The sequence below is a fragment of the Quercus robur genome, chromosome 7 (genome assembly GCF_932294415.1).
Source record: "Quercus robur chromosome 7, dhQueRobu3.1, whole genome shotgun sequence".
Lineage (NCBI taxonomy): Eukaryota > Viridiplantae > Streptophyta > Magnoliopsida > Fagales > Fagaceae > Quercus > Quercus robur.
Genome location: NC_065540.1, coordinates 25683665 through 25827843, shown reverse-complemented (window position 1 = coordinate 25827843; position 144179 = coordinate 25683665). Strand labels below are relative to the sequence as shown.

The window sequence follows — 144179 nt, the reverse complement described above, 5'->3', positions numbered from 1 at the left end:
GGCTGTTATAGTAACTACAGAAAAACCAAATTTTGCTTGCTCATCACTCCCACCAATCTCTACATTTAATGCATCAGCATTCCCCAAAGTCTAAAATAGGATCTAGGTTCATGATTCTTTTTTATTCTTTGTCAACCCTCATTAAATGACATTTCATTCATATTTTCTCCACCACTATTATATAAACCTCCATTCTCCTCCATTCCAAGACACAAAAACCCCCATCTTTTCTCCTCTCTTGAGTCCTAGTGAAGTAGAGTAGTCATGTCATATCTTGGACTCAAGCCCTATCCTCCTCCATCAAAAGTCTCCTTCTCCAATGTGTGGATTTTGCATGCAAGTATAATCCTTTCCCTCACTTATTTTTTATATTATTATGATGAGATTAGGATTAGAGCATGCTATTATTTATTTAAATTCCTTGAATATGTTTGAATGTTCTTAAATGTTCATATGTGTTCTTCACATGTTCTTGATTGTTCATCACATGTTCATGCATAACACTAACTTTGATCTTAAATCCACAAAAAAAAAAAATGAAAAACATGTTTATTTTATAATTCCCTCAAACCCTTAAATCTAGGATATCACCATCCATACACATTCACTAAAATTTATTTTTCAATCCAAATACAATGCTTAATAAATTGAATTAGGGATTATCACATGCACACACGTTAAATTCAACATGCAAATTGATTGATAACATATTAGATGATATGATTTGAATGTTGGCCATTATAGTTTAGAAGACTGATTTCACATAGTAAGGTGGGTGCCTAGCACCTTCTCACCTTGTAACATAGCCTCCGAGCTTAGATCAAGGATTGATAGATCAATGCTTATCCTTGTTGTTTTCAATTTCTAAATTGTAACTAAGGAAACAAAGTCATGTACTTTATCTTAGATTGTATCTAGGACCAAAGCCATGTGATTTCTTATGATCAATGTAAATTCAATTTCAAATTAATAAAATGATGAATTTTTCAATTATGAATTTTTTATTTTTCCCAATAATTGAATAGGTGGCAACTCCAATGTAAAACCCTTAATCTAAAGGGAAAAATATAATTAGTCAAATCTCCATTTTGAGAGGCAATAACAGGACTCTACCCTTCACATAGGTTTGGCCGAACACCAAAAAAGGGCCTTGGGTGTGGTCTCTTACATCGCTGAACCTTGTTGTCGCTGTCTGTAACTTTAATTTTAGCTGAGAGAGTTATGTATTAGGGACAAAGATGAATGTGAGAGTTATGTATTAGCTGTGGATTGTGGTCTTCCTGAGACTCACATACCTAGCGATGAACCTACCACCCACCACTACAAGGATCATCGTGATTATGCCATGGTGGTTCATAGGGACAAATTGTACCATTCGGACCAACGCGGCGCTCCTAGCTTCACAAGTTGGGAGGTTCAACGTCCTAACTTGTGGGGACCTTTAACCTACCTTTTACCCATGATGTAATGACCCATATAACCTACCTCTAGGTCGGTCCATGTAAATTGTATTTCATTATGCATATGTTTGGCCGTTGTTCGAACCATGATGACTCATGCCCAACACTTGAGCCCATCATGATTGTTTGAACCTTGTATGTTGTGAATGAACTCAAGCCCAAAAGCCTATGATTGATCTCTACTTGCCATGAAGGCCCAATTTGTTTTTCTAGAGAAAATATAACGGGTGTGCTTGCAGTTTTCCAAGTGCAAGCCCAATCAAGTGAAGGTTCAGGCCTTTAAAGTTCAAGCTCAAGTCAACCAAGCTCATTGCCAAATTCATTTGTCAACCCAAGCTCATTCCTTGTAGCCATGGTTGAAGAGAATACATCGAATGAGCTTATGACCAACTTTGGTGGCGAGCCAAGCCAAACTTCATGAAGAGTTCAACACTTTGAGTCAAAAGCTTAAAGGAAAAGATACCGCCACTTTCCAAAGTGATGAGAATGAAGTTCAAGGCCCACAATTGATTGAAAGTGAGAAAAATTTGAAAGAGTGCTTGGATCAAATGGAACAACTATTTCAAAAGTTTTGGTGGAAGGAAGATGCCATGAACTTCCATTCTCTTTCTCTCTTCCCATAAGTAAGAGCTCCACCAAAATTCAAGATGCCAAGCTTGGACAAGTTTGATGGGACAGGTTGCCTTAACTCCCATTTAAAGAGGTACACAAGGGCCCTCCAACTCTTGGGAGCTACTGAAGAACTTTTGGCCTAAATGTTCCAAAACACACTTACTGGTGCTGCACTCCCTTGGTTTTTGAATCTTGAAGACTCTTTAATGTGTACTTGGGAGGACATTGGCAATGAGTTCTATAAGCAATACAAATACAATTCCGAAGTGGACATTACTAGGCGTGATTTGGAGACAACCAAGCAAAAGACCAAGGAAACTTTCTCAGTCTTTATCACAAGATGGAGGGCAAAAGCAGCCCAAATGACAAATAGGCCCAACGAAGAGGAGCAAATCCAAATGGTGGTGAAAAATTTGTTACCCATATATCACAAACATCTCTTTGCCCAATACTTTCCCAACTTCAAAGCCTTGATCATAGCTGGTACTAAAGTGGAAGATGTTGTCAATGAAGGAAGCAACACTTCTAAGAAAGCGGCCGCCCATACCACCAATGAGGAAGTAGTCATTGTTGTAGATTCCCAAGCATCATCGATTGCCAATCCTAGGCCTCGAGGGAAATTCAGTGAATTCCACATACCCACGAGCCAATTGTTTGAAAGGCTCAAAATTGAGGGATATCTAAACCCACTTGACCCTCACTCTCATCCAAGCTCGCTACCAAAAGGGTACAAGCCACATGAGTTCTGCAAATATCATCAAGAACTTGACCATCAAACAAACAAGTGCTTCAACCTGCGACATGCCATTCAAAATCTAATTGATGTAAAAGTTATCACTCCACCTTCATCCGCTGATTGATTAGACTTTGCCTAAGTTCAATTCCACAAGTTGTTGAGCATAAACTTTTTTTTTTTTTTGGGTGCTTATTTAGAGTTTGTTGTTGGTCAATAAATTTCATGATTGGTGCGTTTTCATTCATGTTTTTGTTTCATTTTTTTCATTACCAAAATAAAATAAACAGAAAAAAAAAAAATCAAGATTTCCAAATCTTTCCCAAAAAAAAGAGAGAAAATTTAATTAAAAAAAAAAAAAGATTCTTTGGAATAGGGGCATTGGGATCTTGAGTCATTAAAAAAAAAAAAAAAACTTTGAACTAGGGATATTGAACTTCCTAGTGACTTTTTCAAAAATGCCCAATTTTTTTCTTTTAAGGATTTCAAGATTTAAAAAAAAAAAAAAAAGTCTCATTTTCAAAATGTTACGTGAGGATTCCTTGGACAAAACATTTTTTAAATCATGATGTTTAAAGGCTTGAGCAATCAACTTGTACCAAGGAATGATTAATTTCATTTGATTCATGTAAAGACTTTTGCTATTTGACTTAGAATATAAGAAGAAATGGTCTTAAAAGGCAATAAAAAAAAATCCATCCATCAAAAAATCCCCAGAATCCATACACTCGATCTAGTTTTCAAAAGTCTTTTGTTTCACAACATTAGAGCATTCATACTTTTTCTTTTAAAATGAATTTATTAAAAGAGCTCGAGTCACTGTGCCTACAAGCAAGCATTACTAGGGATAGGAGGTCATCTTTGGTTAAACCAAATTATTTCTTATTTCCTAGAATGTTCATTATCTATTGCTAGCCCATTTGAGCCTTTAAACATTTAGCCTTTTTTTTGCATGAACCCATTAAAATATGAACTTGGAGTGGGAAAAATCAAGTTATGCATACTTAAATCTCATGTTGAGGAGGACTCAAACTTGTAGCTTTGAAGCTAATTGATAAAGCTCTCCTAGAAGACATGAAAGACAAGTAGATAATTCATTAAGTTAAAGATAAGAGATCATCAAAGAAAAATGAGGTTTCACTCAATTAAGGAAAGAGAAATGAAATTCCATCAATGTGAAAAAAAAAAAAAAAAAATTGTGCATCAAGTTTGAAAAGCCTAAATTTCATCATGCCAAGAGGAATACAAGATTCATCTAAAAGAGAGTATATCAAAAAAGGTAAAGATTTATCAAGAACAGAAAGGTGCAAGTGCATCGAGGCAAGAAAGAAGTCTAGAGATTGCATCCAAATGACTTAAGCTAAGAAAAACAAGGCAAAAGATCCCCAAAAGTTCATTCAATCAAAAGATGAAAGACATAGAAAAAAGAAGGAAAAAAAACCCCTGCTAGGCTGAAAACACAAATGGGCGATCTAGGCAAAATCTAGGGCCAAGAGAGAGAGAGAAAGAGAAAAGAAAAAGACGCCCATTAGGCTGAAAACCCAAAAGGACGGTCTAGGCAAAAGTTAGGGCCAAAGAAAAGAAAAAAAATGGGAAAATCCTAGCAAATTGAAAACTTGAAGATGTAACCTAAAAAGAAAAGGATTTTACAAGATTAAAGTCTAGAGGTATGATTCAAGAGGAATAAGCATAAAAACAAATGTTGATACAAGTAACCAATGAAGACTAGTGAGAAGATGACAAAGAAGAAATGGAAAAACTCCTCCAATACTTGATTTTTGGGTGATGTATACTTGGTGAACATCATAGGGAATTTTGAGCATTTTTATATCATTCATTTCATAACCTAAACCCAGCCTATATTACAAACCCATGAGTAAAGAACTCCTTGAAGTCTTGCTAGTTGTAGGCACATCTTAAACTCTAATATTATTTTTTCTTGAATTAAAAAGATAAAATGCTTAAGATTGTCAAATCTCACTGGATGATATGTCTAAGGAAAAAATTTCTCAAATTCTCAAATGACTCAAAAGAATTTCCAATCTTGGAGCGCTCTCCTTATTTTCACCCAACAATCTGATTCCTAAATATTATCACGTTCCATTTCTTGATTGCCTTTGGAGACTTTATTTTACAATGTTCAAAAGAAATAAGCAAATTTGATTATATGAGTTTAATGATCTTGATCATTCCTAATCAAGGAGATTTGTATAATTCTTAAACACTTTGATTTGCCATAATTGTTGTTCAAAGGATCACCTCTTGTTCATTTTTTTTAAATGTGTATAATTTTTTCAAAAAAAGAAAAAAGAAAAGAGAAATATCATTTCAAAAAAAAAAAAAAACGTTCTCCAGTTCTCCTGAACTACCTCTTGACCTGATTCTCTATGAGAAAGCTATGTAGGCAGCCTTTCAAAGGCCCGGTCCTAATCATCCAAATAACCTTGGGAAACAAAGTCAAAACAATGTGACAAAATTGTTTGGGGTGCACGTTAGGCTAAACCCATTTGTTTTGTATCAAGCATACTTAAAACTTAGGGTATTGGCCTATTTATATTGAGTGTGGATATGTCCTTATTACACAAAAGCATGTTTTTATTTGAGGCATCAACCCTTTTTTTTTGCACGAATGTCCACACTAAGGGTAATGACCGAAAATGTTTTCATGATAACTAGTTTCTAATAGGCTAAAAACGAATTAACCCATTGCGATAAATTAATTGATTAATTAGCCAAGTTTATTAATTAATCAAATTAAAATGCAAACGTGTGATAGCATAAACAAATCACCAATAAACTAAATATGCAGCGGAAAATAAATTGACACGGAGATTTGTTTACGAATGGGAAAAACCAACACGGCAAAAATCTCACCTGGTGATTTTAAGGTCACCACTCCCGAGAATCTACTATTATCACAACAAGCAAAAGAATCCTAGTACCTTATACCAACCTACAGTTGAACCCTTACCCCAATACCCAATTGGACTTGTTTTGTAGTGACAATCTCTCCTTGTAATGCATGGCTTCCAGTATGTGACTAACCAATTGCGTGGATCCCAGTACGCGACTTCAATCATCAACTAGAGAAGATTGTTGGCTACAAAATTCTTCAGTTCATCACATGATAAAGATCGAGAAGCTCCTTGGTTACAAAACCCTACGGTGCACAAACATAGCAGTTTCTTCACAAGAAAGATGAACTAGGGCAAATTCTGTCTCCTATCACAATTTGCTTGAACAAACTTTGCTCAACACTTATGCAACTTGCTCCACCTTTGACGGCTCTTAAAATAATCCTTTTATATGTCTAGGGTTGTGAGAAAAGAAAACTCAAACATACAATCACGGATTGGAGTCAAAACAGATATGAAACTCTGTTTTTCATAAACCTCAATAGATGCTTATTTGTCGAGCTGCTGTTGAGCCACGGGCTAGAATAGCTCTTCAAGGCTCGATAGATGGTTAGCTGTCGAGCTTTAATGAACAACACTTTTTGCACTTGAATCTTGGACAAACTTACATGGCTTTAACACTTGAACTTGAAACAAGATTTCTTGAAGCATTAAACACATCTTAGATCTACCTAAATACAAGTAAAGTGTGTTTTGCCAAAGGATTAGCCAATTACATAAAATAGTGACATATGTTCCTAACAAATGAATCACATATGTCCTAATAGTTTCTAACAAGCTAGAGAAAGAAAGCCATTTTGTAGGAACCAACGATGGCGAACTGTGATCTTCTTTCATGTTCCCCAATGGTCGCAACATCAAATGAACTCAGCTTCCATCGAAGCATGGAATATACCCCAAACTAGGGGCATTGACTAGGTACTTCCAATTCATTTCAACAAATAACTCCATTACTAACCGAAATTATCTTTTTGCAGGAATCAAGCAAAGACTTATCCAACAATCCACATCAACTTCCAGCCAAAGTTATTCTCATTCAAAGTCTAGGTTATCAAAAAAAAAAAAAAAATCACCATCATTCTTGCCTCATGAATAAATCTTCATCATTTCTAGTCCATCTTCATCTTCTTCACTTTTTGATTATGAACAAATCTCCATTTTCAAAGGAAAAATCTCCAAAACTATTTTTCAAGGAAAAATCTCCAATGAACAAATCTTCACTAAAAATTTCCAAAACTTCAATGGAAAAATCTCTAGAATAAATCTTCAAGGAAAATCTCCATGAACAAATCTTCATTAAAAATTTTCAAATTTTCAAGGAAAAATCTCCAAAAAAAAATCTTCAAGGAAAAATCTCCATGAACAAATCTTCAAAAGGAAAAATCCCCAAGAAAAATCTCAATTTTTCAAAGAAAAAATCTCCAATGAATAAATCTTCATTAAAAATATTCAAATCATCAAAGGAAAAATCTCCATAACTATTTTTCAAGGAAAAATCTCCTATGAACAAATCTTCATTAAAGTTTTTCAAAAATTCAATGGAAAAATCTCCAGAATAAATCTTTAAGGAAAAATCTCCATTTTTGAAAGGAAAATCTCCAATAAAAAAATATTCAAATTGTCAAAGGAAAAATCTCCAAAACTATTTTTCAAGGAAAAATCTCCTATGAACAAATCTTCATTAAAGCTTTTCAAAAATTCAATGGAAAAACAAATCTTCTTTGAAAATTTTCAAATCTTCAAAGGATAAATCTCCAGGATAACTCTTCAAGAAAAAATCTCAAATTTTCATGGAAAAACCTCCAATAAAAAAATATTCATTAAAAATTTTCAAAACTTCAATTGAAAAATCTCTAGAATAAAAAATTTTCAAATCTTCAGAACATATCTTCAAATGAAAAATCTCCAGAACAAATGGCGGACTGCGATCTCTTTCCATATTCACTAGTGGTTGCAACGTCAAGTTAGCTATCCATACTCAACATTCATCAAAGCATGCAAGATGTCCCAAACTAGGGGCATTGGTCAGGTTTGTCCAATTATTTTCAATGAATAATTCTGTTACTAATTGAAAATATTTATTTTGTAGGAACTAGGGTACAAGACCCATACACATTAGCATGCAAAATTCAAATCCATCAGACCTTTAGGAAGCATGTTCAAACTTCAAATCCATCAGAACTCTGGAAGCTCCAAACTTCAAATTCATCAGACCTCTAGGAAGCACGTCCAAAATTCAAATCCTCGGACCTCTGGGAAGCATGTCCAAAATCCAAGATCTTTGCTCCTTTGGAAGCATGACCGAAATCCCCATTTTGTCTTAACCCTTGGTAAGCATGTCTTGTACTCATTTTTTTCAATTAAAAAAAAAAAAAGTTTGCATGCATGAACTATGTTTGGATTTGATCCTCTCACCAAGAGGTATGTAGGCAATCTCTCTCGAGATTCGATCCACATTTTGCTCTACCACATTTTGATCCATTACATGTCAATCTGCATTTTGATTTGCATGCATCATACATTCAACACGGATAAATACTGATTGCAAGGTTAGGTGTCTTTTTTCATACATTGACATTCGCTCTTCAAGCTCTGTCAATAAGAGGTGTTCTGTTAACACTCCATTTTGCAACCCACATTTAACCTCACGTGGAGGGTAAAATGGTAATTTCACATTGGAAATTGGCATCTTAATTGTGGACACTATATCCTTCATTTCATTTCATCAAAATGATCTTGATGTTGTAACGATCAAATTAACTGGTTATAAGCTTTAATTGGACTATTAGATTGAAAGTTATCATCAAATCAAATTTTAATAGCTGAAATGCACTATCACAAATTGAGTCCGACTATATGTGATTATGAACAATTGATTCAAATTTGTTATAATTATAATCAATTTGAGATTAATGATGTGTCATAATTTGATTAGTTAGGACTATATTTTATGGTAAAGTTGCACACAATTAATTAATTAGATAGTCAAATATTTATTATTCAATGAGTAATTTGTGCAATTATCTTTTTAATTAGAGTAAATTTGGAACTAATTAAGTCTGAAATGGAAGTGATTGGATTCTATTAATGTTAATTGGAAACTAATTTGAGACCTATTAATGTTAATTGTACTGAAATTATTTTCTAACAAATGACCTCTACTCATCATTTCATTAATATCTCTCATAATATTTTGAATCTACGAATGAGGTTAATTTTTCCAGAAACTAGACATCTAGGGCTTCAATTTGAGCACAAGAATGAGATAATTTCGATCAGAATTGAGTAAGATATGATTTTTTTTTTTTTTTTTTTTGGTAATTTGACTCTGCAGGCTGTTACAGTAGTTACGAGAAAACCGAATTTTGTTTGCTCATCACTCCCAATCTCTATATTTAATGCACTAGCTTTCCCCAAAGTCTAAAATAGGGTCTAGGTTCATGATACTTTTTGATCCTTGTCAACCCTCATTAAATGACATTCCATTCATATTTTGTCCACTACTACTATATAAACCCCCATCTCTCTTCCATTCCAAGACACAAAAACTCCTCTCTCTTCTCCTCTCTTGAGTTCTAGTGAAGTAAATTAGTCTTGTCATATCTTAGTCTTCTTGAGACTCAAGGTATTTAGTGAGACTCACCTTCTCTCTTCTAGTTCTTCTTTTATACTCCAATCTTAGAACCTCCATCAAGAGTCTCCTCTTCCAATATGTGGATCTTGCATGTAGGTATAATCTTTTTCCTTAACTTGTTTTTTATATTATTATGATGAGATTAGGATTAGATCTTGTTATTATTTATTTAAATTCCTTGAATACGTTTGAATGTTCTTAAATGTTTATATGTGTTCTTGACATGTACTTGATTGTTCATCACATAACACAAGCTTTGATCTTAAATTCACATAAAAAAAATATGAAAAACATGTTTGTTTTATAATTCTCTCAAACCTTTAAATCTAAGATATCACCATCCATACACATTCACTAGAATTTATTTTTCAATTCAAATGCAGTGTTTAATAAATTGAATTAGAGTTTATCACATGCACACACGTTAAATTCAACATGCAAATTGATTGATAACATATTGGATGATATGATTTGAATGTTGACCACCATAGTCTAGAAGACTGGTTTCACTGAGCAAGATGGGTGCCTAACACCTTCCCATCTTATAACATAGCCTCCGAGTTTAGATCAAGGGTTAATAAATCAATGCTTATCCTTGTAATTTTCAATTTCTAGATTGTAACTAGGAAACAAAATCATGTACTTTATTTTAGATTGTATCTAGAACCAAAGTCATGTAATTTCTTATGATCAATGTAAATTCAATTTCAAATTAATAAAATGATGAATTTTTTAATTATGGTTTTCTTATTTTTTCCAATAATTAAATAAGTGGTGACTCCATTGTAAAACCCTTAATCTAAAGGGGAAAATATAATTAGTCGAACCTTCATCTTGAGAGGTAATAACACGACTTCACCCATTCACGTGGGTTTGGCTCAACATCAAAAAAGGGCCGTGGGTGCAGTCTTTCACATTGCTGAACCTTGTTATCGCTGTCTGTAACTTCAATTTTAGCTGAGAGAGTTATGTATTAGGGACAGAGATGAATGAGAGATAATTTTTTTCCCAAGCCCAATCTGAGAACAACTATTTATTTATTTATTTTAATTTTAATATGATGTGGTTGTACGATTGGCAATTGATGTGGCAAGTAGATTAATTTTTTATTATTCCATTTAACACGTCAAACTTTTTCATCCAAAGGATAATGACAGGGACCAAAATGACACGGTATTGAAAGATTAGAGACCAAATTAACATAATTAAAAAGTTGGAAACCAAATTGATATATAGTATAAAGGATAGGGACTATTTATATAGTTTACCCATAATTTTTTTAAGAACTAATCATAATTTTTTTTTCTAAGAAGTAATCATAATTAACTAGTCACAATCACATGCATTTGGCTCTAGACTTCAATAATGCATTTTATCCACTAAAACTTGATATGACTTGATTTTTTGATCCAGTGGTATAATATTTGTATTGAACTTCTTGTTTTTATCATCATGAGCTCTAGTATATTTTGTAAATTTTTTTGAGAAGAGGTATATTTTGTAAAGTTCTTGCTTATCTAATGGTTCACTTAATGTTTCTACATTTAATAATTAAAATGAGTGTTTTGCTCTTAATTTGTGCATTAACTCTTAATTACAAAATAAGTTGTGTATAATAGACAATAAATTCTGAAAGCCATAAAAGCTACTCATTAGTCATAAGCGTCAAAAGTCAGGAATATCGAAGATTGAACTTTGACACAAAATTTAACATGTATTTAATCAGGTTTGTTCTTAAATGGTTTGGCATGCATAAACATGATTAGAAGCTACTAATATTTATCTTTTTCTCAAAAAAAAAAAAAAATGAAACTAATATCTATCTAATTTATGTTCTTTCTTAAATGCCTTCATAAATATGAACATGATTACAATTATTTTTTTCTTGGATAATTGGGTAGTTACACCGATGGACCCATCCCATGAACCAATAACGGAAAGCCACGAAGTCTTTCCACCATGAACCTCCACGCATCTAATCCTCACCCCTCATTCCTCTCCTTTCTTTCTCTCTGAGAGCACTTTCATTTCTCAAAGATCTGCAAAAACCAATCTCTCTCTCGCTCTCTCTCTCTCTCTCTCTCTCTCTAGCAGAGCCATGAGCGACCCCATTGAACCCACAACATCATCTTCATCCTCAACAAGAGACCCAAACCCGAACCCGAATCCGAATCCGAATCCAGTCTCTCTTATCCACCCGAGACGAGAGCCATTCGAGCATGGCCTCCTCCCAATCCCCAAGCTCATTATCACCGACCCGACCCAAACCCTAATCCCACTCAAACAAACCCTCCTCTCCAACTCACCGAATCTCCGAGTCAACTCGGTCGCTCTATCCGAGTCGCTCCAGATCTCCCACGACCACGCCCGACTCGTCCTCGACACACTCGCTTCCGTCCTCCACTCCGACTCCGACCCGCTCGTCCGCTCCAAACTCGCCGAGATTGACTCCGCCGGCGCCGATATCCACGATCTGGTTCTGTTCCTCTACATCCAGTCCTACAAGAAGCTTCTCCCGAGGACGCACAAGGACTCCGCTTCCGTCGCCGATGTTTGGCCCTCCACCTCCGCCTTCGATGGCTACTTGTCAGCCCTCTCTCCTCTCCAGGTCTGAAAACTCTCTATCCTCTCTTTACAAAAAAAATGTCGGTGCCTATGTCAATTTCAATTTTTTTTTTTACGAATTGTGCATTCGAATTTGTGAAGCATGAAATGGAGTTGCTTGCGATTTCGAATCGGTTTGCTTTAATTTGAGTTTGTTTTCTGCATTTGAAAATGTTGTGAAGCGTGAAATGGCGTGGTTTGGAATTTCAAATTGGTTTTTGGTTTAAGTTGAGTTTGTTTTGAATTGTCTATTTCTGTTGCTTTTTTCTCAAATGTGGTATGAATTTTTGAAATAATTATGTATATTTGATTCAAAATGAATTCACATCAATTTTTACAAAAATGTCGGTTCCTATTTCTGTTTAAATTTTATAACAAGTTGTGCATTCGAATGTTGCCAAGTGTGAAACGGCCTGGCTTGCAATTTCAAACCAGATTGCTTTAATTTGAGTTTGTTTTGAATTAATTATGTGCATTTGATTCGAAATTGTTACACTTTGACATTGGTCTGTCTATTTATTTCGGTAATTTGATTAAAATATTATCAAGTTTTGAAATTTAATTTTACAAAATTTTCTGTGTATGAATTCTGTAGCATGTACATTACAATTTGTTGTTTTTATACCTTTTATGTGTTCTTCACCACAGTTAAATCTTATTCTATGATGTGTTTTCATTGTGTTTTTGTGCTTTGTGATGGTTCTGATTTCGTACTTATTTGCCGGAATCTTTGTAGTGATTTCGCTAAGTTTAGCAAAAGATATTAAGCTTGGTACTGTGTTCCATCATGTGGCAGCTTGTACGTAGCAACAGTCGTCGGTTTATGCCATCGCAGACTGATGAAGAGGCTCATCAGTTGTCATATCTACAAAAGCACTTGGCTAACATTCTCTCTCTCTTAGCGGAGCCTGTGGAAGGGGAAGGGGAAGGCGAAGAATCTTTGGTTTGTCAAACTGCTGCTTCTTTCCATACATAGTTTGATGGAGCTTTTATTTCTTTCCCTTATATATATAGAGTACAGGCCAAGTTATATGTTGTAAAAGTAGATTTTAGTGATAGCATCCTTCATTTTTACTTTGGTGATTGTTTTGTTTCCTTCCAATTTGAGACAAAATTTTGACATGTCCCCAAGATTTTAATGCCATCGTTCAATCTGACTACTGGTTGGTGCCACCTCAATCAATATCAATGATGCACAAGGTTTCAGTGAAACAGGAGTTTTAATCCCTGACTTTCCACACTATCACACTAATGGCCTGTTTGGATTGAGGGTGGAGGGAGAGGGAGTGGAGGGGAATAGAGTAGAGTTGGCTGAAAATAGGCTAATTTTGGGCCAATTTTACTCTACTCTACTCCCCCTCCCTCTCCCTCAACCCAAACAAACATAACGGGTCAAAATAGGATACTAGCATTTCAAATTGGTTCATACCATGTATGGGGTTTGTGTACAGCCATTATCATGTTTGGAAGTAAACAATGTATCTTGGTCGTTATTTATCTACAAATAATTATGTATTTACTTTAAATATTTAAAATGTAGGGGAATAATTACCATTTGTTTAGAACATAATCCCATTATGCTTATTCTGGACTTTGTGGAGGGAGAGGAATCAATGCACACGTGAGGGTGTGGAATTTGCTGTCATTTGGCTGAAATAAACTTTTTTGAGAACATTGTTTGAATGTTGTTATTTGGGCCCTAGTGTGCATTTTATTGTAGATTTTGTTAATCCTCTAGCTTTTAGATGGTAAATTTCATTCTTTGTAATTTTTTAGGAGTATGTGTACATGACTTAGCTCTTCTTTAGTAAAATTTTATTACAATAACAATAACAACAACAACAAAGCCTTAGTCCTAAAACTTTGGGATCTAACAAACTTGTCGGGCTCATTCATATGCATTAGTTTCCACCATTCTATCCTATGAAAAACCATACCTTTTGTTACTTCCTTAATTAACATGCCAATTTTACCAATGCTACTAGTGCTATTTTAGGTCTTCTTAATAACTTAAATGAAGAGAAGAGAGTGGGTCTTCTTGATGTAAGCCTCTTGAACTCCTGAAGAAAATTGCAAGGCTGCCGTTAATGGGGATTGAAAATTTGACTGAAGAAATACACATATTGATCCAATTCCTCTATTTCAGAAAAACCCATATCACTCTTGAAATAACGGAGACTACCCCAATTGACATATCATAAGCCTTCTCTATATTCAACTTGCAAATGACCCTTGAGATCTTGCAACGAACTCTGCTATCCCAGACTTATATGGAGGGCTTGACCATCCATCTTATGGATGGGACCATTACTTTTCCTGTTAGTAAAAAACTGCACCCATGGAGTTATCATCTGTTTTTGACTCCCATATATTTTACATTATCCAATTTTGCATTAACTAATTATTTTTACTAGTTGTCTTTTTGCATTTGTAGCTTGTCTATTTTTGTTGGTACTTCTCTGGCCACCTTGTTATTTGCTAATTTAGCCCTATTGTTTTAGGTTTTGACCATGGAAAGATTCGAGCACCTTGGATTTTTGATTCAATTTGGTGACAAGGGATCTGAAGGAATTCCATTGAGCCAGTATGCTCCATTTTTTGCAAATTCAGATCCGGACATGCCTGCTGTACCTGTTCCTGCGACACAAGTTCATGATTGGATTCTGCAGAATATAGCTTCTGCTTTGGAACATATTTCTGAAAGAGCTGCTCCGAAAGAAAATGGCCCACCAAGTGCCTCTGATCAGGACGTAGCTATGGCCGATGCCTGTCCAACTTCAGTCAAGGCCTCACCAAGTGCTAGAGGTCCTAGTTTTATTGAAGGGATTTCTAAATCATCACTTGTAAAGCAAGCATCCGATCTTAAAGGTCCTTCTGTAAAGGTTTGTGTATGACACTTATATATCTTTCCATGGTTAATTTAGGCATTAATGTTAAATATCAATGCCCATTTACATATCTTGAACTTGAATTAAATTCTGAGATCAGATTGTTAATGACTACACTTGCATTGAGGTATTTTCAATCTGATTAGTTTCTTGATTATTTATGCGCTGGTAATTAGTAGGATATAATGATACTTATCAAAAAAAAAAAAAGGATATAATGATAACATGTAAATTGAAATTTATTATATCATAAAATATTACATGTGAATTATTAAATTAGAAAACATGTATTCTTGAGTCTTGCTTTAGGATTTTGATTGCATCCATATTTCAAATCTGAAAGTTAATTTGGATACTGGGTAGTATCTAAAGTCTGTTGAATTTACCTATAGACTCATCGGGGTATCATATCTTACCATTCATGGATTTGATTTTAGTATCCCCACTGAATTTCACCTACTGGCTGACCTGCGATTAATTTCTTTCAGTTATTCCATCCATGTAAATTGTTTACTTGTTTGCTTTTATTTTTCTGTTTGATGCATTTTTGTCATTCTCTTTTATGCAGTAGGTTCAACTGGCCTTCTCTATCTATCTCTATTCACTTTGTGAAGCAACTTTTCCCTCCAAAAAAAAAAAAAAACTGTAGTCTTCTTTAGATACTAGGGATTTTAATTCTTCACATAATTGTATGGCGAGGGATAGGTTGAAGTATTGATCCCTACAAATTAAAAATGTATCTTTATCAAATATGGGGTTAAAATGTTGTGTTTCAAACCTTTTAATTAAATAAACACTCACTTGATGTGATTTGGATGTTTATATATCTTGTAGGGTTAAGAAAATTCAAAATTTAGGTTTTGGAATGTTGAAGGTTTATGATCTTCAATTGATTAGGGCCAATGAAGGTTCAGATTTTCTAGATAAAAGAAAAATATAAAATCAGATACTGTGGCTCAATGAACTACCATTGACACTTTTTCTTGGACCAAAAGGTCTTTCTTCAAACTTACTAGATTTTATTGATCATTTTAATTTTAGAGCTCAGTTGTGATGTACATATAGATATAGTGCATGTCCTCTGTACTTGGTTCATTCCATTGTTTCTTAATAAAAGTGTAAAAACTTATTATTTATTAAAAAAAAAAAGATCTTTCTTGATTTTTTAGAACCTATAGCAATTCTTAAAAACTTACTCTCTAGTTTTGTGCCTTTCATTGGCCTAGTACTGCCAGCAATTGAGAATCTTTGAGATGGTTGGTTTATGAAGGGGCTAAATCTCATTTATTTATCTATTTTCAAAACTTAGAGCATAATACGTATTTATGTTTCCTAGAGTATAATATGTGATGTGGTTTCCCCCAAACATAGACTAGTATGTATGCGTAAACATGCTATATGAGTAAAATTATTATAGTTATTTGAAAATAAATCAAATCTGGAATGGGGTGAATGTAAGGAGAGGACCAATGTATCTATTTGGGTCTTCCTTTGGGTGTTAAACCTAAGGAGAGGACTATTTGGAATCTGATTCTGGAGAAGATGGAGCGGAGACTAGCAGGTTGGAAGAGGCTGTATTTATGTAGGGGGTAAGCTAACTCTTATTAAAAGTACTCTTTCCAACCTGCCTACTTATTCTATTTCTCTTCTCCCAATTCCGGTGAAGGTGGCAAACCGTATTTAGAAGCTACAGGGAGATTTTCTATGGAGTGGTATTGATAACGAACCTAAAGTCCACCTAGTGAAGTGGTCTCAGATTTGTGAACCAGTGCAGGGTGGAGGCTTAGATATCAGATGTATATGAAGATTTAACCAAGCCTTGTTAGGCAAATGTTTGTGGAGAGATGACACTGAAGGAGATGCTCTTTGGAGGACGGTCATAGGGAAGAAGTATGGTAGTGATTGGGGGTGGGGGGCGGATGATGTAAAAAAGCTGTCTCTGGTCCATATGGCATTAGCCTTTGGAAATCCATTAGGTGACAATGGCCGACTTTCTCTAAGCTTCTTTGGTTTGATGTGGGTGATGGTACTAGAGAGAAGTTTTGGCATGATGTGTGATGTGGAGATTATCCTCTTAAAGAGGTTTTACCCGAAAGTTACTGTATTATTCAATCTAGGGGGGCTTCTGTGGCGGATGTTTTATGTTTAGCAAATGGGAGGCTTCACTGGGATTACATTTCTCTCGTTCAGTGCATGATTGGGAATTAGAATCTTTGGCCTTGTTTGTGGAAATGATCTATACTAAGTCTGTGAGGAGTGATGGTTGTGATAAAGTCCGTTGGAAGCCAGCTGTGAGTAGAGATTTTAAGGTTTGTATCACACTCTATCCCCATTGAGTCATGTCATTCCCTTGGAAAATGGTGTGGCAAGCCAAGGTCCCTCCTAGCGTGGCTTTCTTTTCTTGGTCTGCTGCGATGGGTAAGATATTATTAATTGATAATCTTCGGTAGAGGAGAATTATGGTTATAGACTAGTGTTGTATGTGCAAACGGTGTGGGGAATCAGTGGATCGTCTTCTTCTTCATTGCCCTATAGCGTATGAGTTGTGGTCTTTGGTGTTTAGCTTGTTTGGAATCCATTGGGTCATGCTGCAGAGGGTCATTGAGGTGTTTTCTTCTTGGCAGGGCAGTTTCAGCTGACATCAAAATATAGCTTTGTGGAGGTTCGCACCACATTGCATAATGTGGTGCATTTGGAGGGAATGGAATGCTAGGAGTTTTGAGGGTTGTGATTGTTCTATTGTTGAGATTAAGTCTTTTCTTCTTTCATACTTTACTCGAGTGGAGCTTAGCTCTATTTTTCATGTTTTTCTTTTTGTGATTTGTTGGATCATTGTCATCTGGGTTCTTGATTGTTCTCTTCCTTAGTACATTTTCAGTGTGCTTAGGCCAGCTTTGTTTTCAATAAAATTTTCATTACTTATCAAAAAAGGAGATTTATAGGGGATCATGCGAAGTGGTTATTACTAATAATAAGGTTATTACAACATATCTCATTTTAAAAGAACACCTTAATCATTCCTGTTATGGTTACAGCTTGCATGCTTTGTACATACAAGTGTGATAATTCAATTGTTTCCTCGTTCCAGGATTGCCTGCTTTGTATATTGGTCTGCTTCTAATTTGGTATTCTACAATTGCAGGTCCTAAATTGTCATGATTCTGTAATTTACCTTTTAGCACCTCTGAGATATGCCACCATTTATGGATGCTCTGATGCTACTATAGTTGTTGGAGCAGTTGGCAAGGTGAGAACCAAGATTTGTGTACTTCAGTGTTTTAAATACTGCATGTTAATGGATACTCTGATGTTTAATTTTCTAATTTACTTATCAAAAAAAAAAAAACTTACAAAGTTTTAAATAGAAAGGCTTAAGTTCAGAGATGGTCCTCTCGCACTCTCAAAGCTTCTACCATTCTGTTCCCGTCAATGCACCACATCACACAATGAGGAACTGCGTTCCAAATAGCTATATTTCAATGTTGCCCAAACCGACCTTGTTAAATAGCTAATAACTCCACTACACTCTTCGTCACACACAATAGACCACAACTCATAAGCTATTGGACAGTGAAGAACCAAATGGTCAACTGTCTTCCCATCACAAATATACATACAACACCAAATGGTCTACTGGAAGATGTCGCTTATGCAAATTGTCTATGGTAAAGGTTCTCCCCAAAGCTGCAGTCCAAGAAAAGAAAGCAACTCTAGATGTTACGTTTGACTTCCAAATGCTTTTACAAGGAAAAGACAACTTATGAGTAGTAATCAACTCACAATAGTACCCTCCAACCTCAAAACCTCATCACTTAGCTGGTTTCCAACAAAGCTGGTCCACCCCACTCCTTCTCATTGGAACACAGTAAATTAACCCCATTAAAATCCACAAAGACTCCAACTCCCAATCATAGATCTTAAAAAATTTCAAGTCTCACTGAATGACACCATTACAAAACTTCATCAAATCCACCACAGAAGCATCTCTATCTCGACTGATCCATACAATTCCTAAAAAGCCTCCTTTAAGGATCTATCCACACACCACGCCACACCAAAACTCCTCTCTAGTCCCATCACCCAATTCATATTGGATAAACACTGCATGAATGAGGCCCACTTGCATCTTATAGATTCCAAAGGTTCACCCCATAAGGACCCTAAGGCAACAGGCCAACGTAAAAGCGAAAACCTAATTTCAATGATTCTTTAATGATTTCTACGTATTGTAATCATTTCATTGAATTATCAAAAGCCTTGTATCTCATTGACACTACCTAGTCTCTTTACAAGGAGAGCCAAGGTTCTAATATCCTCCCCACTTGGTGTGTTGGTGAACAATTGCGTTATCACTTATCCAAAAAATATATATATATATATATATATAAAATCATATTATTGACTCCTATAACCATGAACTTGTAAGATGTTATGAATTACCACTTCCCACTCTTTAACAAGAACCTTTTATAGCTCAGTTATTTCAAACGAAAACGTCTAGGGTTCAAATCCCTCCTTCCTATTATTGTAACTATTGAATTGTCAAAAAAATTACCACTTCCACTTTTGACGTTAAAAAATATGAATTTTATTTGAAAAGGAGAACGGTAAAGCCTAAGAACATGAAAGATATGAACAGAAAATCTTGAAAGAGAACTAGTTCTTGAAATTTAAAGCATCTACCACATTCAAGAAGCAAGAAAAAGAGAGCCAAAATCAGGCATCCTAATAAGAAAGCAATTGCAAAAAGGAAAGGCCAATGCAAAGGATGCACACAGAGTGACAGCTCTTTGATGGCAAATAAGTAAAGAATTTGTTAGATATTAAATGGCATTGCTTAGATGAGTCACTTTAAGGCTAAGCATCCATTGGTAACTGCTAAAGTTGGTTCTTAAGAAGGTTTTCTCATCATAATATGACCATACTTGAATGACAATTCTAAATAAGACCTTATTCTAACATATTTCCTTAGCTAGAAGTTCAAATGCCTGAAAATTCACATTTACTAAAAAGCCAGATGGATGGTATTTATCAATGTCAAAATATTAAGTGTATCATATCCCAGCTAATTAGAGGCATCACCACATATTCTTCTAACTACTAAAGCTATGTTTCTACCAGATCTCGATTCCCATAATGATTTTATGTACACAAGATTTGTAGATCTGAAAAATCAGAGATATTTTACAAAGGTGATTAATATATTAGAAAGTGCCAAAGAAAACAAACTCATGTAAACAGCAGTACGTAGAAGGGATGAATCTTTTTCCTTGTGCTCTCTTTTAGATATGCTTGATCTTTGCACTTTGAGATGATGTTATTGGTCCTGTGTACATGCCCTGTGTACTTGGGATATTTTTTTTCATCAATAAAGATTGTTATTTATAAAAAATGATTATCACGAGTAAAAGGGTCGGTCGTGGTCATTGTAATTCTAGGATGTGATTGATTATTCTGTATTCACTAGTGATTGTTGGAACATCTCATAAAAGTGGTCTCACAAATTTAGACAGTTTGCTTTGGTTTAATCTTCATTTATACTTAGTTCTTTGAGACAAAGGCTTTGTTTGCAAAAGTGTTTATTTATTATTTAATCATTGTTTTATAATGTTCCAAACAAAGTGAAATTTTCTTTTCCCTGCAATAAATAGATTTGGTTGATGCACGATATTGCTTCTGATAACTGAATTGGGTGCATCTTAAATGATTTCACCTTTACAGGCTATAAGAGTTGAACACTGTGAACGAGTTCATGTGATTACTGCCGCAAAGCGAATCTGCATTGCGAACTGCCGTGAATGCGCTTTCTTTCTGGGGGTAAACCAGCGACCACTTATTGTTGGTGATAACCATAAGCTTCAGGTTGGTGTGTCACTATTTACTTCTATTGGCCCATGAAGTTGCCAGCTAGCACTGGTTGCTATATTGTTGTATTTACATGGTAATTTGCAATTGCTAAAGGTTCCTCAAGTGTTGTTTTGGTTATGCATCAAGTCTTACCATTCTCAAATGTGAATATATTTAGTTTATAATTAAGACACTGTTTAATTTTCTGCTTTTGATGATATACAATCTTGCCTTTGTTCTCTGCTCTCAAAGGATTGTGCTTATGCTGATTAGTTTAGTTGATTGGATTCAAGTTGCTGTATGACCTGGATTTATATTTGCTTAAAAAGGGCACTTAAGGTTCTCATTGGATAATCATTACCTCATAATCTGTTTATACTTAAGTACTGTGTGCATATTGGACAACTGGTTTCTCTGTAATGTGAGGTAAAATTTTCAATTATCATGGCATTTGAAGTCTGTTGATTTCTTTTGTTGGTGTTTAATTGTATTCTAATTGTGATGGTGAAAAAGATAAAGCTTTAGGAACAACTGCTGGCCAGTTGGCGGTACATGCTTCAGTCTTGAACTCTAAAGAGTAGGTCTGCCTGCATAGTGCTGTCAATGTCAATTTGATTTTGAATGAAATACAGTCCCTGTCAAAAATGAATAAAACCTGACACAAATTCCATTCATCTTATAGAGCCCTTTGTTAAGCACAATCATTTAATTCCATGTTTAATGTTAACATTTTAAGAAATACTTCTCTTTCACTAATTTTCAGGTGGCACCATACAATACATTTTACTCTCAGCTGGAAGAGCACATGAATGAAGTTGGTGTTGAGGCTACAATCAATAGATGGGATGAACCTCTTGCACTAGGAGTGGTTGATCCACATGATTCATTATCTCATCCTGCAGGTGTGTCTGATGTGCAAGCTGAGACCGCTACACGCCTGGAACCTGACCAGTTGACCAATTTTTTGGTTTGTTTATATCTCATACTGAAGTCTTTCAATTCTTTTTTTCAGTGCTACTTGTGTTGGTAGGTTGTCTGTCGTTGAATAGTGAATGTTTTGTATGTGTATGAGTTGGTCATTTATTTTTTCTTTTGGGGGGAGGGTGTGTGGGAGATAAGTTGGGTTTTTTTTTTTCTTATTCAATTATGTTATATTTTATCATATGCCTCTTATTTTCCTTGATGCACAGATTCCAGACTGGTTTGGAGGTGAATCATCTGGGTCTACAAAAGACAACCCATTTCCATTACCAGATATTTATTTGGCATCTCAGCAGAGAAATGTATGTTGTCTGAATCATGTTGACTAAATGAGTTTCTTGGGTTTTATTTTGTATTAGAGTTTGTTATGTATGGAAGTGTTACTATAAAATTTTCTTGTATACTTGTAATTGCTTCTCCTGATGTTGGATTGAACTAAATAATTGTTTTTCCAGCAAAAGAATTTAGGGGAGGTAAAACAACTATTGAGGGAAGCACCCCTTGAAGAAAATCGAAAACGAGAGTTATCGTCGGCTCTCCATGTATATTTCAAAGACTGGTTATATGGTAATGATTTCCTCTTTTTATCAGCATTTGTTTTAGTGATACACAAGGTCTATTGTCTGCTGGAATATTCTATGCATTTGGACTACCATGTGCATCTGTATTGTTACACAAAATTCTATTAGCCATCTTGAAACTTGGACCTACCTTTGAACTAGGCCAATTTTTTCCAAACTGAATGCTAATTACCTGTGTTCTTTTTTTGTTTTCACTCATTTCATTTGCAATGTAACTATGTTCTAGATATATTATAGTTCTATTCAGTCGGCTTTTTAGTTGAGGTAGCTTTCAAGTTATCGTGTTGTTTGTCCTGATGTTAAAATATAATTAATGTTTTGGTTCTTTTTTATTATCCACATCAGTCATCGTCTGTTGTCCAAATTTTACGCACATAAAAAGTATGTTGTTGCATTTTTTTATTAAAAACACCATAAAAAGAGTTTGTATGGTTGCCTTATCCAAAGAAGAATGTGTTCTTTATTCAAGAGTCCTCTGGCATGATATATGAATTCTCTCTCTCTCTCTCTCTCCCTCTTCATTTTTCCTGGGGCTTGATTTTCTTTAATCAATGTAAGAATATATGTTGCATGCTAGAATCTTCATGTTGTGCAATTTGTGGGGTTGTCAAGAGTTTGTTTCTGTCTTATTTTGGGCTAGTGATCGTTGGGTTCTACTGTTTGTTGGAAACAGAGTAAGGCAAATTGAGTCATTCGCACTGGGCTTGCTTGTTGATTTGTGGGTGGCCTATGGCTTTTGGTGGGAGTCAATTCTCTGGTTTTACAGATTTATCATTCCTTCCTTCCTCAGGAGTCCACATTTTTTATCATCTGAAGATTTCTAAAATAAATTTTTTTTGAAGCAATCCATATATTTTTGTGATTTTTTTCTTTCCGTTATGTTTTATGTTTCTGCAGGTTGATAGTTGGGATGGGTCTAAAGGTTCACAACTTCACATCTTTCTGCTAATAATTATATATATATACTTGAGGTTCAATTTATACATGGTTCAACTCTTGTTAATGTTAAAACCACTTGATAACTTTATATTAGTTGAGTTCTTCGACAAAATCCACTGTCGGAATGCGCTATGTTCTGATACTTTTGACGTTTGTAAAAGTATCACAATTATCATAGATTAATGTCTCTCATCTCTCTCACTGCCTCTGTATATGTTTGTTATAGTTTTGAAGAGTCGTGTATGATTAGGAAGCATGGACACTTCATTTGGGGCTCTGTACCCATGTCGTACCCCGTATCTTACTGGTGTCGTACCCACTGTGTCATAGTATAACTTTTTAGAAATTGCTCGTGTCGTACCTATACTTGTATCCATGTCTGTGCTTCCTAGGTTATATCATTTAAATTTGATTTTAACCATTTTGTTTTATTATTATGGCAGCATCTGGAAACATCCGTCAGCTTTACTGTCTACAGGGTGACTGATATAGTATGATGATGCTGTGGCACGATTAAGGATGGTACAGAAGTTCGATCTCTAGTTTTCATTTCAACCCTCACCAAGTTCCTTTTGCATTTCTGGTGGTACCATTGGCAGCTGAGAATCAACCCTATGTACTCCAGAATGGTACAGCTACATTTGCGTTGACACTGGTGCACAGAATGGAATTCAAGATACATTTTCTAATCTCATTGTAATATTTATTTTTGAAAAAAGAAAATCTTACTGTAATATTTTGTTAACTTAGGTTCACAGCTTTGCGATTCTTTTTTGTTCCCCTTGTTTAGCATGCTGAGTTTCTCTAGGGGTATTATAAAGCTTTTGCCTATTTGTTACGAGTTAGTGTGAGTTTGCAACAAATTTGAAATGCTGAACGCAGCAGGGTGTCAAATATATTTTTAACTGATCTTAATTAGATATTTGAATTGGGCGGAGTAGGATTGGAGATGGCAGATTATCAAGATACAGTTGGTTGAATAATTCAGGGGAAAGATGCCCTCTTGAGAACTAATGGAACTCTACCATCAAATTGGCAGACACTTCCAATTCCAAAGATCTATCTTAAAGCATGACTGCCTAAAAGTGTCGGTTTGAAATAAGCTATCTTTAAGCATGACTGCCTAAAAGTGTAGGTTTACATTATTGAATGTTGATGAAACTACTTTCATCTTGACACTTTTTGCCTGGACGTAAAATTTAGAAAGGTTGATTATGCTTAATATGGCATTGCTGTTTAATGAACTTCAAATGATTATACTTTTCAGGTTAACATAACACAATTTCCTCGGTGGAAACTAGGCATGGGCTTTGCCAATTCAGTGCAAATATCGTGCAATAGCAACGTGCAATTATCACTTTTATGTGAAGTGAAAAAGTTAATAGGGTATAAAAGTAAAAAGATTAATTTTTTTTGTACCCAATTAACTTTTACATCTCACGAAAGTCGTAATTGCATGGTGCATTTGGGGTATGACTATGATCCTCATTGACTTCACTTAGCAACAAGGAAAAAGGATTTTTTTTTTTTTTTTTTTTAAATGGAAAGAAAGAAGTAAAAGAATATGTTAAAACTCGTTACAGGCCAACAGCCTATAATGATGCGCAGTAAAAAAGTTAGCCCTGTGCTCGGGAAAGAAAGAAGGCTTATGGATACCCAAAAGCTTCTCTTGAAGAAGGAAAGTACCTCGACCACATTCTCAATATGGCATCTATGGTCACTTTCTATTCTTTTTTTTTTCCACCAACTAATTTGTTTCTGTTATATACACAACTACATATCAGAACAGGTTATTGATCTTGCTTGCAGTTCTCTAACGAAGCATATTGGCACATCATGAATTTTAAAGGAGTTTGTCCATCTGTGATATTAACAGTAGGAAGTCAGATATTATGCTATTACTGTATGTAATTGCAAAGTCTTATTACTCTACTCACCAAACCCCCTATACAAGACTCTTCCCTGAATCCTAAACCCCTGATGGCTTAGAGTTCCATGGAAGCCTAAAGTCTTGCCTATGTGCCAGTGTTTTCTTCTCCTGATAGTGGGGTCGTGTTCTGAGGTTCCAAGATATTGAGGGAGGGAAGAATGGTAAAACAACTAGAAGACCTGTGGCAGAGGATGAAGTTGACATAAGATATAGAGAAAGAAAGAGGTGGATGAAAACCTGGTGACATTCATGCCTAGAAGAATTTTGTCTGGTAGGCAGTTTGCTCACAGCTAAATCTTTCAATGCAGAGGCATGGAGAGCTACCCTATATAACATGTGGAAATTGGAAAGTAGTAAAGGGAGTAAGGACATGAGAGCTGGGAATGATGAGCTTATTCTTGTTCATATTCAATGATTAGACGGAAAATTAGAGGGTCAAACAGGGAGGACCTTCGTCCTTCGGCAAGAATCTAGTGCTCTTGCTTGATTTGATATCTATGCACAATCAAGACAGATGACTGAGGCTTCATTCTGGGTGCAGATTTATAATCCTTCCCCCAAAGAGTATGGCGAAGCAGCAGTCAACAAAGATATGATAAATATATAGCCTGTAGCCTTTCCTTATGGTGGATCAGCATTCAGCAAATATATTTGGACGAAATAATCCAAGCCATGAGTCTCAATGTTAAACTTGGAATTTTATTTTATTTATTTTGTTTTTTTGAGAAGGATGTTAAACTTGGGTTCGATCTACCTTTCAGATGAATATAACATTCATGCAGCTGGCAGACACCTTGGATTTTTAGTTGCCTATGTTCATGCGATTCCATTTCCCATTTGATTAAACATTTTGGCCATATTATGTAAAACAAAAAGGACTACCCTTTAAAAAAAAAAAAAAAAAAAAAAAAAATTCAAACATCTTGGGCACACATTGAAAATGGATTTCTACTATTAAATTATGTGACTGTTACAGATATTAACAAACTTTCCTCCCACATTGAAAATCTCATTCATTAAAAAAATATATGAGAGAAACTGCAAAATTTTAGGCTCTTATATATGAGCCTAGCTTGTTGGTGCAAATTGGAGCAGCTTCTCTGCTTGCTCTGGGAAGAAGGTAATGAACAGATATGCACCTGCACAATTCATCAAGGAAAGAAGAAAATATTTAAGAGACTGAGAACACAAGCATTGTAGCTTCAAGAGGTTTATGAAGAACTTACAGACAAGTGCTGTTCCCAGTACAGCTGAGATCTTTCCTTGAACTGTGATCAACCCAGCTTTGCCTGCATCCTGCAACTCAGTGGTTCCGACAGAATCAAATGTTCCTGCAGACCGAAATTTTTTCCTCTCTTTATATACACATACAATATAAGCTGGATTCGTTAAAAGTATGTCTGCATCAGGAGGGGGAGGTGGTGGAGAGGAGGAAAATGAAAGGAGAATCCTTAAGAATATATTGAAATTTCAATAATGCCTAATCAAACACTTATATCACTTGGTTCACTCTATTGTTAATTTATACAATATCCTATCTTTTTCACTCTTTTCCACCCTACAATCAAATTAGGGAAGTAATACTTACCCCCCTCTCCTCCCTTTTATTTTTTAAAACACCCACAAAAGGAAATGGATTACTATTTTCTTCCCCTTGTATTATCTATTTTTCTCTCTCTCTAAACTTGCAAAAATAGTGTAAAGGTATTAAAACGAAACTTTAACCTGGTTTTACTTTTTGAAGGCCCGATGTTATGCATGCTATGCTTTGGAAACCAGCTTGATCTAACTGATTAGCTGCAGCAGAAGACCTTGACATTGAAAAGGAAACAGAACCCTGTCAAACGGCTTCTAGATTAGGGAAAAATAACTCAATGTGAAGTAATAATGAACCAAAAGGATGGAGACTCAAATTTGGTTTCCCTTTTGATTCAAAAAATTGAACAATAGTTCTAGCAGTCATATGAGCAGCACATCTATAATGCCATCTAGAATAACATTAGAAAAAAAAAAAAAAAATACAGAACTGAAAATGCAGAAAAAAGTTCAAAATAATTGATAACTCATATGCTATGGTAAATCTCTCCTGAAGATGTTGAAAACTAATTCAAGTTTCTTTGTTTTTGTTTCTTTCTTATAGGTTATTCTTTAGAGGCAATCAATTTCGGCCGTAAAACATGGATTACGACTTCTCAAACAAGAGAGAAAATTCAAAAAGAAGGGAAAAAAAATAAATGAAAACCACATATCTTTTATGATAATTAATTTGCTCCTAGAAGAAGAGAAGGGGTGGGGGACACCATGGAACTAGAAACTATATCTTATTTTGCAATTGTGTCAAGCTGTTACAGTTAAACATTATTAGTTAAGTGGAACAAAAGTGCATGATGAGTCAAAACATTAAAGTTTGAAACAAAGGTAATGATCATAACTTGGGGAAATTCATTTAAAAAACGACTGGTATATCATGTTTAAGAAGATAGATAACTAGAATTTAAATTTTTTACCAAAAGAAGATAGATAACTATGCTACTAAATATGCCTCAAGAAATAGGCCATTCTCCAGTCAAATTTGGCCATTGAAGAATAAACTCTATACATACTTTGAGTTGCCAATGATCTTTAGGATAACTAGCACTTCTTGGTGTTTCTAATAGAGACATCTGGGGTTTGAATTCCCTCATGATGAACATCATTATGGTTTATGGATACCCTTTTTTCCATTTCTTCTTCTTCTCTTTTCATTTACAGTTTCCAACTCATGATGAACAGTTTTTGCTCTACTGACACGTCAAATGTAAGAAAATATCCCTCATTATTTCTTAGCACTGCCAGGTCCCCTCTATTTTATTAGTAAGCAATCCCTCACCCTTAGAGTAACCAAAAGCTCCCGCCTGAAGTTTGATACTTGCCTGGGCCATGTCAAAATTATTTTGACTAATTTTAAAAGAATCCTTCATGAAATCAAGCCTATTAAAGCCATCTTATCTATCAAAGTATGAGAAATTAAGTATCATATCAATACTTTGTTCCACATTCTCTTCAGCTTCCATCTATCCTTCATCAAGATCATTGAATAGTTGAGGTTGCTCTTAGGGGTGGATGTGGTCTTGTATTGTCAGATGAACTAACCTGGTGTCAATCCCAGTTTCTAAAAACCAGTGATGGAAACAAAAAAATAAAAATCATTTTGATTTGTATTACCCTCTTTGTTATCATCTCTTCTTCCATTTCCTATTTGATTCTGCATAACTGGCAGTCAGCATTAAGTAATCAGTCAAACCTCTGGCAACTACAAACTTTCTAATTTTTTATTAAATCGTCTCTCCTGCTTGGCTCCTTCAATTAACATCTTCACTAGTCTACTCAATGACCTCGCCTGTTTACTAAATTCTAATCTCATCTTCTTAGTCTTTCTGGATTATTAATTTCACACTATTATATCCAATATATTCATAGTATCATTACAATCTCTAAATTTAGATCCAACACGTCATTCAATGTGGACCATTCTTCTCTACACTTATACAGCAATAGTAGCTACATAGTTTTGGATAAAGAATCCAAAAAAATTGTTCATTGGCATAAATCACAAGAAGGTTGAATTTCACTAAGAAAGAATAAAAGCCAAAAGAAGTTATTAATAGTTCAATCTAACCTAAGAAGAAAAACTTCAATCAGAGCCTCAAAATTCGTCGCTGGCCTCTCCAAAGGTTGTATCAATCATGCAACTAATAACTAAATTAGGAGGGTTTTACTATCAATTGATTAGAAATTTCAGATGATTATGGCAAACTCCTACATAGAGTGGTATATGATCAATGGAAGCCATATATTTTAAGAGTAGACGGTTAAACATGAATCAACAAATTATAAACCAACCTCAATCCCTCCTGGCATACAAGCAAGAGTTTACTTTCTGGTGAAAATTGGCTCTTAACAGATTGCACGAAATCAGGATTTAGTTTAGTGAATGGCAGCCCAAAGAACAAACCCGAAAAATTGTTGTGCACAGTCCTCTTTATGATTGTACCTGCACGATAAATTACTAGCTAAAGAAAAACCATAGAAGTTACGGAACCCTGAATACTACATGTAATTTTAAGGAGGCATGTATATATATAGAACATAATAAATGATAAATGATGTAATAACAACACATGCTAATAGGAAGAAAGCCTTACCAAAATCATTGTCCTGGTTTTCAACAAAAAGAGGCACATGATAACATGATTTTATATGAGCTCGGTTATATTGAGAATTGTCCCGCACATCCAGAATTGCGTATCCCTCCACTGCTATAAGTTTCTTTGCTTCATCAGCATTCACATAACTCACTTCTGCTTTAATGTTCACATTTCTCCGATGAAGTGGTTTCCCTGGTATGGTCCTTCTGCTATGAGTTTCTACCAACCAAGATGTCCGAAAGTTGCTGAAAACACAACCTTGATCATTGTCTATGGTAAGTGAATGCTTAGGTTCATTATATACATTAACTTATATCGAGATTGCCTTTATGATAATTAAACTTGAAAGAGAAAAATAAAAATAAAGCAAAGAATATGTGACATTTGAATCTCTCTCTCTCTCTCTCTAAATTGTTAGAACTAGTAATACATGGAGAATTGCATAGCCTGGTTTTCCTCTAAATTGTCAGAACTTATACTACATGAAGAGCTGCAATTCCTGTTTGGTTGAAGAGAAAAGGTTTTAATGGAAGAGAGGAAGAAATTAGAAATTTAAATCCTCAAACTTTCCATGTGAACTGAGGAAGAATAAAACCACATTTAATTGAGACTAGCAAAAAATTAGCTTAGTTTAGTCAAACTTGTTACTCCTTGAAAGCAAAATAGTCAAGATCACAAGACAATTTGCTACCCCCCTAATATCAGCAACTAAGTGGTGGATCACTGCCAACTCCATGGAAAAACAATGTAAATTCATTGAAAATTCCATCAAAAGAAAAAAAAAAAAGAAAAAAAAAAGTTATTTTGCATTCTTATACAATTTCACAAAGCTTCACTACTGATCCATTTATTTTGACTAACTTTGAGCAATTTTTGGCCTGAAACCATTTGTGTCATTGCGAATTCAAATAACATAAACTAATTTCCTTGAAAGGAGAGATCTCAATATATATATATATTTAGAGCTGCCGGAATCAGACCACCAGAAGGGGTCAGATTGCCACTTGGCCTAAAGACCATTGGCAACTAGAAATGCTACATATAAATCGATCCATTCCGCTCAAAGTTCTAGCTAGATGATTAATATAATTAATTAAAACTCACATTAGCATGAACTTCTACATTGTTACACTTGAGCTTCTAGGAATATAAACTGAAGCTAAATATGATATCTAGAGTGAAAAAAAAAAGGAAGAATAACCCATGAAATGCATAGTCATAAATTTGTCGTAGTTATAGGCTTAAGAAAAATGAAAATTACCTTACAGAAGAGAGAGTGGAAGAAGAGTAAATGCCTGCCATTGCTACTAGGATTATCCACTCCCACTTTCTCTGTCTCTCTCTCTGTTACTTTAACGGACAATAGACGAAGAGTGGCCCAAGAAATTTAGTACGGTCAATGGGTTTCTGCCATCTGGCAGACAAAACTATCACTGGATATGTTTCTTCAGATTGAGATCAGGTATTGCACTTGACGTAATTGGTACGGATGGTTTAGATTTAAAATTGTAAAAATAACTTTAAATCTTAACTATTAAATATAAAAAATGAGGAAGAGTAAAAAGGTAAAGATAAAAAAAAGTAAAAAGAATAATGTGAGGGACTTGGATCCCAATTCCGTTTCTTCAATCTTAGAAATATATATAGAAAAATGGGTTCCCAAAAAAATAAAATATATATATAAGAAATCATTGTTGCTTGAATGGAAAGTAAAGGAAAAGAGATGTACCTGTGAGTCCATATGTCATTGAGACATAAGCCTTATGCTAAGTTTATACAAAATTTTTGCTAAGGAAAAACTTTCTTTCAAATAAAAAAAAAAAAAAAAACTAAAATAGAATCAGACATAAATTAGTTACTAATAGTATAAATTTTTTTAGTTAAAATGTAAATTACGCATCGAGTTTGATCTATTGTTTTTTTTTTTTTTTTTTTTTTGCCTAAGTTTCATTTTTGTTATTTACATTGACTGTCAATGTTAGTCGGTAAAAAAATTACCGTTAACTATTTTTTTTTTAAAAAAAATTTAACATTTTAAAAGTTAAAACTAAAAAACAAAATAAAAATATTAAACAGGAATCTTAAACTTATTTTCAACCTATTCATTATTCAACTTTTAAACTTATAAACTATTAAGTTTACATTGATTGTTAGTGTTTCTGCGGTAATGTTTTTAAAAATGAGTTATTTTTTCAAAGGTATTGTTTTATAAATTTATTTATTTATTTATTGTTTGGTAACAATCTTAAATGAGTTGAAAAATAATCTCTTAACTTCTGTTATTTAGCTTATTGTGAGATATAGTTGTTTTCTAAAAAAAATATTAATGAAAAATAATTTCTAAAAATAAGCCATATTTTTCCTATTGACCAAAACAGTTTTCCTTTAACTTATTTTTTCTTATGCTACTAAACACTTCAAAACACTAAAAAGTGAAAACTATCTTTATACTAGATTTTCTATTGAAACAAATAGAGTGTAAGGTTTCGTTTTTGTTTTTGGTATAACTGTACCTTTATTTAATTTTCTCTATATACTAATAAATTAATACAAATAAGTTCTCCTAAAGTGAAACACAACCTATTATTTACTTATCACTATGCCATCCTGACAAAAAAAATGCCGATCGTAATCATAAATAAGCTTTTTTAATAAAATTTTGATATAACTTTGATGAGAAATATAAAAAGTTATATAAAAAAAGTTTTTTTTTTCTAACAATTTTTTTAAAAAAAAGCATTTCATAAACCAAAGATTAGGACATTCATTAAACTTTTTCCACAAATAAATTAAAAAGAAAAAAAGAAAAAAAAGCCATTCGTCATAACTCATAAGTCATAGCAGAGGCATTGACTAAAAGGAAAGATATCGGAAAAGCAAACATTGCTTCACATAGACCTTTTGGTCAATTGAAGTGGCTAATGATATAGCATCAATCCTAGAGAGGAAGAGATCAGTGGTATAGAGAGAGAGAGAGAAAGAGCATGGGATTCTTATCATCCATCTGCTGCTGCTTTTATCTTCCTTCTCGTGTGTCCAGTGATGGAGGAGGTGCCCTGAATCAGCCTCTAAGGTCTAATTTCATTAAAACAGAAGCTCAGACCACAATTCTGGTTCCACACTTTCCTGTCAATTCAAAATTTTCTCGTTTGTAATTTTTAGCATAAGGAAACTCTTGTGAGCTTTTTCACTGTCTTTTTGCTTCTAGCACAAAATAAAAAGAGAAGAGTTCTGAAGTTTTCCTATATAACTGCTTATCAAGAAATTGTAGTATGATTCTTTTTACCATCTTTTATGTGGCCAAAATATACTTTGGATGATGTGTGTATGAAGAAGTTAGTTTCATGTCAAAGTACTCTTTCTAAAATATGATTCCGTTAATATATATGCTCTCTCTTTCTAGTCAGTCATGTATTAGGTTAAATTACTATAGCCTTTGTAATTTTGATTGATGCATCATGCCATCATGGAGATATTGGAAAGAATTCATCAATGTTTTCATAAATTGCAAACAATGGTCAGATGATTTAGAATATGTAAATTTTATCAAATAGATACAAGGATAAGATGCGATACCAGAAATATATTGGGTAAACCCTATTTGGTCAGGCTATTTTCAGCTTGTTTTTATTTTTATTTTTCTAAATTTCGTGGGCCTCAGCAGTGTGATAATCGTTTTGGCAAACGTTTTCAGCTCTCTGATTTCAAAAAAACTGAATCTAATTTTCACTGTGCAAAACAAAAAAAATAAGAAACAAGTTCTTGATGTTTTCAGTCTATATTTTATGTTTTGGATAGCATTTAAAAAAAATAAAAATAAAAATAAAAATAAAAAATAGTTGGGTGGCATTTTTGTAACATTCTTTGGGGCTTATTTTAAGTTTTTGTAATTTTAACTTTTAAGCCCTTACGTGATTGACTTCCTCTCTCTTGCGGTGTCTTTGTTTGGATTTTGGAGCACCGTCTGTTACGAGCTACGACATTGGCTGGAGGCATGGCACGCGGCAACAGAGTTGACAATTGTGGAAGTTGAACCGGCGATTGCGGAATTGGGGTTTTGGCCGGAATAAGGTTGGGCTTGTTTTGTTTTATTTTTGTGTGTGTGTATATATATAACCCTATCAAGTAAAACTATTACTTGAAGGAAAAAAGATCACCATTCCACTAAAGAAAGGAGAAAAACATCCCAATGTTTAGAAAGGTGGACGCCCCAAACTTTCTATTACGGAGAAACTTTCCAAAAAACTTGTGGAGTGATAGGATAGTTCCCACGAAATTGTTCTGTTCATATTTAGTTGTTGGGATAATTGTCTGGATTGGGGGTTTAATTCTTTTAATAATTATATTGATTGAGATAAGAATTGTGATTATTAGATGGACTGAGAAGTGAACGGTTGAAGAATTTGAATTCAAATAGATAACAAATAGAAATAAAAAGTAAACATTTGAATTCAAATAGCATTTTTTTTTTCCCTTTTCTAGAAGGTTGATGAATACATGGGGATGGGTAGTCGGTTTTGAAAAACAAGAAAAAAAGAAGAAGATAAAAATGTTACTTTCACAAAATTTTTCATAACACTTTTATGATAAATCCTAAGTAGCAGGTTGTTACAAACTATTATTGATGACAAAAAAATAATTTCAGTAATGGGTTTTGTAGGGATAAAGGGCCCAAAACCATATGTTGGACCTTGGGCTTTGTCTGAAGACATTGATAAATCCGAGAAGGAGCAAATAGTTGTTACATGTTCCCCGTTAAAGTCTCATAAGTAGGAAACGAATGAAAGGTGGTCCGAGAAGGAACTCCTCCTTGGATATGATGAATATAGTTCAAAATACGTACTCCAGCTATTAGAGTGATCCTCCAAGAAACTCCAATGATAGGGACATGTCTCATGAACATACGAAAAAGAAGGAAACCTAAAAATATCTAAGGGAAAGCTGCCACTACTGCATTAAATGCATTGCCACTACTGCATTAAATGCATTGCAACTACCACAACTCATAGAGAACCAGAAAGGATGTCTGATGGGACAGGTACTCAAGTAAGGGCTCGGATAATCAACAAGTGTAAGATGAAGATGGTCCAAATAAGGATATATAATGTGAAAGGCTCTTCATGAAGGGGAGGGAGAGAAAAATAGAGAGAAAAGACTGTAGCAATCTAAATTATCTTTGTATCTATTTGTGATTAAATTATACAAGGGGGACCTCCTCGAAGTGAAAATATATAAAGATCAAATCTCTTATTTGTGTTTGACAATCATTCAAATTAAATATATCTGTTGTTCAATTCATTAGGGCCTAGTTCTTCAATCTACTTTTTACAAATTTATTGTACTGGGCTCATTAGGCCAACATCCCATACATTTTGGGCTTGGACTGTAAATCGAGACCCTACAAGTTCTATTGTGAATGTAGCACTTCTCAAAAAAAAAAAAAAATTCAAAACATTTTTCACAATAATTTTGCGTTGGCAAATTTTTACTAATTCTCACCTAGGTCCACCACTAAAATTACGCTTCTACTTACCACTATTATTCTATCACATCAATAGATGTGAAAAGTTTTGTCAAATTTTTTGTGCCTATAAACTTTCTATTAAAAAAAAAAAATTCTACATGCTTCATCTTAATTAATAATAATTTTGTATCTAAAACAAGATAATAGAGTTTAAATAATATTTAATTTTTTAAATTCATATATATATATATATATATATATAAGGCCTCCATTTCATATTTAAAGAAAAGTTCTAGACCTATGCATTTCACATGTTTTGCCATTTTTTTGTTGTCTACCACCTTGAGCTTCTTGTGGAGCACCAATAACCTTTATTTAACAATTGGAATTTTGGGGTTGACTTCTTCATTTTATTGCATTTTCTAAAACCCAAGGGATTTTTTTTTTTTTTGGGCTTATTCTCTCTATTTTAGCCTATCAAAAATTGTCTAAGACAATTTGTCACTTGACTTTATTCATATCACCAGTGTATTGGTACTCTTAGTCTGTATCGCAAATCCTCCAGGTTTGCGAGAATATGTAATGATTCACTCTATAATGGGATATAATATACAATTAATTATAAAAAATATTCACAATATTATATATTAGGATTAGTCAAATATAAGAAAGTATTTCTCTCATAAGAATATTTCATTTAAGGTGTATTAAATTATTAATTAATTAATTATTATTTTTATTTTTATTATTATTATTATTATTATATTTTTTTTATCTTTCCCCTTACAAAACCAACCAAGGGTAAGAAGCCTTTTACCACCGTACACTTTTGACACGATGATCACTCCACAAGTATAAGTGCTTGTGAGGTATAGGAGGATAAGAGTCAGGGTTCAAGTTTTCAGGAGGAACTAGGGAGCTTCACACACATATACACTTAGATTAAGCTAGATTAGAATTTCTATCTTATATATAAAAAAATAAATAAATAAATAAAATAAAAACTTAAATAATTGATGTCATATTGTGTTATGTGTCAACTTATGAAAATTTTGTTCTCTATTAATTTTTTTCTCTCTTTTGTTTAAATTTTTAATGTACTCTTATTATAAGCCAATTCGATGGGGGGGGGGGGGGGGAGAGATTTTTTTTAAAATCATATTCCCATTTTTTTTATTAATATTTCAAATTCAAATTTTCTTTATTGAAAATAAATTTTAACTCCCCTAATGTAGTTAAAAATTTTAAAAAAATACCCTTAACATAGGACAAACATTGATACTTTAAGTTAATTAAAAAAAAATGTCGTACAACGTCTTTAAAAAAATCAAAGCATACATAAAATATTTTAAAATTTTTGAGTGTATGATCATATTGTTAATACTTGTAAGTTAATTTATTTTTTATTTTTTATTTTTTTTGCATATCTTATGTTTAGATTAATCTTTCAACTTCATATATTAATAACTATTTATAGATTATTGTAGCGGGCCAAAATTGACTAAGTTGGATTTCAACCCCGCACAATTAATTTATAGAGATGGGATGCCAATCAACCTTATTTACCCTTTTTTTTTATCAAGTCTATAAAGTGATATTGGAATGGATGCTTGATATATATAAGTCAGGCAAAGCAAAACAACATATGTCGGGATTAATACTGCTCTTTGGTTTTATGCCAACGTGGAGGTTAACACTTATTCTTGCAGGATAATATTCTCTCTCTCTCTCTCTCTCTCTCTCTCTCTCTCTCTCTCTCTCTCTCTCTCTCTCTCTCTCTCTCCTTTTTAATCCTTGATCCACTTTCTTGTAGGGATCCCTTTCCTTTATATAGTCATCCAAGTTACATCCTGGCCTTCCACTTGGAGGGCCAAGGCTTTTTCCTCCGATACTTGTCCCATCAAAGCCTTACTAGAAGGTTTCTCTATTAGGTTATAAGCTGTGATGACACTGTTTAAGGGTCATTCCACCATTAATACAACCAGCTAAATGGATGCAGAGTATTGAATGTGGAGGTAATGAATGCTTTATTAGTACTCTTCCTTCATCCGCTTAATGACAAACATTCCTTTCTTTCCTTGGTTACATGTCTGGTGGTCTTCATAGCCAGACCTCAACCCTTCCAGGAATGTATCAATATCCTTGAGTTCCTCAAGCACCCCGATTTTCTCAGCTTTTGTGATTGCGTTATCATGTTTGCTCCAAGAACTCCTTGACAAAACTTTCCAAGGCGTGCCCCTTTTGTCTTGACCTCTTCTCATTTATTCTTGTCCTCAGTTTCCATGCTCTTGTCCTCGGTTTCCTGTCCTCCCACAATTATTTTTAAGAAAAAGTTTGAAAACAAGCTTAGTTATAGCATAAGACTATAACTTCACTCTCAATATATTTTTATTTGATGTAAATTTTGATAAATCTACCATTGGATTACATTTTATTCTTATATTCTTCATGCTTGCAAAATTTTCAGAAGATCAAAAATCAATAGCTATGTTATCTGTGGGGCCCGGTAATTTATGGGCCAGGCCCACTTGCTCATGGAGAGTCCACAGGCCCAAGCCGAAAAAAGTTATGGCCCAAAGCTTAAAAAATATAAGGCCTAAGATGGCCCAGAGGCGCAGCCGAGGACGGTTTAGTCCTCGGCCGACCCAAAGCTCCCTTAAGAAGAGGGGTAAAAAAGAGGCAAAGAAAAAATTGGTAAGAAGATCTAAAATATCTCAGGGAAGTTGTCCTTAATTCCCTTCACTGATAAGACTCTGCATCTAACAGAACCGGATTCTTAGGCTTTATTAACCATCCCCAACAATTCTGGGATTTGACTGACGGGACAAATAGCAGTCCTAAAAAAGTTGACCCTACACGTGGACGAAGGACAGCGAACGTAGGCTAGTATAAAAGAGAAGATAGACTAAACAGAAAAGGGGATCCCATCTCACTTCCTGGGAAAAACTCCAGGGATGAGAATGCCCGTACAATATATGTACACCACCACGAAAATCCCACCGCCGGGTAACCGGAGAAAGACATTAGTGCTCCTCGGACATGATCCGAGGAGTCCAATCCCTCAAGTTACAAAGCCGTTGGGCTTGGATATCCAGGCTGAAGCCTTTTTCTTATCTGAGTTTCCCTAAAGTCCGGTTTGGACCAACGCCCTGCGACCAACGCTAGCCTTTCAAGCCCACTCTCTACAAATCTTATTGTGAGGGATTCTTCACGTGCGAGCCCAACGTCATTGTTGGGCCGTTAAAGAATCGTGTCCTTACATTATCAATCAAATGTTTAAATTTCAAAATTTTATAGTTTAAAATTATGCATAAAAATAAGTTATAGATCAAATTGTAAATAACATCTGATTGGTATGAAATTTGACATATGTGTTAAGAATATAAAAAACATACAATCTAATGGTTAGAATTTCAAAATATGTAGTTTGTTAATTTTTTTTGTAGGGAGTCGTAGCTTTAGGCTACAGCCAAGTTTATAACCAAACTTTGTCCTTATTTTTATTTACTATTTTTTTTAATTGTTTGAAATGTATAATTATAGTTTAGGTTAAAATATGAAATAATTTTTAGCATAAAAACAATTATACTAACTGTAATATTGGACTCGAAAAATAAATTATAATTTATATTTAGATTATATTCTATATGTTAGTCAAATATTTTGTGTAATAAATTAAGTAATTTTTTTCTTATATTAATAAACATTTTTTTGAATTAATTTTTTCTTCAATATATTATCCTAATCTTGGCTCCCTAAACCAAAATCTTGATTCTACTATTGTTGGAAATTAAAATTTTCCAATCATGATAGTTGAAAAGGTTAGAAAAAAAAGTATAGTTTCCGCCAAAAACTTCAACTTGCAATGCTCTATTTTGATCTTAATTCCAAACCACTACATTTTCATCTTATAATCCTAGTTTCATCTCTTTTGAATTATACAAAAGTATGATCATAATACTTCTTACTAAATACATTGCTCATCTTGATGCATTCATAAATATCTACTGAATCAAAATATACCAATAAAAAGATACTTTGCATATCAACAATTGTTGCTCAACAATGCCCAATTAGGAAAACAACTTTTAGTTGCTAACCTAATGAAAGTACTTTCTCCACAAAAAATTGCAAATTCTCCACTCCAAAAGATTGGTATAAGACGAGCTATCGTTTGCATGGGAGAGTGGTATAAGACGAGCCATCCTTGAGGAAGATTCCTTGGCTGTGATAAAAGCATTCAAGGGTCGTCAATGGGCCGGGTCGGGCTAGCCCGACCCATTTTTACTTGGCCTAAGGGCACAATGGGTTGGGCATAATAGGCTATTAACTAGTTAACGAGTCAGGTCGGGCTAGGCCGAAAGAGAAAACCCCAGCCCACGACCCTGCCCATGGGCATGCCCATTTTGTCTAAAACGAGCTAGGCTACCATGTTGGGTCTAATCGGCTACCAATGGGATTGTGTTAGCATATTATTTTATTATTTTTGTAAAAAAAGAATCTTTTTTATAAGGGAATAATCAATCTATTTTTTTTAAAGGAAAGAATCAAAGAATTTAATACTTAATTACAATTTTTTTTTTTTTTACAATTAAATCAATTTAATTTTTTGTTTTGTTGATGGAAGCTTATTTAATTTTTTTTATTAAGGCTTCAAATAGTTTTTTATTTTTATCTTTAAGAAAAAAATATCAAATGGTTAATTCAAATTTGCTAGACTACTAGAAAAATATATATTTAATAAACTAAGTTTAGCACAATTACTTTAAATATCTTAGTAGTTGGGAGAGTTCTCTTAAGAAATTCCTCTATAATATCTCAAGACCAATCCTTCATACACCTCCTATATATTTTTGTTATAAATTCTAAGTTATTGGATGACCCTTAAAAGCATTAATGGAGGAAGATTCCTTGGTAGTGAAAGTGTTAGCTCAAAATTTTGAACAATTGCTTTACTCTCACACTAAGAGAGAAGGTAACGTTATTGCTCATAGTCTAGTTAGACATGCCATTAGCATTCTAGGTTTACTAGTGTGGATAAAGGATGTTCTATCACAATTTACAAGCTGATTTAATTGGCATTCATTAATAAAGTTTCGATGTCTTCCTTCTCAAAAAAAAAAAATATATATATATATATATATATATGCCTCATTTAAAAAAAAATGAAAATAAAATTGCAAAAGGTAAAATGGGTCACTTATCTGATTATTTTTATTTGACTAATCATTATTTTGTCTAAAAAAGTGCCAATATAGAATTATGAGCATGATCTTTATTGTTGAATACATTGGTCAACAATACAAATCCAATATATATATATATATATATATTTTGCAAACAAATACAAAATGTCATACCATTAATTGTTGCTCCACGATGATAATTGGATTTGTAAGAACCAAGTACAAGAACTCTGGGCCTTAGATCCCTTGGGCTCACAATTTATTTGTAGTGGGTTTAAGGATTTCCTACAATGGGTCGTTCTCGGCAGAGAGACTCAAAGCAACATTCAGTTGAAAAGCTCTCTCCTTGACCATTTTCTCTCCCTTTCTCTGAACCCCTTCTTCTCCCAACTTTCCTCTATTTATAGCCAATGTTAGTGGGGAGACCATGATTATGTTCATCGTTAGTGCTATTGAAGGTCCAGTATTATCTGGTTAAAGTGGCTGTTTTTGGTGAGAGGGCGGTGCAGCATTTATGATCTTGGAACTTGGCTCCATTTTCACCGATTGTGTTCGGCGACTCACGTTCCCGTGCATATCATGACCTTCCCGGGTATTGACTCACGCGCTATACCGGGAAATGTTAACCGGTCAACCCCGAGAGCCTGATAACCAAAACTTGTTTTTGGCCCTAAGGCAGTTTTAAGAAGGGCATAAGGTAACGGGACCTATCTGCCGGGCCTGCGCCCAAGGCTGGTATGGGCTTGGGCCCGGGGCCTAGATGGGTCTGGGCCCAAGGCCTGTATGGGCTTTGGGAGCTCGGTGCCGTACAATAGCCCCCCCTTGATTCATACTCGGTTGCCGAGGAGAATCAAGGAGCTGCCTGGGCTTCTTGACCTCGGGAATCTTTTAGTCTGGGACTTCTGGCTGTCATTTCTCATTAATAGCCATCTCAAAAGACGCGCCGTTCCGCGGCGCCAGGCGCAGACGTCATTATTGCCTGACGGTTCGTGAACCGAAGCGGTGCGCAAATCAGTTACGCCTGGCATTTGCTGGGTCGCTCGCTTGCTGTGCCCATTTATTGTTTGATCAAGCGTTTCTTCTTTCCCCATTTCTTCTGGCTCTATAAATAGTTCTTCTCTAAACGTCACTCCACTTTTCCTTTGCCTCTGATTTTTAGCGCCTACTCTCTGCCGACCACATTTCTGTGTGCTTGCTTGCTCAACGCTCTTTTCCTCCTTAGAACCCAACGTAAGTCTCTTTTTCCCTTCCTGTTCCTTCAGCTTTGTTTCTTTGATTTTATTCTCGTAGTTTTAGGCTTTATAGATGGGTTATTCTTACCTTCTAGATACCCCGGTTGCTTTGGCCAACTTTAGGAATAAGTTTAGTATCCCCAGTGACGTGGACGTGGCTTACTGCCATGAGAGTGATATGGAACTCCACCGAGGGCATGGTACGGCCTTCTTCCCTTTGATGTCCATCTTAGAAGGAGGGGTTAGGTTCCCGGTAGATCCCCTCCTGATAAGCACACTTACCTACTATGGGCTGTGCCCCGACCAGCTTCCCCCCAATTTTTACCGGGTAGTCAGTTGTGTCGGCCAGTTGAACCATACCTTTAACTTACAACTAGACCACCATGATATTAACCAAATGTACAGCCTTTGTGGGAGCAAATCCACAAATTACTACTTAAAGACAAGGGATGCTCGGGTACGGCTGATATCGTGCCTACCCGATTCGAACAGGAACTCCGCCGGGGAGTTTGTCAGGGTGCGCGGCAATTGGTTTGCCGGGGAGATCCCTTGCCCCCTCACACGGCGTGAAGTGGGTTCGTACCTTCCCCTTCTTATAGTTGTTTGAGTAAAAGAAAATCTTTTATTGTTAAAAGCTAACGTGTTATTTGTTCTTCTGCAGACGGCAAAGTGTTTACTCAGGACCTCAGAGCCGTCCACGTCAACGACTTAAACTTCGTCCTTCGTTCCGAGATCTACGTGCACTGGGACGGGCAACTCCGGGCCTCACACCTGATCCTCGGCGTGGAACCGGTTTACTCCACTTGGCAATCATTCAAGCAAGCGTTGATAGTTGACAGCCCCCTGCTCTCGTACATAGACGTCCGGTACGTGAACTTCTTGCCGCCGAAGCTTACAACCGGGGAAGCGAGGGAATTTGGTAAGCGGTTCACTGCCGCGGACGAACGAGTTCCCCTTCGAGACGATTCCGCGGAGCAAGTATCCCGGCGCCTTAGAGAGAGAGCCCACGAAGCTATACAACAAGGGGACCAAGCCCAAGAGCAGACCCATCACGAGGATCCACCCGCCGAGCATCAACAGCAGGTGACAGACGCGGCTAACCTGCTAGCTGAAGCTATCCAGCCCGGTGCAAGCATGGTGGCAAGGCGAACAATGACCCTAGACCGGTTCGTGCCTGGTGCCCGGTCGACCAACCAGCCCCCGCCTACCCAGGGTCGGGGTCCAGTTTCTCAATCTCCTCCAACCTCGCAGTCCGGACGTGCCCGGAAAAAACAGAAAGTGGCCGAGCCACATTCCACGGCCCCGGGGGACGCTTCTGCCCGTACTCCTCCCCGACCAACAGGGGGGATTGTCATCCGCGAGCCGCAGACCGAAGCCGGCACGGGGGGCGCATCCTCTTCCCAAGTGGCTCCGGCGTGGGAGCCAAAGTTCCTTCTGGATGGCAAACCATTGCCATCAACGGCCTCTGTTCGGATATGGGATAAGGGCGAGGGCGGCCGCATTGCCCAAACCTTGGCCGGAGCTCTCCAACTTCCCGAAGATGTGCACGCCTTTGAGGACGGGTCCGAGGAGTCCGTGGGGCGCCGGTTAGAGTGGCACACCATTGCGGTAATTCTTTTGTCTATTTACTCCATGTAAATTTCCTTTTGCCACTTTGCTAACCTTCACGCTTGCTAGGCCGCTCAACTAGCTCACATTGTGGCTGCCCGGGCACGGGAGCTTGACGAGGAAAATGAGCGCGAGAAGGCGGCGCGGGAGGCAGCAGTAAAAACGGCAAAGGAAAAGGCCAAGATTGCTGAGTCTGCCGAGAATAAGGCTGCTGCCGCGGAGAAGTTCCGAGTATCTGCCGAACAGAGGTGTGCTGACCTCCTGGCCAGGCAAAATGAGACTGAACTTAAACTGGCCCAAGCCCTCAGTCTCAACACTTCTCATGCCGAGGAGATAGCTGACCTCAGGGCGGGCTTGGCGTCCGCGGAGCAGAAGTGGTACGACGTGGGCTTCGCTGACGCCGAGAACTCCGCAGAGCCGGTGGTGGCTCGGGCTCGGCATATGGGTTTCGAGGCCGGGTGGTATGCTGCTCTTCAAGCAATGGGAGTTCTTGAAGATTCGCCGCTGAGAGACCCCGGCCAGATTCCATTTCCGAGTCCTGTACCAGCCATCCAGAACGTCCCGGCTGCTCCAGATGAGGAGGAGACGGCCAGTATGAGGGAGTTGGTTGAGCAAATAGACTTTCATGCTGAGCCCGAGGAACTGGAGGCTACGAGCACACCGACCGTGCAGGAGCTTCTTGACGAGGCCCAGCCTTTCTCCCTGATCGTCCAACAGGAAGTGCCACCACCGACTCAACCCCCTAGTTGATTTTATTTTTAGCTTATTTTTATTTCGTTTTTATTTGCCTATGTCACCGGGATGTGGTGATTGAACCTTTATTTTAATTTATTGGCTTTATTTGCCCATGTCACCGGGCTGTGGTGACTGAACAATTTGCTTTTACCCTTTTAATTGGAAGTCCGTTTTCTTTTCCTGTTTCAATTTGGTTGAATGAAATTATATCCGTTTGTGCCCTGTTTGAATCACACCAATGCTATGGCCGCTCAATAGAATGTACCCCCGAGAACCTGTTGTGCGGAGCTGTGAGTAGTTTTGAGAGCGCTATTCGGACTTTGTTTTTGTAAAAAAGGTCAGGTTTTTATCAGGTTTTGGTTTAACCGAGAATTGAGTTTCCGTCCTTCGAGCATTTGTTTGCAAAGTTTCCGTTTCTCCGGACGTTTGATTTTAACCGAGAATCAATTTTTTCGCCCTCATAGATTTAATTGCAGGGTTCACACATGCTCGGTGATTTTGTCCGAGCCGAAAGTCAGGTTTCCCTCAGGATTTTGTTTGTAAGGTTTTCACCTGCTCGGCGATATTGATCGAGCCGAGGGTCAGGTTTCTGTCCTTAGGCTTTATTCGTAAGGTTTTCACCTGCTCGGCGATATTGATCGAGCCGAGGGTCAGGTTTCTGTCCTTAGGATTTTGTTTGTAAGGTTTTCACCTGCTCGGCGATATTGATCGAGCCGAGGGTCAGGTTTCTGTCCTTAGGCTTTATTCGTAAGGTTTTCACCTGCTCGGCGATATTGATCGAGCCGAGGGTCAGGTTTCTGTCCTTAGGCTTTATTCGTAAGGTTTTCACCTGCTCGGCGATATTGATCGAGCCGAGGGTCAGGTTTCTGTCCTTAGGATTTTGTTTGTAAGGTTTTCACCTGCTCGGCGATATTGATCGAGCCGAGGGTCAGGTTTCTGTTCTTAGGCTTTATTCGTAAGGTTTTCACCTGCTCGGCGATATTGATCGAGCCGAGGGTCAGGTTTCTGTCCTTAGGATTTTGTTTGTAAGGTTTTCACCTGCTCGGCGATATTGATCGAGCCGAGGGTCAGGTTTCCCTCAGGATTTTGTTTGTAAGGTTTTCACCTGCTCGGCGATATTGATCGAGCCGAGGGTCAGGTTTCTGTCCTTAGGCTTTATTCGTAAGGTTTTCACCTGCTCGGCGATATTGATCGAGCCGAGGGTCAGGTTTCTGTCCTTAGGATTTTGTTTGTAAGGTTTTCACCTGCTCGGCGATATTGATCGAGCCGAGGGTCAGGTTTCTGTCCTTAGGCTTTATTCGTAAGGTTTTCACCTGCTCGGCGATATTGATCGAGCCGAGGGTCAGGTTTCTGTCCTTAGGCTTTATTCGTAAGGTTTTCACCTGCTCGGCGATATTGATCGAGCCGAGGGTCAGGTTTCTGTCCTTAGGATTTTGTTTGTAAGGTTTTCACCTGCTCGGCGATATTGATCGAGCCGAGGGTCAGGTTTCTGTCCTTAGGATTTTGTTTGTAAGGTTTTCACCTGCTCGGCGATATTGATCGAGCCGAGGGTCAGGTTTCTGTCCTTAGGCTTTATTCGTAAGGTTTTCACCTGCTCGGCGATATTGATCGAGCCGAGGGTCAGGTTTCTGTCCTTAGGCTTTATTCGTAAGGTTTTCACCTGCTCGGCGATATTGATCGAGCCGAGGGTCAGGTTTCTGTCCTTAGGATTTTGTTTGTAAGGTTTTCACCTGCTCGGCGATCCTCTTGGTGTGCGGCTACAGGGTAAAAAGAAAAAACAGCAAAGACAAAAAAAAAAATTTATCATACTCTTAGTCTTCATAGAATACAAGTTTCGGCTTACATCGATGGTTACGCGTAGAACTTCTTCAGGTTGTTGGCGTTCCATGGTCGGGGGAGCGGCCTCTCGTCTAGGTCCTCCAAGTAGTAAGCCCCTGCCCCTGCGACGGCTGTGACTCTGTATGGTCCCTCCCAACTCTGAGCAAGCTTCCCTGCAGCCACGTCCCGCATGTTCCCTACTACCCTTCTTAACACCAATTCCCCGGCACTGAATTCCCTGGTCCTTACGTTTCGGTTGTACCTTTGCGCTAGCTTCTGTTGATACTCGGCAAGACGTACGGTCGCCGCCTCCCTGCATTCTTCTAGCCAATCCAACTGCTCCATCATAAGGTCGGCGTTCTGTACAGGGTCAAACCCAACAACCCGCGCACTGCATAGGCTTACCTCGGTCGGTATCACTGCTTCTGCTCCGTATGCCAGAGAAAATGGGGTTTCCCCCGTGGATCTCCTGGGGGTCGTGCGGTAGGCCCACAAGACGCTGGGTAGTTCTTCTGCCCACCTTCCTTTAGCTCCATCCAACCTTCTCTTGAGCCCGTTCAATATAGTCTTGTTTACTGCTTCGGCTTGGCCGTTACTCTGGGGGTACGCCGGGGTTGAATACTTGTTCTTGATGCCGAGCTCGCCGCAAAAGGTCCGAAAAGCGTTGCTGTCGAACTGTAGCCCGTTGTCTGTCACTAGTGAATTCGGCACCCCAAACCTTGTAACTATGTTTTTCCACACAAACTTTTTCACGTCGGTATCCCGGATATTGGCCAAGGCTTCAGCTTCAGCCCACTTTGTGAAGTAATCCACGGCCACCAATACAAAACGGCGGTTCCCCGTTGCTCGGGGGAATGGACCGAGGATGTCAAGCCCCCATTGTGCAAATGGCCACGGGCTGCTGACAGGATTTAGATGTCCGGCCGGCTGATGGATCATCGGGGCGTGCCTTTGACATTGTTCGCAATTCCGAACGTACTCGACGGCGTCCTTCTGCATCTGTGGCCACCAAAACCCCTGCGTCATTGCTCTGTGTGCTAGAGATCGTCCCCCGGCATGCCCGCCGCATACTCCTCCATGCAGCTCGGTTAGAAGCTCCTTAACTTTTTCAGGATGCAGGCACAAGAGGTAAGGGCCCGCGAAGGACCTCCTGTACAACTTTCGGTCCGAAGACAACCAGTACCTGGGAGCCATTCGTCGAATCTTATTAGCCTCGGCCTCATCCTCTGGAACTTTATCTTCAGAAAGAAAGTCTATGATCGGGTTCATCCAGCATGGTCCGGCCACCGCCACCTGCGCGACTCCTACTCCGGCCTGGTCGAGGGCAGTCTGTACAGAGATGCTTGGTTCCCTTACAAGTTCAATCGTGATAAGCCTCGGGGTGTCCTCGGTAGCCGATGAGGCTAACGTAGCAAGAGAGTCTGCATGCTTGTTCTGCGACCGGGACACCTGTGATATCTTTACCTTTTCAAACTGACCGATAATCTGCTTTGACGTACTCAGATAAGCTTTCATTCGAGGATCCCGAGCTTCGAAGTCCCCAGTGATCTGATAAACGACCAGCCGTGAGTCTGAGTAGATTTCTACGTCCCTGGCGCCCAGTTGCAATACTGCCCTTAGTCCGGCCAACAGGGCCTCATATTCGGCTTCATTGTTCGAGGCTTTGAACCCCAATCTGAAGGAATGTTCTAGTCGCATACCATCAGGGGTAATTATGACAATACCAGCCCCGGCCCCCATAGCGTTCGATGCGCCGTCCACAAATAACCTCCACGGGCGAATCTCCGCACTACAGATTATCTGGCCTTCATTCTTAGATGTGAATTCTGCGATGAAATCAGCGAGAATCTGCCCTTTCACCGAGCTTCTAGGTCGGTATCTTATGTCAAACGATCCCAACCGAGTCCCCCATTTAGCAATCCGTCCTGTGAAGTCGGATCTCTTCAACAGTGATTGTAATGGATACTCGGTGAGGACGAACACTGTGTGTGCCTGGAAGTAGTGTGGTAACTTCCTCGTGGCGTGTACCAAGGCCAGAACCAACTTTTCAAGAGGCAGGTACCTTGTCTCGGCATCGACCAAGGTTTTGCTTACGTAATACACTGGTATTTGCACTCCCCGGTCCCTTAGTAATACAGCACTTACGGCATGATTGGTCACTGCTAGGTACATAAACAGATCCTCCCCGGGTTCCGGGGCCGTCAACCTCGGCGCCTTTGCCAAATACTCCTTTAGTTCTCGAAAAGCTTCATCGCAGCTCTCGTCCCACTGAAACCCCTTCCACTTCTTTAGAAGCTGATAGAATGGCCGGCAGCGATCGGCAAACTTGGAGATGAACCGGTTCAGGGCGGCCAGCATTCCGGTGAGCACCTGCACCTCCTTAGGGTTGCTCGGTGGTTTTAGGCGATTGATTGCCTCTATTTGGTCGGGGTTAGCCTCTATTCCCCGAGTGGAGATCAGATAACCCAGGAACTTGCCAGCCCCCACTCCGAAAGTGCACTTTTCGGCATTGAGGCGCAGCCTGTGTCGCCGTAGTATCTCAAATACTCCTCGAAGGTCTTCAGTATGCAGCGACTCTTTTCTGCTCTTTACTACCATGTCGTCGATATAAACCTCAACCGTGCAACCAATTTTCTCCCGGAACATCCTTGTCATCATACGCTGGTAGGTAGCCCCGGCATTCTTCAGTCCAAACGGCATGACTTCGTAGTGGTAGTTTGCGTTCGGGGATATAAATGCTGTCTTCTCTCGGTCCTCGGGTGCTAAGGCAATCTGGTGGTAGCCTTGGAAGGCGTCTAGGAAACTCATTCTCGGGTGCCCGTACGTGGCATCCACCAACTGATCAATCTTGGGCATCGGGAACGGATCCTTGGGACACGCTCTGTTTAAATCGGTGAAGTCCACGCAAACTCTCCATTTACCGCTCTTCTTCTTTACTACGACAGTGTTTGCTAGCCATCTCGGGAAGAATATTTCTTTTATGGCCCCGGCTTCCTTCAGCCGCTGGACCTCCAGGTTTACTGCATCGACGTGCTCCTTTGACGCTCTTCTCGGCTTCTGCTTTTTCGGAGGAAATGATGGGTCCACATTGAGTTTGTGAACAATGAACTCGGGGTCTACGCCGGGCACTTCATACGGGTTCCACGCGAAGACATCTATGTTCTGCAATAGGAACAGCAACATCTCTGCCCTTTCCCGGTCATTCATGCTTGTACCTATCTGGAAGTATTTGTCACTATCTGGGAGAATTCTTACCTTCAGTACCTCCTCGGCAACATCCGCCCCCTTTTCCTGGGGTATCTGTAATTGCTATGCAGTCTCTTTCTCGGCGTGCTCAGCTTGGCCGAGCTGTTCCTTTTCCCACTGGACCGCGGCAATGAGGTATTGCTTCGCCACCTGCTGATTCCCCCTTACCTCTACAACTCCGTACTCAGTAGGAAACTTTACTTTCACGTGAAGGGTGGACGGAACAGCCCCCATGGTGTGAATCCATGGCCTCCCCAGGATTGCGGTGTAAGGTGCGAACGATCGGACTACTATGAACGTAACTGCAACCTCCTTGCCCTCCATGTCCACTGGGAGTGAGATTTGCCCCTCGGGAATCACAATTCTCCCGTCAAACGAGACCAATGGCGTGTTATACTTCGCCAAATCCTGGGTTCTTAACCCGAGCCCTTCGAAGAGGTCCGGGTACATGACGTCAGCCCCACTGCCCTGATCAATCATCACCCTCTTCACCAGGAATCCGCCTATCCGGGCTGTCACCACCAAAGCGTCGTCGTGTGGTTGGATGGTTCCTTCGAAATCATCTTCTCCGAACGAGATGTCTAGCCGTCCAGCCCTCTTCTGCTTCTTGGATGATTCTCCCTCCGCGCAAGCCACTGTCATCACCATCCTAGCCGCCGCTGCCCCTCTCGGTGCGGCATGAATGACGTTGATTACTCCCCGGGGTGGTGGAAGGGGATTCCTTCTCTGTGGGGCGCTTTGCTCGGTCTCCCGGTCAGTGGACTCTGCTACAAACTCTTTCAGGTGCCCTGCCTTCACTAACTGCCCGAGATGATCTTTCAATACCCTACACTGCTCGGTGGTGTGCCCCTTGTCTCTGTGATAAGTGCAGTATAGGCTTTGGTTCCTCCGAGATGGGTCGCCCCCCATTTTGTTCGGCCATCTGAAGAATGGCTCGTTCCTTATCCGTTCCAGTATCTTGTGCACGGGCTCTTTAAACAACACATTAACCCCTTCGAACTGCACCTCTGGTTCCTGCATTCTGAAGTCCCTTTTCGGCTTTGGCGGCAAGATGTTTTGCCGAGATCTCCCCGAAAAGGGGGCTTTCCCCCTGCTTTGCAGCCGGTCATCCTCCAAGCGTTTGTACTCCTCTATGCGTCTCATCAGTTGCCTCATGTTCTCCGGGGGTCTTCTTGTCAACGACTCCCGTAGTTCAGAATCCTCGGGGAGCCCCATCCTGAAGGTGCTAGCCGCAATCTTCTCGTTTCCCCCACCAATCTCATTGTAGAGTTCCCAGTATCGGCTGGCATAACTCCGAAGGGTTTCCCCAACCCTCATTTTCATGGAAAGCAACGCGTCGACCGGTTGTTGCACTCGGCTGCATGTTACGAACCTGCTGCCGAACTCCTGAATCAGTTCGGCGAAGCTGTGTATAGAACCTTTCCGCAACCCATTGAACCACCTCAGTGCGGTAGAGCCGAGACTAGAGGGGAATACTTTACACATCAATGCGTCGTTGTGCGCGTGCAACGACATCATGTGGATGTAATGACTGACATGCTCCACGGGGTCTGTCCTCCCCTCATAGGAATTGAATGGTGGGCGCGCGAATCTGCTCGGCATGGGTGCCCGTTCAATCTCATCCGAGAATGGAGACCGGGCCGCCATCCGCAAGGCCCTGCTCATGGCATCCATTGCGGCGTTGTGGTGCTGCTGCTCCTCAGGCGACTCTGACCCTTGGTTATCATACCCATGTGACCGGGAACGGTCCCGTCTACGACGAATATCCCGGGAGTGACGACGTGACTCTTGAGAATGGGATCGGTCTCGGTGTTGTTGCGTAACAGGTCGGCTGGAACCTTCCTCGCCACGGTTCCTCCTGGGTTGGGGGTTGTGGTCCCTTTCGTGGCGCCGACCCCTTGCCTCCAGCTCCAAGTCCATTACCAATCTGCGCAACCGCTCCAGCTCCCGGTCTCTATCATCAGGTTGCCGATGTGCTGAGACGTTTGAAATCGTCCGGTGCGTTTGGTCCGATCCTTCTCCCAGTCCGGACCCTTCCTCTCCTCTTGAATGCTCTCTATCCTCCAGCCGCTTCTGCCTTCTCTCCCTCCACGTCGATCCCCGGGAAGATCCTGCGGAGTTGCTCGGAACGTGCCCTCTTGAACGCTCCTCAGACATCTTCTTTGCTTGAGTCTCACTCGAACCACAGCTTCGTAGGATGGCCCCACGGTGGGCGCCAATTGTAAGAACCAAGTACAAGAACTCTGGGCCTTAGATCCCTTGGGCTCACAATTTATTTGTAGTGGGTTTAAGGATTTCCTACAATGGGTCGTTCTCGGCAGAGAGACTCAAAGCAACATTCAGTTGAAAAGCTCTCTCCTTGACCATTTTCTCTCCCTTTCTCTGAACCCCTTCTTCTCCCAACTTTCCTCTATTTATAGCCAATGTTAGTGGGGAGACCATGATTATGTTCATCGTTAGTGCTATTGAAGGTCCAGTATTATCTGGTTAAAGTGGCTGTTTTTGGTGAGAGGGCGGTGCAGCATTTATGATCTTGGAACTTGGCTCCATTTTCACCGATTGTGTTCGGCGACTCACGTTCCCGTGCATATCATGACCTTCCCGGGTATTGACTCACGCGCTATACCGGGAAATGTTAACCGGTCAACCCCGAGAGCCTGATAACCAAAACTTGTTTTTGGCCCTAAGGCAGTTTTAAGAAGGGCATAAGGTAACGGGACCTATCTGCCGGGCCTGCGCCCAAGGCTGGTATGGGCTTGGGCCCGGGGCCTAGATGGGTCTGGGCCCAAGGCCTGTATGGGCTTTGGGAGCTCGGTGCCGTACAGGATTCATTTGGAAAACATCTTGGTTTTGATAGACTATATATATTGAGAGAACTTTCTCCACAAAACTACAATTTTGTACATCCAAAAAATGATTAATTAAAAAAAGAAAAGCAAAGCCTCATAATTTAACATCTAAATAGATCAGTCAAAAAAATAATTCTCACTTCCAAAAGAATTAATCATTTACCCAAACTCAAATCAAATCATCAAATCGTAAAGAGAGAACTTGTGAATAGTGATTGAGCATTAAAACACCTAAAAGCAGAAGCTAAAACAGATTTGCAAAAAAAGAAGAAAAAAAATGTTATGCGATTATTAAATAGAGTATTGACCTATTTTTGTTGTGGACTAAACATGGAAGTGATGGAACAAATGGGGGAGATAGGTGGAAAGAGAGTAATAAGAAATTTATATAAAAACTAAAATGAAAGAGGAAGGATTGCAGAAAGAATAAGGTTATCTAATTAAAATTTTAAAACGGTAAAAGGAGATGAAAGTTTGAACAAAGTGAGACTAATAAAATTTAAGAACATATAAAGGAGAGAATTTAAGAATGCACAAATGGAATGGAATGGAAAATTTAAGAATGGCAACAATTGAAAGGTTGAACTAAGAAGGCAATGTTTTGAAAAAGATAAAAGTTGAACAAAGTGTAAATTGTCATAGATAGGAAAGAATGTTGATGATATGGTGCAATAGGAGCTTTGCAAAATTGATTGCATTGCCTCCACTGCTTGGATAAATTTGGAGACCATATCAAGGACAAGGTTAGAGTTTGCTGTACAGCTGTATTGGGCCCTAAATCAAAAATCAGTTTGTAGTTTTGAAAGTCATTTTTGAGGGTAGTATTCGGTTTTTTATCTTCTTTCCTATAGTTCAGTATTTGTCTTAGTTTCTGAAAGTACATATAAATGAAATGCAAGGGGTCAGAATGTTGCTTGAAAAGTTCTGAACCCAAAATATATCACGACCCCTTCCCATCCTTCTACCAACTTAGCCAGTTGGAGGAGAACGAAGAGTCAAGTTCCACACCAAAAGCGCAATTGCTAGTCAACTGCCCCAAAAAATAAAAATAAAAATAAAAACCAACCAACCTTCCTTGGCAATTTCTCTTTCCAATACCTCCCTGCATTTTCAAGGAGACAGATTGATTCAACACAGACATTTGTCCCCATCTCAATGTCAAATGAAATAATCATAAACTAGTAGCAATGATCTCAAATCAAGAATTAGCATCTAACTTTGACAGAATGGCAAAGCATAATTATTACATCATTGGTTCAAGCTATAAAACCTTAAAAAGTTTACAAAAGCGCAGAAAGACATCCAGGAGTACGATTACATCTCCGAAAAAACAGGCATACACCATTCAGAAAACAGTGAAGACTTCTATTGTAACATGCCAATGTCTTCTTTTCCAATAAAAGCAACGAAAAATTTATCACTCGACAGCAGATCTTTTCTTGGTCGTGTAAGGGTAGTACTCCTTGCCATTGTCAACTCTTGTAGTTTGACCCCCAATATCAATAACAGCAGAAGTGAATGCCAATGCTGCTCCAGCTGAAATTGCTGTTGAGATGCTTCTATCTGTAAAATGGACAGCACATTAACCATTACGATTGACAATAATGCCTTCAAAAAACAGATTAACAATAATGCCTGTTAAAGATAATAAGCTTGGCTACCACACAAACATCTTAAGAATCCAAAGTCCTGATTCAATCATACATAACAGGGAGAGCATCTACACTCTATATGCAGAATGAATAGCACATTAAACAATATAATTGACAAATTTGCTTAATAAAGAGAACAATCATATTTGTGCTGATGCAAATCAAGCCCTAATTTGATCACCTGTATAGGACACATACAGCTCACCTGTGCGTTCTATAAGAAGCATAACTTTGTGAATTGAAGGCCAAAAGAAGGCCTCCAAATTCTATGCTCTGATTTTAATATAAAAAGAATTATTAATGTTTCCAACTCGCAAGTTGTTTGAAAATTCTAATCTTTGCAAAACATGACAGTACAAACTGCAAATGAAATATATACTCAAACATGTTCTTTAGGACAAGTGAATACTTTTCAACTATGTAAAATCCTCATCTACAACCAAATGAACCATAGCATGATTCTGAAGCTATGGCACAATATCACATTGAAAAGTAAAAGGGACCAATGAGCTCTAGCTCAAATGTCATTTCATCCTCTTACAAGGGTGAGGTTAAAGGTTCAAAACACATTGGGTGCACGTGTAACTAATCTATCAAAAAAAATTGAAAAGTTATAAAAAAGAAAAAAAAGGAGCAATAAGAATAAATATATGCAGAAAACTATGTACAGTTCACAGAAACCAGGTAGCTTATCAATTTCAAGAAAATGAGCAAAGCTTGTCCAAAAAAATGTCTTGTCCTTGCACATGCAACATTTTTACTAGTTGCAAAAAAGATCACACCTAAAAAGGCATCTCTTAGACAGACCAATGCTGAGAAGAAAACAAACTCATGACTGGAACTCCCAAAAATTTGTGTGCAAATGGGAGAATTTAGATCTACAGAATTAAGTGGATGGATCGAAAAAAGGTAGAAGAACCAAGAATAACACTATGAGAGTAGTAAAAAAAATGTCAATTAAGGAAGTAACAAAGACGATGAATTCGGATATACAAGAATGGCGGAAAAGAATACATGTGGTTGGCCTTGGCTAGTCTATGGAGGATCCATAACCAACCCCAAATATTGAGACTAAGGAATTGTTGTTGGTGGTGGTGGTGGTTGTAGATCTAATATAAAACAGCCAAAAGTGTCACATTTCAAGCAGATTGATACTTAAAAAGGTTTTAAGTAGAAATTCCAGCAATAAAAGCAAGATTACAACTAGAAGAAGAAAATAAGATTGAAGTTGGAACACTTAAAGATCAATTGCTAGGCTCAAAGAGTCCAAAAAATATTCAACTATGAAATTTCATAAAGTAGACTGCTTACAACATGTCACAACCTTAGGAATGCAGTAGCCACATCTACCTTATATCTCAAAACGACTAGCCATATAAAAATAAGGGCTCCTTGTAATCGCTTATATAGTTAAGATCTACTTAGTAAACACTCAATGTGGAACTCAACACATAACACACCATGCACTCTCATATTTCAATCCAATCAAATCCTCACAACCCTAAGCCACATGGCATTACTAAGTTGCCTTAAAGCATTGTCCTATTCATTGGTGGGGCCATGCATGTCATGAGCCATGCCATGTCATGAGCCATGTGAGGGAGTGTGATGGAGTCCCATATCAAATAGTGACAGAGAGGTAGATAATTTCACAACTCTTGGGCAACCTTTCCCTGTTACACTAGCCTTTTGTGCTTGAAAGACCTGAGATGTTACACGACAACTTAAAAAAGACAATTTATAACAACATTTAGTAACCTTAGAATCCAACATAATAATAACAAAACATAACATAGATAATTAAAAGACTTGTGATAGCAAACTGGTTTGCAAAATGGAGAAATAAGCCTTCTTTCCCGCGGGCTTAAATTCTCGGACATTAGTTCTTACCAGGTTGGAGAAAACTCATCTTTGAGTTTGGTTCAATCTTCCACAATCTACAATCTTTTCTTTCTTTTATGTCGTCTTAAGTACATCAAGAAATGGCTCATTGTGCTTGTTTTGCATAACCGTAAGAAGTTCAGCTTTTGTGATATAAAGCTTTAACTAAAAAGCATTTTGAGCATTTGGCAAATTACAATAAAGAGTGCTTTAATGCTTTGGATTGGTAAAGTATAAACATTAAATTGCATCTTTTCTAAAAATCTCCGGATTTCAGTTTTTTTGGCTGTGATCAGGCACAGCCAAACGAGGCAAAAAGAACTTGAGCCTAACAAGAAAAACTGTAACATGAACAAGTCATGGAGAATAAATTACCATCATACTGAAACATAAAACTTTGTTCTAAAAATTACCTTATCCTCATCCTTACATCCCTTAATCCATGTTGAATTGAGTATCTCTCAGTAAATTCTTCACAAACATAATCAAATATTTTATTTAAGAACTTGTGCCTAACAAGCCTGAAAATGTTTAACGTAAATAATTCGCTGAGAATAAATTACAATCATACAAAACCATACAACTTCATTCCAAATATTAGCTTAACCTCATCCTTACATCTCTTTAACCTTGCTGAATTGATTATCCCTAATATATTATTCCCAAACATAATCAAATTTTTATTTTCATAATTCCCATCATCGAGACCACCTTATAGAATGTCTAAAGGGTCGCAGCCGCCATCTGGAATCTCCATACAGCTCCCGTTGGTTTCTGTCACTAAAGTCTTTCTATAGCTCACAACAAGTCTTCAATCATACGTACTTATCAATAAATAATCTTCAATCATATGCCTCATCTCAGCCATTTAAATATGATGGCCTTGATTTCCTATAACCCCCACAACCTCTACCACAATCAACCCCAGCTTAAAGTTGCAACCTTTGACTTGTATTTGAATTTTGTAGCTTAGATTAAGGGTCTTTTGCTGTGATACCACTTGATGCGGCAGGGACAATTAGATCTAGTGTAGATCTAATATGAACCGGCAATAGGTGCCACCTTTCAAGGAAATTGATGCTTAGAAAGAGTTTAATAAGAAATTCCAGTGATATAACATGATTATAGCATGGAGAAGAAAATAAGATTGAAGTTGGAACACTTAAAAGATAAATTTATAGGCTTAAAGAGTCCAAGAAATATTTAAAAAGCCTACAATGACTCATAAAGAGGCTATTTATGATAGCTTTTTTAGTAACCCCAGGATCCTAACTCTTCATCTTTCATAGAGGCTATTATAATGGCTTCTATTAACCCCAAAATCCTAACTCTTCATCTCTCATATAACAATTAAATCCTACTCCAATTTCATTAAAAGTCACATGCTGGCGAGATGACCTTTTAAAATACTAAAGACGTAACAATAACAAAATATAGCATAGATAAATAAAAGACTTGTGATAGCAAACATATTGGAAAAATGGAATAATGGGCCTTCTTTCCTGAGGCTTAAATTCTCCTACTTCAAATTCTCATCTCGAGCCTGCATCAAAGTAATAAAAATTCCTGGCAAGACCTTTTCTGAAACTTGATATTAGTAATGGCTTATACATTCCTTTAATTGGAGAATTGCAGTGCAGTCAATGGCAAAAAGCTACCTTCAGGCACTAAGTATTTGTATCACCTGAGATGTGAGCTGCCATAAAGGCACTCATTCAAGCGCAGCAAGCCGGACTCTTAATATAGTTATCATACATATAATGAACAAAAATCATTCGCAATCGCACCTAATGTTTATTAGGCACGATTTGAATCTTTCAAATTGGAAAGAGACTATTAATTAATCTAAGAATAGACTTTCCAACAATCTTATATAAATAATTTCAAAAAGAAAAAAAAAAAAAAAAAACACAGAAAGAGAACAGCTATCAAAGCTAAAAGATTATTTTATTTAAGAAAAAAAAAAAACTTTTATGGGTCTGTTTGGAATCCGCTTATTTTGATGAAATTTAAAACTTTTTGCTGAAAGTACTGTAGATAAAAGTAAAAGTTAACTAAAATAGTATAGTGGAACCCATGAATAATAGCAAAAATAAGTTAAATAGTAAAATAAGTTGGCAAAAATAATCTTTGCCAAACGAACACTATATTGATGAAGAAAGAAAGAGATGAAAAGCAAGAGAAACAGACACCCACTAACTTAAATTAAGTAATAGAATTGACCTTTTTTGCCAAATTGCAAAACTGCCTTCTTTTTTTATTTTTGAGTAAAATATTTTTTGATAATCAATGGTTGGGGGTGGGTGGAGGGGATTTGGGGCCTAGATGTCTCCGTTAGAAACACTAGGAGGTGCCAACCAATTAAGCTACAAGGCTCCTTTTTATTTTTTTTATTTTCCTTTGCTAAATTTCATTGAGGCCCTTGCTTCAAAGGCCTTACAATGCTCAAGGCACCCAGGCAATTGTTGAGGCTCTAAAGTCAAGCACCTCACCTCAAGGCTTCAAAGGCGCCTTGGTGGTGCCTCACTCGAGATCCTAGGCAAGCGCCTAGCTCACCTTGGAATACACTAGATAATTGGCATCCTAAATGGCCTTCGATGCTGAAATTTGGATCTAGATTCATCTGTAAATTTTTAAAGGAGGGCGACTCTAATACAAAATTTTTTCATAGAATGGCTAATTCTAATAGAAGAAATAATTGTATTGAAACCCTTTTGATTGATGGGGCTGTGACTACCAACCAGGATAGGATTGTTGACCATGTTGAACAATTCTTTATAAACCTATACTCTGAGCAGCAAGTGCAGCACCCTTTTCCGGATGTATTGGATTTCCCATGTATTTCTAGGGACAATGCGGATTGGTTAGAAAAACCTTTCGAGGAATCTGAGGTTTTAGAAGTCATCAAGGAGTTTAATGGGGATAAATCTCCTGGGCCTGACGGTTTTTCGATGGCTTTCTTTCAAGCTTGCTGGGGGATTCTCAAAACAGACATCATGGCGGTGTTCCATCACTTCCATGTCACTGGCCAGTTTGAAAAAAGCTTGAATGCAACCTTCATTGCTCTCATTCCAAAAAAAGCCGCAGCTGTGGAAATAAAAGACTTTCGGCCTATTAGCCTTGTTGGGGGAGTTTATAAAATTCTTGCTAAAGTTTTGGCTTCTCGTCTTCGCTTGGTTTTAGGCGAGATCATCTCTGCTCCTCAGAATGCCTTTATTCTTAATAGGCAAATTCTCGACTCTGTTCTTATTGCTAATGAGTGTCTTGATAGTAGACTGAAGTCTAGTCAAACAGGGTTGTTATGTAAACTGGACATTGAGAAAGCATTCGATCATGTGAACTGGAGCTTTCTTACTCTCTTGCTTGAGCGTTGTGGTTTTCCTGATAAGTGGAGGCGATGGATCTCTTTTTGTTTATCTACTGTTCGTTTTTCTATCCTTATTAATGGTACTCCCCATGGGTTCTTTGGAAGTTCTAGGGGGTTACGGCAAGGTGATCCTTTGTCTCCCTTATTATTTGTTCTGGTTATGGAGGCTGTCAGTAGGATGTTGGATAAGGCGGTCCATGAAGGTCGCTTGTCAGGTTTTAATGCAGGTGCTTCTACGGGTAGATCTTTGATGGTTTCTCATCTCCTTTTCGCTGATGATACTCTAATTTTCTGTGATGCTAATATTGATCAACTGCTGATTCTCCGTATGGTGCTCATTTGGTTTGAGGCTGTGTCTGGTCTGAAGGTCAATTTGGGTAAGTCTGAGCTGGTGGCCGTGGGGGCTGTCCATAACATGGATCTTTTGGTGGCTATCTTAGGCTGCAAACAAGGGTCTCTCCCAATGAAATATTTGGGTCTTCCTTTGGGGGCAAAATTCAAAGACAAGTCTATTTGGAATCCAATTCTTGAGAAGATGGAAAGAAAATTAGCAGGCTGGAAAAAATTATATTTATCTAAGGGAGGTAGAGTCACTTTAATTAAAAGCACGCTCTCTAACCTTCCTACTTATTTTCTCTCTTTATTCCCTATTCCTGCCTCTGTGGCCAACCGTATTGCTAGACTTTAGCGGGACTTTCTGTGGGGTGGCCTAGGAGATGAGCCCAAATTTCATTTGGTTAATTGGTCTACGGTGTGTACCCCGCTTTCTTCAGGTGGTTTAGGGATTAGGAACCTGAGAACTTTCAATATAGCTCTTTTAGGGAAATGGCTTTGGAGATTCGGGCAAGAAAGGGATGCTCTCTGGCGTCAAGTGATAGAGGTAAAGTATGGTTGTGATTGGGGTGGTTGGTGTTCTAGCTCTTCCTCTAGTCCTTATGGTGTCAGTTTGTGGAAAAATATTAGCAGGGGGTGGCACTCTTTATCTCGGTTTATTATGTATGAGATTGGTGATGGTTCAAAAGTGCAGTTTTGGCTAGATCGTTGGTGTGGGACTTCCTCTCTCGCTGTCCGCTATCCCGATTTATATAGGATTAGCTGTAGCAAAGAGGCAAGTGTGGCGGATCTTATGAGATTCTCCAATGGAGTCCTCCATTGGGAGATTCAGTTTTGTAGGGAGGTGCATAATCGTGAATTGGAAGCTTTCAGGTGCTTCATCAACTCCATTTATAGCACTCCTGTAAGGGGAATCGAGGAGGATAAGAGATTTTGGCTGCCTTGTAAGAGTAAGGGGTTCACGGTTAGTACTTACTACCATCTTCTTGTTGGCCATAGTGAGCATTTTTTCCCTTGGAAAAGTATTTGGAAGCAGAAGATCCCCTCTAGAGTGGCTTTTTTTGTCTGGACCGCAGCCTTGGGGAAATGTTTGACTATTGACAATCTTAGGAAAAGAAAGGTTTGCATTTTGGATTGGTGTTATATGTGCAAGCGTAGTAGTGAAAGTGTTGACCATCTTTTCCTTCATTGCCCGGTTGCTTCGGAGTTATGGGATATGGTTTTTGGTTTATTTGGAGTGTGTTGGATCATGCCCTCGTCTGTTGTTGGTCTCTTTGCTTGCTGGCAAGGTCACTTTGGTCGCCTCCACAATGGAGTTATTTGGAAGGTCATTCCTCTTTGTTTGATGTGGTGCATTTGGAAGGAGAGGAATAGTAGATGCTTTGAAGACTCTGAGCGTGCTATGCTTGACCTCAAGCTTCTTTTCTTCCGAACCTTACTTGAATGGTTCTCTGTGTGGAGAAACCATCCTTTTTCTATTTTGGATTTACTTGACTTTTGTAATTTTCGTTCTTGACTTCCTCCCCCTTGTATACTACCTGTGTGCTTGGGTGTATCTTTTTATTATCAATGAATTCTTATTACTTATCAAAAAAAAAAAAAAAAAAGTAATACTGGTAGCACTTTGAATGAAAAATTATATTTTGTACTACATGAAGGAAATTGGGTTGGAATCCTACTAGATAAGGTCTGCTTTTCATACAAAGTAGACACAGTGGAGTTTATTTTGTGAATTGGGTGCTAGCTATGTGTGGTAAATTTGAATTTTTTACAAGGAATAATATGAATTCATGCGTATAAATATCAGAGTTATCAAGTATCTAAACCATCTAGCTAGCGCACAAGTGGTGACATACATAACATGATAGCCAGCAGCTCTCTTATTTTACCATCACCTTTGCTAAAATTAAAATCTAATAACTTGCTCTTAACCGGATCAAGACACAACCAAACAGAAATAAATCAAATGAACGCCCCATATGGCAGCAGAAAATAAATGCTGATATTTTCATATCTAAATTCTACAACACCCCAAATTTCCACATTAACCCTTAGTTCACTCAAGCCAAACTAGAACCAATGCTAATGGCTAATACTTAACATGCAGCTCAAAGGTGATAACTTGATATCTTAAATTTTAATTGGAATAATGAAATATTGAACCAAAAGAAAATAGAGAAAAAAAAAAAAGGTAAAATCAACAATTTAGCATCCAAATCATTAAAAAGTAAAAGAATTTATATATGTGGATTATGTCCAAGTAAGTTAATATTTTCTTACTAAATGTGTTGCCAAACCATATCAATTATCATAAGTTAACATCCTCCACATCTATGAAAGGAAGAATCAAAATAAAGAGAGGAAGTACGCATCAACCAAATCACTCACTTTTGAAACCAATAACAGAAGCCCCAGCAACAAAACCACCAACAGCTCCATTCACAAAGTCTCTCTTCATCCTATAATGCTGCACCAACTGCTCGACACCAATGTAAACTCCTCCAATTGCAGCAAATGTCAACCCGTGGCTGCCCATCATCTTTAGGGTCCTTATAAGCCCCGGAAGAGCAACATTTCTCTCAACACGAGGCACATCCTTCCATGTAGCAACAATGGTCCCAAAAACAGTACCAGTAACAAAACCAGTTGTTGCAGCCTTAATAGTCTTCATCATTGGAGTATCATTATCCTCCAAATACCTACGATCTGCCAGGTCCGCATCCATGGCTTTCTTCTAACTGAGTATTCATTAAAGTTGCAAACAAACACCAAAATCAGAACTTACACAACATTTGATTCCTCAAAGACAAAAGTGACTTAGCAAAACAATATTTACACTCTAGATTAATGCCAAACTATGATAACGGAAAACCCTTGTTTTAAGCAGAAGTTTCTCTTTCTCAGGCACCCTTTGTTTCAAAAGAGTTTTTTTTTTTTTTTTTTTTTTTTTTTTCACATTTTCCAGGAAAATTTGTTATAAACCGGATTTTTACTTAATGGGCATTTTTTATAATTCACATAGTAATCATACACCATGTTTGTTTAGATAGCTTCACAGATAACAATCTCAACACACCCAAATTTTACAGAGGAAACATTTTGGAAAATCAATTTCCCAAAAACTTTTTAGAAACTTGGTTACAGATAGGAATATATAATTTTTGAATATTCAATTAATCGAAAAGAGGGTGCATAAAATTAAGATAGCATTTCTGGAAGCACTTTTCTCCAAGCAAAAAACTAAATAAATAATAATAATAATGCATTGATGAAATACAAGGAGTAAGAAATCTATGAATATATCTATGATTAATTGAAAAATGACAAGGGAATCTGGGTTTCGATCGAATTCAAAAAATCAGAAAGAAAAGAGATCGGATTCAAACCCTAGAAGAATTGGAAAAAAAAATGGGTTTGAATGAATCGACGAACCTTTGGGTTTGTTAGAATAGAGATTAGAGTTTTACAGAACAGAAATGAAATGAATTTTGATCGAAGAAGAAGAAAGTACCTTTGTGTTCGAGTGGTGTTGGATGAAATGCGCTAGTGAGAGAGAGAGAGAGAGTAACTGCCTCAGGGAGTGTATGTGTGTCAGCTGGACTACAAGTAACTCAAGTGCTATACCAGAGCTAGGCCTGTAAACGACTCAAGCTGTTCACAAACAACTTAGGAGAGCCCATTTATGATTATTTGTTTATAAATAAACTAAGCTTAAGTCTTAGTTTTAAGCTTGTTTGATAAACAAGCTGAGCTCAAGAAAAAAAAAAAAAAAAAAAGTTCGTAAACAAGTTTGTGAACAATAAAACTCGATACAAAACATGCCAAGTTTAGGCTCGATTATAACTTGATATATTTTTACTAAATAAACTCATTATTATAATATTACACATATATTTTAAAATGTTAATTTATAACTTTTTTATTTATATATGTTTTGAAATGTTAATTTATTTAGATTTGTGAATATTATAGTTGCACGGATGACAAATGTGGATGTGAAAATTGTATTTTGAACAATTAGTTAAGCTATAGACAATGAATGATGAATGGATGGATTTAATTATGTATATTATTATTATTATTATTATTATTTTGTTTACTTGATTAGAAGTATGATAAAATGAACATATTATTATTATTATTTTTTTTGTTTACTTGATTTTTTGTGATATAAACATTTGATGATGCAAGTTTTTTGGATCCCAAGCTAAAAAGCTTTACTTGAGCTCGAGTTTGAACTTGATATTAAGCTCGAGCTTGACTTGACTAATTAATCAAACTAAGCCAAGCCAAATTCAAGCTTTTTGGCATTCTCACGAGTTCAAGTTCAAACATTGTTTTTAGGCTTGTCTCAAGCTCGAGCCAAGCTTGAGCATTTGATTTTTATTGATGAGTCAAGCTCAAACACGCGCTACTTGGCAAAACTTGACTCATTTACAGCCCTAACCAGAGCTCAACTCCTACTTCTTCCGCACCGTTTTACCCAAAGTTTGCGTATTTACCATGTTATCCTCTCTTTGTTCTATTTTCTATCAAATACTATTTCAGTCCTATACTTAAGTTTCATTTAAATTTTAAAATGTTTGTTCTTCGTTTCTAAATTATTGAAAATGTTTTGAGGTATGTTTGGTTGAAATGATTTTAGGGAGGATGAAAAATAAGGGAAAAAATCAGTGGGAGGGGTGTTTGGTTGAGAGGGAGGAGGAGAGAAAAATGGTGAAACCCGACTGTTTCTCTTTAGACCCACCAAAAACTCAGGGGGTGTTTGGTAGAGGAGTTTGAGTAATGTTGTTTGAGTATTTTTGATATACATGTGGGTGAAAAAATATGTGAAAATGTGTGTAAGTGTGTTTGAAATGCTTAAAAGGTTGCTCAAAATAGGCTACCAAACGGGCCATAATCTCTCCAAAATGAAGAGAAAATGAGAGTGAAAATGGGGTGCAAAAATCTGGACTAAAATGCCCACTACCTGCAACGGTTTATTGTTTTTCCTTTTAGACAACGTTTGTTTTCGTGTCAGTTCTTTTTATTTGAGCACTCTGTTTGTTTCGGCATTAACGTTTTTGGAAAATTGTTCATTTTCCAAAGAGCATTTTCGAGAAAACTATCTCATTTTTTGGTGTTTAGTAATGACCTTGAAAATGAGCTTGAGAATGTTTTCTAGTGTTTAGTATGCAATTTTTTTCTTATATATTTATTGTATAATTTAAAACATGTGTATTATGTAAACCAACTAATGTAATCAATATAAATAAAAAAACCAGAATGAATTTGGTTTTCATAAAAAAAATTTGACAATAGATACAATCAAAATTAGTTGTCAAATCTTCATGATCTCTACCACTCATACTGCTCATATATATGGACAGTAACGTGCATACGTACGTACATACATATATACATATGTGCCTACATACGTACATAAATGTATATATATATATATTTATATTTATATTTATATCAACCATTTGTCTATATATATAAAATTGACAGGGAAATATATCTTCAATAAATACAAATAACATAAACTTTTAATTGTCTACTCTTTTTGCTAGTACACTAATTGTTTACTATGGTCAACTACAAGTCTTCAATATTACTCCAAATTATGTATTTACATAATGTATCTGTATAATATATCATCACTTCACAGTATCTGCATAATGTATCTACCAACAAATGCAATTCTCCTAAACAATTATCATTCATTATATAGAAATATTATTAATTTACTGTAAAGATTGTCCTATGTAAAAGCAATTTAGAGCCATATAGGCACTATGTTTAAAATTTTCGTCTTTTACTTCATTCATTCATTCTTTTTTCTTTCTTTTTTTCTTTTTTGAACTTTTATGCGCAAAGAAGAAGTAACTTCTGTCTGGAATCCATCAAATCGAAAATTTCTTAGAGAAAAAAGAAAATCAAACTTAATATTCAAAATAAAGAATTGAAATTTTGGTAGAGAGGAATGAAATAATTATCGCTGCAAATCTGTTCTCCTTTGCAAGTCAGAGTTATTGATCAATTAGTGAGGGGGAAAAAAATCAAATCAAAGAACTGTGTTATAAAGGGGAAGAGAAACATGGAGAAAAGAGAGAAGAGAGACAAATAGAAAGAGTGAGAGATCTATGGAAGAGGAGAGACTAGAGTTAGTGACAGTGAGGATGTGAGAAGAGAAAAAGTAAACGAAATAGAGAAAAAAATGAGAGAGAAATTGTTTTCCAAGAATTATTTTTTGAAAACAACTTATAGAAAATAAGTCATATTTTTATTAGGGTTTTCCGTTAATTAAAGGAAGTACTAAATACTAGAAAATGTAGAAAACTATTTTTACAGAAGATTTTTCAGCGAAACAAACAGAGCGGAAGTGCTATTCATTTCTTCTTCTTCTTTTTTTTCATCAGTTTTGGTTTTTTTATTATTATTATTATTGTTTTTTTAGGGGTTATTCGTTTCTTCTTCTTCTTTTTTTCCTCCTCAATTTTGGTTTTTTTTTTTTTTTTTTTGGTTTTATAAAAAAAAATTTAGGTTCTTGAATTTATTATTATTATTTTTTATTTTTACTTTATTGAAGTGTCCATTCGTGTAGATATTCTTAATAAAATTTTTAAAAAGTGTTATTTTTTGTTTTATCTAATAGAGAAAGATTGTAAATTTATACAAACTACATTTTCTATCCTCCCATTTTTCTTTTTAACAAAAGAAAAAAGTTTTTCATCCATTCACTTTTTTACTCCTCCAACCAAACACAAAAAAGGGAAATTAAAATCTCTTCTATCTTTCTACTTTTCTACTCCCCCAACCAAACGAACCCTTAAGATTTTTTTTTTTTTTTTTTTTTTTAAAGTTATTTTTTCTCGAACTAAGCCTATAAATGATATTCAAATTTGAGCTTGTCAAAAATTTTAAAAGCTTGCGCTCGACTTGATTCATTTAATCAAGCTGAGCTTAAGCTCAATATCGAGCTCTTTGTTTTTGTTTTTTTTTTTTTTGGTGGAATCCTTATGTGAAGATAGATTTTTGCGTTTTTTAGTGGTTGTTAGCATTAGAAAAAATGAATTAAAGAAAAATTACTTTTGGTCAACATAAAAAGTATGGTTTATTTATTAAAAATTGTTTTCCGCTAAATTTTTTGGAAGAAAACTCTATCTCATGGCAAGTTATTCATACACATTTAAGATTGCTATCAAATATTAGAAAATAACTCATTTTCTAGAAAATTTTAAAGTTGAAACAAACAGAAGATTTAACACAAGTACATTATGAAGCATAACATCAAGTTTATTTGGTGACGAGTAGTCACAACAATCTTTGTAAGATTAGGTTTTAGTTGTTAGACTCATATCAAGTTTATTACAGAGCCCATAAACAAGCACACATTGGTTTGTATCGAGCCTTAACATTCAGAAGCCTATTTATAAACTTTTTTTGTTTTTGGATAAATTATAAATTACACCCCTAAAGTTTGGAAGTATTTGGATTTCACATCATAAAACTTCAGAATTTAGGTTATAACTTGAAGTTTGGAGGTATTTAGATTTTATGCTCTAACATTTCAAAATTTGGATTTTAGTCTTAAATTTTAGGAGTAAATGGATTTTACTCTCTAAAGTTTGGAAGTATTTAAATTTTACATCCTTAAAATCTAAATTCTGAAATATTAATGTAAAATCTAAACACTTCCAAATTTCAAGGGGTAAATTTTAAATTTTAAAATTTCATTGTGTAAATTTTATACACCCCCAACTTAAGGATGTAATTTATAATTTATTTATTTATTTTGGATTTGGGTTTGACTAGTTTATTAAACTAAAAAGTGTAAGACTGACAAGATTTTTATTTTTATTTTTATGGAAACAAGCCGGGCTGTTTGTTGTTAACGGTACCCGTAACACACACACACACACACAGCTGAAGAAGCAGAAACTGAAATTTGGGTCTGACAGACAATTCTCTCAAAACCCAGATAGGAAAATAAAATGCAGAGTGGCGATGACATTCGAAACCTTCCCATTGACATCACATTCTCTCGTCTCGGAGGTAAACTATCTATACCCACACCTTCAATTCTTTCCTTGAATTCACGCAATTTCGTTCATTTTTTTTTTTTTTTGAATTCAAGAATGGTTGATTGATCGGAAACGAATCCCTTCGGATTGGCGAAAAAAGTTGGCGGCGATCAGAGCTCGGATTTCCAAGGATTTTTCTTCGCTCCCTAAGGATATCGATCCCTATTTCCAAACCCTAGACCCTGAGGGTGTGTTTCCATTTCTTGTCTAAACATTTATCGACTTTTTATGTGTGATTTTGGTATATAAATATTTGGAAAATGTTGCTACACTGTCTTGGATTTTTATGTTGTTTTTGGTTCACTTTTGCAATTACTTAATGATAAAAAGCTTGTGTTGTGGGGAATGACCTATTTTACTTGGTTCTGTTTGGTTGTGGGAAAAAAAAATGAATTTTGTGTTTTATTTTGGTTGTGTCTAGGTACTAGAATAGGTTGAAAATTGAAACATTAGCAAATGCTGGCATTAGCAAAGCTTGTGTGATTAGAAAGGGTATGATTCATATTTCATAATGTGACTTACAACTCCTACAAAGGAAATTTAAAGAAAAAAAAAAAATCTTAAATTAGGCCGGTAGAAACCCAATAAATTTTCAAAAAAGTATAAAATGTTTTGATGATGAGGCTAAATATGTTCGGAACCCAATTGATTTGTGTATCGAACAGCCATTGCTTGGTTGAGTAGACCTATTAAGTAGACTATTTCGGGTATTTGAAAGACAATTATGGTCCATTTTTGTAGGTTCTTTTACTTAAATTAGCTGATATTCTTTTGTTAAGTCTTAGATTGGAAAAAAACCTATAATGAGAACAAGTGGATAAGTGCAATGTGGCACAAGTCAAAGGCTCTATAAGTTGAAAGTAATATTTGAGAAGAAAAGAAATCAAAGTAGTTTAAATTTTTGTGTAAGATATATTCTAGGTTTTAGATAACAATCTAAACGCCAAACCATCATCTTATAGATATGGTCATCAAGATAGTGATACTTCATATTTTTTTAAATAACTACTTTTCTTCACTTTATTTGTTTGTTATTGCTAGTACTTATTTATGATTTAAATCATCATACAATGTATCAAAGAACAAAGATTCGGAGTGTATAATTTGGATCTTGATGAAGTATTAAGTAGTAATCCTAATACTAGTGTTATCTTGAGATATATCTGCAATGTGGAGTTGTGGAGGTGTTAAGATTTCAAAAATTAAAGCACTTCACTTGTGAGATTTTTATTTTTTATTATATAAATATCCATTAAAAGTGTAAGGGATTAGGCGCTAAAGTGATGAGTTGGTTAATATGACCATTTGGTGGTGGTATGATAATTAAGATATTGTTTCCAGGGATTGATTACTTAGAGTCCAAACGAATATATGAAACTCTTCTAAAGTCAACTCCAGAAAGCCGGAATATATTTGGCCGGCTGTCAGGTGCTGCTGTAAGACATTCTTCTCTCTCTCTCTCTCTCTCTCTCTCTCTCTCTCTCTCTCTCTGTTTAAACTCTTCATAAGATAGTTTAATATATCTTAGAATTTTCTAGGGTGCTTGGGAGGCAATTGTGCGTTCTTTTGAAAAGGATCATATTTACCTTGGTGAGGCTGCTCAAATTATGGTTCAAAATGTAAACTATGAAATGTAAGTGTGCTCTCTTGTGGTTGTTCTCTAGGTTGTTAGCTGAGAATTTGTAAGAAGCTTATTTAATGTCTATGTGGTTCGCTTACTTTTGAAATATGAAGACCATATCAGAAAAAACAGGTGCAGAAGATTCAGCAACAACTATCAGAGCTAGAGCGCAAGGAAGCTGATATAAAAAGAAATGCAGCTCTATCAGCCGCTAAGTATGTTGAGGCTTGTCAAGAGCTTGGATTGCAGGTTATGATAGTGGACCACTTCAATAATGTTTTGGCATCTTGGTTTGATGTATGTTCTTGCTTACAATCAATGCATAAACTTGGCATTTGTTAAATCTTGCAGGGAAATAATGTGAGGCTTGAACTTTTAGAGACCGCAAAATCTCTCCCAAGCACATTCAACAAGATTTTGGAAGTTATAAATAGTGATTCTATGTCACAGGCTATGGAGTACTACTCAAACTTTGTGAGAGATGCTCACACAGAAAAGGATGTAAGGAAATAATTGGGGTTTTATTTGTCTTGTGATGATTGCTAGGTAAATTGTCCCTGAATGAATTGTGATTGTAATGTCTTTGCAGAAATCTTTATCGATTGTGTTACCTAACTTGAGAGACATACGTGAACATCCCCCGTCTTTGCATGTTTCTGTGGGCTCTGAGATTGATAATTCTGTCAATACTCAATCAAGCTATAATGAGCCAGATCTTCTGAGAGCAGATGTGGATGTTGCTGCCGATAATATTGACTGGGATATTTCTGTTGACAGTTCTCAGATTGATTGGGATATTGGTACTGTGGAAGAAACAGATGATAATGGCAATGGTTTGGGTCCTTATGAAATAATTAATGCAAGTGAGGTCTTACAGGACCCTTCACCAACTGAAGTTGTGCGATCTGATCGAACCTCATTAGATAAAGTTGAACTTGGTCTACACCCAGAGATTTCTGTGTCAGAGATATCTTGGGATGTTAGTGTTGACACTCCCCAAGTTGATGTCATTGATGACATCAGTTTGTCAAACGTAGGTCTGGACAAACAGACATTTGTTCCAGATACTTCTTCTCAAATGCCAGAAATGAATGTAGAGAGGAGCAAGCTTTTGGAGACTGAGTACAGAAATAAGATTCTTGACGATCTGCATGAGGTATGTGTTAATTATTGTGTTTTATATCTTACTGGCTCATGGGAATCCAATAAACCTTTTTTTGTTTTTTCAATATTTAGATCATTGGATGTCTTTTACTTCTTCTGTAGAAAAACTGTGATCCAGCATTGACAGAACTAATTAGTTTGGTATTGCTCTAACATGAGCAAATTATTTTTAGTTCAAGGGTTGATGTTTAGTATTGACATAATGTTATCAGGTCAAAGCATTTCTAAATCAACGATTGGCAGAGGTGAAGAATGGAGAAACTTTGTCCTTGCAACATCAAGTCCAGGCAGTTGCTCCCTTTGTGCTGCAGCAGTATACTCCTGATGCCATGGAGACCATGCTATCTGACATTTCCTTAGTCATTTCCTTGCTGACTAATAGGAAAACAAGGGACTTGATCTTGATCCTCAACTCTAAAAGGTGCTAGTCAATATTTTAGACTGCATTGTACCTTTCACATCTGTCGTTCTCTTCTTCTCCCCCCCTCCTCCCCCCTATCCTGCATTTCTTTTCCCTTTTAAGTTTCCAACGAAACTTTCATACATTTGGTTTGAAAAGCAGTAAAAGGCAGAAGTAATGAGTTAAGTTGATTGGAATTTCCACCTTCAATTCATCTTTTGTATACAGAAATGTGGATATAGCATCTTGTATTCTTAATTAGTGCACAATAATGGTAATTTTTTGCTCAGATATTGCATAATCATTTGATATCGAATATATCTTGGAACTCTGTTCCTGTTCCTCTTTTTTTTTTTTTTTTTTTTTTATAAAAACATACTTTTTGCTTCTCTTTTGTCACTAGTTCATCTGTTGCCACCCTGAGTTTGACGGACTATTGCAGTTTGCTTGAATAGTTTCATTCTTCTTTTGTTGTATTAGTGTATTGGTATTTTATATTTGTAGTATATGTAGTAGCCATTGCTTCAATCTAAATGTTAGAAAATTTAGAATTCTAATTAACTCTGGTTTTGGCCTGAATTTCAGATTTTTAGACAGACTAGTGACCACATTAGAGGAGAAGAAGCATCATGAAGTCAAGTTGAAAGAGGGATTGAAGAGCTTGGCTACCAAACGCATGGAGCTGCACAATTCATTATCCTCTTCTTGGCCGAAGCAAGTGAGTTGTATTTTGATTTGATGAATAATGCTTATCTATACTGTTATACCAGTGTTTTCTTTAGCATGCTCCAAGATGAATCACTATATAAAAATGAACACAAATTATACTTATTTTATTTTTAGAAAAAAAAAATCTTTTGTATTTGCTAAAACTTTCTACTCCCTTAATGTATCAAAATATACACTTTTATTTTTTATAATTACAATAGGGGAAAGGGAAATTGAATCTTGGACGTCTATGTTGGTAACACCATGAGGTGCAAGTTGAGTTACAAGGCTCTTGGCATATAAAAATATGTTTTATATTTTTGGTAATTCGTAATCTACTTCTGTGAAATCATTTTACTACTTGAAGATATTAACCACCCAAAATTTTCTAAAATGATGCAGTAGTGTTTATCCAACTCTTGGCCTTTTGAGGACCTTTTTCTCTGTGTGCGTGCATGTCCACTCCCACACAAGTCCCAACGCACATAAACTGGTAACCATTTTGGTAGACCCAAAATTGAATGTTTAAGTTTTCTAGAAATTCATCTTTGCTAATGAGAGAACCGGGTCACTTATCCAAAAAAAAAAAAAAAACTAATGAGAGAGAACCTGGTTTCCATGCAAAGCCTTTTAAAATGAAGACCTCAGTTAATTTTCTCCTACATGTTTCTCTTCGGAAGTCCACAACACTTTTCACATGTAATGCAAGGAAGATTTTAGAAATTACATAGATGTGCATTAGGCTATTTTCTTTGTGCTGAAATTTAATATTAAGCAGTCATATATAGAAACCACATTTTTTCCTCTAAATATTGTATATATATATATATATATATATAATGTGAAGATACAGTGATATAAGGAATAGTCATTAAGCAGTCCAACTTTTGGATTTCTGAACTATAATCTATAATTCTAATACTTGCAAATCGCAACTACTAGCCATTTGCACTGAGTCTAGCTAAGTGGCATGTATTATCAATTTATCATGCTCTCATTATTCATTTCCTTTTAAGATTACTCGCAATATATTTGTCACTTACACTCATTACGTAGTTGCACCATGTTCCTTGCCTTTATAAACCCCCTTCTGAAATCAACTTTATTAGAACTTTTATTAGTTCTTGTTTGAGTTCACACAGATGAAAAAGGTACACAATAATATGTGGTTCAATTAAAAAAAAAAATCCACTATTTTTCTTCCCTTTGTCACTGGTAACTGATTTATCAAATACAAAATAGTGAGTATATCTATTTCCATTTCAGGAAGCAGCTCTTTCAAAAACCAGGGAGTTGAAGAAGCTTTGCGAGAGTACACTTTCTTCCATGTTCGATGGAAGACCTGTTAATATCATTGGCGAGATCAATACCCTGTTGACAAGTGGCCTCGGGGCTTGAACGCTTAAGAGTTGCTTTTGGCAACAATGAAATATTCAGTGAGGTAGTGGGTTGCAGGATCAAATGGCATTCTTTTGAGCCGGAGTCTTAATTTTAACTTCTTTTCCTGTTCTTTTTTAAAGGATATAGAAAATTATCAGTATTTAATTTCAACTTAGCTATCAATATCCCACATGGTTTTGTTTTGCCCCATTCTCGCCCCGCATTATGGGAAAATTTTCTTATCCTAATTCCCATTCCTGCCTCGCCCCGTAGAACTCTACTTCTTGTTAATTTTCCCCATAACTATTACAGTTTTTTTTTTTAATAAAACATGTTTCATTAATGAAAATATACTTGAAATTACATCTAAATTTATCCCATCAAATCCAAATAATTTTTAGCAAAAACTAAATAATATTATCAAAGTGTTTAACAATACAATATTACAACAAAAACAAAAATCTCATAGTATAACACAACAAAATAGAGGTGGAGAGTCACATTAGATAAAATAAAATAAGCTAATATTAATATGTTTGTTTAAATAGTAGAGTTTTAAGGTATGGAAAATTTATAATTGTAACTCTTATTAACGTGAGGCGGGGTGGGGTGGGTCTAAAAAGTCTAAATCCATCCTGCCTCGTCCTGTGGTGCAGGGCTAAAATTTCGTCTCATTTCTGCCCCACCATCTTAGCGGGGCAAGGAAAACTTGCATGGGGTGAAGTGGGAAGGGGCGGGTCAAGTAGGATGGGGCAAAATTGTCACCTCCACCACAAATGTCTGAAGTGCAAAAACTAAATTAGAGCCTTACACCACCACCACCCCCCCCCCCCCCCTCCCCCCACCCGCGGAGGTGGCGGGAAAAAAAAAAAAAAAAAAAAACTAAGCAACCTCCAAATGTGTCAATAGATGCTTAAACACGATGCATATTGATCAAGTTCAACAAGTTTTGAAACTTGCTCCCAGTGACCATCTTTGTAAACATATTGATATGATTACAGCGGACACAATTTTTTGAAACAGTATCTCCCTCAACAACAAAGTATTTCTGACCCTTGAACAAAATAATTCTTCTGCTTGATACGTTAGAAGAGAGTTCACAAAATCCAAATTCTCACTGTGCTGCAACAAGTTGATCAGCTGAAGAATTATTTTCTAAAGGAATACATCTACTCATATAGAAAACTTCTCTTTTTGACACATTACCAATGGATGCTATAGGTGCTTTCATGACTCGTCTTCTTGATTGGTAAACGGAATGTATGCCAAGCTGCCGTAGTCTTACCTAACCATTCTGCCGGAGGTTCTTTTGTATTGTATAACAAGTTGTTTAGCTACTTGTACTGATTTTTTCAAGTGAGGTTAGGTAAAACGTGCCGGTGGCCTCAGCTTGGCAGGATGGGAATGAAGGTTGAGGGAGCAGGGAAGAAAACGTTATCGCTCATTTCAAGAATCAGTAGAATCTAAACTGCCATTGCATGATATGATAACTGTACAAATGAATATTAGATCATTGATGCTAACTATGGGAGCAATGAACTAAAATTACAAAACATGCCGAGCAATCAAGTTACTGTAAAGCAACTATGGCAATGTCATGAAGCATCTTACAGTAAATTCAGTCTCTGAACTGGTAATCAGTGGTCAAGGGGATGAATAGCTCAATGTAGGTGAACCCATGAAGCGGGTATTGCTTGAGATGAAAGACCTTTCCTCCTCTTCATTACCGGCTGCTGTGCCGCTTTTTGCCTTGCTGAGCTTTTCTAACAGAGACGTAAGTGATTCCACAATTTCAGACATTGGAGGTCGGAATTCCTTCACGGGCTGTCCCAGTCCCGGTCACATGCACAAACACACAAAAGTTGGGTAACATGATCACGACAATGCTGATTTATATACCTATATGTGTGTGTGTGTATGTGTGTAGATGTTAATGTGTGTTCACAAGCAACCTTAATGAAATGATTTTTATCAAGCTTTATAATCAAATTTAAAATAAGTTAATTATGAAACTAGACTTGAATAAAAAACTTCTAATTTCAATGTCTCAGAGCATTTTGGTGAATTAAAAAAGGCACTGCTTGGAAGTTTAAACAATAAAATAAAACTATTTTGCATAATAAAATCATGAAGCTAAAAACTATATTTTCAGCTTCATTTTAGCAAGATGTCTAACTAGATCGTTTGAATCAATTTTCTTGTAGCTTCCCAATACAACTAATTAATCCTTGATGTATAAGATAAGGGCTAATACCTGTACACAGAGGGAGACAACGTCAGCAAAACGGGAGAGAGCCTTGGGGGATATTGTTCGTTTGATGCCTGGATCAATCATGCGTTCCAAACTCTCACTGTCATGAAGCCGTGATGAAGCCCATTTCACCAGAGATTGCTCTTCCCTTGATCTTGAACTGAGTTAAAAGAGGAGAACAGACATAATAAAGAAACACAACAAGAATTTGTTAGGAAATAAAGAAAATGAGCATGAAGCATACTTATCAACTGGTTTCCTTCCCGTTAATAACTCCAAAAGCAACACCCCAAAGGCATAGATGTCACTCTTTGTGTTATCAATTCCTGGTTGGACATGTTCATGTGCAATGTAGCCAGTGTCACCAATAGCAATTTCAGAAGCCTGTTTGCATCAACATGCGATTATAATGTGTAAGTGTATTCCTTGGCCATCTTTATATCTAGCAAAGTTCCTTAATGAATTTTATTTTTCAAGACTATGTTTTAAGCTCTCTTTGTTGAGGATCTATAGTCAACCCCAAAAAATTTGGGACTAAGGCTTTGTTGTTATTGTTGTTTTTTAGGCCCTCTTTGCCTCAGCTTTTAATGAAGTTTAAGCGGCTTACTCTTAGGAACTTGTGGAAACAAACTTATAACCTAGTGCATGTGCTTGTGTGCATATGCTTTCTGATAAATTTCTGAAGAAGTGATAAGCCATTATCAATAATGGGGTGACTTATGATATGTTATATTAGTGGCCTAAATATTTTAACATATAAACAACTCTTTTTATGATGAAAGAAAAATGTTAAGAATGTTAGGAACATTTGGCCAAAGAACATTTAGCAATAATTTTCATTTGGAAAATGAAACTAATTCATGGGAGCACTTACCTTAATTTTAACTTTATTGCTTGTTAGTGGCCTCAAAACAGCTAGCCCACAATCACAGATACGAGGTGTCAGTTCTTCATCAAGTAAGATGTTGGCAGCCTTCAAGTTGCTATGAGCAACAGGAGGCGAGAATGTGGAGTGCAAATAGCTGAAAGCATCATTTAAAAAATGAAGATAATCAAAATTTAGAGAAGAAAAACTTTTTATTAGGATTGCTCCTTTTTCCTCACATGAAAGGTGTAATTTTTTAGGGGTTATCTACGCTGTTTTACCTAGCAAAATTCTTTAGGTATATACAATTTTGAACCAAATTCATACTTACAAAAGCATTGGTACAAAAGGATGCTTTCACTAAATGATTTTATCAATTACCCTAATGGTCTTTTACATCCAAATATCCAATCTATAATTGTGGAATAGCACTGGAAGATATGAATGTATTGGGGGAAAAATATAGGCACTTACTCCAAAGCCCGAGCAACACCTAGAGCAATGTGGAGACGGAGACACCATGACAGAGGCTTGTATGTTTCACAGTGTAGAGCATCATCAAGAGATAAGTTTCTAACATACTCGTACGCAAGAAGATGATGTCCATGTTCTGTACAATAGCCAATAAGCGTTACAATATTTGGGTGCCTCAAACGGGAAGCAGTCCAAATCACATCCATAAATTGTTCTTCTTCATTGAAAGAAAGTGCCACCATATTGATGTTCTTCACAGCCAAAATCTGAATCAAAAAAAAAAAAAAAAAAAAATCAATCAATCAAATAATCTCCTACTTATAATAAGTTTGAAAATTATTGTAAGATGAGGAAATATATGGTTAAGTGTAAGCTGTACTTGGCCATCAGGAAACTCAGCTTTGTAAACAGAACCAAGAGATCCCTCTCCAAGAAGGTTCCCTTCACTAAAGCTGTTTGTAGCTAATTGAAGCTCTGCCACAGTGTAAATTTTAGTTCGTGCTAGGATTCCGCATTTCTTAGAGATACTTTTTCTTCTAGATGTTTTCTCGATTCTGGTGTGGTTAATAGGAGGTATCCGCCTTGGACTACGAATGGGTGGAGTTCTCAAGGTCAAAATTGGAGGGCTTTCTTCTGGTGCAGTAGAATAGTCTGTTATCAAGTTCAAAAAACATACGGGGAAAAAATCACTAACAAAGTAATCTATGAGACAAGCATGCTTGATATCCCAAGAAGAAGCTCTGCTGTAAAGAAATGAATTGAAATCCATCCAAATTAAAATCCAGTCTTTGTGCCATTAGTCTCAGATAAGCCTTCTGCCATAAGTGACATTGTAAGCACTTGAAATTTTGGTTTCAAGGACACACTCCATTTCTAAGAAAGTTTATGCAGATGAAAGATGGATAAAAATTTAATGCTGAGTAGATAAACATATGAAACAAGAACTCCATTCATATTAATTGGAGGCTATAACAATATGGTTTAAACTTGGGTTCAACAAATATTCTTTTCATCACTCAAATGCTATAAAATCTTAGGGAAAAAGGAAATTGACAAGAAAATACAGAGAATATTGTCTACTCATTCACATGCAGAAAGAGAAGAGTAGCATTCTTGGAATGCCACTTGCAGTGGAAATATACCAGTACGGCCATTGAACTTTCACTTGCAATAAAATTTTGGCATCCTCTTTGCATAATCAAGGAGGAGAGTACAATTTTATGACAGTAAGTTAAGATTCAATTTTAATACTGAAGAGGATAATTCTATGCAAACATCAATCTTATATTTGAGTCATTATATGTAGGAACCTCTTGTCAAATTATAAAAATCAGTGATGCATTTCATCAATGCACCAATCTTTAAAACTTGCATATAAGAGTACCTCTGGCTGTAGTACTGACAGGAAGAGAGCACAGGGATCTATTGCTGTTTTCCAACATCTTATGCTTCTGTGCACGGGATCGGTTAATGCTGATTGCAATGGCAAGTGCTGCACATGTTGCCACCAGAATTCCTCCACCAACCATAAAAGCGATTCCTCCATGACCCAGCCTTTTCTTCTTGTGTCCACTTTCTTTGTGAGGGGGATAGTTCTCAACAGCACTTGACTGAGTTGTAGGAGGGGTACTAATATTTTGCTCAATTGGCACAGTTTCCAGGGGAAAATCCCAGGGTGGAGAGTTGTCCCCTACGTGGAACCTGTTTCCCCCGATCCTAATAAGAGGGAAAATGAAAAATTAATGAATTGATAATTTGATTTCATACTTAATGCAGGCGATTGAAAGGTAACCCCCATTGAAAATGAGATCACTTACCATAAATTTGGTATTGTCTGAAAATGCTTTGGTATAATGCCACTGAAAGAATTATCTTGAATGTTCCTGGCGAAAGAGATGTTTAAGCAAGCAATCAGGATCAATATAAGTTGCAAAGTGCAGCAAAGAACAGCTATTGAGAAACCTACAAGTCAGTTAGTGGAAGCTCAGCCAGGTAGGTGACTGATCCGGTGAAGTTGTTATTGTGCAAGAACCTGCATAATTTTGGAAACCAAAATAACAAATAACTCTAGAAAGACAATGTGCTTATGGTAGAACAGAAATCAAGAGCGAGGGGTGGGGACTCACAATCTAGTAAGATTTGTCAAAGATCCAAATGAACTTGGTAGATCTCCAGTAAAGTTATTGTGTGATAGGTCCCTGTTAAAGGAGTGACACAAAACATTTTATTTAAGGATGTCCATCAGATTATACTATCAATTGACAACATGCTTAATACACTTAAAGTTCAGAATAATAATCAATTCAAAAAGAGTTCCCTGTTAAAGGAGTGACACAAAACATTTAATTTAAGGATGTCCATCAGATTATATTGTCCATTGACAACATGCTTAATACACTTAAGTTTAGAATAATAATCAATTCAAAAAGAGGTTAGCCCTCTGCTTAAACCTAAATTGCACGATGAACTCATCAAATGAACTACTACAAGAAAGAAGATCAATTTGACAGTTTAACCTGGGAAGAAAAAACAGTTGCCCATCCTGATACTATATAAATAAATAAGACACTTAAGAGGCTGCACCATGAAAGAAGTTTCAGAATTGTTCAAAAGAAAAACTAGTAACAGACACCCCAAGTTCAGTTATACTAGAACTTGTTAATAGTTCATGGAATGTTGTACTTTGCATCACTTTCTTTTCACTTCAAACGCCAGGGAAAAGGAAATATAAAGATCAGGTGAAGAACACATACATCTCTCTGAGATTCTGTAAGCCAGTAAAGACATTGCCAATTGGTCCAGACAACAAATTGTGGCTTAGATTTCTACAAGAAAAGAATTAAGAGATTCTGACTGAATAACCAAAAAAAAAAAAAAAACCAAAAGCAATTCAGTAAATAGGCACTTGAAGGGATAAGTAACTCACAGATGTCGGAGATATTTCATGATCGGTAAAGAGTGGGGAATATTTTGGCTCAAATAGTTGAATGCCATATTTCTGCATTCACGAAAAAGTAGAAGAATCACCAAAAACTTGAAGGAAAAAAAAATTAAGCATATAAGAATAATAATTTAAAAAATAGGCATCTTACATATTTGTGGCATTGGGGGGTAAGCTATATGGAATTTCACCCTGAATGTTATTGTAGCTGACATCCCTAAAGAAGAAACCAGAATAAAGAATTAAATAAACAGTACAGGTAGTATTTCAATAAGAGCTAATTATAACAAGGCAGTTTCAGTTACAGGTGCTTCAAATGATGCAGGTTATTAAGCTGGTCTCCAATCCACCCAGTGAGGTTTAGTCCTTGAATTTTACTGCATAAAGTTTGTAGAACATAGAAGGGTAAGATTTTGGGCCTTTTTGGCAAAATGTGGCATTGTTAGTAGAAAAAAATAGGTTAGCTAAGTGGATTACAGGTGTATAATAGATGAATCAGAACATGACACTCCTGTCCATGACTCCTCACAGGGATCCCCACCATCCAATCTCCATCCCTTCAGTACTGGTGGGTTGTTCAGGGTCCTGTAGAGATCTTGAAGAGCACTGACTGCACAATGTAAGCAAATGAGAGCACAGCACAGCAATATTTGAACTCAAAACAAATATAGAGAGAAGCAACAATAACACTAGTATAGTACCCAGAATAAATCGAATCAGTGTAAAAAAAAAATGACGTAAATTCGAAGGTCCGGGTATCAATCTACCACACTATCGTTTATGGGAATTTCAGATTGTTTCACATATCGCGTGGAGCCCACTACACAATTGGATTGTGCATGATTTATCGTAAAGCTCAATTACAGCTGGGGGCCACAAAAAATTCAGTTATTTCCTACCCCGCCAAAATTTGGGCTCAATTTTCCCGCCAAAAATTGTGAGCACGGACAATGAAGCTTTCACAATATGGAAGCGCGAGTGTTGTACTAATTCTCTTTGATTTTTTTTTAAAAAAAAATTAAAATTTTCCTCCAATTTCTCACTAACCAAACAGAGAATAAAGAACATTCTAATCACAGATTATCACTAAAATGCCTAAACTATATCAATTTTCCTATAAAAGAATCCAATGAAAGATAAAACGCAAGAAAATCAAGAAAGAGAATTAAAGAAAAAAAAAAAAAAGGGATCCACAGAATTACCTTCAAGTGGATTGGTAAATGCCTTAGCTTGTGAAGCCAGAGTTGCCGAGAAGACAACTACCACGAGACACAAACATAGATACTGTTTGGCCATATTTCTTTTTCTCGAGAATCAGACTAGGAATTCTTGGTGCTTCCCTGAAAATTACAGAGACAGTTCTCAGTGAAACAGTACAAGTCTATAGAAAACACGAAGAAAATAAAAAATTTCAATCCAAGGCGGCCAATTAAGTAATTGTAAAAAACTTGTCTACATAACAGTTTTTAACTACAAGTTTCTGTCATTTTCCTCTGTTTTCTCAGAGTCCAAACAGAGCAGAGCAGAGTACTGCTAAAAGTACCAGTGCACATTGATAAAACACGATCAAGAACACAATTCCAAGCGAATAAAAACGTAAATTGAAGTTCAGAAATATATCGTGAAAAATAGTGAAATTTTGGACCTCCAAAGCCAAAAAGAACACTGAAAATCAGCCAGAAACAGTCACAGAAGTTTGATCAATTTCGCAAGAAAAAGTTAGTTAGAACAAGAAAGCTGTTAAGAAATGAAAAGCTCTAGAAAATGAAAACTGTTAAGCTATATTCTCTGTGTTTCAGTGAGAGAGAGAGAGAGAGAGAGAGAGAGAGAGAGATTTGTGTTTAGAACAGAATGTTTACTGTGGAGGTTTGTACTTTGCAGTTTACACTCTGATACTGAATAGAATCTTTGCTGAGCTGGCATCCATCCACGTCAGCAAATTCCGTTACGATTAATATACCAACACGTGCTCATGTCATGTGTAACTTTTTTTGGGCTCACCAAGTTGGGCTTCAAGTTTTTTTAGTTCGGCCCATTAAGAGAACATTTCCTGAGCCCTGAAACTCGAAGCCTCACCTCACTGTAAAAAATGTAACGAAGCTCTCTCTCAAGTCTCAACCATGGCGGAATTGAACCAAGGCAACACCAATGGAGCTGAGGAACCAGAAGAAGACGACGACTACATGGGGGATCTCTCTCGTTTTATTCCACCGGAAACCTCTCTCCCTCCAAAACCTGCTTCCAAAAAGGTCAGTTTATGCCTTGTTTGGTTCCCTAGAAAACTTTGTGACAATAATAATTGCCAAAATTGTCTAGGGTTCTATCGCTTTTACGATTTACTTCACAGCTTAGTACTGAATTCTACTTTCTTTTTCTCTTTCGTTACTTTCTCAGCGCGTAATTGCCCCAGTGTTTCACAAATTATTCGACAACGAAACCCTACCACTTGAATACTTCTAGGAAAATTCCAAACCCTAAAGTAATCGTAATGTGGAGAAAATTTCTTTTTCTTTTTTTACTTAATTCATATTTAAGGTTGTCTTGTTCCTGTGAAAATTATGAGCCTGTTGAATTGAAGTATTTTTTTTCCGCTTATTATTTATAAAGGGCTTAATAGTGTAGAATACAAACCCTGTTTGGTTGCCGAGAAAAATGAAAAAAGGAAAGATGAGAAAATGTTTGATGTGGTGTTGTATGTATTTTGGCGGGAGTTTAAACAGTATTATTGGTTTTCAATATTTTAATCTAATTAGCTGCATGAACTATGAAGCTATGTTTATATTAGATTAGTGTTTGTTTTGGGTCATCAGCAAGGAGGAAGAATTAAAAAGTAATGTTTTTAAACCAAGAAATGGAACGCTTTGGGGTTAAAAAGAAAATATAAAAAAATTGAAATTTCTTCAGATTGAAATTTAGGCAATTTTTCAGCTTGATGCTTGAACCTTTTTAGACATGAAATTTAAAGTGGGTTAACTTAGTTTTCTCAACAACAAATGGGGAGATAGGGTCATAATTTTCTTTATTTTTCCTTTCTTTTCCTACTTTAGGGACCAAATGGAACAATACTTAAACCTTTTTCTTTAAGGATTATTAGTATGCAAACATTAACCGCTTAATTTTTCCAACAAGAAACCCAGAGCTTTGAATTACCAAGAACAAGATTGACTCAAAGGAAAGTGGAAGCAAACCTACTACCCGGTTCGGTTGCCTTCAAAATTGAGGAAAATATGCAAAGAAATTATAGTTTCTACTTTTCTTTTGCTGGGTTCAATGAGAATGAAGAAATATATTTATTGTTTAAATTATTGTTTTGCAAATAACTTGCCTTTTCCTTTATTTTCTCCTTGCTTTCCGCAGGTCTCCAACAACAAAACCCTAATTGCTCAATCCTCCAAGAAGCAGTCCAAAATTTTAAACTGGCAAGAACGGCGTAAACTTGAAAGAGAGCGAAAGCAGCAAGAGGAGGATGAGCAAACATTAGCAAAAGTGGAGGCACCAATCCCACAATCCAACATTGGATTCAAACTTCTGAAGCAAATGGGGTACACTCCTGGTTCAACCCTAGGAAAGGAGGGGTCAGGCAGGATTGAACCTGTGGGGATTGAGATTCGAAGGTCACGAGCTGGGATTGGTCGAGAGGACCCCCACAAGGAGAAGAGGAAGGAGGAGGAGCTCATGGCTGAGAAGAAGAGGAGAAAAGTAGAAACTTTGATGGTAGAGTTTGGGTCTTGGCAGAAGTCACAGTGGCATAGTCGAAAAGTTGTAGTTAATTTTAAAAAGGCAAAGGCCGCTCTTGATCAATTGGAGAATAAGGAATTTGTGGAGCCTGAGAAGAATGAGGATGAAGAGGAGGGTGAACAGGCAGAAGATGAAGAGGAGGAGATAACAGAAGAGGTACGTATTTTCCATTTATGTTTGTCATCTAGACGCTAGGCATAAGCTATTTTTGGCTTTAGTACATGGAAATTGGTGTCATTTGATTGTGAAATGGTAGTGGAACATTTTCTTCATTTGGCCAGGAATGCCTCTTATGCTGGTTCTTATGTTCTCTTCTGCAATAGTAACTTAGATGGATCAACCAGACTATGCAGTAATCATTATCTGATTTTTAAGTTGTGATGTAACAACAACAACAACAACAAAGCCTTAGTCCCAAAATTTGGGGTTAGCTATGGATCCTCGACAATTAGATTGGGTCAACCGCATGAATTATTTTCCTCCATTTTATTCTATCTGAAGGCATTAACTCTGTTACTTCCCTAATTGACATGTCATTTTTTATTACTTCTACTAATGTTATTTTTGGCCTTCTACTTTTTTTTTTCCATTCCATTTACTTGGATCAACTCACTCTTTCTTATTGGTTCATTACTCGCTCTCCTTTAAATATGACTAAATCATCTCAAATGATTCTCCTCATCTTTTTATCAATAGGGGCTACTCTTATCACTAGTACAAAGAGATATAGGGAATGTTTGGTTAGGGTGTTTGAACAACTGTTTTCAGTGTTTATACAATGAAAACTGTGAGCCAAAAAAAAAAAAAAAAAAAAAAAAAAACGCGTTTGGTAAATGTGTTTTTTACTAGAGTGTTTGAGTTACATTGCTCATTTTAGGGTGTTTAAACACTGAATTTTGAAAATTCCTCTTACCAGTTTTCAGTTTTCAAACAACGTTATTGTCATCTTCCTATTAAGTATGAACTACTTTTTTTTTTTTTTGTCTCTCTCAATGAGCCTTAGGCAGTAGGTTCCTTGGAGGCCTGGCTACCTCGAATTAGTCATAAATCTTGTTTTAGTTTGTTTCATTGGTTCAGTATGGGTGGATTTAGAAGTTTTTTTATTGAATCTAAGTTGTTTCAGTTGGTGGTGGAGGAAGGGAGGAACTTTTACTCCCTTAAGATTTTTGAACAGGGTAAATATTACATGCAATCGGTTTTTATGGGTAAGAGTGCAACACTCTTGGTGATGCGGAGTCTGGAACACACCGTGATAGGGGTTAATCCGAAGCATTTTTTCACGTTCAGGGATGGTGATTCTGCCTATACTTTGCAACGAGGGTCCAACTCGTTTGGACAGTACTTATCTGTGACCGAGCTTAAGGTTGGGGGGTTGCGGAGAACTATCATTATTCCTGCTGGTAAGTCACAAGGAGGATGGAGAACTTTTGGGATTGAATTAAGAATATTGGAACCTTCCCAATATGCGGTGGGTGGATTGAATTTTGTACCGTACAAGTATGAGCAGGTTTGAAAAACTAGGTCCTATGTGGAAGCTGTTAAAGCTCCAGTATAGGCAAGGTTGAAGCCTATTCAGCAGCCTTTTATCAAAGAAAAGGTCAAGGATGGTGCCGTGGAGAAGATTTTGGAGCGTCCGAGAGACAATTCTCACACACAGGTTGTACTTTATGAAACTCAGGCCGGAAATTTTCCCTAGGCAGCCATGGGTGGTGGTGAGGGTGGAGAAGGTAGTATTAATGGTAAGAATAATATTGAGGAGAAAATCCCGGAGGGAAATAAGCTCAATATTCCTTTGAATTTTAATTCGAATTCAAAAATTGTTGAGTTTGGAAAGTTGCATGATAATAGGAGATCACGTTGGTTAGGGAGAGGCCTGATTGTGGCTGTGAATGAGTTTGGAAAGAGGCGGGTTTCCTGGGATAGAGTTAAGGGTGGTCAAAAAGTTGGCAACTGGGTGGTAAGGGAGAGTAATATTGATAACGTAAGTAACATAAGTAAAACAGTGGGGCTGGGCCCATGCAAGTAGACAGATAACGTAAGTAAAACAGTGGGCCTTTTGGGAAGTAAGGGGTTTGTTGTGGGCCTGGGTTTGGCAAGCCCATGTTTCTTTGAGGCTGGAGAGAGTTCTACTAATGGCCTTAATGTTCTAGAGTCCTTTCATCTGGATTGTTTAGCTAATACGAGCTTGAGTAGGAGTGAAACCACTGAACCGAAGAAACTTGAGAGTTCCAGGGACTTACCCACTACAGCGGTGATGCTTGCGACGTCGCCGGAAGTGATCTCGACCATGGGCTCTTCTGTGGCAGCGACGATAGTGGCCAGCGAGGGTGGTCAGCTCAGCCTGGACCGGTTCGCTTCAGCTCTCACCGTGCCGATAGGACTAGAGGAAGTGGCCCATGCATCCCACGACCTGATATCAGTGATCGGTGACCTGTGTGGGTCGATGGTGGTGCCGGTGTTGTCCTCGGCCACGATGTCTTCTAGTTTTGCACTGGAAGTGATAGGTGCTGATAGTCTTAGTGGTTCGAGAATTCAGACCCAGCCCTCCACCATGCCGGTTAAGCTAGTGGGGGTGGTCCAGGCACACAGTGAGTCTCCTCAGGTGGCAAAGGAAGATGGGGAAGAGGATTTTGTGGGTTCAGAAGGTTCGGATACTACAAATTATGATTTTGAGTCTAAGGGAGTTAATTTACCGGGCCCCACTATTAGGGAGTTGGTTGGAGACTTGGATAAGTCTTAGGGTAATTCCAAAGAATGGATGCTACAATTGCGTGATGGTAGGCAATTAGTGATCCCATTGTCTTTGTATCGATCTCCAGATTGTATGTCAATCTGCTCTAGTTTGGAGGGTGAGTGTGTACCAGGTAATGTGTCTATTACTAATGCAGGGCAAATGGTTAGTTGGGCAGATGAGGATGTGGGGCCAGTAGAGTCTTTGTCTGTGGTTCCCGGGACAGAGAATGAGATGTGGGAATTTGATGAAAGGTTGAGGTGTTGTGAGAGAGGTGATGAGCCATTAGTTGTGGTAGTTTTGGCCACTGAAGGTCCGTTGGAGTTGGTGTCCACTCAGGTGAAGGAGATTGATTGTAAGGAGAGTGTGGATAATTGTCAACTATCACAATGGGTAACCAATAGGATAAAGACTTTTAAGAAATCTGTGGGCACTTCGCTGGAAGGTTTTGAGGAGCAGATTACAGGATTGTTATTAGCTATAGAGGCCAAAAAGAAAGATAAACAGAAACTTGTGGTGGGTGAATAGATGAAGTTGGTCAAGTCAGGTCAGAAAGGTCAGCGGGAGTTGAAAAATTTGTTGTCTTCTTTGAATGTTGAGTATGATCCAAATAAAGCAAGGAGTGCAAGTTCTAAGCGGGCAGTTGTGTCTTATCAATGAATGCGAAGATTATTTCTTGGAATGCTAGGGGGTTGAATGAGCAGGATAAAAGGCTCAGGGTGAGAAATCTGATTAGGAAATGGGGGCCAGATGTGGTTTGTCTTCAAGAAACCAAAATGGGGCTGATTAATAGAGCGGTGATTCGTAGTTTGTGGGGTGGCCAACATGTTGACTGGTCTTATTTAGGTAGTTGTGGAGCTTCTAGTGGGGTGTTAGTGATGTGGGATACTCGGGTAGTGAATAAAATGGAGGAAGCAGTGGGGAGATTTTCGGTTTCTTGTAAGTTTACAAGTGTGTTAGATCAGTTTGTTTGGGCGTTTACTGGTGTTTATGGTCCTAATCTATTCAGAGACAGGAGGTTTTTATGGGAGGAACTTTGTGGCTTGAATAGCTGGTGGACTGTTCCATGGTGTATGGGTGGTGACTTTAATATGGTTAGGTTCCCTTCCGAACGTTTGGGGTCTAATTCTTTCACTACTACTATGCGGGAGTTTTCCAATTTTATTTCGGAGCAGGGTCTAATTGATTTGCCATTGCAAGTGGGTACTTTTACTTGGTCCAATGATAGAGAAGTTGCCTCGAAGGCTAGGCTGGACAGGTTTTTGTTCTCTGCAGATTGGGAGGATAAGTTTCCAACAGTTTCACAAAGACGGATGTCTAGGTTGTGCTCGGATCATTTCCCAATTGTCCTTGAGGGTGGCTCTTTTCAGAGAGGGTGTATGCCGTTTAGATTTGAGAATATGTGGCTTAAGGATGAAGGTTTTGTGGATAGGGTTCGGTCTTGGTGGGATTCCTACCAGGTTCATGGTGCACCAAGTTTTATTCTGGCCAATAAATTAAAGCTCCTTAAAAATGATTTGAAAAAATGGAATGTGGAGGTGTTTGGTCATGTTGAAGCTCGAATTAAAAAATTGTGGAAGGATCTTAGTGTTCTGGAGAACATGGAGGATAGTCGGGGATTATCAGCAGAGGAAAGGGGGGAAATGGGAAGAATTCGTGATGAGTTAGAAAAATCAACTTTGTTGGAAGAAATATGTTGGAGGCAGAAATCTAGAGTTCTCTGTGTTAGGGAAGGAGATCGGAATACTAAATTTTTCCACCGTATAGCTAACTCTCATAGGAGGGTTAATTCTATTAATAGGCTTATGGTGGGTGGGGTGCTATCTTCAGACCCAGCTGCTATAGCAGACTGTATCTCTCAGTTTTATAGGCAACTTTACTTTGAGGAGGTGGCTCACAGACCTGTCTTAGATGATGTGGATTTTTCTAGCATCTCGGTGGAAGATGCAAGTTGGCTAGATAGGCCTTTTGAGGAAGAAGAGGTGTTTGAGGTGATCCATGAGTGTAATGGTGATAAGGCACCTGGTCCAAATGGCTTTTCCATGGCATTTTTCCAGTCTTGTTGGGGTGGCTTGAAATCTGAAATTATGGATGTATTCCACAACTTCCATACTCAGGCAGTGTTTGAGAAGAGTCTTAATGCTTCGTTCCTTGCCCTTATTCCTAAGAAAGTGGATGCTGTGGAGGTCAAGGATTTTCGGCCTATCAGCTTAGTTGGTGGGATTTATAAGATTATTTCTAAGGTGTTGGCTAATCGGCTTCGTAGGGTGGCACATGTGCTTATTTCGGATTCACAAAATGCTTTTGTGAAGGGTAGACAGATTTTGGATTCCGTCTTGATTGCTTCTGAATGTATTGATAGTAGATTGAAGTCAGGAGTTCCAGGTGTGCTGTGTAAATTGGATGTGGAGAAGGCGTATGATCATGTGAGTTGGGATTTTTTGATGTATATGTTGCAGCGTTGTGGTTTCTCAGAGAAATGGAGAAAATGGATAAAGTATTGCATTTCAACTGTAAAGTTTTCTATCCTGATCAATGGTAGCCCAATTGATTTCTTTGGAAGTTCTAGAGGGCTTTGGCAAGGGGATCCTTTATCTCCATTGTTGTTTGATATTGTGATGGAGGCTTTAAGTCGTATGTTGGATGTGGCTGCCTCCGCTGGGGAATTCTTAGGCTTTTTTGTGGGTAGTACGGCTGGTCAATCAGTGATGGTGTCTCACTTTTTATTTGCAGATGACACTCTGATTTTTTGTGATGCTGAACCTTCTCAGATTGCTAATTTGAGGGCGATTCTTGCTAGATTTGAGGAGGTGTCAGGGCTTCATATTAATTTGGGGAAATCCGAGTTGGTTCCTGTTGGTGGGGTACCCAATGAGGTTTTGGTGGGTCTGTTGGGGTGTGGATAGTCTTCTCTACCCTTGAAATATTTGGGCCTTCCATTAGGTGCAAAATTTAAGGATTTGCCTGATTGGAATCCTATCTTAGAGAGAATGGAGAGGAGATTAGCAGGTTGGAAGAGAATGTATTTATCTAAAGGGGGTAAGGTGACACTCATTAAAAGCTCACTATCTTCTTTACCTACATACTTTCTTTCCCTTCTTCCTTTACTAAGTAAGGTGGCTAAGCGTATGGAGAAATTACAGAGAGATTTTTTGTGGAATGGGATTGGAGGTGAACCTAAAATTCATTTACTTAATTGGGCCAAGGTTTGTAGGCCTTTGTAGGTTGGGGGGTTGGGTACCTTTAATTCTGCCTTACTAGGTAAATGGTTGTGGAGGTATGGCTCGGAGACTGATGCTTTATGGAGGAGGGTTATAGAGGCAAAATACGGGAACATTTAGGGTGGTTGGTGTACGAAGAAGGTGACAAGTCCTTATGGGGTCAGCTTGTGGAGATACATTAGAAGTGGCTGGTTGAACTTCTCTAAACTTCTTGTTTATGATGTGGGGGATGATACTAGAGTGAAATTTTGGAAGCATGTGTGGTGTGGGGATTGTACCCTCCAAGAGGCCTTTCCGGAGCTTTACTGTCTTAGTAGGTCAAAGGATTCCTCAGTGGCTGAAGTTATGGGTTGGTCGGCTGGGAGATTTCATTGGAATGTGCAATTTCGTCGTCCACCACAAGATTGGGAAGAGGAAGCCTTTGATCAGTTTATGGAATTGGTATATTCTTCGTCAGTGCGAGGGTTTGGCTTAGATAAGGTTTGTTGGAAGCCTGCAAGGAATAGAGGTTTTGGGGTTAGAGGTTATTATAGTTCCTTCTACCCTCCTAATCTTGTTTCCTATCCATGGAAAATGATATGGCAATTGAAGGTTCCTCCAAGGGTAGCTTTCTTTTCTTGGTCTGCTTCCTTAGGTAAGATCTTAACAACAGATAACCTTCGTAAAAGGCGAGTGATAGTGCTTGACTGGTGCTATATGTGTAAGAGGTGTGGGGAGTCGGTGGATCATCTTCTACTTCATTGTTCCATAGCTTGGGAGTTGTGGTCTTTGGCTTTCTGCTTGTTTGGTATTCAATGGATTATGCCTCATACTGTTCTTGAGTTGTTTGAGGCTTGGGAAGGAAAGTTTGCGCGACATCGTCACATTGATGTTTGGAAATTAGTGCCTCATTGCTTGATTTGGTGTGAAAGGAATGCTAGAAGCTTTGAGGGTTGCGAACGCTCTTTGCTGGAGATTAAATCCTTTTTCTTACGCACACTCTTTGAATGGAGTGTGGTTTTTTCTCATTTTTCTTGTTCTTCCTTTTCTATTTTTCTTAACCGTTGTTCTTTTGTTTCTTGATTTGTGCCCCCATAGTACATCCCCAATGTACTCGGTTTGGCAATTTTTTATTATTAATAATATTCTTACGTTATTTATCAAAAAAAAAGTTTTCAAACAACGTTGCTCAATGGCACTTTTGTAAATATGTTGAAAATCATGGGGCCCAATTGATTAGACAAAAAAGAAACTGAATTCTCTCTTCTCAAATAAAAATAATAATAAATGGTATTGTGCTTGTAAGCTTTTAAAAAATAAAACACACACATACCAAACATACAATTATATTTTTTCACACACTGAAACATGTTATTTGAAATATGGTACCAAACACATTTTTTGCTTTATGAATAGTGTTCAACAACACTTTTTAAACCACAGTTTTCACATCATTTTAAACAACGATACTAGAAATCTCCAATCAAACGGGCCCATTCGAATTATGTTGATCCTTGATGCAAACCTATAGTAATAGGAAACTCACTTGAGATTCCTCCACTTGTTCTCTCACACTAGATACAGCTTTGTCATACATTTCCTTAATAAACTTAATATACTTTAGAGGAATTCCTTTCTTCTCCAAAACCCATCACATAACCTCTCTAGGGACTCTATCATATGCTTTCTCAAGATCAATGAAAACCATATGAAGATCCTTACAGGACTCTATTTTTTCCATTAGACATCTAATTAAGAAAATAGCTTCCATGGTAGATTGTCCTAGCATAAAACCAAATTGATTTTCCAATATTGTTGTTTCATGTCTTAACCTCTGTTCAATCAATCTTTCCCAAAGTTTCATAGTGTGACTCATGAGTTAATTCCAAGGTAATTTGTATAGTTTTGAATATCCCCTTGTTTTTGTAAGTATTAAAGTACTTCTCCTCCACTCACTAGGCATTTTTTTTAATATTTAAGATCTTATTGAGAAGGTTTTTCAACCAACATACCCCCACATCATGCAAGCACTTTCAAACTTCAATGGGGATTCCATATGGTCCCATGGCTTTTCCCATTTTCATCCTCTTTAATGCTTTCTTTACCCTAGTCGTCCAAATTCTTTGAACAAACCTATGGTCTCTATCCTCTATTGGATCACCCAAATCACTCCAATCATTCATACTTTTTCCGTTAAAAAGTTTATCAATATATCTTTTCCATCTCTCTTTAATTCTTTATCTTAATCATCCTAATTCTTTGAACAAACCTAAGGTCTCCATCCTCCATTGGACTACCCAAATCACTTGAATCTTTCATATTGTTTCCATTAAAAAGTTTATCAAAATAACTTTTCCATCTCTCTTTAATTTGCTCTTCTTTTACTAGCACTCTTTGATTTTCACCTTCAATATACTTGTGATGTAAACAGAAGGCAAATACTACTTGCAGCCCACATATAAGTCAGAAATGACACAGGCATTTTCTCTGGCATCTCGCTTTCTCACGTCTAATTACAGAAAACATATGAATTGAAGTTTACAAAAAAAAAAAAATGAGCCATGAGTGATTCAATTCCTGCAGTGTAACTAATTTTATGAGAATAAGAAAGAAAGAGATGTTATAGTGATTATATGACCTTTCTTTCTATTAATTTTCACTCCAAAACCCTATAATAAAAGCTTCTTTTACATTCTTGGGATGGTAAACAGTGGATTAGGATCCGGTGTATTGAACTGGGTGCAATTACCCCCTTCCCCTCTCACAAATTTTTTTTTTTTTACCACTTCACTTTTTAACTTTTAATTTTTTTTACTTATTTTAATACTTTTTATTTAATGGTTGAGATTGAAAGTTGCTTTTTTTCAAGTTTCAATCTCAGCCATTGAAAGCAATTTCATATGGTGCAATAATCTCAAGCCGTAAACAGTGATTGGTCATCAGGGTATATCTGCATTTGAAGTTTTCAAGTTATTCCTATGATTGAATTTATACATTCAAGTATGTGGGTCTGGGTGAAAAGTGAAAACCGACATAGGCTTATGTGTGAAAACAAGCTATTAACCTGTTTCTATCAATATAGCGAAGACAATTATATGATCTATGGACTGAAGGATGTGACAACTAGGATGGACCAGCCGAGTTTTAATTACTTAGGATCGCTTCATTTTCATCATTAGGCTACATTTAATCTAAACATGGCTATGATTTTCATATTTGATCTTTGCTCATAATCTGTCTCTTGCTTTTGAGTTCATTACGTATGCACTTGGTAAATGTATAGTGGGTGATAATCACACTATTATATGCAGGATTTGCAGGATATATTGATGAAACTTAGAGATGAATATCAGTACTGCCTCTTCTGTGGATGTCGGGTGAGTTGGGTATAATTACGTTTCAATACTTAAAAGCAGTGCTTAAGATTTTACTATATGTTGCTCTCAAACTGACATTGCTACTATAAATACTAATCCATGATACTAAACCCAAATTCTAATAGCTCTTTCCCCTCACCCTTTCATCTTTCTTCTTTCAGTATGAATCAGTGGAGGCACTGTTGGCTAACTGCCCAGGAACTGATGAAGATGACCATTAAAACTGTAAGAGTTGCTAGCTCTATTCCAATGGAAGATTAGGTGTACAGCTGTTATTTTTGCAAGTGGATCTCTTTCTCAGTGCTCTGCCATCCCACTATCATGAGATGAGTGGATAGCAGAAATGAGTCTCCAAAAGAGCAACTTGATCCCGGGGTTTCCCATCAATTGGATTAGACCTGTACACCATGTATATACATTCTTTGAATATTCTCCCATGTAAAGGATTAAGAACCACACAAAATTATAGAATTCACTGAATTCTCTCATGGGAGGAGTTGTACGTGTATTGAAGGATCACAGGGACTGACAAAAAGCTTCCCTAGTCATATGATATTTAGAACGCAAGAATTTTCTGTTTGATGAGGTTCCAACTAGCCTGCCCCATTGTATAGCACTGCGATAGAGAAACAGTGCGTGGACCTATATTTTAAAATTTATAGTCAATAATGCTATGGATACAATTTTATTCGCAACATATTCACAGTTGTTGAAGTGATCAATTGAGTGATGTGTCCATGAGTGTCAGTTGTGTTTATCATCTATAGTCAACTGCTTCTGCAATTGTAATTGTTTAAGTGGTTAATTGAGTGATGTGTCCATGAGTGTCAATTGTGTTTATCATCTATAGTCAACTGCTTATGCAATTGTAAAATTTGTTGTCCGGAAGTATGCATTGCACTTGCACACGAATTCGTGGGCAGTCCACTAGTAAGGAAGCCACTAGCAAGATGGATGCTTAAGTGACAAGCATTATTTACAGGTAAAGAAAATCTTTTTAATCACAGCTAAACCTTAAGTTCCAAATGTGAATATCAATAGCAACGCCAGTTCTCTTTTATTAAGAGAATCAAAGTTTGAATTCCCCAACTATTGAATTATCAAAATAATTTTAGGATCGACTATAAATACTCAACCATCAACATACTAATTAGAGTCAGCCACATGCATTCTAAATTCGTAATAGAGAGGCCACAAAGTGTAATTGTAATAAATTCATAATAATAAAATGGTTAAATTTTATGTAGATCATCAACCTATCTCTTCCTCCTCGTTTGAAACCACTAAACAAAATATGACACTAGCAGAAACACAAACATAATTAGTGCCAACCTTCCAGTCAATTCATCCATTTTCACTCCAACCACCACTGGTTGGACAATGTATTTCTCATGCTCAATCAGTAAAAGACCAGCATCTTTTATTTATCACTTGATATATATATGCTGGTTATATACATGGGTTCCATCTTCCATGGCACTAAAGTAAAGAGACCATAATTAGCCGCCCTGAGAAGGTGAAGGATTAGTCTCTCAGTTCCAATGCCAGACAGCAGCTGAAAACTTGAAAGGCACCAGAACCTATCATAACCTAATGTGCTTGAAAAAATATTTCACTATAAAATGTCAAGTTAATGGGTGCCCTTAATCATTTGATAATGGACTATTTTAGAAAAATATTGATACCACTTTTATGAGAAATATAAAAAACTATCAAAAATTTCAATTACTTTTTAGTTTCTAAAAATATTTCTTAAACCAATGCCCTTAAGGCATCCATTAACTTTTCCCACTATAAAACCACTCATTGAAAAGAAAACCAACCATCATCAAATGATCCCAAGCAAACAGTTAGACATACTAATTAGATAATGCAAGGTGAACACCTTGCTCATCAGTGCTACAGTTTTAAACAACACAAATCAAAAGTTACTTAGGGTTTATCCCAACAGAAAGGCCTGCAAACATTCAAATCAGTTACTTTGGGTCTATCCCAAAATAAAGGCATATGCTCATCTGCAGACATTTAAATTGTTTATTTCCAGTCAGCAAGGTGTCCAGAAGAACCAGAGCACAAACAGGGCACTTAAAGTGACCAGTGCATCTGCTGAGGGGAGGTGTCATAAACCCTGGAGTGCTCAAGTGCCATGTATTGCCTCCGACCCTGCTGAGGCAGCTCAAGCTCACCAGAAAACTGACTGTTAAGAGGCTGAGAAATTTGGCCCAAACCCAGATCAGGGGGCATCTCATGTGAGCTGCTACCAGCCTCGTTGCCTTTGAAACCCCATGAACTGCTTTGAAACTGATTAATAGCTGCACCATTAGGAGCCATCGGCTGAGACATAGATGCCCCTTCCGTATTCATCAAGTCTTTCACCCCAAGACCTGATGCACGGCTTCGTGAGCCCCATGTTTGATTTGACAGAAGAGAGAGAGCACAGTTTGAGTCAGTGACTCCTGTGAAAGCTCCCGGAGGAATTCCTGGACCAGGATAACTAGTCCCACTTACTGAACCTTGCAGATATAGGTCAGATGGAGGATTTTCGGTGGTGTTTTGCCATGGATGAGGAACAAACTTTCCCATTGAAGTGGCAGATGGATTTGCAGGCATTTGCTCTGACCTTGCAGTTGGCCATGCATCCCTCCCAGAATGCCTTGGATATGCAGTAAAGTCCATCAGAAACCCTCTACTGCTGGTTTCTGTCATTTCAAGAATCGAACAATTGAACTAAAGTTTATAAGCAGGGTAAAGCATAACTGAAAACTGCATATATTTTCACACAGCTAAACAAGCAAAGTCAGTCATTGAAAATGATATTTATACTGATAATGTCTAACCAAAGATGGATGATGAGAGTCGGCCATAGCGTGGGGACAATAATGATCCAGGTGGTGGTTTCCTCCTTCGTTCATTATGACCAGCAAGGCGCCTGCGACAACTTCGTTTTCCTTGGTCAAATTCAGGGAGCTGATGAAATCTGGGCAGAAACTTTCACGGTAGCTATTAGTTGGGATAAATGAAGCATGATTGCCTATTATTTGGTAGAAAACCAACCCTTTCATAGAAAATTGATACAGCAAGAAAATAAGGCCAAGAACTAAATATAATAATAACAACACGTAAACTGGTAATTGTTTCCCCAACATGAGATGGCATACTCTTTATTGCCTCTGTGAATTGAAATGGGAGAAGTTCAAGAATCTTCACTAATCATCCAGTTCAATACACATGAATGTGCATATAGACAAGCCCTCAAACCTTAAAATGAACAAGCACTAGCTTGCTATCGACAGACATCCCCAATATCCTCAGTTCAACAGGTCAGAGGTTCAAATTAGATGAGGTACCCACAAAAGAGGAACTAAAAGAACCTTAAATGGAATCTTAAGAAAGGCTATATGTCATATCATAACGTATTAATCATTTAGTCTAGTATTTTTCCCTGGATTAATCATGGCATCTCATGAAAAACACCTTCATCATATAAGGATTTTAAGGATTCATGAAGTTGTGGGCAAACAGGTCACTGATTCACTACTATCTAATCATTCATCCCACTCAATTCCATCACCTACAATGTGTAAACACATAGATAATGACATAAAAGCCCTTGCTAGGACCTTCTATTTCGATTGAAAATCCTGAAGCACAGATATTGCTAGCTTACTCAGTTCTTTATGTATATTGGCACTAGTCTCTAGGGTCAATCCTAGATCTGATGGAAAGTACTATACATGAAAAACAAAAGAGAATTACAACTACAACGTCATTTAATACATGAATATGGTAATGTTGGAGCCCATGTCAACATTTTCTTGAAAAAGTAGGAATTAAAAAATAAGCTGATTTACATGAATATCCAACTTCCTTTGATGACTCCAAAGATCAACCATTATTCCATTTGAAGTGAGTTATTTTACACTTACCCACCAAAGTCAGGTCCCCGTCTCCTTAGATCTCAAAGACATATATGAGCCTATAAGATGACCCACCATACTCTTGATATTTTTGTCTAAAGAAATTCTCAAAATTCTGTCCAATGATTAAAGAGGCAAAACAAGCAGCTTTGATGTCACTTCGTCACATTGACAGTTCACAAACTAGCCTACCAATGCCTTTAGAAGAATAATAGTATTAGTTAGCATCTAGCATCGATAGACCTTTCAAAGACTCAAGAACTTTTCCTCAACAAGAAAATCTACATTTGAAAACCCATGAAAACAAAAGTTATTGTGTCATGCAAATGCAATATATATACAACCATTTTATTTACAATCTATGTATATTTCCTACAGCATCTGAAACCATGCAATTTGTTCCATGTTTAACTGGTATCCATTAATATGATGGTTCTTTGAATTTATCTCAGTTATATATGCATTCTTTGTTTCAAAAGTGGAAAATTTATTTAAAAAATTGGTCTGTGCCTAATTACTGAATTTATTTGCAAGTCATTTCTAACTGCGGTATAAAGAAAGAAACTGAATTTCTCATGTAAAGCTGAAGCCTCACTTTCATCTAAATTATATCTCTATTCCTACCAAAGACTAGCCCACCCCAAATCAAACATTAGTATACTTTCACTAGAGAAGTCTCATAAATTTTTAGATAATTCCTCGCATCTGGATTGAAGGATTTAAATTTAGGGATTTGAAATACTTGTGACATTATGGATATAAAATAAAATCTTTGTAATAATTTCAAATCCAATATTAATTGGGATTAAATCCGTCCATAAATTCCATCAATAGGAAAAATCTGCCCTTTCATACTTCATTCAAGTCATTTAAACTTAGAAATGAAAACCAAATCTTTCTTTAGGGAATTTCTAGAAAACCTAACATCAGAAATGAAACCTACTTTTTTATTCACAATTTCTTTTTAACGGTGTCACAATCCATTCTCAAATTAACAACTAAGGAAAATTTTATCCTCAATAAAATTTTCAACCATACATCACTATGCAGAACTTTGACGTCCTGAATATGTATTAACAGAGTGATTGATGTGGTTATAATAGATGACACCTTAAGCAAGAGTTGTGATCAAATCTGCTACCTAATGATGATTCAACAATCTACAGAAAACAAAGAAAAGTACTCAAGAACATTCAGCTTCTCCACACATGTCAACGGTCATTTTGATTGCCAGGTCCTACAAATACAACTGACTGTGCTCACTGCATGAGCTGTAGATCACTCATGATTCTAAATTGGAAAGGTCTGACTATATGTACAGAATGTTTGTTTAGAAATTTCAACTTACACATCATTTTACAGATTAACACATTACAAACACGTCAGAAATATATACCAATTGGAAAAGGTTTCTCTCCAAACTAGTTTGGAGAGAAACCTTCAAACTCATCTTTTTATTATCTTTTTACTAAATGTGAAATTTGAAAATCTAATTGCTGGATTGTATGTTTTCATTATATCCTTTGTGCTTGCAAATTTTAAGAAAATTTAAGATCAATAGCTATGTCATCAATGACATGTTTGAATTTTAAGTTTTTGTGATAAAAAATTATGCATAAAAAATAAGTTTATTGATGGAATAGTAAATAACATTCGGTATGAACAAAATTTGACATGCGTGTTAAGAATATAAAGAACATGCAATCTAACAATTAGATTTTCAAAATTCACATCCAATAAAAAGATATAGGAGGAGTTTGAAGGGTTTTTTTCCAAACTAGTTTTGAGAGAAACCTTGTCTCAATTGGAAAAGATTTCCCTTACAGTACTGTTGGATACAGCTTTGATTTCACCCAAATATTTTTTAACAGTGATAAGCTGAGAAGACACAACTCCCAAATCTGGTTTGGAACTGAAATGTTATACATAGCTGACCTTTGTATCAGCTATCATTGTTGGTGTTTTCGACATCTAACCTTACAAGTTCTACCATTCACATTCACCATGCCCTATTTATTTATGATACAGGGCTATGTTTTAGACCTATGTAGAAACTTTGATCAAACTTCAGCGTGATGATTAACTCATTACATGATTTTGGACCATTTGATTTGCATGCTTATCTCTGCATTTATTGCAACAGATATCACAGCATTGAAAGCTAGGGTATAAAATCAGCTTTAACAGCCCTCCAATAAACCTGTTCTCTTCACTAAGGTGGAATATATCAAACGTTTGATTTCAATCTCCTAATTTCAAGCTACAAGTGCAAAATATTGTGCTTCCACTTGGGTCATTAAATCTAGCACTACAACATCCTTTTTTTTAGAAACAACTGTGTGGTAAACAAGGTATTTGCTATTTTTGTCCAACCCAAGTTGCCGGTCTAATCTCTGTAACACCACATGCAGTGAGTCCATTTGGAATCATCTTATTTGGATTTTTGCTCGTTCCTTTTTACCGAAAGGAGGCTAAAGCACATAAGTTTTTATAAATCTGTACATAAGCAAAATAAGCTAAAGCTAAACGAAAAGGCTTGTGGCAAACAGACATGACCCATCATCTCCTGTATATAGGGTGGGAAAAAATATTTCTATCCTTAATTCAAGTACACACAGGTTGCAAGTAAATGATCAAACCAACATTTAGTGCACCCCACCTAAGTTACATGCATAAATCAAATGACTTGGTCCAAAACAATCCAAACAAAATGAATTATTTTCACATAGATAATCCCTAATTGAAATTTGTCCAAAGCTACTTTCACCTTTAAAGACTATAAAATGCCTAGTTATTTGGCTCTTGAACAGCTGAGCCTATGCTTCAAATTTGGTTATGGAACCTGGAAGCTAGATATTTTGATGGACTTAAGAATGATAACTACACATGTTACGAGTGCTTACATCAAAGAAGTTTATGTTTAACTTGTAACTCATTTTAGAAGTAGGGATATACTCTTAAGGCAGGTTGTCTTAGTGTGTGTGAAGAAGACTACTTATGGCGTACACCATAGTTATTACAAAAAAATTAAGGTAAGCCATAGCCTATTTGTAGAGAGACTTTAGACAGGCCCAAAGTCACAGCAATGCCAATAACAGATGAAAGAATTACATCAATTTGTCAGCAACTAAGCATAGCTGTAGCTTCGGGTTGGAATGCAACCCCTTTCACTAAGACATACTTGTACAACACAATTATTCAAAAAACTCTCCTTATAACCAAAAAAAAATTAAAATTAAAAAAAAAAAAAACCCTCAAACTCAGAACATTCCAAATAACAGGCCAAAAATCAACTTCCATCAACACACATATCCAAAGCTAAACAATGAAATGGGGAAAAAAAACCCCATAATCCCAAAACACATCTACAAACAAACCCAGTATCCTGCAGCATCAGCAACAACACTTAAATTTTAAGAAATATGAAGAAATCCCTAGCAGAGGACAAGCAGTAAATACCAAAGCATTTTTCACTATGAATCCAATACCAAAATATAAATGAAAATGTCTAATACCCCGCCCCCTTAATTTTTTTTTAATTCACCCAGAAGCAACCAAAACCTTAAACAACAAACACCCAAACCCAACAACAAGCATCCACATCAAAACCCAATTAAATTAAAAAAAAAAAAAAAAAAGACATACTTATTAAACCTAAGAAATCTAAAAACCCCATCCTACTGATAACAAGAATCTCCATGAACACAAAAGCGACCAACAAATGTTCAAGAAAAAATAATACATGACAAATCAAAGATTATAACTTGAATAACAAATACAAGTAGGAACCAAATGAAATAGAAGAAAATCAAGGAAGGATAGCTTACCTGCTACACTGCTGGCAAAACCTCTGTTCGATGCCAGCAACAATGACCTTAGGTGACTTGGAATGCATGCCACAGACTTTGTGCCTTGAATAGTAAGCCTTGGCATCACTCAGATCTGCCTTGCACCCTTCAACTTGGCACCGAGGAGGCTGAGCACCCACTGCACCACCGCCACCTCTGACTTTCTTTGGAGGGGTTGACTCGGGTCCATCACCCGGTTTGGCCGGAGCCACGGGACCAGGAGGGGCATCCTCAAAGTAAATTTTGCGCCCAAATTTCAAACCATTGAGTGAGTCAGAGGAGGAGTTTGGTGGGGATGAAGAGGATGAGCCTCCTGATGAGTCCGCCAGAGAGCCAGAACCCATTTCCATAGTATGTACTCTCTAGCTTCTACTACTCTAAAGCTCATTCATTTTTTGTCATTTTGATGACACTGGGAGAGTAGTGGTACGTGTAACACTGTAACCAATAAACTATGCGTGTGAGAGAGAGAGAGAGAGAGAAAAGAGAGATGGGTTTCTTTTAAAAGTGGGTGAAGAAGGTGGTGGTGGTGGTGGAGGAGGAGAAGTGGTATTGAGAAGGAGCGATCTGACAGTAATAGGACATGCTGACAGCTGAGTCACAGCTGAGCTGGGTGTTTGTAGCTGTGCTGTATAGTGTAGTATGGTACACTCAGAGACTGTCTTAGACTCTGAGCTCCAAATAATGCAGGGAAAAGAGCCCGAGAGAGAGAGACTGAGAGATAGACTGATGGGCACGTATGTACTTAGTATTTGTGGAGCTTTTACGAAGCTACTTTTAGGCTTTTATGCTCTCACCATCACTATCTGTCGTTTTGTAAAACTTCTTTTCCTGTGTATTTTGGCCCCTCTCTGTCTGTCTAGCATGGACTGTGCCACGGTGGGAGAGCATTCTCTCTCTCTCTTACTCTCTTTCTTATCTTTCTCCCTTTATGTGGTGATGGATTGTGGCTGGGGTTCCTGGCCTTATGGGTACAGTGTGCTTTTGGGGTCCACCATTTTGTTCACAAGTTGGGAGTATTATATAATTCAACTGAGTTGGTTTGGTTGGGAGTTAGGAGGAAGATAGAAAATGTAGAATAGATAGGAGAAGTAAACTAATAGGAAAAGTTACTTGAATAAATTTATTATTATTTTCTTATTACTTACAAGTTTGTTTGATTGTATGGAAAGCGAAAGAAAGAATATTTCTTATAGAAATATGACTAAAGGGTAAGACTATAAAGGGTAAAGTTTTATCTCTAAATATGTTCGAAGTAAAATTATTCAACCACTTATAGAAATAGGACATGTGTTTTGTCATGCATAATGCACATGATTTACTTGGTTAATTGTGTTAAATGAGTTATGTGTATTATATGTGACAATAACAAATATCATCTTCCTATTAGTGGTTAGAGTCCAAGGCTCCAAACATATTTGGAGCCAAACTTTGTTTACCTAAAACTCTCATATTACAATTTACATCCTCACCTACACCTAGCCACATAAGCATTCTTCAAATATTAAAATACTCTCACCCACATACAAACATCCCTAATTACAAATTATATTACCACTACGCATTATTATCATGATAGTCACTCCACAAGTATAAGTGCTTGTGGAAGACAAATGTCGGGTTTCAAGTTTTCAGAAGAGAGTTTCACACATTATATACTTAGATTAGGCTAAAGTAAAATTCTATTTTAGATTAAAAAAATTATATTTATTGTAGAAAAGGAAAACAAAATAATAGATTGGCAACCAGCAGTGAATTGAGCCGATTTGATCAAAGAGAGAGAAGTCATACTAAAGAAAAGACGGTAGTTTCGACAAAATAAAGAATCTCTCTCTCTCTCTCTCTCTCTCTCTCTCTCTCTCTCTCTCTCTCTCTCAATTTCTTTTATTCCCTCACAATTAAGGAGAATAAGTTTTTAATTATCAATTTATAATTTATAAGGATAATTAGTATAATAATTTTTTCATGATAATTTTTTCACTTCCTTCTTTCCTTTCTCTTCCTCTTTACATTCAAACACACATAGGAAAGTATTTTCTTAGCCTTTTTTTCCCCATTTCCCTTCCTTTGCTCTTTTCTCTTCTCTTTCCTCCCCTTCGGCTTCTGTGCAACCAAACATGGTGTAAAAAATGATAGAAAAACAATTATAATTAAGAAGGGTATAATAGTAAATTCAATTTAAGAAACATTTTCTCTCCACATTTTTTTCTTCCAATTTAGAGCATCCACATTAGTGATGCTAAAATAACTAAAATGCTATTTTCGTACCTAGAACAATAAAAATTATGCTACATTGGTGGTGGTAAAGTTAAAAATTTATACAACTAGATATAGTAAACTACCATAGAGTGATAAAAATTTTTTTTTTTTATTCTATGGGGTCACATCTTCTCATTACTGTAGCACAAAGTGATAAAAAAATATAGAATATTTAAATAAAGTGGTAAAAAAATAAATTATTTAATGTTGAGTATATTGTAAAATGAAATGTTAAAATAGATAACATAGGTTTTTGGGTTATTAAAGCACTCGCATTAGTTTGTGCAAAAAATTCTGTCTATTTTAACATAAGAACCTACTTTTTTTTTTAATAATTATTTTACATACTCACTCTTCAAAATATCCTATATCAGATTATCTATTTTATACTGCATTTCATTAAAATGTCATTTTTCTTGGTTTTTTAAATTGTTTCTCTTTCTTCACATACAACAAACACTATCCACTCACTTCCTTTATCCTTAAGATACGTAAAGAAAGAATAAATAACTAAATATAAAATGAATAGTGTCAGTGTAAATTTATCCAATTACTGTAGCAAACTTATAAATTTATAGTCACATACGAATTTATGTGAGTCATTTTTAGGCAAAACTGTATATATTTTACACATTTTTTTTTCTATTATATACGGATTGATCTGAATGCTCAAAAGTTAATTTTCTAGCACCACCAATGTGAATACTCTTAGAATGATGATTTTTGATGGGCCTAGGTGGAAAACTCCACCAACCCCTTGTCCATTCTCCCTTATTTTCACCACACACATTAAAAAAAAAAGTCATGAAAATCTCACATTTTTTATCCTCCATTTTAGATTCTCCCCCTTTTCTACCTAACCAAAACAACCATAAGCCTAATACACACATTTTTTTACAATACCATATATTTGCACTTTTTAAAAATTATTATATAATTTGAATTTATGATATTCATTTCATAGTTATACTCTTTATTATTAGATTAACATATTAATGAGTTTTTTGTTTTTTGTGCAAGTGAGATTTAATCCTACAACCTGATTTCAAGAATAAGTAATTTAATCAATTAAGTTAAGTGAAATTCATATAAAAATGATAATTTTTTAAATTATTATCTTAACTAGTTGGGTAGGAATATATATATATATATATATATATATTAAAAATTTTGGTTAGGGCTTATAGGATTATTGTCTTGATTCCAGACCCTTCTAAACACAATTGGCTCTTCTTTTTTTTTTTTTCTTTTTTTTTATTATTTTTTTTTTTTGGTAGAAAATTTGGCTCTTCATATCATTGTCAAGAATGTTTGACTGAATGTTCAAACGTCGAATAAAGCCCATCTGTCTTCATTAGTTGTGTTGTTGTTACATCGTTATTTTGTGCATTGCATCATTGTCAGTGTCCAACAATGTTTTTACCAAAAGTGAAATTTTATAAAAGATAATAATAAAAGCATGCTTCCAATCTATGCCTCTACTTTTTTTTGGGTTAAATATACCTCTATTTTTTCTACCAAAGAGTTTTACCTCTACTTTATTACCATTTTAGGTTTTATTTTTTTAATTTAAAAGAACTTTGCTAGCAAGGCAAGTACCAAGTAGTTACTTTGTTTTGTGATAGTCAGTACCAAGTAGTTACTAGTCAGTTGATTAGTATTTGAGTAGTGCCATAAAAGCATACGCAACGTAACTTTTTTTCTGGACATATATGTATTGGTTTGGACTCGATAAACATTTTTTTAGCTTCATTTTTTTTGGGGGGTACACCCTGTAATTTTGATCAATAGCTATTTTAGTCCATTAAGTTTAAATTTTTTTCATTTTAATCCATTAATTTTGATAATGTGGTCATTTTAGTACTTCCATCAATTGTTGTTAACAAATTTCGATTAATACCCTTAAAACAATGTTGTTTTACATTTAAAAAAAAAAAAAAAAACAATTTTAGAGATTATGATTTAAAAAAAATTTTAAACTTGACAAAAAAGACAGTTGATCAAAAATAATAGACTGACAGATTTAATTAAACAAATCAATAACTGATATTTACTATGTTATAAGTAAATAAGTTACAAAAAATTAGGCCTATCAAAATAACACCTTTCCGTAAAATGCTCATTTTGTCTAGGTTACCAGTATTCTTGTAGCTATTTTAGATTCATTTTTATATCATTTTTCACATAAGTCTCACAGAAAACCAAAGTGCATTTGTGTTTGGGAGGTTCATTGCAAATGATGTCCTGGTGCCTCTTGAGACTATCCACCATTTACATAATCGGCAAAGAGGGACTAATGGCATTCAAACTTTGAAATGATCCAGGCTTATGATACGGTGAAATAGGAGTTTCTTGAGGAAAATTAGGAGAAAATGGGTTTTGAGCTATTTGGGTAGAAACAAATTTTTAATTAACGTTGGTCTTTTATTACTATATTCAAGTTACTTGAAGTGAAACTTCATGACTAGCTTAAGGTGAAAAATTGACTTCGATTGTTAGGGTATTTGGTCTGGAATGCCTCACTTAAGAGGATTTTTTGAGAAATGCGTGTGATAGGGATATTTTAGCCATAAATTTAATACCCCAAAACATCGCACAAAAAGGTCATCGGCACCCACATACTCGTCAGCTTCACGGAAACCAACGGAAGGATTAGGCCAACGACACCATATGGGACGACCCCACAAGGAGACTCGACAGGCATCTCCATAGGCTGACGGGAATGCTAGGACAGAGCAGATGGCTAATGGAAGTGGAGAGGACGACGGGGTTAAAGAGGCCGACAGGTCTAGCCTGGCTTAACTTGACCTCCACGGATATCTATGTGTCGGGGGCGTTTTTTTTGTGCGCGTGGCCACGTGCTTTTGGAGGTGTGACTTTGCTAGGCCCGGATTTGTTTTGGGGAGGTCAACCCAGAACTCGACATTGGGCTGCATAGACCAATCGCTACCGGTGTATTTTTAAGCCTACAAAATAGATGAAACCCAAAGTCTTAGAATCATGATAATGGTTGAAATAAATAAATAATATGCTTAGCATGATAGCTTTGATTAAATGGTGAGTTGATACGTTATTATTATGTATATTAAGTTATATCCAATATTAGAAAGTGTTTAATTAGATGTCCAATGTCCAACAATGGGATGAATCCAATAGTCCATGTTTAGTTGCGGTTCATGGTTCATGTTCAACATAATAAGGTATGTCTAGCAATGGTCCATATCCAAATAATATATGTCCGGCAATGGTTTATGTCCAAGTAATATATGTCCATTGGTGGTATATGTCCAAATGATACAAGTCCAACAATGGTTTATGTTCAAGTAATATATTTCCATTGGTGGTATATCAATTTATTAATATGTATGTTTATTATTAGTGAGACCATGTTTATTAAATGGTGAGATAATGGTAAAATGATAATGAGTTAACACATACTCAATAATTTAATTTCAAAGATGGAGAAAACATTGACTTATCTTTTATGTTTCTGACTCCAGCAGTGTAGCATCACTTTGTTATTCATGTGATTTGTGGCTCCAGCCGTATAATGCTGATGAGCTTCATAGTTTGTGGCTCTAGCCTTATAGTGTTAATGAACTAATAAGATTCTAGCAGTATAATGACATTAGTTGAGTGGTATAATAATAATGAACAAAATATACTTGATAATATAAGTATGAAGGTAAAATATAATAACTTATCTTCATAGTTTGGGGCTTTAGCCGTAGGACAGCAATGGACTTAGACATTTCAGCAGTGTGATAGAATGAGTCTAGCGGTACAATATGATATTATGAGTCCTTCCATGGTGACTTCATGATTGAAGGGGGAAAATGGGTGCAACTGGTGGGAGAGAGAGTATGTCTAGCCGTGTGCATAGGTTGGTTAAGTTTATCCCCTTTCATCATACACTTAAATGACTTTCCCCATGTAATACTCTTTTAGTTTTTAGTCAAATATGAGTGATATTGCCTTCCATAAAAAGGGCTTTTGATTTTATAAGTTTTTGCCTTTCATAAGAAAGGGCTTTTAGTAATAAGTTCTTGGAAGAGTGTTTGATTTGTTTTAAGATGTGTGGAGATGGTAAAGAATATGTATATATTGTGAGATATGGTGTTTGTAATATTTATGAGGATTACATGAGATACTTTGTTGAACATAGATCTTGTATATGTATACTTTGTGAGACATGGAGCTTAGAGATATATGAGAAGTATGTATGAGTATTTTGTGAGGAATGTGTTTTGTAAAATAAATGAAAGTATGAGATAGATAAATGAAGGTTAAATGTAGTAAAGGCTGCTGCTGGGATTGTTTTTTGTATTATGACATTGGTTATGTTGCTTTCTAAGAAGGAAGATTTTGTATAAGAAATAAAGAATGAGATGGAGATGTGTTTTTGGGTAGCAAGATGATGATACTTTAGAATAATGGAGTGTGGGAAAGATGAGTAATGGGTAATGGTGTTGTAATATGTGTGTTGTGTTGTTATCTATGAAGAGAGATTTTGTAAGAGGGATAAAGAAAGATATGAAGATCTTTTAGAGATATGGCAGCAAGATGAACGGAGTTTCAGAATATTGAAGATGAGAGAGGGCTAGTGTGTAATGGTGTGCTCTAAGAAGAGATATTTTTGTAAGGAAGATGGAGAAGTGTAAAAATGTGTATTTTGCAACAAAAGGAGTGAAGTTTCTGCATAAGAGGGTGAGATGGATCAGAGAGGGCAGAGATCAGAGAGGGAGATCAGAGAGAGGGGTCAGAGAAAGAGAGCAGAGAGTGAGCCAAGATGGGGCCCCTTATGGCCTGTTTGGAAGTTTAGAGAGGGAGGAGAGTAGAGGGGAGGAGAGTAGTGAGGAGGAGAGTAGAGGGGAATAGTTCTCCTCCACCTTATTTGGATGTTTTTAAAATTAGTAAGGGAGAATGGAGTAATTAGCCTTTGGATGTTTTAAAAATTAGGATGGAAAGGAAGAGAAATAATTTAAATAGACAAATTTACCCTTATTTAAAAATGGATTTACAACATTAGTCCATGATTAATTTGTTAAAATAAATAATTTTTTAATCACCATTCTCATTCCATAGGAATTTTTGAGTTTTGGGTGCCCAGATATAATAGGAAAAATAAATAAATTTAAAGTTCCAACATTTTTCCACTTTTTAGATTCCAACAAAACAAACACCACAACTCAACTATATGCATATTGAACATTTTCTTTTCATTTCATTTCAATACCTTAGATTTTCCGAGAAGCCAAACAGAGAAATTTAAAAAAAAAAAATTGTCATTACCTCCAAACCACTTGTTACTCTGCGAATCAACAGGGTCGAACTCAGATCAACCGGAGAACTTGTCAGCCGCAGAATCCGACCTGACCAATGGACCCTAATTACGACGCCGCTCCACTCCATTTTCATTTCTAGCTTCGTCTTGAGCCACACAGAACACCCGAACCTGACGACCCAGATTCCCCAGCTGCATCCGTACCAAAATTGCAAGGGATTTCCTACAATTCCTACAATTCAGAGCTAGTCGGAGCTGGAGCGAGCTCGGTGACCATGTGGCAGAAGCCATAGATAGATAGATAAACCGTGGGTTTAAACAATGGGTTTGGATTTTTGAAAGGAGATAGAAATTTTTTTGTTAGAGAGGCACTGAGATTTCTAGGGTTTTTGTGTGTTGTATAGTGAAGAAGAAGAAGAAGAGGAAGATAGTAGATAGTGGATTTTTCTGTGTGGGTTTTGGGTTTAGAGCGATGCTTCAGTGAAGGCCTGGTTTTGCTTCAGTGATTTTTTTTTTTTTTCATTCTCATCAAATTTTCTCAGGAAACAAACAAAGGATACTTATATAATTGGTTTGTAATTTTGTTAATTTAAAAAGGGTAAATTGAGGAATTCATTTAATTAATAATTTATCTACTCTCCTCTTCTTCCAAATCTCTCCAATTTGGAGGAATTAAAAATGAGGGGTTAGAGGTAGTTCAAACCCCTCCAAATCCCTCCCCCTCTTTCCTTAAAAAACTTTCAAACAAGGTAATTGAATTACTCTCCTTCCCTCTACTCTACTCTCCCTCCTTTTTTAAACATCCAAACAGGCCATTAGTGTGTAGCCTGGTCCTTTTTATATAGAACCAAGCTATGTAATTAGATGAGAACTAGTTGAAGGGAAACTTAGCAAATCAGGAAAAATCTTTGACAAAGTAAGTGGCCTTTTGTTTTTTGGCCAAAAGAAGAAAGTTTGAGACTTAATGGCTGAAGTTATAGCTGTAACAGCTGTCAATCACAGCTGTTACAGTTGGATGATGTCATCCGAATGACATCATTTTCTTGGAGGAAAGTATATGGCATTAAATTTATGATTTGACTAAAGATGGTGAGATAAACTTTATGAGATTTTTCTGGTACCATAGCTGGAGCTACTGTAGAATATGCTGGAACTGTTTTAACTTCTACAGAAGTTGTTTGCAGCTTCCGCTAGAGTTGTTTCAGCTTTTGCTGGAGCCGTTTTTGATGTTTTCGGCTAAGTTTTCTCTTTTGGAAAATATATTTGATGAAGTTTTAGAGATATAATCATGGTATTTTTGTATCTTAACCAAATCTTGGAGAGTGAGGAGAGCATTTTAATGCTAGATATGAGATAATATATATTTAGCCATGTGCTTGGAATTGATTTAGATGATAATAATATAATTGATATGAAATACTTATATTATATGATGAACATTAATTTTTATATAAAGAGCATGGAGAGTTTTATCATTTTAAGTGTTATGTGATATGAGAGGCTTATCCAAATGTTACTTATTACACACTGACCCATCAGAGTTCAGGGAATTGGGGAAGACACACCAAACAACATGCTTTCCTTTATCAACTTTGAACCATTGGAGCTTTACTGAACATACTTCTTGACCCTCCAAACCACGACTCCCAAATTCCCCCGATGAGACTCATGAGCTTAGATCATGAGCCAAAAATGAGATGATGTGCCATGAGCTTGAACCATGGGCTTTGACGCCTTTTTGTGTAAATATGGGCTCTTTTGAGCTTTAAAAGAGGTTTTCTCAAAATCCATGATAATGTTGATGTGGTGCGGGTTGCTAATGAAATGAAGCCATATGGTGTGAAAAATTTGTCCTCAACACTATGTAAGGAAATTTCTTGTATCCCACAATCAACCTTAATCAAAGGAACCCCTACAAGGAAAGAATCCTGCAAAGTACTTGCATTAATGAGGATCTTCCCTAGAAGGAAAGATTTTCTCCACCAAGAAATAAAGGTCAGTTCTACACTACTATAAAAACCCCAAAGCCCTCATGAATCAAGGTACATATAATTTACCCAAACTCTGGCACTCTAGAGTTATGAAAGTTTTCTAACTTAACATTTGGAGGGTATTTGGCCGGTACCACATTGGTACTCTCTGCAAAGTCTTCTTTGTTTCTATTTTGCATGTTCTGTCTAGAGCACGTGAGGACTGTGTGGCTTACTAACGATTTTTGGTATCATCGGTTGGCGCAGTCTATGGGAAAGCGTAGAGAGTAAAACAGTAATAGCCATATTACCACTTCTCAAACAAAGAGTTGTATGGTACTCACTCGCTCGATGACAACCAATAACCATACCAGAGAAGAACCACGCACCGCTACCCTTAAAAGACAGGTACAGACCCTAGTTGCGGCGGTGGAATGCCTTACCAAGCAGAACCATGACCTGGAAGAATAGCTACGCCAAAGGGATGCTGGGCCCAATAGTCATGGGAAGAAGCAAGAGTGCACCACCGCCGAAAAGAGGGATTGAGAAGGACCGAAGGGTAGCCATGCCCCAAGTAGGTAGGAGCAACAAGATATCAGCCATCCGTCCGTCACAGATATGACACCACCACATATGGTTACGGAGATGTAGATGATGAAGGAAATGATGGACTTCATGATGAACGCCCTCAAGGGGCAGGTGTCAAATAACCTTGACGAGTTGGTCCATCAGATGGACTTACCTTTCACAACACTCATCACTTCATTCCCCTTTCCTGCAAAGTTTCGTATGTCGCAGATAGAAGCCTATGACGTGTCAAAAGGTCCCTTGGATCACCTGGAGTCATTCAAAACCCTTATGTACCTACAAGGTGTGGCAAATAAGATCATGTACTGAGCCTTCCCAACTACGCTGAAGGGTCCCGTGAGGGTGTGGTTCAGCAAATTGACGCCCAACTCCATCGGTACCTTCAAGAAGCTGAGCGCGTAGTTTGCCTTGCACTTTATCGAGGGACATAAGTATAAGAATTCCATTGCATGCCTGATGAGCATCAAGCAACTGGAGGACAAGACACTGAGGTCTTACATAACTTGTTTCAACAAGGAAGCTCTCTCGATAGACGAAGCTGATGATAAGATATTAGTTGTTGCATTCATCAATGGTCCACGGAAAAGGATGTTTCTGTTCTCCTTATACAAGAATAACCCAAAGACTATGACTAACGTGCTTTATCGAGCTACTAAATACATGAACGCAGAGGACACGCTGCTAGCCTGAGAGAAGAAACCCAAGAAGAGGGAAAGGCAAGAAGATACCCGACAGGAAAAGGGACGAAAGATGACTAGAACCGAAGATTAACGGGAGGACAGGCGCTCTAAACCCTCCACTGGAAGGTTCACTAACTTCAACCTGCTGACTGCCCCGATTGATCAGGTGTTGATGTAGGTCAAGGACGACATGGCCTTGATATGGCCTAGCAAGTTAAAAGGAGATCCCAGCAAGAGGTCTAGGGACAAATATTGTCATTTTCATCGGGACCATGGTCACGACACATTTGAATGCTATGACCTAAAATAGCAGATTGAAGCCCTTATTAGACAAGGGAAACTCCAGCAATTTGTCAGCAAAGAAAGGGCAGATCCACTATAGGAGCAGGTTGCTAGAAGGGATAACGAGCACCCCAAGCCACCCATAAGGGATATAAGGATGATTGTAAGGGGCACTACGACTTCAAGTTCATCCAAGAAGGCCCGTAACACTTACCTTAGGATAGTTCAAAACGTCCAGCTGACAGGCTTCATCTCGAAAATGGTGTGAGTCAACAACCCTATAATTGGATTCTCAGAAGAAAACACTTGACGCCTCCACCACCTACAAGATTATGCACTTGTTGTTAGTATTTGGGTAGAGGACTACAAACCCACCGAGTCCTGGTTGATAATGGAAGCTCTGCTGATATCCTCTACTACCCGGCATTCCAACAAATGAGGATCGAGAGAGAACGACTCATACTAACCAATGTGCCGCTCGTTAGCTTTAGAGGAACAAGGGTATACCCCCTCAGCGTGGTCACATTGCCCGTAATGGTCGGCAACTACCCTCAGCAAATTACTAAGGACATTACATTCCTTGTAGTCGACTGCTCATCTACCTACAATGCCATATTGGGCCGACCTACCCTCAACTCATGGAAGGCCGTGACTTCAACCTATCACCTGATGATCAAATTTCACACCGAGTATGGAGTAGGAGAGGCACGTGGGGGACCAAGTGGCAACATGAGAGTGCTACATAGCAATGCTGGAGATGGACGACCACTTGTAGACCATGAACATTGAAGAACAGAGGGCGGTCGCAAAGCCCATTGAAGGATTGAAAGAGATACTTCTTGATAACTTTAGGCTAGAGCGAATGGTTAGGATCGGCACCCTCGCCAATCTGCCAGTTCGTCAAGCGCTCACAGCATTCCTAAGAGAAAACTAGGATGTCTTTGCTTAGAGTCATGAAGACATGTCCGGGATCGACCCTTCAGTCATGGTGCACAGGTTGAATGTGTCACCCTCTTTTCCACCTATTCATCAAAAGAAATGAGTGTTCGCCCAAGAACAAGACAGGGCTATGGCGAAAGAAGTCTACCAATTACAAGATGTAGAGTTCATCAGGGAGGTGTACTACCCCGACTGGCTAGCCAATGTAATGATGGTGTCAGTTTTTAGACCCCTTAAACAAATGAATTAACCCTAGATAATTAACCAAGTTGTTACTTAGTCAAATTAACAAGTCTAGGTTAACACAAATATATCATATCATGCATAGCAGCGGAAAATAAATAAGACAATGATATGATCACCCAGGAAACCAAACTGGTAAAAACCTGGGGAGGATTTGACCTAGCTATCCTCAAGGTAAACTTGAATCCACTATCAGAAAGAATCGAAGTTCATACAAAAGGACTTACAAGCACCCCTGCTCGACTTCCTAATGCTACCAACCAGTAGAACTTACTGACACGACCATGTGCAAGCTCCGAATCCACGGACTCCTTCTTTCTTTGGATTCCCACCAGCTACAAGCACCCCTGCTTGTGTATTCTTTAAGCTTTAATGGCAGCAACTGTTTTGATCATCAAGGTTTAGAGAATGTCTCTTCCTTGAAAACCCTAAGTTTGTGTAAAGGAAAGCTCCTTTAGATCTCACAAGAGATTTACACAAACCGCAATATGAGCAACACTAAAATGTGGCTAGGGTTTGCCCTTTTATACTTAGGACAAATAAGAAACCCTAAAAACGTTTTAAACACATAGGGCTGAGTTGGACGAATCTGCAGAAAAGCAATCTGTCCGACGTTCGATTGGTCGAGCCTAAGCTTCGATTGATCGAGCCAGGCCGAAAGCCACACTGCTTTCTGCTTTACACTCGATTCCAACTTTACATTGACATACAACTTTGAGCTAGCTTTAAACACTTCTAAACACATTGTTTTGATCATGGTTTGCCAACATTACAAATTAGAGTTCTAAAATACATAAAGTCCTAAACTTTAGAACCTAACAGATGGTTAAGAAAGCCAACAGTAATTGGAGGATGTATGTAGATTTCACGAACTTGAACAAGGCGTGCCCCAAGGATAGCTACCCCCTCCTGTGGGTTGACATCCTAGTAGACTCGACATCAAGACATTGGTTATTGAGCTTTATGGACGCATTTTCTGGTTACGATTAGATCAAATTGGATGAAGCTGATCAGGAGAAAACTTTGTTTGTCACCAGTCAAGGCCTTTTCTGCTATAAGGTGATGTTGTTCAGCCTCAAAAACGCGAGCGCAACGTATCAGAGGCTCATGAACAAAATGTTTGCGCATCAACTAGGAAAAAACATCCAAGTTTACGTAGACGACATGCTGGTAAAAAGCCGAAAGGAGGACGACTTCAAGGAGACCTTTGACACCCTCTACTTTTACAACATGAAGCCCAACTTGAGCAAATGTGCATTCGGGGTGACGGTCGGAAAGTTCCTAGGGTTCATGGTATCTCAGAGAGGTATCGAAATCAACTTAGACAAGATCCAGGCCATAATGGAGATGGCACCACCAAGGAACATGAAAGAAGTACAAAGCCTCAATGACAAGGTCGCCGCGTTGAATAGGTTCGTGTCAAGGGCAATGGAAAAATGCCTACCTTTCTTTCACACGCTAAAGAAATATTTTGAGTGGATGGCTGAGTGTTAACAAGCATTTGAGGATCTGAAGGCCTACCTCTCTTCCCCGCCATTGCTAAGTCCCCCCAAACTAGGGGAAGAATTGCTCCTCTACTTGGCTATATCCCCAGCTGTCATCAGTGCGGCTTTAGTTAGAGAAGAAGACAAGATGTAGAAGCCCCTGTACTACACTAGCCGGGCACTCCATCGCACAGAGGAGAGGTACCCACTGATGGAAAAGCTCGTCTTTGCTTTAGTTACAACAACCCTAAGGTCAAGCCATACTTTCAGGCCTACACTGTGCTTGTTTTGACAGATAAGCCCCTACGGCAGGTAATGAGTAACCCTGAGGCGGCTGGACAGATGGCATTATGAGCAATAGAGTTGAGCGAATTCGACGTGCAGTATCGCCTGGGTACTATCATAAAGGGACAGGTAGTCGTCGATTTCATTGCCGAATTCACTAACATGGAAGGCCAAGGGGTAGGAGAACATCCTCAATGGAGTATTCACATGGATGGATCGTCTAACAGGCAGGCTAGTGGTGTATAGTGCTTCGTTCTCTAGAAGGGGACGAGATTGAGTGTATGGTTCATTTCGACTTTCCTGTGACCAATAATGAAGTGGAGTGCGAGGCCCTAGTGGTAGGACTAGATCTCGCCAAAGCTGCAGGGGCCATGAGTGTGGTTGTATACTGTGATTCTCAGGTGGTCATAAGCTAGGTGAATGATGACTGCGAATGCAAAGGGGAAAGAATGAAGAAATACCTGGAGTAAGTAAGGAAACAGATGGGCGAGTTTCAGACCAAGTTTGTTCAAATCTCCAGGGAAGAGAACGAGCAGGCCGATCGTCTTGTGAAAGCCGCATCAGCAGAACACATGATCATCCCTAGTAAGGTACTTTCTTTTGTTCAGCTCTTACCTTTGATAGATGGCATCAAAGTGCAGGAAATAGACTCAAGAAGCAACTGGACCATATTGATAGTTTCTTATTTGAAAGACAGCACATTACTTGACAATAAGGAGGCCGCAAGAAAGTTGAAGGTCCAGGCAGCACGTTTCGTCCTGATAAAGGATGTCTTGTACAAAAGAGGCTTCTCCCACCCATACCTGAGGTGCTTAGGCCTCGAAGAAGTAGACTACGTCATGAAAGAAGTCCATAAGGGGATTTGTGGGAACCATTCCGGGTCACGGTCATTGGTGCACAAGTTGATTCGGGCTGGATACTATTGGCTCACCGTGCAGAATGATGCCTAAGCCTATGTCAAAGCATGCGATAAATGTCAAAGGTTCAGCCACGTCATTAGACAGCCCTCAAAAGAGCTCACTCCAATGACGGCCTCATGGCCTTTTACTCAATGGGGGTTGGACATCATTGGCCCATTCCCAATAGCGATAAGACAGCTGAAGTTACTAATGGTTGGTATAGATTACTTTACCAAATAAGTGGAAGATAAAGCCCTAGCCACTATCACAGAGAAGAACATACGAAGCTTTATATGAAGGAACATCATTTGTAGGTACGACATACCTAGAGTACTAATCTCAGACACCGGGAAGTAGTTCGACAACAACTTGTTCAGAGATTTTTGCTCATAGTTGGGGATCAAGAATCACTATTCTTCACCCGCCCACCCTTAGGCCAACGGACAGGTTGAGGTAACGAACCGATCCTTGCTTAAAATCATCAAGACTCGGCTTGAGGGAGCAAAGGGTATATGGCCAGAAGAATTGCCAAGCGTTCTATGGGCATACAGGACGACGACAAGGATGCCTACAGGAAAGACACCGTTTTGACTAGCATATGGAAGCGAGGCTGTCATCCCAACTGAGGTTGAACTCACAAGCTATAGAGTGGGAAACCATGATGAGAGCAAGAACGATTAAGCTATGTGTTTGCAGCTTGACTTGGTGGATGAGGTCTAAGCAGCGGCTAAACAAAGATTGGCACGGTACCAGAACCTCATGGCCAAGCACTACAACTCGAGAGTCAGGCACAGAGACTTTCAGGTTGGAGATCTCGTCTTAAGAAAGATGACAGGCACTATAAGAAATCCCCCCCAGGGAAAGCTAGGACCTAATTGGAAAGGATCTTATAAGATTGCTTCATAGGAAGGGAACCTACCACTTAGAGATGCTAGACGGGAAAAAGTTTCACCACTCGAGGAACATAGAGCTTTTGAAGAAATACTACCAATAGACAACGGCACAAAGAACAACACTCTTCATTTCCAGTTTACTTTTAGTTAATTTTTAATATCTACAGTACCTTTTAAGCCCAAAGGGTAGCTTTTTACTCTTTCAAGAACAATTTTTTACTTATGCACACATTTATCACAATAAAAGGAGTTATTCAAATATAACCTGTGTATGTATGTGCCTCTAAGAAACTACATCTATTATTAAGTCCGCAAATGGACAAGTTCATCCCATGGGGATGCCTTGAAGTTATTAAGTCCACAAGTGGACGAATTCATTATAAAGTCCACAAGTGGATAAGTTCATCCCATAAGGATGCATTAAAATTATTAAGTCCACAAGTGAACGAGTTCATTATAAAGTCCATAAATGGACGAGTTCATTATTTAGTCCACAAGTGGACAAGTTCATCCCATAATGATGCATTAAAATTATTAAGTCCACAAATGGACGAGTTCATTATTTAGTCCACAAGTGGACGAGTTCATCCCATAAGGATGCATTAAAATTATTAAGTCCACAAGTGGACAAGTTCATTATAAAGTCTACAAATAGACGAGTTCATTATTTAGTCCACATGTGGACGAATTCATCCCATAAGGATGCATTAAAATTATTAAGTCCAAGTGGACAAGTTCATTATTGGATCCACAAGTAGACGAGTTCATCCTATAGAGATGCTTTGAAATTATTAAGTCCACAAGTGGACGAGTTTATTATTAGGTAATCAAGTAGGACGAGTTCATTGTTAGTTCTATAAGTGGGCAAGTCCACCAAAGTAAACGGGTTCATCCCGGATATTCACCAAGTCGTTTGGGGGACAAGTACATCCTAACATGTATGCACAGAGATAGACGGACATACACATATCTTAGAATAAAGATCAACACATAGGAAAAACATACTAAAAGTGACGGATGTAAATAATAAAAAGACACCATAAATAAAATGAAGTGTTTGCAAGCAAAGCCCAAAAACAGAAGGGCATTTAATATTGTCTAAAAGTGAGATACAAGAAAAATAAAAAATTGAAACTAAGCTAGAAGGTTCTGGGTGTCTTGAGAAGGAGGGTTCTCGTCGTCTTTAGCAGGAGGGTTCTGGGCGTCTTGGGCGGAAGGGTTCCTGGCGTCCTTAAGAGAAGGATCATTAGTAGACGAAGCCAAGGGAGCGACGAGCCCTTTGACAGCAAGTTGAGTAAGGACCACACCGTCATCTTTTGGATTCCGCTCTAATTGAGTAGAGTCATCAGTCTCCTCACTAACGGTGTCGTCACTTACAGGGGTCGTTGGCAGAGGGTCATCCATGGTGACTTTGGATAAATCCAAGTTTGGGTAGATGAATCTGACCTGCTTTAGGCAGTCCTCAAACCCGTCACCATAGTAGACTGCACAGGCATCAATAAAAGGCTGGGAAGCCTTAAACTCTATTATGGCATCAGCCCTAGCTGTCTCTACCTGCCCACAAATGGCCGTCAGCTCCACCTTCAAATTCGCTTTTTCCTCTTGTGCCTTCTCTCGGAGACGAGCTTCCTCCTTCAGCTTCTTAGTTAAAGTCGTCACCTCCTTGTTAAGCATATGGAGGGCCCCTTTGTATTGATCATGCTCATTAGTCAGGGTCTCATTCCGCTTACGGAGTCGGTTGATCACCCTTTCATGAGTGACACTCATATCTTGAAGGGCCTTCATACGCACCAGTGCCTAAAGACAAGACAACCGTCAACCAATGAACGATAGTATAAAAGAAAGTTTGAGAAAAGGATGTACCCTAGAAAGGTCAAAAGACATGATGCCCCCAAATCCTTTGTCGTCTTCTCAACACAAGGGTCCAAGTCTATTTCCTTAATGATTGGCACGACCATCTCAACAACATGCTCCTTGTGCATAAGAAGATGACTGACGGTCCCCTAGGTGACGGGACCCGTCGCCGTCATCAAACATTTACCAGCTTCGTGGTTGGGTTTGGGAGGCGACGACTTCCTTTGTTTGTCACCCATGGAAATGACCGATCCTTTCTTAATTGGATGGTCGTCTTTCCCTTCATTTTTCCTTTTTGATGACCCTTTGCCAACGACCTTAGGAGCTAACGTTGACGCCCCCTCCTTCTTTTTCTGATTGTACGCTGCAGCTAACGCCCTTACCAAGGCTCTTTGCCTCGCTGCCTCTATTTCTACAAAGGGTAAGAGACATACGTTAAATAAGCAAACAGAAAGAAGCAAATGGAAGGAATGATGCAAAAAATAACTTATGCTATTGAGAGTATGTGTTTAATTTGCGACTTGCAAGCATCGGCACAAAACCATTGTAGTAGGCGTGCAATGTGTCAAGGGTGATCAGGTCCCTGCACTTCAACTCGTCAAAGGGGATCTTAAGCACCTGACGGATGAAAGCCTCCTGCTCGTCGGTTATGTGCGGATGAATGCTGGTTGAAGAAGAAAAAAGCAGACGACGTTAAACACTTAGACAAATAAATAAAGAAAAAGTGAAAACGCAGATGGTACTAGACCTGAATCCTTGACAATATCCCAAGTATTGTCAAAACCATGAGGCATCGTCACCCACTCTTCTCGACGGCATACCCAATCTGTCCCTTGAACAAAAAAGTATATGCCCTTCCAATTTCCATTGGAGTTAGGCATGTCCAACACCAACCTAAGTGTCTTCTTCCTCGCTGCAAAATGATATATCCCCTGAGACAAGGAGATATGTTGGGGTCTGTAGCACCAAAAGAACTCGTCCAGGGTAAGTTAACGGTTCCCCCCACTAAGATGACCCCAGAGGATTTTAGCCCCTATGAATATCCTCCAAGCATTTAGGGCAATTTGGCTGACGAATAGACCAAGGAAAATGGCCAACTGACGGTGTAGCACCTTCAAAGGCAATCTCAATCCTGCCGCGAACATGGCGTCATACATGCCGACGTTCGTGGTCTTCCCAGAGTAGCATTTTTCATACTTCCCAAGTAGATGAATTGGAATGTTATCAAGGATTTGGTAATGGTCCTTTAAGTTATTAAAAATTTTGGTCGTCATCATCAGCTTAAAATCATTGACGATCCATATCACGGGAAGGATGAAGGGACGAGTATGACCATCCTTTGGGCTTCCTGAAATTCCTTTCACAGAAGCTGCCCCATCACTCTCACCCTTATCTTTGTCATATTTTCCCTCGAACTCCCCCTCATTCTCTCCTCCACCCTCGTCGTACTCATCCTCATCTCCCTCTCTTTCCTCTACTTTCTCTCTGTCATAGTCTTCCTCCTTATCGACAGGAGAATGGGCAAATGATTCCCTCTCTAACGACCAGGACAAACCCTCCTCGGGCCCATAACCTGACGAGAAGACTTCATCATAGCTCACTCCTTCATGGATTGACGACGACTGCTCACTCGTCGCTTCACTATCTCCTGACATCTATTCACCTACAAGCGGCAGAGGTATTCTAAGAACCTAGTTAATGAGTCTCTCTATAGAAGTAACAACCAGCTAGAAAAACGGAAATAGAAAAGGAATGAAAAAGAGAAGAGGACTTACAAGGTTAATAGACAAGTCTGTAGAGGTGACGAGATCAGCAAGTAGACGGCAGCAAAAATTTCGAAATAACAGCTCTTTCTCTCTCAAGATTTGCAAAGATGAAATAAGGAAAAATGAAAAGAGGAAGTGGACTATTTATAGAGCGAAGAGGCAGGACAAATGAAGCGACGCTTATGATTGGAAACGAGGCCAACCAGCAAGTGCCATATGTCGCCTGACATTTAAGCTTAAGGATGCCTACATCATTTAATGACACACTCGCCGATAAAACACCTAATTAATGGTCATAAATACTCTAACACTCCGTGGCTCATCAACCAAAGCTAACGGTAACATGAAGTAGGGGGCAGCTGATAAGGATATTTTAGCCATAAATTTAATACCCCCAAAACATCAGACAAAAAGGTCGTCGGCACCTACAAACCCGTTAGCTTCACGGAAACTAATGGAAGGGTTAGGCTGACGACACCATACGAGATAACCCCACAAGAAGACTTGACAGGCATCTCCATAGGCCGACGCGAATGCTAGGATGGAGCAAATGGCTGACGGATGTGGAGAGGCCGATGGGGTTAAAGAGGCCAATGAGTCCAGCCTGGCTTAACTTGACCCCCAGGGATATCTATGTAAGGAAATTTCTTATATCCCATAATCAACCCTAATTAAAGGAATCCCTACAAGGAAAGAATCCTACAAAGTACGTGCATTAATAAGCATCTTCCCTACAAGAAAAGATCTTCTCCACCAAGAAACAAAAGTCTGCTCTACACTACTATAAAAACCCCAAAACCTTCACGAATCAAGGTATGCATAATTTACCCCAACTCTGACACTCTAGAATTGTGAATGTTTTCTAACTTAACCTTTAGAGGGTATTTGGCTGGTACCACACCGGTATTCTCTACAAGGTCTTCTTTGTTTCTGTTTCACAGGTTTTGTCTAAAGCACGTGAGGACCGTGCGACTCATTGACGATTTTTGGCATCATCAGAGTTAACAATGAGAATGAGAAATTCTTAAGTGGCTAAGTTCCTAAAAGATTAAGTTAAACTATTTAGCCTAAGTAACCAAGTTTAAGTTATCAAGCCTAAGTTGTCACTAACTATTGCGTCAAAGTAAACTGAATAGATTTGAAGTGATTTATGCCTAAATAAACTAAGTTCAAATGCCTTGATTCGAAATAAATCTAATTGAACTAAATTGTTTTAAAGTGCATCATCTTGAAGTAAACTATTTTGAAGTATATCATCTCGAAGTGAACTAATCCGAGTAAACGTTCTAGAAGTCAGTAAATTGCAAAAATTACAACAAACTAAAGCCTAAATCATCATTCTAACATCAAAATGATTTGAAGCAAGCAAGAATTCTGATCAAACATAAACAATCATTTAAATATTGCATCAAACTTCACTAATTTTTAATTGAATAAGATCACTGTAGGGTCACAATTTAGGGCCCAGGCCCAACAAGTATGGGGTTCTGGCCCAAAGAGCCCGAAACAATGAATTTATAGAGAGTGGGCTACAGAACTAGGCCTTAACGAAGTGTATTCTAGCTAAAATTGGGCCATGCAACAATTGAAAGTAAGAAAATCCCCTTCACGTCCGTTAGATATTCAATCCGAGGAGACGTGGAGGATGTATACCGGTCCCTGCTCATAGGCTATGGTTCTTGCACTGTTCTTCTGTTCTAAGTTCCTTTTTTCTCCCTCCCCCTCTTCATGGGGACTCCCCTTTCTTATATAGCCTTCTTGAAGTCATCAGGGCCTTACACTTGTTGATCATCTAGACCTTCACTTGAGTGCCTGTCCCATCGGACATCCCCCTGTCTTTCTGTGAGTTGTGGTAGCCAAGGCAACACTGTTCACAAGTCCTTTCCACATTAATACGGCCAGAAAAGTAGCTACCATGCATTTAATGTGGCAGCTGCAGCCTCACCCTGGGCATCCTACACTTTCTTCCTTCTTACGGGTTTGTGGGACTCATTCTTGTTACTAATATTCGTTGGGGTGGGTCCTTCTAGCAAGCAGAGTGCATGTTTGAGCCATATTTAGTATGTTTGAGGAGACATTTCTCCTCGGACCGCCTTTTAAACATCTTCAGGTCCACAAGAATTGGGCTAGGAGCCCTTTTGGCACCCACGTCTTCTCCTCGGACGTGGTCGAATTTCCCATACGGGACCCAAGGCTCATTGTATGATCTTGGGCCTTTGCCCCTACAATAGCCCCTCAAAATTCCGGGTTTTCCCTTTTATCCGAGGAGAAAAGGTGGGATTTTGATACTTATGGGATAACTTATTATAACTTCTCGACTCATGCATGTGGAAGTACAGCCTCACGTGCCTCATTACTGCTACTGGCGTTTCGTAACCCACAAGGTGATATTAATTGTGCTAGGTGGCTTTATGTCCCCCGCATCCAACGGTGGGGTGCCTAATCAACGGTTGATATTTCCCCGATTCTTTGGGCGGGAGTAATCTGGTTCAGTTTCTACTTGCTATATAAGGCTTCTGAGGGGAATTGCTTCCTCTTTTTAGAAAAAGCACTCAAACGCCCCAGAGCATTCCAGTACTTCCTCTTGCAAAACATTCAAAAGTCCATAGCCACTTCCGTGAGGATTTCCAGCGAGTTCTTCGAAAGCTCGAGAGGTTTAGGATCTTCGCTCCCGTAAGTGTTCATTTCCCAGTATTCCTTAGTTTTTCTTCTCTGTTATTCTTCTTAGCTTCCTTCTCTTAGTGAACCTTCTTCGTACCACCTAGGGTTAGTAAGATGGGTAAGTTCCAGAAAATGGTAGATTCTCCGGCCGGTATGGAAGGTTTCAGGGCCAAATACCGTATCTCGCCGGGAGTGAGTCTAGAATACTGCTCCTCGGACCAGATCTTAACCAAGAGAGGGATGGGACAGGTCGCCATTCCTATGATCGCTTTCATAGAAGGAGGAATGACGATCCCTATGGTGAGGATAACTAGGGATTATTTGTGCGGTCATAGGCTGGCCCCCACCAGTGCACCGCTAACATGTTCCGGATCTTAGGGTGCGTAGACGCTTTAAACAAACAGATGAACCTTGGCCTCTCATGGCACGATGTAGTTCACTTGTACGAGTGCCATTGCCTCAATGAGTCGTATTACCTGAAATCCAGGTCCGACGAGGTAAGATTGATATCCTGCCTTCCCAAGTCCAACAAAGGCTTGAAGAAGGACCATTTGATTGTCTCCAGAGCATGGCACGACGGTCTTCACTGCCCAGTTAGGGCGGGAACATCAGGTGGGGCACTATAGGGTCAGATCCCCCGGCGGGGATCTTAGTTTTGAGCTTTCCTTTCACCTATTTCGATTTTGGTTCTGATTATTTGCCTTCTCGGACTGACATAACCCTCCCTTTGGGTATTTTGCAGACAAAGAACAAACAACTCCGAGGATAAGTTTGGTCAACGTCCAAGCCCTCAACTACCTTCTAAGGTCCGATATCTTTGTAAGCGAGGACGGGCAACTGCGTGCTGCTCCCCTTATCTTGGACTACGAGCCCCTTTCTCACGCTTTTGTGGACGTGGGTCAAGCAATAAGGGCCGGAAGTCCCCGATTAGCCCGTATCGACGTCTCCAAACCAAGGTTCCTTGCTCGGAGAGACCTAACACCAGTCCAACTGCCCATTCAGCGCGTCCTCCAAGAGGTAGCCGTTCCCGGGGATGGAATTGACTCTTCGCGTTCATCCCTTGAGCCTGAAATTGACCAATTCTAGTTTGCCGAGGAGGGCGAGGTGTCAACAAGGCCTGTAGAGCTTTCAAATTCTGGCTTAGATCTTGACTGATTCTCAGCGGCCGACCTTATTGGCTTGGTGATTGTTCAGATTGACACGAGCTAGGAAATCGAAGAGGCTGGTATGGATTTGAAACTGAGGTCCGGGCTGAGGGGACTCATGTCCAATAGGAACAAGGGGTAGTCCTCCAAGGATGCCCCTAAGGAGCAAGTTCCAGCTAAAATCCCTCCTCCTCCTCCTCCTTCTTCCACTAACCCCGCGCTACAACCAATTCCCAATTTGAGGCGAAAGAGGCCAGTGGAAGAATTGGAGGAAGGTGAGGTCGGCCCTCAAAAGGCCAAACAACAGAAAAAAGGAAAGGAGCCAAAGGACAAAAGGACGAAGTCCATTGGCAGTCGAGAGGAGGCGGCCATTAGAAGGGAACAATGCACTTGGTCCCCTCGCCTGGAGTTGGATGGTGTCCCTATTCCGTGGGATGTGACTCTTTGGAAGTCCCAGCGGGGGCAGGCGTCCTACCTTGCCGAGGCCCTACAGCAGCCCCTCCTCCTGCCTCGTGATGGCTCTGAGCCACCAGAAAACCTGACCTCTTCATGTCGTTGAAGAGAGATCTCGCCATGGTAAAATGAAGATCCTTGCCTGTTCGGATTCTTTATTCCATGCTCATCTATCTGTCATTTTTGTTTTAATGATTTCTCCGTTACCTCTGTGCAGGTCACTTAGCAGGTCTTCGTCACTGAGGAGTGGGTGAAGAATTCTCGGGAAGAGCTGAACGCTGAGGTTCAGTCCCGCCTCGCCGCGGAGAAGGCTGCAGGCGCTCTCAAGCTAGATAAAGAGCGCTTAAGCAAGGAGGTCAAAGAGGCACTCAAGGCCCGGGATAGTGCCGAGGCAAGGCTGAAGACCACAATGAAGCAGGCTGAGGATATGCGCCAGTAACTTCATACAACTGAGATAAACCTTGCGACTGAGAGGCAAATGGTCTCGGACCTCAAGGCTCAGCTGCTACAGGCAAAGGAGGCGGCTCGTTTGGCTAGGGAGGCGGCTGGGGTTGCGGTGGCAGCTTGCTACGAGTGCGGAGTGATGGATACTGAAGCCAGGCTGATTGAGGAGTTGGCCGTGGTTTGTAGGGACTACATCACTGAGTCCTGGGGAGTAGCCTTGGACCAGGCAGTAGTTCCTGCGGACTTCGACCTTAGGAGGATCAAGAATTTCTTCTTCCCTAAGGATATTCGCGAGATTCCTAGTTTTGATCCCCCTGAGGAGCTCCCTTCCGCCCCGACCACTGTTCCCAACTCCACCATACTTGAAGGGAAATGGGGGAACGAGGAGATGCAGCCATCACCCAAGGACACGTCGCCTGAGGACGCCCTCACTATAAGGGACGTGGTCGCGCAAGCCAAAGAGGCTGGACCCAAACCTACAGCAGGAGATGACCGTCCCGCAGCTGAGGACCCTACAAAAAGCTCAACTCAAGATAAAGCTTAGGATGATAGTGTAGGACCTCTCTTGTAATTGTTTTGCTTTGTTTTTCATTTCCTTAGCCTTTGTTAGTGTTTGTAAGATGGCGTATCTCAGAGCTTAATGAATGATATAATTTCCCTTTTTTGAACTTCATTTTTCTGCTTTCATTTTTGTCTTCATTATGAATGAATTCTGACTGTGTTACTAGACTTCCGGGGATAACCCATTACTTGTAGTTTAAGCAATACGGCTAAGTATGAATATGAGGATAGTAACCAATTTCCCCAAGGCCTGTGATTCGAGGAGCCACGCAAGACCTGGGTTCTATTTAGCACTTAGATAAAACCGCGTAGTGGTTAATTTCCCCCTAACCTGTGGTCCGAGGAACCACGCAGGACCTGGGTTCTGTTTAACACTTAGATAAAACCGCGTAGTGGTTAATTTCCCCCTAGCCTGTGGTCCGAGGAGCCACGCAGACCTGGGTTTTGTTTAACACTTAGATAAAACCGCGCAATGGTTAATTTCCCCCTAGCTTGTGGTCCGAGGAGCTACGTAGACCTGGGTTCTATTTAACACTTAGATAAAACCACGTAGTGGTTAATTTCTCCCTAGCCTGTGGTCTGAGGAGCTATGCAGGACCTGGGTTCTGTTTAACACTTAGATAAAACCGCGTAGTGATTAATTTTCCCCTAGCCTGTGGTCCGAGAAGCCACGCAGGACCTGGGTTCTGTTTAACACTTAGATAAAACCGTGTAGTGGTTAATTTCCTCCTAGCCTGTGGTCCGAGGAGCCACGCAGGACCTGAGTACACTTAGATAAAACTGCGTAGTGGTTAATTTCCCCCTAGCTTGTGGTCCGAGGAGTCACGCAAACCTGCGTTCTGTTTAACACTTAGATAAAACCGCGTAGTGGTTAATTTTCCCCTAGCTTGTGGTCCGAGGAGCCATGCAGACCTGGGTTCTGTTTAACACTTAGGTAAAACTACGTAGTGGTTAATTTCCCCCTAGCCTGTAGTCTGAGGAGCCACGCAGGACTTGGGTTCTGTTTAACACTTAGATAAAACTGCGTAGTGGTTAATTTCCCCCTAGCCTGTGGTCCGAGGAGCCACGCAGGACCTGAGTTCTATTTAACACTTAGATAAAACCGCGTAGTGGTTAATTTCCCCCTAACCTGTGGTCTGAGGAGCCACGCAGACCTGGGTTCTGTTTAACACTTAGATAAAACCGCGTAGTGGTTAATTTTCCCCTAGCTTGTGGTCCGAGGAGCCACGCAGGACCTGAGTTCTGTTTAACACTCAGATAAAAATGCACAGTGGATGGCACCAAGAATACGAACTTTCATTAATAATAGTACATTTTCAAGTTATTTACATTCCAAGCACGTGGCACTACATGTTCATCCAAATCTTCTAAAAAGTAGGCCCCTATGTCGGCCACCGAGGTGATATGATATTGGCCTTCCCAATTTGGTCTGAGCTTTCCCCACGCGAGATTTCTTGCAATGCCCAGAACTTTCCTCAATACCAGATCCCCAGGTGCTAGGGGTCTTAGCTTCACCTTGGCATCATAACCTTGCTTGAGCTTACGCTGGTAGTAGGCGAGTTGGACCATTGCTCTCTCCCTTCTTTCCTGGATGAGGTCTAAGCTTTTTTCTAGCAGCTCATTGTTAACATTAGGACAGAATGTGCTGGTCTTTAGTGTTGGGAAATTTGTCTCAAGAGGAATGACGACCTCAGCTCCATAGGTCATTGAAAAAGGGGTCTCCCCTATGGATCTGCGTGGCGTGGTACGGTACTTCCACAGGACATGGGCCAATTCTTCTACCCATCTTCCTTTCGCGTCATCTAACCTCTTCTTCAGCCCATTTACTATGACCTTGTTGTTGGCTTCGACCTGCCCATTCCCCTATGGGTAAGCCGGTGTGGAGTATCTATTCGCAATTCCCAACTCGCTGCAATACCTTCTGAAAGCTTTACTATCAAACTGGAGACCGTTGTCCGAGATTAGGGCGTGAGGGACTTCAAACCTGGTGATGATGTTCTTCCAAATAAATTTCTTAGCATCAATGTCTCTAATGTTTGCCAACGGCTCAGCTTCAACCCATTTTGTGAAATAATCCGTGTCGACGAGAAGGAACCTTTTGTTCCCTACTGCTTTAGGAAATGGTCCTAGGATATCCAGGCCCCACTGCGCGAATGGCCAAGGGCTGGACAGCGGATTGAGGGTCCCGCCTGGTTGATGTATATTTGGGGCGAACCTCTGGCATTGATCGCACTTCCTCATGTATTCGTGCGCCTCTTTCTGCATGCTCAGCCACCAATAACGTTGCGTTATGGCCCTATGGGACAAGGATCTACCCCCTGTATGGCTCCCACAAATTCCTTCGTGCAATTCCTCTAGGATAAGCTCAGTGGCATCTGGGTGTACACATAGCAAGTACGGTCCTGAAAATAAGCGCTTATACAATTTCAAGTTCTCGGATAGCCAGAATCGAGAAGCCTTTCTTCTAATCTTGTCGGCCTCGCTCTTCTCTTCGGGTAAGACGTCGTCCTTTAAAAACAGTACTAGAGGATCCATCCAGCTAGGCCCTACCCTGACGCTGTGAACATGCACCAACTCGGTTTTCACCACAATGGCCTGTATAGATCTTCTACGAGTATAACTCGAGGGAGGGATTGCGCTGTGGAGGTGGCTAGCGTGGCAAGGGAGTCAACATGGGTGTTTACGCTCCTGGATACATACATTAGGCTGAAATAGTTGAAACGTGCCTGCAAGCGCTTAACTTGGACTAGGTACTCTTGCATTCTTTCATCCCTCGCCTCCAATTTCCCATTTACTTGTCCTACGACAAGTCTTGAGTCTGAGAACATGTTTATGGATTTCCCGCCCAGTTTCTAGATCATAGACATTCCTTCCAACAAGGCCTCATATTTTGCCTCGTTATTCGTGGCCAAGAAGCCCAGTCTTAACGATTTTTCGATGGTGATCCCCTCGGGGGAAATCAGGACGAGCCCTGCCCCAGAGCCCCTTTGATTTGTCGTGCCGTCCACATATGCTTTCCAATAGGCGGGACTTTGCTGAGAGACTGTGCCGACCAATTTCTCATCCATGATTGGTACCTCTTCCCCCTCTTCTGGTGAGGGTTCAGCAAACTCAGCTACTAGGTCCGCGAGGACTTGGCCCTTTACAGCGCTGCGAGGCATGTATCTAATGTCGAAGGCCCCAAGAATGGTCCCCCATTTAGCTATTCTTCCTGTGTAATCAGCATTTCTGAGTATTGACTTGAGTGGGAGTTGAGTTAATATAACAACGGTGTGTGCCTGGAAATAGTGGGAGAGCTTTCTCGTGGCTTGCACGATCGCTAAGATGGCCTTTTCTAGGGGGAGGTAACGGATTTCTGCTACATACAACAACTTGCTCATGTAGTAGACAGGTCGTTGTATGCCATTGTCCACCCGGATCAGCACCAGGCTGACTGCATGAGGGGCCACGACAATATAGGCAAATAAAACCTCGTCGGCTTCGGGACTGGACATGATTAGCAGCCAAGACAGATACTCTTTGAGCTGTTGGAAGGCCAGGGCGCATTCTTCTGTCCACTAGAACCCTCTCCACTTGTTTAATAAGAGAAAGAAAGGCTTACATCTATCCGCCGACCGAGAGATAAAACGGTTCAAGGTGGCGATCATGCCAGTGAGCTTTTGGACCTCCTTGGGGTTCCGAGGAGGCTACAGGTTATGGATAGCTCTAATTTGGTTGGGGCTGACTTCAATACCTCTATGGGTCACCATATAACCTAAGAATTTCCCTGATCCCATTCCGAACCAACATTTGGATATGTTCAGGCGCAGCCTATACTTTCTCAAAATTTCAAAGACATCGCCGAGGTCCTTCACGTGATCGGACACTAACTTACTCTTCACCACCATGTCGTCTATATAGACTTTGATGCTCTTGCCCATCTGTAGTTCAAACATCCTGGTTATCATCCTCTGGTAGGTCGACCTGGCGTTCTTCAAGCCAAAGGGCATCACCTTATAATGGTAGTTTCCAACGGGGGTGACAAAAGCCGTTTTTTCTTGGTCGTTGACAGCCTTGAAAGGCGTCTAAGAAGCTCATTCGAGGGTGTCCCATGTTTGAATCCACCAATCGGTCTATCCGAGGCATAGGGAAAGGATCCTTTGGGCAGGCCTTGTTCAAGTCTGTGAAGTCCACGCAAACTCGCCACTTTCCACTCTTCTTCTTCACCACAACTGTATTGGCCAGCCACTCGGGGTAAAAAACTTCTTTGATAGCCCCTACTTTCTTTAATTTCATTACCTCCTCCCTCACCGCATCCACATGCTCTTTTGACGGTCGCCGAGGAGGTTGTTTCTTAGGTGTCACGGCCGGGCTAACATTAAGATGGTGGCAAATGAAATTCGGATCGACCCCCGGAGCCTTGTAGGAGTCTCATGCAAACACGTCCACATTTTTTCTGAGAAAGTCAATTAGCTTTTCCTTCTCTTGGGGCGGCAGTTCTGAGCTGACCTGAAAAAATCTTTCCGGATCGAAGCCCACAAGAACTTTTTCCAAATCCTCACAACTCGCCTCCTCGACGGGTCCCCCACCACCCGGGGCCAGGGCTGGGATTGTTAATTGCTATAAGCCATCCTCGGCAGTGGTAGAGGGTTCAGTACTCGGTCGTCGTGAGATGGCAGACACCATGCATTGCCGGGCCACGGCTTGGTCCCCTATCACTTCTTTGACCCGACCCTCCAATGGGTACTTCACCTTTTGGTGTAAGGTTGATGATACAACTCCTAGGGCATGAAGCCGCGATGTAGGGTGAGTATGCGTCCACCACTATGAAGTCCACCTCCACTATGTCCGAGCCTGTCTGTATAGGCAGCCTAATCTGGCCTTTCGGAGTGACAGTTTTCGCTTCAAAACTCACCAAAGGGAAGTTATATGCTGTCAAGTCTTCTGGTCTCAGCTTTAGCCCCTTGTACAAGTCGGGGTACATTACTTCCACGGCACTGCCCTGATCGACTAGCACCCTCTTCACGTCATATCCCTCAATCCTAAGTGTGACGACTAGAGCATCGTCGTGGGGTTGGATGGTTCCAATTTTATCCTCATTCGAGAATCCGAGCGTGGGTGAGGCCATCCCTTTAGCCCTTTTAGACTCCCGGTCGTCAGCTTTAACGGGGAGTCGGGCCACCGACATCACTCTAGAAGGATGGGAGCCGGTTCTTCCTGGAGCAGCGAGAATGACGTTTATCGTGCCAATGGGCGGTCTCAATGTGCTTTGTCTTGCCTTGACGCTCGTCTACTCTTGCCATCCAACAGGATGATGCAAGAGGTGTCTCAGCTTTCCCTCTCGAACCAGTCGGTCTAAGTGGTTTTTCAGATTTCTGCAGTCATCTGTGGTGTGGCTCGGTTCTTGGTGATATTCGCAATATAGGCTCTGGTTACATTTCTAAGGGTCGCCTGCCATCCTACTAGGCCATTGAAAGAACGGTTCGTTCTTGACTTTCTCTAGGATCTTGTGTAGTGGTTCTCGGAACACAGCATGGATTGCTTGTGCCCCGGTGGATCTAGACTGCTCCGAGTAATCCCTTCTTGGCCGGTTACTGTTGTTAAAGCGGTCCGACCTGAAGTCCCTCCTCTCTTGAGGGACAACCTTCGCTTTTCCCTTTCCCGTCTGTTGGTCCTCTTCGACTCTCTTGTACTTGTTGATTCGGTCCATAAGTTGACGCACGTTGGTGATCGGTTTCCTAGTCAGGGACTTTCTTAAACCGTGCTCTGTCAGCAGGCCTCTCTTGAATGTACTGATGGCGACGTCATCATAATTTCCCTCTATCTCGTTATACATCTCCCAATACCTGTTCGAGTAGGCCTTTGGGGTCTCTCCTTCTCGCATGGACAAGGACATGAGGGAATCTAAGGGCCGAGGAACCCTACTGCTCGTTATGAAGCGAGAACCGAAAGCTTGTGTTAGCTACTTAAAAGAATTTATAGAGTTTGGCTTGAGGCTGTCAAATCATCTCATTGCCATGGGTCCTAAACTGGACGGAAATACTTTGCACATCAATGCCTCATCCCTGGAATGGACGACCATCCTTTGGTTAAAGTAGCTTACGTGCTCTACGAGGTCCGTCCAACCATTATATATGGCAAAAGTGGGTTGGTGGAACCATCGAGGAAGCTCAGCCCCCTCTATCCTGCGCGTGAAGGGTGACTGAGAGATGCAGTCCAAGGCCTTACTCATGGCGTCGTTTGCTAGGCCCTTGTAGGACGGGCTTTTGTGGCCGCGTTTGTGAGGTTGCTCTTCCTTATAGGAGAAGGTTTCACTTGGCGGGGTTTTTGATCTTCACTTGTACTCATTGTCCTCCTCATTGCTGGTGTCTGGACTGGGGGAAGGATGCCTTCGCTGTGCTCAGCGCAACTTCTTCTTCAAGTCATCAATTTCTTGCTGTAGAGCCCTATTATTGTCCCGCTTTTGGGATGTGTGACCTTTCCCTTTCGAGCGACTTCTGTTTGTGTGGGAGGTATTTACGCTACCCTCTCGTCGCTTATTTTGACCTCTTTCCCGTTCGAGGTTCAAAAAGTTGTCCTGTCGTTGGGAGTCTGCGTGTCCCATTTGGCGCAGACTTGATCCTTCCATCTCTAACGGTCTCACTTGCTAAGGCACAAGTTCTCCCCACAGACGGCGCCAATTGTAGGGTCACAATTCAGGGCCCAGGCCCAATAGATATGGGGTTCTGGCCCAAGGAGCCCGAAACAATGAATTTATAGAGAGTGGGCTACAGAACTAGGCCTTAACGAAATGTATTCTAGCTAAAATTGGGCCATGCAACAATTGAAAGTAAGAAAATCCCCTTCACATCCGTTAGATATTCAGTCTGAGGAGACGTGAAGGATGTATACCGGTCCCTACTCATAGGCTATGGTTCTTGCACCGTTCTTCTGTTCTAAGTTCCTTTTTTCTCCCTCCCCCTCTTCATGGGGACTCCCCTTTCTTATATAGCCTTCTTGAAGTCATCAAGGCCTTACACTTGTTGATCATCTAAACCTTCACTTAAGTTCTTGTCCCATCGGACATTCCCCCGTCTTTCTGTGAGTTGTGGTAGCCAAGGCAACACTGTTCACAAGTCCTCTCCACATTAATGTGGCCAGAAAAATAGCTGCCATGCATTTAATGTGGTAGCTGCAGCCTCACCCTTGACATCCTACGCTTTCTTCCTTCTTACGGGCTTGTGGGACTCATTCTTGTTACTAATGCTCGTTGGGGTGGGTCCTTCTAGCAGGCAGAGTGCATGTTTGAGCCATATTTAGTACGTTCGAGGAGACATTTCTCCTCGAATTGCCTTTTAAACATCTTCAGGCCCACAAGAATTGGGCCGGGAGCCCTTTTGGCACCCACGTCTTCTCCTCGGACGTGGTCGAATTTCCCATACGGGACCCAAGGCCCATGGTATGATCTCGGGCCTTTGCCCCTACAATCACATTTACAAAGGAAGCAACTTACAATCATAAAGTCTTCTACAAAGCTTAAGGGCTACTTGATTTGCCTACAAACTACTGTATCTCCAAAGAATTTAAGTACAAATGATCTCTGGTGTGTTCTCAATTGTGTGTGGTGTACTTTTTTTTTTTTTTTGGGTAGAGTTAGCCTCTATTTATACTTGAGATTTTGACAATTATATCTATTTCCTCTTCCACGTGTCACTCTAAATTTTATTGATGAATAAAATCAAAAACATAAAAATATATTGCAGCAATAATATCAAATCAAATTCAAATTTCATATTCGAATAAAGAAATGAAAAAATAAGACTAAGAAAAAACACTAATGTTTTGCTCACTTTAATTTCTATAAAATTCATATGATGAGCATATTTAATTTTTGGCATTGTATAACATGATGTAGACATCTCATTTTGCAACCCACATTTAATCTTATCTAGAGGGTAAAATGTAAATTTCACACCTAGAGGCCGCATCTTAATACTAGCTGTTGGATCCTTAATTCCTCCTTATAAAAATGATCTTAAAATCATAATGATCAAAATGACTAGTCACGGTCCTCAATCAGACCACTAGATTGAAAGTTATCATCAAATTAAATTTTAAAGGCTAAGATGCTTCCTCACAAATTAAATCCAACCACATGTGATAATGAAATATTAATTTTAATTAGTTCAATTAGTGAACATATTAAAATTAATGATATTCCATTTTCCTAATTGTTTGGACCACAACTTACCATAGAGTTTTCTTCCTCCAAAAAAAAAAAAAAAAAAAAACCCTTACCATAGAGTTGAATAATTGCTAATAATTTGGAAAAATCTATATTGCAAGAGTGCATGAAGTCTTGTCCTTTGGTGTTCTAATGTTGCATTTAGCCTCTTTTTACTTCTTTTCATTAAGTTTTTTTTTTTACTGTTGCCCAAAATATCACATTAACTTATTTTTATTGTTATCTCATTAATCTCTCATTAATTTTTTGAGCTTACACCACACATTTCTTTCTTCTTTATGTCTTTTAGCATACCCATCATTTTAGTATTATAAACAAAAGCAAAAAAAAAAAAAAATGAAGAAAGATAAAGACATTAAGCTAACTAGATAAGGACCTAGGTAGAGATAGAGAGACACAAAAATGTTGTGGATTGTTAAATGAAATGCATTGTTTCACTATTATTAAAACAAAAGACTTGATATTGACAAAGCATTTGTAAGAGAGAGAAAGAGAGGAATCTGGGGGGTCGCCACCATCGTCATGCTGGCTTCCTACCACCATTAAGTCATTGAAACGCTATAAGATTTTTTTTTTTTTTTTTTTTTTTTTTGATAAACTCATTACTAACAAAGTTCTATAACAATTATGTTATTATATATGTGCAACATTCTCCAAAACAATCTTACATCATAACAATATTATCCGTGCATCGCATGAGCAAATGGTAATAATGGTTGAACTTGGGGACCAAGTTGATGTTTTTAAGTAAAAAAATTGAAGAAAATCAGAGCATTAATGTCTAATTTAAATGAAAAATGAAGAGAAATCATCATCACTGGGTCTGAGTGTCGATTGGCACTTGACCTCCAATAGCCCCCGAATTTGATTTTTTTTTTTCTTCATTTTCACCAACTCCAAATTTATGGCCCTTCCTCCTGGAACCCTCCATCCACTATTATATTACCCCCCCCCCCCCCTCCTCCTTCATTCCAAAGTACACCAAAACCTCTTCCATCTCTCTTAAAAGTTCTAGTGAAGTAAAAAAAAAAAAAAAAAAACTTGTCATATCTTAGTCTTCATGAGACTCAAGGTATTCAGTGAGCACCTCTCCTAGTTCTTATTATCCTCCCCTTCCTAAAGTCCTAAAAAGTGGGGAAAAGACTTGTCATATCTCGGTCTTCTGGAAACTCGAAGTATTAAGTGCAGGAAAGTCAATATCATATCGATACCGGCCGTACTGGAAAAATATATCGTACCAACCTTTAAACCGGTATTAGTACTCCTCTAAAATGTACCCAAAAAAAAAAAAAAAAAAAAACCCTAAGTTGTATAGTTTTGATGTTGTCGGATGTTGTAGATTTTGTGAAGGCTATGACTGATTTTAAGTCTTGGGTGTTTGGAATTTTGGTGTGGGAAAGTTACAAATGTATTTTATTTTAGAATTAAAGGGAAAGAAAAAAAAATCCTTCTAATTGACTATTTATGAAATTAGGTTTTTTCTTTTTTCTTTTTTTTTTTCTAGGTTTTTTTACTACTATTTTGTGTGGTACGAGCCATAGTAATAAAAATAAAAATCAATGAGGATTCAAAGTGTTTTCTGTGTTTATATATAAAGGATACGAAATCCCAATTAAAGGAAATCATATTTTATGTTTTTAGTCAATTTATCTTTGTTTAACCAGGATCTCTTTATGATGATACTTACAAATAATTTCCTTAATTTTATTGAAAAAATGAATTTGGTGTTTGAGATTGGGGTCTCCATTTTTGGTTGTGAGAATGGAGTGGTTGAAGAATTGTTTGGAAGGTTGCATAAATTTATGTAATTTTTGGATATAAAAGTATTTTTATGCTTTAAATTCTTAATTATATAGACTTCAAAATCATTTAATTAGTTTAAAAAATAAAGTCTACTTTTAATATAAATATTATAATATGTTATAGTCTTATTGTCTTATTGTGTTATACAATTTTTCAAAAATAAAATAGAATTAAGAAGATCAAGTTTCAAAGCATTCAACAATATTGCGGACAAACATAAATATTATAAAACAAAATAAGTTTTATATATAGATTTTAATATACATAAAAATGATTTCAAATGAAATTTTAAAGTATCTGTGCATCGCGCGAGACATCATTTAGTTAATACAAAAGCACAAGGTATAGTATACAAGAATAATTATGAAGTATAAAATATAGAAGTAATACAATGTAGACAGTTAGTGCATGAAAATTCAATGGGTTCTTTAGTCTATTTAAGCATACATTCTTCTAACATGAAGTAGGTACAAATGGAAAATTGGACAAATATTCTTCTTGGATGTGTCGTGAGCATACCTCAAAGAAATAGGCACAAGAATCATTTCATCAATTGCAGCATTATCGATGGAATAGTAGCACTACGACTTTTGATTTACGTATCTCTTTTTTGCTGAGAGATTTATGTATCTCTACTCTCTAGTCTCTACCATTACGAGATATGCAAGTAACAAGATCTATATAAACATTGTACTTAAGAGCATTCACTTCAAAGGTGTGATAAATGCTAAATCTTAAAAATAGCAACAAAAATACCAAAACCCCATTTTTATCAAGGGTGTCAAATCTTAAAAATTTTAGCAACTTGCTACAATAAGAGCATTCACATCAAGAATGCAAAAAAATATAGCACTTAACACTTCAAAAAGCCACTTTATTCATTTTAGCATCTTACTTTTAAACACACCCAACAACAAAGGTTCTATTTTCACATTTCAGCTAAAAATTATTCATTTTTCTTATTGATTTCTCTTTGTCCCCCTTTCTATCACTCTTTTCCCTCTCTCTCTCTCTCTCTTTGATTTGATGTCAACCCTTACAACCCACCATTCACCATCTCCACAAAACCCACAACCAACCACTACCCACAATCCATCAAACCCATAATTTTCATTCCTTTTCTTGATTTTCTTAGCAACTAGACAAACCCACAAGCATCAATGAAATCAAAAAAAAATACAGAGATCGATCTCAACCATCCCATAGCCCGATCTTCAACCCCAGCTCGATCTCAACCACCCACAGCCTGATCTCAACCAACCACCCCGATCTCAACCACCCACCCACCTCGATCTCAACCCTAGCCAAAACCAACTAAGCAACCCCAGCCACAAAAATTGTTAGGACATATGTAAATCATGTTAGGAATATATGTCATTATGGAATTAGATAATCTTTTGACAAAACGCACTTTACTTGTATTTGGGTAGATCTAAGATGGGTTTAGTACTTCAAGGAATAAGAGTTCAAGTCTAGTATTGAAACCATGCAAATTTGTCCAAGAAACAAATCAAGAAATGCTAATTCAAGAAGTGCTAATTCATTAAAGCTTAATAGTTCGCAAGTGAAGAAGTGTTGATTCATTAAATCTCGATAGCTAGCTCGATACCTCTCAATAGCTCGCAACAGGTATGAAAATCAATTTTTTAGATCTGATTTTTGGCCTATGCTTATGTATTTTTGTAGGGTTTCTTTTCTCACAACCCTAGACATATATAAGACTTATTTTTAAAGCCCGTCACATAAGAGAATACAAGGAGAATATATGCAAAAGGTGACCGATGCCTTATTCTCTCTGAAAGAAGCTGTTGCATCTTTTGCGCCTTAGGGTTTTGTAACCAAGCGCTTTTTGATCTTCATTGTTGATGAAGTGAAGAACTTTGCAACTAACAATCTTCTTCAAGTTGGTGTGTTAGTCACGTACTGGGAGCTGTGCATAATTGATTAGTCACGTATTGGGATCCATGCAAAAAGGGTGGCGTTCATATATTGATGAGTTCAAAAGTTCTGAAGCGGTAGAAGGTTTTTGTTGTAAGTTTATCTACGGGGATTGTAGAGTTTAGGGACAAAAGTTTTGTACTAGATTTGAAACTTTTCTTTATTATAGTGGATTGCTTTATGGGAAGGTTTCCCTTCAGATTTTTTACTGTGAAATTAGTTTGTTTCATTAGTTTCCTAGGTTATCATATCTTGTCTTATTTGCTTTTTCGCTGCATGATTTTGACATGATATTGATGTTTGTTTGTTTTAACAAGTTTTATTCATAATAAATCTAATTAACAACTTGGGTTTAAAACTTGTGAATTTTATCAACTGGGGTCTAAATTTCCCAACAAGTGGTATCAGAGTGGGTACACTCTGATTGGATTAATTTCCTGAGTGTGATCCTTGACCCTTGTTGTCATGGATAGAGGACAGTCTCTTATTATACCTCCTTTATTTGATAGCATTAATTATGCATGCTGGAAAGTTCGTATGAAAGTTTTTTTGCAAGTTTTAGGTGAATAGGTATGGCAAGCTATTGAAGTTGGTTGGATTAAGCCAAAGGAAGCGCCGATGGATTAGGATGAAGCAATAATCATAGCGAAAAATTTCAACAGTAAGGCCTTGAATGCTTTGTTTTGCAGGGTGGCCAATAGCGAATTCAAGAAAATATCATCCACGGAAGGTACCAAGGAAGCATGGACCATTCTTGAGACCACCTATGAAGGTACCAAGGTAGTAAAGACTATGAAGCTTCAAAGACTTACTAGTAATTTTGAAGAAATAAGGATGGAGGAGGATGAAACCTTTGATGAGTTCTATGCTAAGATTCCATGCCAAGATCACTGTCATTGAAAGATTCCATGCCAAGAACACTGTCATTGAAGAAGTGAAGGACATTGATCAAATTCCTTTGACTGAGCTTGTAAGGAACCTTCAAACCTATGAGATGGAATTAGGTTTAATGGGAAAAGGTGGAAAGAGTAGAAACTTGGCTCTTAAGGATATAGAGGAAGAGATTGAGGATTCTGAAGATGAAGACGAAGATGAAGATTGAATACTCGAAAATTTGTGAAAGCACAAGAGCTATTTAGACCCCCAAATTAAAGTTATGGATCGATTAATTTTACTCTAACTTAATACTAAGTGTGGAATAGAGTAAATTCGAGCGGATAAACAAATAAGCTACTCTAACCCATAAACATTATAACATAGCAGTAAAATGAAAGGTAAAAGAGTAGGGAAGAAGAATGCAAACACAAGATAACACGCCGATGTGTTATCGAAAAGGAAACCGAAGAACTTGGCGAAAAACCTCTTCGCTGCCCTCCAAGCGATAATCGATCCACTAGACAATCAGTTGGGATACATAGGTTAGCAAGAGACCCTCCAAGCTTAATCTACCTGATGTACCTAAGCCCTCCAAGCTTCTATTCCAACAAGACTTCTCAGAACCGTGTCTTGTCTAGCTCTCCGGATCCCACAACAAGCTCCATGTTGTATCTGCCATCCTTGACTTCTTCCAATACTTCCCAGTAGTACTAAAACCTCATTGAACACTCTGAAAGGGTGTGGTAAGTGTTTGGGCTATCAACCTCTCAATGGTATGGAAATGGAGAGGTAGGAGTAGAGGAAATTCCACAAGCAATCGTGTAGAGAAATGTGGGTATAACAATCTCTAACTCTCAAGGTTTGTGGCTAGGGTTTTCTCTCTAAAGCACTCTTCAACTTTTGTGAGTAATGTGGGTATATATAGTATGGGTACAGAAAGTGTGTATCAAATAGCACAGTTTGGCAAAATAGAATGTTTCACGAGTGTATCACGGGAAAACTTACCCGTAAGCTACTCACGAAACACAGCTGTCTCCATCTGTCCTGACTCTTCGCATTCCAGTCATGTGCAGGGCATATGCATCATTTCGCGGGATGCTTAGTTGCGAGCTACCCGCAAAAACTCTTCTGACTTCAATTGCTTGAGTCTTCACCCTCTCTCTCTATCACACAACCCTTACAATTAAATCCCACTATAAATGCAGGATACAAAAGATTGAGTAAAATTACAATCAAATTTGGCACGGAATTAAAGCCAACAAAACACATAGTTGTAAATTACAACTTTACAAAAATGATGATGAGGATAATGATCTAACCTTCATAACTGATGAGATTATCAAACTTCTTCATTTTAGGAAAAAGGATAAGGGCAAACCTCCTAGGAAATCTAAATCCTCAAGGAAGGGCAAGAATAAGAAACCCTTCATCTAGTGCCATGAGTGCAAAGGTTTTGGTCATATGAGGATAGAGTGTCCAAACTACCTTATGAAGGAAAAGACCAAGAAGTCAAAAGATAAAGGGTTGGTTGCTACTTGGAGTGATATTGAAAATAACTCTTTTGATGAGTATGTGGATGAATGTGGTCATTTTATGGCTTTTGCTGCCACAACCGATACGGTGATAATGGAGAGTACTAATGACAATGAGAATTCTTCTGATGATGAAGTACCTAAGAAGATGACCCTTCAAGAAGTCTATGATAAGCTATGCACTGAATTCATAAAATCTGGAAAGACTTGTCATCGTTGTAGAAAAGAGCTTAATGAGACAATAACTGAAAAAGCTGATCTATTAGTCAAATTAGATGAGACTACAAGGTTGGTTAAGACTCTTGTTGTGGAGAACGTCTCATTAGAAGAGAATGTCAAGAATCTTGAGGTAGAGGACTAAGCTAGAACTCAAATAGAGAGGATGTCTAGTGCAAAACTTGATGAGGTATTGAGTGCTCAAAAGCCTAGTTCTGATAAGACCGGCTTAGGATATGTTGTTTCCTCCGGCCCCTCCTCTTCTAAGGCTTTTGGATCAAGGATTGTCTTTGTGCTCCAATCTAAGAAAGATGATAAATGTATGAAATCTAAAACTAATTTTGCTAATTCTAAACCCTTTGTTAGACCTCATGTTTGTCACCATTGTGGTGCTTCTAGACACATTCGTCCTAATTGCTTTAAATTGTATCCTCATAAGCAATTGTCCAAATGGTCATAGATTTCCTCTCAAGGACCTACCCCTTTGTTTGGAGAGTTATTAAAAGTTTTGAGTTTTTTAACTCAATTTTAGGAGAATTCTAATTTTTCTATGTCCTTTAGTAGACATACTAGGACATGTGTCTTTTCATCTTCACGGCCAAAGACTCGTGCTGTGTGGGTGAGAAATGAGCCTAAGACTTAATTGTCTTTTCTATTTGTCCTCTACTTTAATTTTTTCTATCTAAAGTATGACTCTCTTTGCTTGATTTCTTATCTGCTTTTGGAATAATGCTTTCTTGCATTTGCACCTTTCTATCATGCTTTCATGCATATGCATCTTTCTTTCATGCTTTCATGTTGTTTGTCTGTTTTTGTTTGGTTGTTTAGTTTTTATTTTTTTTTGTGTTCCAAAAAAAAAAAAAAAAAAAAGAGAGAAAAATCAGAAAAATACAAAAACAATGTGTTTGTGTACATTGGTACTTAGGTTCATTGGGTGGCCATTGAAACAAAGTTCTCTAAACTTTGTATCTTTTGTAGCTTAAATGAGCATCTCCATGCATAACTAAGCAAGTGAGCTTTTATGGCTTATGTTTGTGATGAGTAAGATTAAGTAATCTCTTATACTTAACACTCATATCACTCTTTTGACGGGAAGGACTAGAAAATTCTAAGAGAAAAACATAAATAATCATCTTACCATTGTTGCCCGCCAATCATGAAATGACATTTGTATATTTCAGCATAGTAAAAGTGGAATGTCAAATGCTTAACATAATTGGATATTTCTTTTCTCTCTCTTATATGCCCATACATAGTTTGCTTAAAAGAAAAATATGCAAATAAAAATAAAAAGCAAAAAGAATCAAAATGTTTTATATATGATTGTAAGTGTATATTCTAGGAGATGTGGGAGTTATAGGATGTACCTTAAAGGTGATAGTCTCCATCAAAAAATTATGATTGTGTGTGAGTTAAAGTGATTTTCTCATATCTCAAATCGTCATAACATGTAGACACTTATGCAATCTTGCGATGTTTTTTTTTACATACAACACGCAATATTTTTTGCTACTTTTGATACATGTGTAGGTACAATGTGATTTGGCCATCACAAAGAATACTTGTGTTAATGTATGCTTACTAAACTGTCTTAATTTGTTTTCAAAATATAAAATTGGTTAAACTTGTTTAGTGTGTGTGTGTGTGTTTTGGATCTATGTACTTAACATTTTTCATGTTGAGAGATGTTTTTGAGAGCTTTAATATGTTGTTTGGATCTTTGGTTGAGTAGCTTGCCTGATTGCATTATTTTCTGTGTGTTTTTCCTCTCTTTGAATTTATTTTATTTTATTTTATCAAACTCGACAGCTTCTTGATAGATTCTCGACCTATTGAGAAACTTTCTGTCTACTCGATAAATGCTCGATAGCTATTCGATCCATGGAGGTTAGCTTCTGCTCGATAGCTGCTCGACAACTTCTCAATCTATCGAGATTCTTTTGGATGCATTGTTTTTCACATGTTTTGCATCTTTCTTTTATCTTGTCATCCATAGCATCTTGTTTCATCACATTCATGCATTTATATGAATTCCTTGTGCCCTCTTGATTATCCTTGATTATCTTTATGTTTCTCGGGTGAAGTTTTATAGTTTCTTGTACCCTTTGTTAATCATAACAAAAAGGGGGAGAAATTGTGGAGAACATGTGATTTCATTTTAAGATTCTACATTTTAGGGAGAGAGATACATGCCCTTGTAAGGGGGAGATGTGTTTCATCTTGTTAGGGGGAGTGCTTACTTTCTTCTTCTTGTACACCGGTTTTGTGACCATGTTTACATACATTGTGCTTATCTTTGATATATATAAATATATATATAAATAAATAAATATATATATATATATATGATGTATGTCTTCTTCACCTATCTCTACATGTGTTGTTTCTCTTCTTTCTTTATACACATGTTTTTTATTTACGGTATGTAATCTATTATTTCTGTTTCACATTAAGATGCCTTGATAGGTTTTGTTTAAAGTGTTTCAGAAATACAGGTTGTCAAAGTCTACTTGCCATAAACCCTCTTCTTGCAAAGTTTTTCAAGAGTTTGTGTTAGGATAGATTTTATTGTATTCAACAAGTGAGTATGAGTTGAGTGTTTTATGACTTCTCCATATGTTCATTTGTTTGTTATGGCTTTATCACGGATTGCCAAAGGGGGAGATTGTTAGGACATATGTAAATCATGTTTGGAACATATGTCATTATGGAATTGGCTAATCCTTTGACAAAACACACTTTTCTTGTATTTGGGCAGATCTAGGATGAGTTTAGTACTTCAAGGAACAAGAGTTCAAGTCTAGTATTGAAGCCATGCAAATCTATCCATGAAACAAATGAAGAAGTGCTATTCATTAAAGCTCGATAGCTCTCGATAGCTCACAAGTGAAGAAGTGCTAATTCATTAAATCTTGATAGCTAGCTTAATAGCTCTCGATAGCTCGCAACAGGTATGAAAATTAGTTTTTCAAATATGATTTTTAGCCCATGCTTATGTATTTAGGGTTTATTTTCTCACAACCCTAGATATATATAAGACTTGTTTTTAAAGGCCGTCATATAAAAGAATACAAGGAGAATACATGCAAAAGGTGACCAATGCCTTATTTTCTCTTAAAGAAGATACTGCATCTTTTGCGCCTTAGGGTTTTGTAACCAAGTGCTTATTGATCTTCATTGTTGATGAAGTGAAGAACTTTGCAGCCAACAATCTTCTTCAAGTTGGTGTGTTAGTCATGTACTGGGAGCCGTGCGTCATTGGTTAGTCACGTAGTGGGATCCGTGCAAAAAGGGTGGTGTTTATATATTGAAGAGTTTAGAGGTTCTGAAGCGGTAGAAGATTTTTGTTGTAAGTTCATCTACAGGGATTGTAGAGTTTAGGGACAAAAGTTTTGTACTAGATCTTCTCTTTATTATAGTGGATTGCTTTTTGGGAAGGTTTCCCTCTAGGTTTTTTTACTGTGAAACTAGTTTGTTTCATTGGTTTTCCTAGGTTATCATATCTTGTCTTATTTACTTTTCCGCTGCATGATTTTGACATGATATTGATGTTTGTTTGTTTTAACAAGTTTTATTCACAATAAATCTAATTAACAACTTGGGTTTAAAACTTGTTGATTCTATCAACCGGGGTCTAAATTTTCCAACAAAAATGTCCACCACCCATTGCCCACCACAGCCTATTTGATCTCAACCTAAAAACACCAAGAACGCCGACCTAAAAAGAGGGAGAAGAAAGGTGCTAGAGAGAAGGGGGCAAAAAAAAAAAAAAAAAGGAAAGAAGGAAAAAAAGAGAGAAGAAGTGAGATGGTTGAAGACTGGAGAGAAGGAAAAAGAAAAAGAGAGAAGCTTAAGAGAAAAGAGGGAGAGAGAAAAATATATTTTATTAAGAGAAGAGAGAGAAATCTAATAAAATATTATTATTTTTATGAGATTGTTGCTACTGACTGTCAAAGATGACATTCTACTGTGGCTAAGATGTTAAAATTTTTAAGAATAGCAACCTTGATGTGTGTGACTTTTTGAGGGGATGAGAGCTAAAAATGAGATTTTAGCATTTTCACATCTTTGATGTGAATGATCTAAGGTTCTATTACTAACACCCTACTGTAACAAGCCGCTACTATTTTTTTATTATTTTCTTTGTTTCTTTTTTACTCTCTCTCTCTCTCTCTCTCGTGCTCTCAGTCTCCTTTCTCTTTCACTTTCTCTTTACCTTTATGTTTCCCTTTCTCTCTGCCTGATTGCCTCTTAAGTTCGTGGGTCTCAACGGTGCAAGGTGTTGCTGGCTATAGTGCTGGGAGTGGCTAGGCTGCAGTGGTTCATGGATCGGGGGTTGATTTTGGTGTGGTTGGGTTGTAATGGGTTTTGTGATTTGATATCGGTGAGTTTTAATTTCTGTGGGTTTTGATTAATTTCGATGGGTTTTTTATTTTGGTGGCTGGGTTTGTGGGTTGATTGGGGTGGCTTTGGGTGCTGGTTGTGGGTGGGTATGGTTTATGGTGGTGGTGGCTATTGGTGGGTATGATTTTGGGTTGGGGTTCACGGTGGTGGCAGGTGGGAGGTTGAGTGGGTTTTGGTTTATGGTGGTTGATGGTGGGTGGGTATGGTTTGTGGTGGTGGTGGTTAGTGGTGGGTTGATTTTAGGTTGGGGTTTACAGTGGTGGCAGGTGAGTGGGTGATGGTGGTTGGTGGTGACTATGGGTTTACTGTGTTGGGAAGAAAGAAGTGTGATTTTGTTAATGATCTTGGTTCAGAGAAGAGGGGGAGAGAAGAGGGAGAGATGGGTTTGTGTTTTGTTTTTGGGTTTGTTTTTGTTTGTGATTTTGGTGGTTAGGGTTAAGGTTGTGGGTGGTGGTGGTGGTGGTGGTGGTGGTGGCTGTGGCTATGGCTGTGGGTGGTGGTGGCTAGTGGTAGTGAGTGTGGGCATTACAGTGAGTTTTTGGGTTTGTGGGTAGTGGAAGAGGTGAGATTGAGAAAAAAAAAATAATTAAAAAATAATAATATTTTAATGAAGTGATAAAAAATATAAAACCTTTGATGTTGGATGTATTGTAAAGTGAGTTGTTAAAATAGATAAAGTAGGTTTTTGAGATGCAAAATGCTAAATTTTTTGATATCCTTGATGTGAATGCTATTTACCTACAATAATTGCTCAAGAACAGGGAAAATGGCCAAATGTTGATGCTGTGAGGAAGATCATGTCAACTCTTAATCTCTCAGTGATTCAGTAAACGACCCCACGGAGACCACTATTGAAAGATTTTTTCATGAGTATATAACTAACAACTGGACATCTCGTTGCTCTTTTCCCCTGCTCCAAAGATAATTAGGGTTTGTTTGGATATAGCTGAAAACTGAAAAACATTGTAGCAAAATAATTTTTAAATGTGTGAATAGTATCGTGGGACCCATTTTTAATTTAAAAGTTGTTGAAAAGTGAGATTTGTGGATCCCGTGACTAAAAAGTTGCTGAAAATTTGCTGAAAAAGTTACTGTGTGTGCACTGTTCACACCCCAAAGTCAACAATCACGGCTTGAAAAAAAAAAAAAGT

At 38.0% G+C, this 144179-nt stretch overlaps 8 protein-coding genes across 8 annotated transcripts; 3 read left to right on the top strand and 5 right to left on the bottom strand.

The window, feature by feature from the left end:
* Positions 1-11362: 11362 nt before the first annotated feature.
* On the top strand, positions 11363-24032 carry LOC126692935 (uncharacterized). Its single transcript, XM_050388752.1, has 9 exons — positions 11363-11962; positions 12755-12901; positions 14460-14840; positions 17989-18093; positions 20568-20708; positions 21457-21660; positions 21884-21976; positions 22130-22241; positions 23638-24032. Exons 1-9 carry the CDS (start codon positions 11453-11455, stop codon positions 23679-23681), a joined length of 1737 nt encoding a protein of 578 aa, XP_050244709.1. The 5' UTR covers positions 11363-11452; the 3' UTR covers positions 23682-24032.
* A 2026-nt stretch (positions 24033-26058) lies between these two features.
* On the bottom strand, positions 26059-30739 carry LOC126692939 (rhodanese-like domain-containing protein 9, chloroplastic). Its single transcript, XM_050388755.1, has 6 exons — positions 30573-30739; positions 29309-29556; positions 29007-29157; positions 26850-26935; positions 26351-26455; positions 26059-26263 (listed from the first exon to the last, which is right to left on the bottom strand). The coding sequence occupies exons 1-6, from the start codon at positions 30611-30613 to the stop codon at positions 26193-26195; spliced, it is 702 nt and encodes a 233-aa protein (XP_050244712.1). The 5' UTR covers positions 30614-30739; the 3' UTR covers positions 26059-26192.
* Positions 30740-52589: 21850 nt separating this feature from the next.
* Positions 52590-62382, bottom strand: LOC126692940 (outer envelope pore protein 16-3, chloroplastic/mitochondrial). The gene is made up of 3 exons (XM_050388756.1): positions 62194-62382; positions 61071-61420; positions 52590-53012 (listed from the first exon to the last, which is right to left on the bottom strand). Exons 2-3 carry the CDS (start codon positions 61405-61407, stop codon positions 52867-52869), a joined length of 483 nt encoding a protein of 160 aa, XP_050244713.1. The 5' UTR covers positions 61408-61420; positions 62194-62382; the 3' UTR covers positions 52590-52866.
* Positions 62383-66554: 4172 nt separating this feature from the next.
* Positions 66555-72228, top strand: LOC126692936 (CDK5RAP3-like protein). Its single transcript, XM_050388753.1, has 10 exons — positions 66555-66722; positions 66805-66939; positions 68093-68187; positions 68290-68384; positions 68486-68621; positions 68724-68873; positions 68962-69528; positions 69749-69957; positions 70522-70654; positions 71911-72228. The coding sequence occupies exons 1-10, from the start codon at positions 66662-66664 to the stop codon at positions 72040-72042; spliced, it is 1713 nt and encodes a 570-aa protein (XP_050244710.1). The 5' UTR covers positions 66555-66661; the 3' UTR covers positions 72043-72228.
* A 921-nt stretch (positions 72229-73149) lies between these two features.
* LOC126692934 (protein STRUBBELIG-RECEPTOR FAMILY 2) lies at positions 73150-79921 on the bottom strand. Its single transcript, XM_050388751.1, has 16 exons — positions 79758-79921; positions 79033-79165; positions 78861-78932; positions 78707-78772; positions 78541-78612; positions 78368-78439; positions 77741-77812; positions 77581-77646; positions 77432-77497; positions 76999-77330; positions 75994-76265; positions 75615-75880; positions 75150-75297; positions 74520-74659; positions 74279-74435; positions 73150-73848 (listed from the first exon to the last, which is right to left on the bottom strand). Exons 1-16 carry the CDS (start codon positions 79849-79851, stop codon positions 73669-73671), a joined length of 2208 nt encoding a protein of 735 aa, XP_050244708.1. The 5' UTR covers positions 79852-79921; the 3' UTR covers positions 73150-73668.
* A 699-nt stretch (positions 79922-80620) lies between these two features.
* LOC126692937 (uncharacterized) lies at positions 80621-92298 on the top strand. The gene is made up of 4 exons (XM_050388754.1): positions 80621-80804; positions 81913-82449; positions 91536-91601; positions 91763-92298. The coding sequence occupies exons 1-4, from the start codon at positions 80676-80678 to the stop codon at positions 91820-91822; spliced, it is 792 nt and encodes a 263-aa protein (XP_050244711.1). The 5' UTR covers positions 80621-80675; the 3' UTR covers positions 91823-92298.
* Positions 92299-93434: 1136 nt separating this feature from the next.
* LOC126692933 (squamosa promoter-binding-like protein 9) lies at positions 93435-100234 on the bottom strand. The gene is made up of 3 exons (XM_050388750.1): positions 99346-100234; positions 94439-94578; positions 93435-94300 (listed from the first exon to the last, which is right to left on the bottom strand). Exons 1-3 carry the CDS (start codon positions 99714-99716, stop codon positions 93687-93689), a joined length of 1125 nt encoding a protein of 374 aa, XP_050244707.1. The 5' UTR covers positions 99717-100234; the 3' UTR covers positions 93435-93686.
* Positions 100235-128686: 28452 nt separating this feature from the next.
* LOC126691217 (uncharacterized) lies at positions 128687-129223 on the bottom strand. The gene has a single exon (XM_050386277.1). It carries the CDS (start codon positions 129221-129223, stop codon positions 128687-128689), a length of 537 nt encoding a protein of 178 aa, XP_050242234.1.
* Positions 129224-144179: the final 14956 nt, after the last annotated feature.

Bases quoted from the DNA above. Each gene is read 5' to 3' on its own strand.
- LOC126692936 (XM_050388753.1), top strand. From the start codon at position 66,662: ATGCAGAGTGGCGATGACATTCGAAACCTTCCCATTGACATCACATTC. The intron at 66,940-68,092 runs GTGTGTTTCCAT...TATTGTTTCCAG, and splicing joins CCAAACCCTAGACCCTGAGG to GGATTGATTACTTAGAGTCC. The intron at 69,529-69,748 runs GTATGTGTTAAT...TAATGTTATCAG, and splicing joins TTCTTGACGATCTGCATGAG to GTCAAAGCATTTCTAAATCA.
- LOC126692939 (XM_050388755.1), bottom strand. From the start codon at position 30,613: ATGGCAGGCATTTACTCTTCTTCCACTCTCTCTTCTGTAAG. The intron at 29,557-30,572 runs GTAATTTTCATT...TTGTGTTTTCAG, and splicing joins TCCACTCTCTCTTCTGTAAG to CAACTTTCGGACATCTTGGT. The intron at 26,264-26,350 runs GTAAGTTCTTCA...TGAATTGTGCAG, and splicing joins ACTGGGAACAGCACTTGTCT to GTGCATATCTGTTCATTACC.
- LOC126692935 (XM_050388752.1), top strand. From the start codon at position 11,453: ATGAGCGACCCCATTGAACCCACAACATCATCTTCATCCTCAACAAGA. The intron at 14,841-17,988 runs GTTTGTGTATGA...CTACAATTGCAG, and splicing joins TTAAAGGTCCTTCTGTAAAG to GTCCTAAATTGTCATGATTC. The intron at 20,709-21,456 runs GTTGGTGTGTCA...ACTAATTTTCAG, and splicing joins GTGATAACCATAAGCTTCAG to GTGGCACCATACAATACATT.
- LOC126692940 (XM_050388756.1), bottom strand. From the start codon at position 61,407: ATGGATGCGGACCTGGCAGATCGTAGGTATTTGGAGGATAATGATACT. The intron at 53,013-61,070 runs GTGAGTGATTTG...TCCATTTTACAG, and splicing joins TTCTGTTATTGGTTTCAAAA to ATAGAAGCATCTCAACAGCA.
- LOC126692937 (XM_050388754.1), top strand. From the start codon at position 80,676: ATGGCGGAATTGAACCAAGGCAACACCAATGGAGCTGAGGAACCAGAA. The intron at 82,450-91,535 runs GTACGTATTTTC...TATTATATGCAG, and splicing joins AGGAGGAGATAACAGAAGAG to GATTTGCAGGATATATTGAT. The intron at 91,602-91,762 runs GTGAGTTGGGTA...TTCTTCTTTCAG, and splicing joins GCCTCTTCTGTGGATGTCGG to TATGAATCAGTGGAGGCACT.
- LOC126691217 (XM_050386277.1), bottom strand. From the start codon at position 129,223: ATGTCGGTGGCCCGACTCCCCGTTAAAGCTGACGACCGGGAGTCTAAA.
- LOC126692934 (XM_050388751.1), bottom strand. From the start codon at position 79,851: ATGGCCAAACAGTATCTATGTTTGTGTCTCGTGGTAGTTGTCTTCTCG. The intron at 77,331-77,431 runs GTAAGTGATCTC...CCCTCTTATTAG, and splicing joins CAGACAATACCAAATTTATG to GATCGGGGGAAACAGGTTCC. The intron at 75,298-75,614 runs GTAAGTGCCTAT...TGATGCTTTCAG, and splicing joins GGTGTTGCTCGGGCTTTGGA to CTATTTGCACTCCACATTCT.
- LOC126692933 (XM_050388750.1), bottom strand. From the start codon at position 99,716: ATGGAAATGGGTTCTGGCTCTCTGGCGGACTCATCAGGAGGCTCATCC. The intron at 94,579-99,345 runs GTAAGCTATCCT...GTTTCTGCCCAG, and splicing joins TTTTGCCAGCAGTGTAGCAG to ATTTCATCAGCTCCCTGAAT. The intron at 94,301-94,438 runs GTTAGACATTAT...TTGAAATGACAG, and splicing joins ACTCTCATCATCCATCTTTG to AAACCAGCAGTAGAGGGTTT.